Consider the following 142,049-nt stretch of genomic DNA (forward strand, 5'->3'; position numbering starts at 1 on the left):
AGATGAGTGAGGGAAGGACGGCGCGCGGCAAGGTGAGGGCCGGAGGGCGGCGAGAGAGGGGCGGGACGGCGAGAGAGATGAGTGGAGAGAGAGATGAGAAGAATGAAGTTGAAGATGAATGAGAATGAGGGAAAATTGAAAAAAAACGCTAAGTATAGAATATGAAATGGGCGGGTAGTTTAAAAAAATTGAAATTTTCAGATTTTAAAATGCTCCTACAACGCTTATTCTAAGCATTGTAGGATCTCGCCGCGGCAAGGTTGATTTCTCGCCGCGACAAGATGCTTCTACAACGCTTAGAAAGCGTTGTAGGATCTTCGCCGCGGCGACAACAAATTCTTGCTGCGGCGAGAATTACCCAGAAAACTCTTGCCGCGGCGAAAATGTGCCTTCGCCGCGGCGAAGATAACCCTAGATGTCCTCGCCGCAGCGATTTACAAATCTCGCCGCGACGTGACTCTTCTACAACGCTTAGCTAAGTGTTGTTGGATCCTCGCCGCGGCGAAAGAGAATTGTCGCCGCGGCGAGGAATACTTTCGCTACGGCATACAATTTATGTTGCCGCGGCGAGACTATATGTCTGAAACATGGTGCTCTCGGTAAGATTCTCACCGTGGCGAAGACGTGTTCCCACCTCGGCGTATGACGCCTGCCGCGACGAGATGTGTATCTCGCCGCGGCGTGACTCTTCTACAACGCTTAGCTAAGCGTTGTAGGATCCTCGCCGAGGCAGAAGAGACTTGTCACCGCGGCGATGAATACTTTCGCCGCGGCATACAATGTACGTTGCCGCGGCGAGACAGTTTCTTAAAAAACTGTTTGGCCACGGTATCCTTCTCGCCGCGGCGGATAATATTTCTAGCCGCGGCGAGATATTGTCGCTACGGCGAAATCTATACCTCGCCGCGGCGACGGATTTCTACAACGCTTTTGTTTAGCGTTGTAGAAACTAGTCGCCGCGGCGTATTACATCCTTCTACAACGCTTTCTCTATGTGTCGTAGAAAGTTCTCGTCGCGGCATAAAACACGTGGCGCCGCGGCGAGGATTCTACAACGGATTGTCAAAGCGTTGTGGGAAATCTGAAATATATTTAATTCTACAACGCTTAGGCAGAAGCGTTGTAGAAACACCCAGTTTCTACAACGCTTATCCATAAGCGTTGTAGAAACACCCAGTTTGTAGAAACACCCAGTTTTTACAACGCTTATCCATATGCGTTGTAGAAACACCCAGTTTCTACAACGCTTATCCATAAGCGTTGTAGAAACAACAAGTTTCTACAACACTTGTCATAAACGTTGTAGAATCCCTAATTTCTACAACACTTATTTTAAACGTTGTAAAAAGTGGGTGTATAATCTAACATTTGTAGTAGTGTAGGTATGTCCGTATGTATTAACCCAATGTACTAAGAAAGCTTCTTGATTGTTTAACAAACTAGCTTGAACTTGGCAAAACTCACGTGGTGTGCCTTTTGGGGTAGTATTGTAATTTAACTCGGACCCTTAATAAACTAATTCAAACAAAGTAGGAAGGAAAACCAAAACTATTAAACCTACTCTGTTTGATATTAATCCTTATAAGGATATAGAATTAGGCTACAAAATCAAACCAGTACATAGCCTTTCACGGGTGAAACAACAAAAACTAATATTATGTGTTTTCTCTCTTTAGCCAACTTTTATTTTAAAAGCTTTCTGCTGTAATAAATACACCTTCCATGCCATCCTACCGGGTGTTTTCTTTTCAAAATGTACTATTGTCCTTAACAACATTTCAAGGGCTTTCTTATATGCCATGTGACTTATGCGTCTGAAGTAGTGACATAAAAAAAAAGCTGATTGAGTCTGATGTAGTTGAGCGGATCTCTTGAAACCTTATGTGGAGGATATCATTGAGTGATTGAGAAGCCTCCAACATCACGGTTTTGGACATATTTTCCTTTATTTTTTTATATACGTGATTTTATGTTTGAGATTAATTATTATGAGGCTATGTTTTACAGAATTGGCATAAAAACAGTTTGATAATGCTTCAGTGGGTTGTTCCTGATGGATTAGATAATGCAGTCATTTTTACCTGGTTGTGGAAAATTGTCGAAAACATGGATGAAAGCAAGACCGTTACCGTTACCGTACCGGGACCTCAATTTTACGGGGATACCGCTTACCGAAGAGGAACCCGAGGGGGATTCGGGAAAAAAAAGGAAACCGATACCGGTAGGAACCCGTTTACGGGAGAGGAACCCGATGGGGATTCAAACAAATATTTTACAATAATAAGAATAGTTTTCATAGTTCATACTTCAAACAAAGGTTCATACCAAACATAAATTGAGTTCTTAAACAAAAAATACCATAAGTAGAGTATAAAATTATTACAACACGTACGATAAAACACTAATTATAAGTGGAGTGCATGTCTCGGGGGTTGAAATCTGTGTCGCCTAGATCTGCGACATGGTTGATCATCCACCATCATCTTATACTAGTACCATGTCATGGGACTAGAATATGTGTTGAACCACGTACGGAAGTGATAATCGTAGGTCTCCTGACTAAGACTAATAGGACGCGAGTACGAGGACAACTGTCCTCCCAACGTGTGAAAGGGGTTTGACCGTACCCATTGTCGGACTCTTGTGTGTCTTCCACTGCGATCATGGGTATTACGGGGACGGGGACGGGGACGAGGACATAAGTGTAGGATGAGTAAGATTGATTCTTGTTAGGATCGTATGACGCCTGGAACTGTGGATAACCAATCTCGGAGCCGTCGGGTGTAATAGAGAACCCTCCAAATTCTAAAGTCAATATATCTATTTCATTACTACCCGACATTGAGATCGCATCGTTCATACCTCTTTGGTTTCCGCCTTGATTTCCTCCACTTTCCGGAGCAAAAAAGAACGGATTGAATGGCTCATCCCCGTGTTGAGACCCGCTGCCCTGATAATGAGACCCGCCGCCCTAGTATTGAGACCCGTTTCCCTGGATTGCTCCCCGCCCATGTATTGAAACTCATCGCCCCCGTGTGATGGTGACCCGCTACCCCCGTGTGACGAGCCGCCACCTGAATCATGACCACGGGTATCAACTCCGACCTCTTCACTCAAAACTCCTTCTGTCCGAGCATGATTTCCGCCAAAGGATCGGGCAAGTTGTCAGCACCATCCAAGTGGACCGGATCGATCCAACGGTAAAGCTCATCGTCGCCATCATTATCCGCGCCTGACCTATCGAAAGCCCTTTCAATGATATCAATAGGATCGAGAGGTTCCATTTCGTCCGCATACCTCGCTCTTTTGTCTCTCAAGCTCAACTTCATGTTGTAGCTTGCAAAGACAAGCTTGTCGAGTGTTGAGTGCGCCAAACGGTTCCTTTGCTTCGTGTGAATCAAAGCAAACATACTCGAGTTCCTCTCACAAGCAGATGAGGACGCCGTTTGCGATAGGATTCGCCTTTCCAACTTCTGCAGCGTAGGTGTATGATTCCCATATAGTTCCCACCACGTAGCTGCACTCAATACGAATGTAGTTAAGAAGTGAACAAACTTTAATAACATCTTCATGAGATTTACCTGCATTCACGGTGCCCCTCGTAGTCATTGCACTTTTCTGGGCGAAGTCACCTCGCATGTCTCGAAATGACAACAACTCACTTGCCAACATCGATGAATCTTCGTCGGGGTGTAGAGCGTCGAACACTTTGGTCACCGAGGTCATATGGGTACTCTCCTTATGGATTTCCCTGTTGTACTGCAAGTTTGGATTAAGGAAAAAAGCTGCACATAATTTAAAATAATGTTAGGCTCATAATAGACTTAATATAATTTAAAAAAAAAGAGTACCTGCTTCATGTAACGGGTGGCCTAATTGGTTGTTCCATCTATTGTCGATAATGTCTACGACCCAATGACGCCCATGAAGTGATTCCAACAGCTTTCGCATCTCAGTGAAAACATAGTACAACAACCCCATGGTGGGATGCACCTCTGAGTCCACTAGTCGTAAACACATGTACATGGGCTCGAATATGGCGCACACGTCGTCGACACCTTGCCAAAAATGGGCTTGTAAAACGTTTTCGGTAACCCATTTCCCTTCTCGTGAGGACGACAACTTCAAATCATCCCACCATTGAGACGTGTGGAGGTTCTTGAGAGGTGATCTTTTGGCTCGGAGACTTCTGAGAGCCAAGTAGTTGGTCGCGAATCTTGTCGCCCCGGGTCTCACAATTTCACCCGTACTAGTCTCTCGTAGCTTGGACAAAACGGAGCCGTGGTTGTAGATGAATTTGGTCGTCTGTCGAGTAGCTTTCACCACGTTGTCGATACTTGGCCTCTTCCCAATATCTTCGAACATAAGGTCTAGGCAATGTGCGGCGCAAGGGGTCCAGTACAAGTTATACTTTCTCATCAGCTTCTTTCCCGCAGACTTGTAGTTGGACCCGTTATCGGTGACGACCAGTACGATGTTCTGTGGTCCTACTTGATCAATCACCTCGGAGAATATCCCGAATAGGTACTCCGCACTCTTGATCTTGTCGGACGCGTCAATTGACTTCAAGAAGACGGCGGACCCACAACAATAAACCATAATGTTTATTATGCTTAATCTCGTGGGTCCCATCCATCCATCGGCCATGATAGTGCATCCGTACGTCTGCTACTTGACCTTTTGTTCTTCGACATACGCTCGCATGTCTCGTACCTCTTCGTCGAGTATCCACCTGTGAATGTCTTTCGGGCTGGGCACCGGGACATTCGGTCCTACAGGTAAATAAGATCAATATCAAATACAAAAGATTGCAATTTATATTTGTAAAATCGATATAAATTTTTTTTTACTTACCGACTTCACCGGAAACATGAATCATGTTCAGGAAGTGATGGTCAAGTGTCTTGTTTGCAGCAACTTGCGAGTGAATGAAAAATCGGCCAATGGCTTTGGCCAATCTCTTCTTGATGCCGGGTTGCGCTTCATCAACCCTCCTTTGTCGCGCACTATCGCTTCGGTACAATGACCGTGCGGTCATTGGAGGAGATCCTGAGGATCCGCCGGGACCTTCACGTTCCTTCCGCCATTGTTCGGCGCTTGTGCCTCTCGTGACCTCTTCATTACGCGACGAAGTTCCTGCTCTTTGGCTACGTCTTCGTCAGAGTCTCGACTCTCCCCTAGACTTTTTTGGAGGTTTGCTCGTATCGACTCACCCAGACTCTGACGTTATTTTTTCTTTTGAAAGTTCCCGTGGAGTAAATTTTGCATTTCCAATTTTACTTCAGGAGGAACTTTGTCGCAAAACTTAACGCTTCTTGTCTTGTCCACGTTCGCCAAGTGGTTCTTCACACGTGTGATTCCACCACCTCCAATGATGTGCCCGCAAAACTTGCATTTGTATGCACGTGCTCATCCTTTGATGGGGTCGCAATACTTGTATGTCGGGTCGGACGCCATACCTCGTAATAATAATCAATTCAATTCAACATTTTAATCTCGGAATTAATTAAAATTCTATAATAATCATCAATTCATATGACAGCTAACAACAATCAACGTAACCACCATCAAATTAACTCTAAACTAATCATCAATTCATAATCATATAACAAAAATCAACAAAATAACCACCACAATAATCATCCACATAAACCATAACAATAATCATCAAATTAATTGTAATCACCACTATTATTTCAACTTCATCATGACAATAATCACTAATTTTAACTTCATCATGACAATAATCGCAATAATCAACAATTCATAACTAAAAATTGAAAAAAAATCCCAAAAATTGAAGAACTCGGCTGGTACCTCTCGGGTTCCCCGGGATCTGGACAAAATCGGCATCTTCAAGACGGGATCCGGCGGGACGAAGGACAGACTCGAAGGGTTTCGTGGGATTTGGCCGGGATTTGAGTAAAACACGAAGAGAGTCGACGGGACCCGATTGGGACGGGACGCGCAAATTCGTTCATCGGGAGATAAGGGTTTCGCGAATTTAGGGACAAATAGAAAAATTAGTCGATCTAAGCCACATCAAACGTTGCAATTGTAATCTAGTCAACGTTTCGTTTAATTTTCGAATCTAGCCAAATTTGATGACATGTCATATTTATGTAAGATGGTATTTACTATATTAGCCTTAGTTTGGTTTCAAAAATACTAGCCCACGTTTTGAAACTTGGTTTTGTAGTATATTTCGAATTTAAAAAAAAAAATCTATATTTGGCAAAGTTGGTTATTGAGCGTTTTTTTCTTTAATGAACATTATAGCCGTGTAAGCAAATACAGTGTAAATGTTCGTAAATTTTTGTTAATCTCCGTTGCTTTGTTAATTTATGTTAATTATGGTAAATTTACATATGTGCAGGTAGAGCCGATTTCTTTCCTTTCCTTTAATACGCATTTAACACTGTATTTTTGTTTTCCAAATTTATTTTCTAATTTTGAACAGAATTTTATCATAATTACGTGTATTCATTATCTTGTTTGACTTTATTCAATCAAATAAATATTTCCTTTCCCTTTTAATTATATCACCGAATCTCCTATTATGAATTCAAAAAGTTGAAATTAAATTGCTGAAATTATAGCCGAGTAAGCAAATACAGTGTAAATGTTTGTAAATTTTTGTTAATCTCCGCTGATTTGTTAATTTCTGTTAATTATGGTAAATTTTTTGTGCATTTATTGCATTAAATTTTCTCTTTTAATTACATCACCAAATCTTCTATTAAATTAGCTAAATATCCAATTAAATTGCGAAAAAATATGAAATTAATTGGCTGTATACAATTCAAACCGATCAAACGTGGGCTAGTGTTTTGATCAAGTATAAGAAAAATGGTAAATTAGGTATTTTATATCCGTAAATTTCAGTAAATTGCTAAATTGCAAAATTTACCAAACGTTTGCTAGATTCCAAAAACCATGTTTTAAAAATGGCTACGTTGCTAGTTTACATACCTAAAACGGGACCCGGTCTGAGGGAATCCGGCCCGGTTCGACCGGGATTCCACCGGGTTTGGTTCACGGGACCGGTTTATGCAAGTTCCGTCCCGGTCCCCTCCGATTCAGGGGATCCTGACCGGAACCCGCGGGATGTCGAACCTTGGATGAAAGTCAAGGATAATATCTGAATAAATAACTGCCCTTTTATCAGAAATATACCTTCTATGCAAAAAAAACAATATTGGAGAATCTACATGAATTCCTATGCTTAACAAGAAAAACTATATCATTTATAGGAGGATTAACTAAACCACGTGGGTTAATATGATAGAAAGTAAATATATATATATATATATATATATATATATATATATATATTTGACAGAACACTATCTAATTCAAACCAAGTAGTAAGAGATTTTTTTTAAACCTGTATATTAGTCTCCTTACAAGGATCTAATTTCTTTGACCGTACATTGCCTTTCACGTGTGCAACGACAAAAACTAATATTATATGATTTTTTTTATAGATATATTATATGTTTTATCTCAAGACTCTGGTCCAAAAGCTTTCGTCTGCACGGAAACCTTTCATTCCATGCTAACAGGTGTTTTCTTTTAAATAATGTACTGTATTGTCCTGAACAACATTCCAAGGGCTTACTAGCTGGCTTCTAAATTATCTCTCTCTCATGAGAATAAATGATTGGTTAGCGCATCTCGTTTCAGAAAAAGAGAAGATTTTCATTTTGATTGGAGCTATTGTTTCATATATAGATTTTTTTTTCGCTTCCAGTGTATACTACAATGGACTTGGTATCAGAAAAATATCTCTCTCTTCATTGGAGATCAACTTGACGATTAAGAAAATGGCATAACAAGAACGTTGGCCAAAAAGTGAGAAGATCAACTGTTTTAGCACCAAATAAATATAGAAAGAAAATAAGTTGAGCGGATCTCTTGAAGCCTTATGTGGAGGATATCATTGAGTGATTGAGAATCCTCCAACATCACGGTTTTGGACATATATTTTTTCCTTTATTTTTAAAGTACGTGATTCTCGATGTTTTATGTTTGACAAAACAAATTGTAACCGCTGCTCAAGTCAAATGTTCAATGAATTGTTCAAGCTACTTAAAGATATCGGGGTATTTGTGTCTTTTTCTTCCCGCGCGAAAATAGAAACAAAGCACTTTTTTGCTAGGAGATCTAAATTATTAGATTTCGCGAGTGATTAAGAAGTCAATCATATAAATACACCTAGGGTTTATTTTGAGCGATCGAATTCACTTTTTTTTTGGTAAAATTTGCGCAGCCATAACTTTGAGTTTGTCTCTCTACTCTGGAGATCATCATCGGTAACGAGCTCAAAGAAACTTACAACTTGTGTAACATCGTACTGACTGTGTGAGAGCGTGTGTTTTTGCATTGATGTGTTTGTCAATCTTCGGGAGCGAATTGGGTGAAAGGGAGATGGAGTTTCAAACTAAGTGGAACTTAGGTTGCAAAAATCCAGAGAATGAGTCAAAGACGAAGGTGTTTGCGAATGAGAGTTTTGTCAAACTTAATATTTATGTATCTTTGACTATTCGTATTAGTGGATTTTTTTTTCACTCCTAACGTATCAGTTCCCTTGAGTAGGTATTTTATCACCGAATACACTTATTAATCTTGCGTGTTCTTTACTGCTTTAACATATTATTGTTTGATTGATTGTTGATTTAATTAATTCCGTTAAAATTAATCAATTATTCAACAAGTAGGCACGGTAACTTAGTTGAACAACCATTTATCACAGTTTGAGAATAAAGTATATATTTTGAGGCTATGTTTTATAGAATTGACATAAAAATAATAGTTTTGAAAATGCTTTCAGTGGCTTGTAGCCTTGCATTCGTGAAGGACAAGATTATGCAGTCATTGCTAAATAAGATTTGAATAAATAACCGCCTTATTTTCAGAATACATCCTCTATCTTGAATTAGTTATCTCTCTCTCATCTAATCATGCTGTGAAAAACGATTAACTGCGATGAAACTAGAAACTGACCCGGGACCAAAAGTGTTCAGTATTAATATTTATGACAAAGCAGGCGTACTGGAATCAACAAGAAGAGAAGAGAACAAGAAGGTCTTGTGTTTTTCTAAATAAAATATTAATAATTTGATATTGTGGGGTTTCGATTTGTCATGCATATCTTGCAAAAGTACATGAGTTTATAGTCAAAGTCTTGATCGATATTGTTCTCGCCTTTTCATGATGATGTAGAGATAGAGCTTGGAATCTCCGTCCTTTTTTTTTTGTTCTTCTTTCTTTTTTCATGTAATAATGTAACTCATTATTATCGCATGCAAAACCATCAACTCGTTTTTTTTACATATATTTGTCATCACATCGGCAAAAGTACACGATAGTAAAATATTTTTTGTCAATATTTTACAAATTGGCCCACAACTACAAAAGCTTTTCAAAGAAACTTCTGATATCACATTTAAAATATATATTTTTAAAATACGAATGTATGGATTTTCAGATCCATCTACCCATACAAATTTGGAATGGATTTTCAGCTTTTTGCATTCTATATTTTTTACTGTAAAGATATAGTTTTTTTTTAATTTATAAACAGTCATTTTCAAACAGTAAACAATAATTGTTTACTGCTTTAGGTTTTATTTAATTTTTTTTACTGTTTACAATTTCATTTATAAGAAAAATAACTGTTTATTTTTTTAAAGGATTTAAAATAATTGCTACTTTAACAAATGTGACCTTAAAACCGTTATTTTCGTAACTTTTTCATAGAATTTTTCATTACATATTTAATGGATCTACAATTTATAGAATATAGAAGTAAAATTTCATTAAAATGTTTGACACTTGGTTCAGAACAAGGGTTGGAACTGAAGAGAACTAAAAATCTTACGAAGTTCCAAATAGAAGAAGATTAACATGGACAACACCTATAAAATATCTTGAACGTCTACGATTGCAAAAGTATGGCGTTGAGGGACAACAATTGTAAAATTTATCGCACTAGTCTATTAAAAACACAATATTACTTTCTAAATTGGCTATAAAATCATATTTATCCTCTGAGTTTTGTCAAATACTGTATCTATACATTGAGTTTTCAATTATACTATTTATATCCTGTGAGCTTACTGTTCATTACTTAAGATTCCCTAACAAGTATTTAATGACACAAATGTATCCTTTCATCTATTTTTCGTTTATTTTTTCTTTACAAAATTTTCAAAAATGACAAAATTACCCTCATACACAAAGTACTTTCACATTTTCACTTTCTTTTGGTCGAAAATAAAGAAACAAAGAATAATTATGGAATTAAGGTGATTTAAACCCATAATAGTGCTATTTTGAAACAAAGAATTTAGGAATTAAAATAAAAAGAAAAGAATAGAACTAAGGTGATTTTGTGGAAAATAATGAATAATTATGTCTGTGTAGTAAATAAGGTGATTTCACTAAGGTGATCAAAGTTAGGTATAAAATGATGTTCCACAGCATTTTCGTACCTCACATATACAAAGGTATGGTGAGATTCATGAGGTCCAAATATAGGCTGGGGCAACACCTAAGCGGCCATTGAATCGCGTACCGACCTTCCTGAGATATCCAATGCTTGGTTTGATTCTGCAGAATGTTTATGTCGCACGGATATTTAGCTTAGCCTTGACCAAGAGCAAGTAATGCAAAAAAAACTAATGAATTATAGTAAATTATGTAGTGTTCAATTCATACAGGGGCGGACCAGGTGGTGGGCTCAAGTGGCCTGCCCCCCCCCCCCCCCCCCCCCCCTCAAAAAAAAAAAAATTGGGCTTAAAAAAGTATTTTTTTTTTTTTTTTTTTTTTTACAGCCTAATTTCAGTTTTGGCCCCCCCTCCTTCCGAGTTTGGATCCGCCACTGAATTCATAGATGATCAGTTCTTAACAAAATTGTACTGAATAATGGTCGCAGAAGATCCTGTAAACAATCCTATGCCTTCTTTGAATTCTTCCAATACATTATCTGCCAGGCTGTAGTATAATAGTTTTTCTTTGTACCAAGGCTTCTCATAAAGAAGTTCACAGCATTAAATATTGCAGTTTTCACAAAATGGCAGAAGGAAAAGAATAGATAACTTTCAATCAGCATCATGTAGTACACATGTGATTCAATCAGCTTCTGATAATAGAAAAAATGTGAGATTATAATTTTTGAAAATTTGGATTTCCTTGACAGAAATCGACGCAAAAGTAGTGTTTTCGGTTTGGAAACGGCATAAAAAAATGGACCCAGTGCTAAGCACTGGGGTCGGGTGATTTAAGCCAAAATTCAAACATTTTGTACTTCAAAATGACGTTTTATGTTTTCGGCCATTTGTATGCAATTTCAATTTCTCTTTTCTTGACTTTTAAGTTTGAGTTTATTGGTTTTCGATTCCAGATTGTAAGACCTTTCATATTTTGTTGGTTTTGATCTGTGAAAAGTCTCAAGGTCTCCTATACAATCTTACAACCTTCTTCAATGCAACAGATTATGATGAAAAAAAAAACAAACCTTTTTGAGAGTGTTCTCTTTTTATTCTCAAATTTTCTATTCATTTCAATCGACGAATTTTAGATGCTTAACTCCTAGTATTCTTTGAATCAATAGGTCTTAAAAACTATAATCTGGCATTTGCGCACAATCAGCATATCTATAAATTTATCCCATTTATTTTATGTTCGTTTTTTTTTTCAACCCCACTACATCAGACACAATCAGCTTTTTTTTTAATGTCAGTACTTCAGACACATAAGTCACATGGCATATAAGAAAGCCCTTGGAATGTTGTTAAGGACAATAGTACATTTTGAAAAGAAAACACAAGGTAGCATGGCATGGAAGGTGTATTTATTACAGCAGAAAGCTTTTAAAAATAAAAGTTAGCTAAAGAGAGAAAACACCCGTGAAAGGCTCTGTACTGGTTTGCTTTTGTGGCCAAATTCTATATCCTTGTAAGGATTAATATCAAACAGAGCAGGTTTAATAGTTTTGGTTTTCCTTCCTACTTTGTTTGAATTAGTTTATTAAGGGTCCGAGTTAAATTACAATTCTACCCAAAAGGCACAGCACGTGAGTTTTTGCCAAGTTCAAGCTAGTTTGTTAAACAAGCAAGAAGCTTTCTTAGTACATTGGGTTAATACATACGGACATACCTATGACCTTCTAATCCTGTAATGTTAATCCACGTGGTTTAATTAGTTAATACTCCCATGTAATGAGTGATACTCTTTTACTTGTTAAGTACATGAATTCATTTAGAGATACTGATTCTCCAATATTGTTGTTCCAATATTGTTGTTCAGGGCTCAGCAGTGAACTCCCAGACTTATGCTCACCTTCCTGTTATTTTCCGGGATAAAGCGACCCATCGTCTTCTTTGGAGAATCGGAATCTCTCGCCTTTATTTTTCTTCCATTAAATAATTTATTAATTGATATATTCGCTTTTAGAATTAATAATATATTAGAATCAACTAAATTTATTAAATCACATATTTGTCATCAAAAGTACATATACACAGTAACACAAGTGTAAAATTGCTTAGATCAATTATTGTACAACCCACAACTACAAAAACAAATTTTAAAATTTTTTAATATCACATTTAGTTATTTTTTTATATATAAAATATGAATTTCAAGATCCATCTATAGATTAATGCATAAATATTTGGAATGAAAATTTTCATCCTATAATTTATGGTTCCACATTTTATAGAATATGGAAGTAAATTTTCATCCCAATGGCTTAGGATTTCATGATTTCTTCATTATTATCAGTACTTTTGTCCATTAATAAAAGATACATAAATTCAATTTTTGACATTTTCATGTGCGTTATTACATATTTGACTAAATTTCTCTTTTCATGTTTTAAATTTGAACTAATATACAAAGAATAATAAAAGCCATGTTTTAAAAGATCAAGCAATGTTATATCAATAGAATAAAGCAATGCACCTACAAAGAATAGAATAGCTGAAGCAATATGAGTCTGAGCATGTATATTCTCAAGAATCTCAACAAATCATAAGTGTGTCCCTTAAAATAATTTTATTTTATTTTTCTCTTTTTCTCTCTTTAAAAAAAATCTCTAGCCTTTATTCTCCATCCTACAAAGTCTTCAAATATAATGTGACCATAAGTGTGTCCCTTAAAAGAATTTTATTTTATTTTTCTCTTTCTCTCTCTCTTTAAAAAAAATCTCTAGCCTTTATTCTCCATCCTACAAAGCCTTTAGCATATAATGTGACCATAAGTGTGTCCCTTAAAAGAATTTTATTTTATTTTTCTCTTTCTCTCTCTTTAAAAAAAATAAACAAAATAATAAAATAAATAAACAATAAAGAAAAGATAAGGTTGAATACCATTTCATCTTTTAATTGTTTAACACCGTCAAAAATATTTAACAGAAGGACTACATATTCCCCGATGTCGGATTTTGAGGGCACGTATGCTATTTTTCGAATTTGAGAGGACTATTGTGACATGAGTAAGAGCTGAGGGACAAAATATGTAAGTAGTCCATATATTAATGGAAGATTGGAGATCATTACAAAATATGAATTTACAAGAGAGATTTTGTAAAATGTATGTGTGATAAAGCACAAGATTAAATTTATAAGATGAAGGTCATAGAATTGAGTTGATATATTTTCTGCTATGTGATCACGTGCGTTCTTCGAAATATATTTCTCCAAAAACTAAAAATGCAAATATAAATTAAATTTTATCTTTCACGTATTTTATTAACATAAAGAAGTATAATAAAACTCATGATCTAAATTTTCATAGACGAAACAATGCCCCTAAAAAATTTGAGGAAGCAGGGGATCTGAATATATTTTGATCAGTCTACATGTGTCTGTAAAAGGATTTTTATTTATTTTTACTCTTCTTTCTCATATTTTTTATTTTTATTTATTTATTATCTAAAAAAATATTCTCATCCCTACAAAGCTTATAGTATATGGTAGCTAGAAAAGAGTCAATCAAATATGAAAAAAGATAGCAAATGGTCTTAAAAAAATATTATGACAAAAGATGCTTAAAGAACTTTATTTCCTACGATGTTCCGTACACAAATAGAAATTTTATGTTTTTAACTAGTTGCTAGTACTAGGTATATCATGTTACAACTTACAACAACAGCAAAAAATACAAAAACATAAGGCATTTCATTGATTTGGACTAACATTTACTCACTTTCTTCACTGATTGTTTACAAAAGTAGCTCAAAATTATTATTATTTTTTTTAAATTGAAAACAATTATTTTTCCGATAAATGAAATTATATAGACAATACACAATATTGAATTAATCTCAAAATAGTATAAAAATAATTAAAAATTGTTTTACCATCAAGAAAAATAATCATCTACAATTTGAAAAAAAAAAAATTGTTTTTGTGAGAAAACATTTAGACAGATTATTTCTATAGTTAGTTTTTTTACTGACCGGAAGTACTCGAAACACGGAGAATACAATATCAAAAGTGGCTGCAACATAAAGTGGGAGCCATATGGTGACCAGATGGGACGAATGCACTACTAAATTTTTGAAAATTGTAGAGGCCGTTTGGTTTAGAATTCTAAATTTGTTTTTTGTTTTTAAATTTTATTTTCCGATTCTAATTTTAAATTTAAAAAACAGATTTAGAGTTACAATTCAGAATATTTTAAAATGTTGTTTGGTTATGTTTTACATTCAATTGTTTTAGAGTTTAATTAAAAATATAAGAGAGATAAAATAGAAAACACATTTTCATTGTTTTGTGCTTTCTAAACAAATTTCAAAGAAAAAGAAACATGATTCTAAATTTGTTTTCTAAGTGTTATAACAAAACATAATTTCTTTTCTCTTCTTTTCACGCCATTCTATCTCTCAGCCTTCTCTCCCCTTTTCCTCTCTATCCCTCTCTTCTTTTCCAAAAAAAAAAAAACCTAGCCACTAAATACTAATTAGATCCATCTTGTTTAGAGTGTAAAGCTTTTAAGAAGTGTTTTTTTTATCTTTCTTCATCCCTAATCAAGGTAAATTCGTGTAGCTCTTTGGTTTATATGAAAACTTATGGTTTTCTTTAACATTTATATGAACAACAATTTGTTTTTTTTTTTAAAAGGGTTTCTAGTCGGATTTAACCAATCACTGATTTTCATACGCTTACCCTGGCTTCAAAAATAATTATTTTTAATTGATTCTTTTTGGAAACGTTAGATTTAAGTGTCTTCTATCTAAATCTTTAATCGAAAAATAGTTTTATGAAATACAGAATATTTTCCGATTATTTTCAAATCAGTGCACAGACCTGAGACCTATTCACGCGATTTTCAAACTTTAAACGTTTACTTTGGATTCAACAAATTTGGTTTTGTGTTGATTTTTTTTTTGGAAAAGTTAGGCTTAGATGTCTTCTATCTAAACTTTTAATTGATTTTTTTTATCAAATATAGAATATGTTCTGATTATATAAAAACGGTGCGCAGACAGTTTTGGCGAAAATTTAAAAGTTAGATTTTAGCACTTCCTTTATTTTTAATAAATAGTTAAAACTTATTTTGGAGTGGTGCCTTTACATAAAGTGATCAAAATTATGTTTTATATGTACTGAAATTTTTACAGAAGTTTTCTCAGAGTTTTAATTTTTCACCGAAACCCTAATAGCCAAGGGTATTTTGGTAATTTCACTTTGAAAGTCATTTTTGAAAATTTCCAGAACCTGAGTTGTCTTTAGAACTTCTTCAACAGTAGCTTAATAATTTTTTTTCCATCGATTAGGTTCCGAGCCGCATTGTTTTTTCTGACCCATCTAGTTTTCTCGAGCCGTTCTCGACCAACGGTTGTAATTTCCAAAACGAAGGTGAGAATAATCTCACTGCAACACGGATTAGTTCAAAAATATACTAAGTATTATGTGGTATTTAAGTATTGTGTGAATTTTTTTGTGTGTGTGTTTGTTCGGAATGTGCTTGGTATGATATGGTATGACGATATGTGAGTTTATGTTATCTTATGCTGTGTATTGAAATATCTATAACACGTCTTATCTTTCTAGCTATGTTATCATGTATGCTTTTATCTTATGTCACTCATGCTTTTAACGTAATAAACACGATTAATAAGTTAAGTAAGCAAGAGAGTTGTATCGCCTCGAACTACGGAGGTAGCTAGAGGAATTTCTCGAGCCGAACTACGGGCTCACGTTGAGAGTTCCTCATATGTTTATGTATGTGACGGGGCGTTCTATGGGAGGTCGCAGCCCCATGGTTCGTTTCCAAAGTGTACACTGAAATCGGTACGACTACTCTAGGGGACCCCCGAACTAAAATACGATAGACTTTCAATAGGGTATCTCATGTCACGGTTAATTTTAAAGTACTAATAACCGGTTCATGCTTATGTTTTAAAATACGATAGACTTTCAATAGGGCGTTATTCTCGCTGAGCGTTAGCTCACTCTATGTATATACGTCCGTGTTGTAATGAGTATTAATACACTTGAGCCATAATTGTTTCACACATACAAACCCACGTTGTGGGCTTCAGAAATAATGGGTCACAAACATTCACGATATTTTTAACCAGTCCTAATTCTTAGTGCATAAGGACTATTTTTCTAATTTGTTATGATCATACATTATTTAGTATCCTTTTGTATAGTTTGGATTATTCGTATTGTAAATTTTAAATTCAACTTGCAATATAAAAGCAATGTATAACGAGTTTGTCTTTTAAATTATTCCTAATATATTTTCAAACAATTCTTATAATATCTTAATGAAATCATTGTTACGGTGAGAATTACAAATACATTATTCACTTCATTATCTTATAGCAATATAATAGTTATCTGTTACAGAGTTCGACATATTCTTTTTAAATATGATAAAGATAAATATAATTAAGATTTAAATTTATTCTATAATGTATAGGTATAGGATAAAGTAAATTAATCACCCAAGACATACTGAGACTTCTTAACAAATGTAAAATTTATAAACTAGTCTATTAGTAGGACAATTAATTTTTATCGTATTGTCGAAGAGCACTTGCCGTGTGTGTGGGGACGAGATCGGGTGCAACGAGAACGGAGAGGTGTTCTCGGCGTGCCACGTGTGCAAGTTTCCGGTGTGCCGGCCGTGCTACGACTACGAGCGCAATGACAGAAACCAGTGCTGTCCTCAATGCAACACTTGTTATAAGCGCCACAGAGGTGTGCCATACTACATACATTTCTGTATCTATTTGAAGACATTTTCAGGGCAATTATAAATAATTATTTATTTTACAGGACGGTGGAGACAACCATAACAATAATAACAGTAATCAGCAATGGCAGCCCAATGTTCACGCTTTCTCTGTTGGAGGAAGTGGTAATTGGATTTCCTAATCGATATCAGAAATATATATATAGACATGCAATTAATTGCGTTGCTGTGATTGGAATGTGTAGTTGCTGGTAAGGAATTTGAGGGAGAGAGAGAAGGTTATGGCAATGAGTCCAATGAGGAATGGAAAGACAGAGTGGAAAAGTGGAAAGCGAGGCAAGAAAAGAGAGGAAATGTGCTCAGCAAAGACGATGTAAACAACGTTGAAGCCGATGAGGATGATTACATGTAAGTCTCAAATCACCTCTCAATAAAAGAATAAATAAAAATTACTCACAACTGAATAACAAGAGTAGGCCAATTTTTATTTATTGAGCTATGATTAAATGGACAATCTTAACATTAAAGTTGTGTACTTGAAAAAGAAAGACAAGAAAGTCACCAATAATCTCCACAAGAGCAATTCCCATCTTTATGATACTAACTGAAGAATAGAAGTAAAATGAAACAAGGTGTAGTATAATTGTTGAAAGAAATTACCAATAATCTCCACAAGAACAAACTCCATCTTTGAAATGGTGAAACCTACTAGCGTCCCTGAGAACGATTTCTCTCCTGGCGACCAAAGCGATCAACTTGATCGCGGAGTGGCAATCGCCGCTGACCCGATGGCCCTGCACGATCTGCAGCGGCGGCCCGTCGGAAGTACTGATGATCCCGAACGAGATCGCGAGTTTCTCGCTCTGGTGCGACGACCGTTCTTCGCGTTCGTCGAGCACAGAGTCTCGCTCGGGGACGTACCCGAGCTCTGTGATCTCGGCCGTCAGTTCCTCGAGTTTCCGGTAGATTTTTTCGGTTTCCGCATGGGTCTTGTCTCCAGACCGAAACACGTGAGCCTGTTTCTTCACCTCTATCCAAGTGTACGCCGGGAAAATCCTCAGACCCTTCCTTTTCAGGGTCTGAAGCACGGAAGAAGCTTCCATTGCCTTTCCTGTGGCCTTGTATATGTTCAAGAGGACTAGATAGCCGTTGAGCAATTCCGGCTCCATTCCGTACATCTTCTCGGCTGCGATTCTCCCGAGCTCCAAATCCCCGTGGACCCGGCAAGCGGTACGATTACGGGCTTCCAACCAGCCTTCTCTCCCGAGCAGCTCGATCATGCACGCGTAGTGCTTCGCCCGAGGCTTGACCTTGTGGTATCTGCTCATCGACTCAAAGATCGCCCAGCCTTGATCGGAGAGGCCCGAGTAGGAACAAGCCGAGAGGACCGCGAGGAACGTGACGTGATTGGGGATAGTCTTCCGGTTGTTCTCCCTCGTCATCCTCTCGAAGAGCTCGATGGCCTCGCTCCCGAGCCCGTGGTTGCCGTACGCGGCGATCATCGCGTTCCACGTGATCACGTCCTTGAGCGGCATTTTGTCGAACACGTTGCAGGCGTCCTCGGCGCTGCCCCACTTTCCGTAGAAGTCGATGAGCGCGTTGTTGGCAACGAGTTTGAATCCGTAGCCGTGGCTCACGAGGTCGGCGTGGGCTTGCTTGGCATGCGCCAGCGAGGCGAGCCTCGAGCAGATCTTGATGACTATGGAGAACGTGAAATGGTTGATTTTAACGCCCGACTCTCTCATCTCGTAGTACGAACTCGGGGCTTCCTCGGTGTATTCGTGGAGCGCGTTCGCTGCGATGATCGAGTTCCAAGCCACCGTTGTCTTCTCCGCCATCCTGGAGAACACGAGCCGAGCTTCTTTAATGGAGTTGCACTTGCTGTACATGTTGATCAGAGCGCAGGCCACGAAGGCATTGTCCACCACGTTGGACTTGACCGCGCAGGAGTGAATCTGCCGTCCGATCGTCACGATTCCGAGGCCCGAGCAGGCTCGAATCACGGTGGCAAATGTGTGGGCTCCGATCTTGGAGAATTTCTCGTGGATCTCGACGAACAGACTGATCGCCTCGGTGAAGCGCCTCGACTCCACGAGGCCCTCGATCATCATGGTGGATGAGACCAAGTCCCACTCGGGCAATTCGTCGAACAGTTTACCTGCGTCGATCATCATCCCGCACCTCACGTGCATATAAAGAAACCTCTTCCTCATGTGCAAATCCAATTCAAGGCCAGTCCTGGAAACGAATTCAGAGAGATTTTTCACTCCTCTAATGGAGTTCAATCCGATGCAAGCCCTTACCAGTGAATCGAGAGTACTGGTCCGGATTCCATTACAGCCAGCGATCTCCAAAACCCTGAAAAGTTCGAGTGCTTCTCCGTATCTCTTCCCCGAAACAAGCTTCTCTATTTCATCGCAAATCCCACTCATCGACCTCGTAGCCACCTTCGGCTCCTCGATCGATGCCGTTTTTTTCCTCTCGCCAACGTCCACCGCGAAACGTTTCGCCTCCGGGCGTGGCTGGAGAGAGCACTTTGCGCGGGGAGCCACAGCCTTCGGCGGCGATATCAGAGATCTCCGGCGCTCGAAGGACCGAGTATCGGAGGAAGAAAAACCGAAGACGCAAGAAATTGTGGCGGTTCGAGATCCGAGCGAGATTTCCATGGCTATAGAGATAAGATTCGTAGCTTTGGAAACACACGCAGAGTATTGGAGCTGAGGGACTTTGGCTGGTTGTGTTTATTCGTTGGTTTTATTTAGCGTGTTTCTGTTTTAAATTTCTCATTGTTTGTTATTGTTGTCGTTTTAGTTCGAGGCTTTAATGAATTGCAATACGACTTGTCGTGTGGGCATAGTCGATTGACGTTTGTTAAAGCTGATAGTTTTTGTATTTAAATACCTTTGTACTCTGATTATTTTGAATCAATGAAACAGTATTTTTTCTTTCATTCTTGGATCGGATTCTCAAATCCAATATGGTACCAGAGCTTTTCCGTGATCTCTGAGAATCTTGATCTTCTTTTCTCATCTCATCTGGTTCCTGGATTCTTAATCCTCTGCTTCAATGGCGGACAATCAATCCTCGACGACAGAGATGCCTTCCACCGGAATCACCGAAAATCCTCGCCTTAGGTCGACCTTTGAAGACCAATCCTCGCCGTACTATCTTCATCATTCAGACTCTTCTGGAGGTAGCCTTGCCTTGACAGGTACCAATTATATGCCATGGAGTCGATCGATGCTCATTGTCCTTGAAGCAAAGAACAAGTTAGGGTTCATCGACGGCACGATCTTGAAGCCTTCGCCTGAAGATCCAGATCTTCTTCGCTTGTGGAGTCGAAACAATAGCATGATTATCGCTTGGATAATGAATTCTGTGAACAAAGAAATCGCTTCAAGCATTCTTTTTGGAGGAACTGCCAGAGACATTTGGAACGATCTGAATGATCGATTTCAACAAAGAAACGGGCCAAGAATCTTCCAATTAAGGCGTGAATTCATCAACCTATCACAAGATCAACAATCCATCGGTGTTTACTTCACAAGACTCAAGGCTATTCATCAAGATCTTTGTGATTTCAAACTAGACTGTACGTGTCCGTGCACTTGTGGAGGAAAGGCCAAATTGAGTGAATTCGCTGAATCGAAATATGTTATGCAATTCCTCATTGGATTGAATGAGAACTACACTCATGCTCGGGGTCAAGTCCTTCTCATGGAGCCGATTCCACCAATAAGCAAAGTCTACGCCATGTTGTCTCAGGAAGAGACTCAAAGATCAGTTGGTTTGGATTCCTTGTCCTCTAATGATCAATCCAACTCTCTTGCCATGGCGGTTCGTGAAGACAACAAGAAGCTCAGAGGAAAAGAGAAGTATGTGCACACACTGCAAGATGTTTAGTCACACAGTGGACAAATGCTACAAAGTGCATGGATATCCCCCTGGTTACAAGTTCAAATCCAAGAACCAAGCCAACACGGTTGAAGGATCAAGCAATGGCCATGGAGGAGGTCCAGACTATTCAGCATCAACAGTCACTTCTCACCTGTGAAATCCCAATTTTTTTAGTTTAATTAAAAAGCTAAAAAAAATTGTGTTCGAGTTACGTTAGTTTTTTTTTATAAAGTAGTAGTGAATGATTTATTTATGTGGTAGTTTTTGAACTTTTATTTTTTTATGTGTGTTTTAGAGTATTTTTGAATTTTTACTATACTCTTTAGATTATAAAATATGGATATATATATATATAAAAGTTATATATTATAAATAAATTATGTGGGTATAAATATACATACTTAACATATATTTTATGTTAATATATATATATATATATATATATATATATATATATATATATATTATGTTTATGAAGTAAAGTTAATGTTTTTACCTATAATTAATATATATATATATATATATATATGTATACATATATAGTAACGTAATACATATTAGGTTATACACGTAATACGAAGCATATATAGTATTAGGATTAGATATTTATTAGGTTATACACGTGCATATAAATATATATATATATATATATATATATATATATATATATATCATGAAGGCAGTAGGATTTTATACGTGTATATAAATAAAAATATATATATATAATAATAATTAATATATTAATATTAAAAATAAGATTAGGGTTTGGGCTTTTAAGGTTTGGGCTTTTAGGGTTTATTTATGCCATATTTAAACATCCCATCATCTTCTTTTAACGCTTCTTCTCTGCTCTCTCTCCTCCATCCCTCTCTTGGTTTGAAAAATTCGTAGCTCCAATTAGGTATGCTTTCTGTTCTCTCTGTTTCGGATTCCTTGAAAACGGTTTCTTAAAACGCTTGTGCTGGTTTCAAAAAAATTGTTTTTACGTTGATTCTTTTTGGAAAAGTAAGTTTTAAGTGTCTTCTATCTAAATCTGCAATCGAAAAATATTTTTATAAAATACATAATATTTTCCGATTATTTTCAAATCAGCGCACAGACCTGAGACCTATTCCCAATTTTCAGACTTTAAACGCTTACTGTGGATTCAACAAATTTGGTTTTGCATTGATTCTTTTTGGAAAAGTTAGATTTAAATGTCTTCTATCTAACCCTTTAATCGAAAAATATTTTTATCAAATACAGAATATTTCAAAACGGTGCGCAGACAGTTTTTGACAAAAATTTTAAAGTTAGATTTTAGCACTTCTTTTATTTTTAATAAATAGTTAAAAAATTAATTTGTCCGTGGTGCCTTTATAAAAAGTGATCAAAATTATGTTTTATACGTACTGGAATTTTTACAGAATTTTTCTCAGAGTTTTAATTTTTCACCGAAACCCTAATAGCCTAGGGTATTTTGGTAATTTCACTTTGAAAGTCGTTTTTGAAAATTTTCAGAACCTGATTTGTCTTTAGAACTTCTTCAAGAGTAGCTTAATAATTTTTTTTCCATCGATTAGGTTCCGAGTCGCATAGCTTTTCCGACCCGTCTAGTTTTCCCGAGTCGTCCTCGACCAACGGTCGTAATTTTCTAAACGAAGGTGAGAATAATCTCACTGTAACACGGATTATTTCAAAAATATACTAAGTATTATGTTATATGAAGTATTTATGTATTGTGTGAATTTTTGTGTATGTGTTTGTACAGAATGTGCTTGGTATGATATGGTATGACGATATGTGAGTTTATGTTATCTTATGCTGTGTATTAGAATATCTATAACACGTCTTATCTTGCTAGCTATGTTATAATGTATGTTTTTATCTTATGTCGCTCATGCTTTTAACGTAATAAACACGATTAATAAGCTAAGTAAGCAAGAGAGTTGTATCGCCTCGAACTACGGAGGTAGCTAGAGGAATTTCTCGAGCCGAACTACGGGCTCACGTTGAGAGTTCCTCATATGTTTATGTATGTGACGGGGCGTTCTATGGGAGGTCGCAGCCCCATGGTTCGTTTCCAAAGTGTACACTGAAATCGGTACGACTACTCTAGGGGACCCCGAACTAAAATACGATAGACTTTTAATAGGGTATCTCATGTCACGGTTAAATTTTAAAGTACTAATAACCGGTTCACGCATTTTATTTTATTGCTTAAGTTTTGTGAGTTATAGTTATTCTCGCTGAGCGTTAGCTCACTCTATTGTCAAATCTACGGGATTAAGCTAATTTAATACACAAATTTCACTAGCACAAAGAAAACTTAGGAAAAATGAAGAATGGTTGTCACAAAACTTTTTTGACGAGTTAATAAATAAACGAAACGAAAACAGACAGATTTTATGGATAGAGAGGAATAAGGACTATGGCTTCACGAGTTCACTAAATGGTTCGGATTCATGGAAATTATGCACGATTATATTATCATTCACACTTTGCTATTACCAAATTTCTCTCAAGCATCTAGCAACCTAAACCTATGCCGGAATTTTATCTATCAATCTCAACTAATAAAAGATGGGCAAGCATTAAACACAAGAGCATACGCACGATTCTATAACAGCCTAGGAATGTATTATAGTAATTCAAATCATGCACACAAATAACATAATCTTTCTCAAGCATTAAGTCAAAATTAAAATCATGCACAAGGTAGCTAATCCTATGCAAGCATTAAGCAAAGATTTGAATTAAACAAAGAAATTAGAATGATAACAATTCTTCAATATTATACTAAGGAATCCATCCCCGTTTCATAAACTCGCTACACCGTAGCCCTTAAGGAGTTTAGTGCATGGTGACGAGAATAACATAAAGAAGAGAAGACAAAAAAATAATAAAAAACAAATACACAAACGACATAATTTTCATTGATAAAAATTGGATTCAAGAGATTAAGGGAAGAAGAATAAAAGTGTAAATCGTCGATGAACGGAATTGATAAAGATGGCTTTCTAATCTCTATATCTCAAAAGCTATCAAAATCAAAGTAAAACGCAAAAGAGAAACTACAATAATCTAACAGTGATGTTTTTAAGTCACATGAGCTCTATTTATATCTGTGGAGACTATTTTCATAGCGATATGGACCTTTAAGTGAGATCCAAAGGCCCAAATTTGCTCAAAAAATGGGTAACACGAAGTCATCGCACCGTGCGAGTGGTCGTCGTGCCGCGCTGCTGAAGTATCGTGCCGCCATGCTCATGTGACAGCTTTTTATGGTACCGCGATGTGAATGATGGCGCCACGCTTAGTCAACCTCCCAACGTTGACTTTTTCAAAAGACTTCAATTTTGTTCTGTTTTGACTCCTGTTTACTCGTTTGATCGGGGAATGACTCCATAGAACTTTTTGATAAGCTCATTTGCTCATTTGTACCTGTAAATCATAAAAAACACACTAAAAATTATTTTAAAAAAACATTTGAGGACTCGTTAGTTTTAAGTCGGGAAATAAAATTAGACGCACCCAGGCACGGATCTAGGTAGGGGCCAGTGGGGGCACGTGCCCCCATTAAAAAAATCGGAAAAAAAATTAATATAGAATTAGTAAAATGGTTAATATATATTTAAATGTGTTTTACAAATATATATTTACGTTTCTCCACATGTTACAAAGAGCAGCGTCAAGGGATCGAATCTCAGTCTCTCCTTCTTGATAATTTTTTTTAATCAATTCTCTTATTAGTTTTATTGTTTTAATTAAAAAAAATTATATTATTCTATGTATTTATTGTTTTAATTCTTTTTCTTTATCATATTTTTTCTTAATCAGTTCTCTTTAATTTTCAATGATAAAGAACAATGTGCACTCATATTTTTCTGTAAATTCCAAACTCATCAAATACTTTATTAATAATTCTATATTTTAATTAAAAAAAAACTAGATTATTCTATGTAATTTATGTTGTGAATTCAAGAATGATTTGAATCTTAGGACTTATAACTTTGTATAGTTTCCTTACCATTCTTAACTGGATTACAATTTTTTTTAAATATAATTAACTCTATTTTTCCCTTCATTTTATGGATCACGTATATACTTTATTGAGAAAAGAAATAGTCCATTGGTTCTTTGATGATGCATATATAAAATATAATTAACTATGATTAACTATTTTAATATATTTTATAATTATATGAATTATTTCGAAGTTCCTATTTTTTAACTATGCCTTTTTTAAAATATAAATTTAATAAAAATTATTAGTTTGAATTTTAATCGAATTTAGGAATTTTATACACAATCCACTTGTATATCTTACCTACATTGGCCCATATTCTTCTCCAATCTGGATTTTACTCACGTCTTGAATGAATTCAATGACATATTCAGAATAATTAAAATTTAATATGATAAATTTTCATTTATTCTTCACACTGGATATCAAAATATTATTTGTTCATATTAACATAAGTTGTTATATTACTTTGTTAGTTTCAAAAAATGATTTTTGTTGATATTGTGTACATAATTTTTTTAAATAATTTTTAATGTTAAAAAATTAAAAATTTATTATACATTGATTTTATTTGTGCCCCCACTAGATCAGGTTTCTGGATCCGTCACTAGACGCACCTGTCAATATATGTATATGTACGTCTGTGTAAACTCATTTTCATACGTATACTGCATGATTGTAGCGTCAAATGAATCAATAAGAAAAGAAGAGGCCAAGAAGACAATGTTTTCCCTATGAATAAAAAGAAGAGGGCCAAGTATTATTATATTATATCTTGTTGTTGCAATAGTAAAATAATTTATAGTCAAACTCTTGTCATGTTCTCCAAAATCAAGATGTAGAGCTGGAATCCCTGTAAACATTTTTATGGAACAAAAGCATTCAAGGAATTTGAAAAGAAGTTACATGTAGTTCATTAATGAAATGCTCTGGATAATATTTTCTAAATGTTTGAACGGTAATATATTAAGGATTAAGTACATCATATTTCCTCTCCCCCTCCTCACCACTCTTATTCATGTAACGACACGCCTCTTTAAGTTTGAAAAATAGCATTCGTGTCCTCAAAATCTTAAATTTGTGAATATGTTGTCCTTCTATTAGCATTACTTCACGGGGTCTGTCAATTATGCACATGAATAGTATTTTGAGAGAAACTACGAGAATACCCTTGATTTAGATTAAATTAACAAACAAAAATTACATAAGTTTTTGTCCTTGTTTTATATTGAATAATTAAAAATCTATGATAAAAAAAAAAAAAAAAAAATTGAGTTCCCTCTCCCCCGCCACATATAACTCTGGCTTCGGCGGTCGGCAACGACGTGGAAAGAGGAGTGAAATTTGAGGAAGCAGGGGGTCTGAGAATATTTTGACCAGCCTACGTGTGTCTTTAAAATGATTTTTATTTATTTTTACTCTTCTTTTTCATATTTTTATTTTTATTTATTTATTATCTAACAGATACTCCCATCCCTACAAAGCTTATAGTGCTAGAATATAGTCAATCATATATGAAAAAAGATAGCAAATGGTCTTAAAAAATATTATGACAAAAGATGCTTAAAGAACTTTATTTTCTACTATGTTAAAATTTTTATGTTTTTAACTAGTTGCTAGTACTAGGTATATCATGTTACAACTTACAACAACAGCAAAAAAACAAAAAACAAAAGGCATTTCATTGATTTGGACCAATTTTACTCGCTTTCTTCACTGATTGTTTACAAAAGTAGCTCAAAAAAAAAAAATTTAATTGAAATGGACCAACTTAAATCCACTTTCATTCACTTATGATGCTTTTATGATTTTTATTTTATTTTTTAAATATGGACCGTCGGATTAAAAAAGCCAATCATGCGTATCTCATCTTCCAATTGTTTGCCTCGGTGAATTGAAATATTTTTCACGCCGTTTTATGTTAGATGTTTTAAAAAATGAGTACCGGATAATAATGTTATACATAATCCGGTATAAATTGTGGTCTAAATTTTTGAAAATGCGCTTTCATTTCATCTATACGACAACACCAAAAATTAATGATAGTTTTAATTTTTTATGATATAATTTTAAATATTTTACTAAAAATTTAAATTTTTTTTATTATTTTACTATTTTATATAGTAGATCCCTATTATTTTTCCAAAAAAAACTTACTATCCCCATTAGTCGTACTCACGGGCTTTACGAATTCGGCCCAGGCTACTAAGGGACACAGCCCAACAGTGTTTTTGGGATTCGAAACCCAAAGTGATCCCAACCCAAATCCAAAGTCCAAGCCCGTTGTAATTGATAAAATAAAATAATAAAAAAAAAATTGAGTTCCCTCGCCTCCGTCACCCGGCTTCAGCGGTCAGCAACGACGTGGAAAGAGGAGTGAAATTTCTCGCGAACGTAGAGCCTAGAGTCTGAGTTGGGGATTTCGCTTTCAATTTGAATTAGGGATTTCTAATGCACAATTCATTTTGGGGTTCTGAATTCAGACTTCAATTTTGCCCAATTTATTCTTCAATGGCAACCACACCGGAGTTTACTCTATCGCCGTCGCAGAACACGTCGTAGGGCTCAGCAGTGAACTCCCAGACTTATGCTCACCTTCCTGTTATTCTCCGGGATAAAGCGAGCCATCGTCTTCTTTGGAGAATCGGAATCCCTCGCCTTTATTTTTCTTCCATTAAATAATTTATTAATTGGTAATGGTATATTCGCTTGTAGAATTAATAATATATTAGAATCAACTAAATTTATTAAATCACATATTTGTCATCAAAAGTACATATACACAGTAACACAAGTGTAAAATTGCTTTGATCAATTATTTTACAACCCACAACTACAAAAACAAATTTTAAAATGTTTTAATATCACATTTAGTTTTTTTTATATATATAAAAAAATATGAATTTCAAGATCCATCTATAGATTAATGCATAAATATTTGGAATGAAAATTTTCATCCTATAATTTATGTTCCACAGTGTATAGAATATGGAAGTAAATTTTCATCCCAATGGCTTAGGATTTCATGATTTCTTCATTATTATCAGTACTTTTGTCCATTAATAAAAGATACATAAATTCAATTTTTTACACTTTCGTGTGCGTTACCGGCCCGAGGGGGGGGGGCAATGGCCCAAGGCCCCCCAAGGAAGAAGGCCCATTTTTTCGTTTTTTTTCTTTTAAAGAAAAAGCCCTTGTTATCTCACTTTTGGGCCTTCGAATTTTTTTAAAAAGGCCTCCTTCGAATTTTATATTGAAATCAGGCCTAAGTTAAAGTAAAAAAGATATGACAAATAGACTTTTAATATAAAATTAAGTGAGTTATTGGTGTTATTTAGTTGATTTTTTTAAGTCAAATTAGGGCTCTTTTTTTAGTTTATTGTCTGTTTGTTTTTAAACATATGAATGGATAGATAATTTTTTTTAGTAACAACAAGCCTACGGTTTTTGATAACTTTCATTGATCAAGAGAAGCCAACATTTTTTATATAGTTAAATAAGTAATTCCTTCTATTTATACTAAGTTACTAAAACTGGTTTCATTGAGTTTTTAAAGGCCATAAAAAACAAGTGATTAAAGGGCTGAGAAAAATAAACGAAGATAAATACAACTAAAAGAATTCTCGTTTTTATACTAAAATATTTAGTTGTATCGCAAGTTTTTTTAGGAATTTTATTTATCATAATTTTACATAGTTTTTTTTTGTTTATTTAAATATTATTATAAAATGCCTCTTTTTTACATGTCGCCCAAGGCCCCCGAATACATTGAGCCGCTTCTGCATATTTAACTAGATTTCTCTTTTCAGGTTTTAAATTTGAACTAATATACAAAGAATAATAAAAGCCATGTTTTAAAAGATCAAGCAATGTTATATCAATAGAATAAAGCAATGCACCTACAAATAATAGAATAGCTGAAGCAATATGAGTCTGAGCATGTATATTCTCAAGAATCTCAACAAACCATAAGTGTGTCCCTAAAAAGAATTTTATTTTATTTTCTCTTTCTCTCTCTCTAAAAAAAATCTCTAGCCTTTATTCTCCATCCTACAAACTCTTTAGATATAATGTGACCATAAATGTGTCCCTTAAAAAGAATTTTATTTTATTTTTCTCTTTCTCTCTGTTTAAAAAAAATTCTAGCCTTTATGCTCCATCCCACAAAGTTTTTAGCATATAATGTGACCATTGTTGGGAATATTGCCCACTTGAAGATAATGAATAAATAATTACTAAATTCGTTAATAAGATTACTTTATTAGCATTATATGATTAGTGGGTTGAGTTCTAAACAATTAGAATCAATAACAACTATCTTCCATAGTCTCCGTATCAAACTGAGTCACGTGATGGGCACCTGAGTTCGGGTGGTGAGCTAAAACGAGGTCGATGACTGATATACGCCTGGAAAACTATATCTAAAGTCATATATGTGGAACACATAGGTGAATGCTGATCACTATGTGGGAGCATTCTACACTTGTGGTAAGTGTACGACTTGGACAGGTCTTGGTTGTAGATGTGTCATTTAATGACCGTTACGACACACTAACCGAGGCCACTATGATGGTCACAGTGACACTTGATCTAAATCCTAAAGTGATCATGGACACTGGGTTATGTTACTGAGCTCTTTGACTCATTCGCTAAAAGGCTATTCATGATAATCACAGCTTATGTATTGGGAGTTTTATCAGAGCATAATTCGAGTGGGAAATGATTTACAGATACGGAATCCAGCCTTCCTGAAAGATGGTTAATGTTCTCTCACCTAAGGGTTGATTCCAGAACCGATAGGGTGCTAGCACTTTCGAAGTAAGTAACGTTCGAAAGAATCTTTCGCTGGGGAAGCAACAATGCTTAGGGATGATATATGTATCAAGAGAAGTGTTAACCGCGTTTTTGGGTTTACACTAAGAACCGTCCGTGGTTCGATCTAGGGCCGGACCCTATGACCGCACGTAGGTTGGGTTTGGTGAAGTTCTTATCTTCTCGTCGTGTTCTTGTTCTTCGGATCTTTGGGTCTCCGGGTCCTTGAGTTTCCGGGTCGTTGGATCTTCCGCGTTCACCGTGTTCTTCACGTTCTTTATTGAGTTCTCGAGTCTTTGTTTCTTTGAGTCTTCAACCCTTTAAATCTTCCACGTTCTCCGTGTTTTTCACGTGTTTGTGTTCTTCGTGTTCATCGTGTTCTTTGGATCTTCAAGTGTCCGGGTCTTCGAATCTTCGAGTCTTGGGTCTTTGGATCTTCCACGTTCTTCGTGTTCTTCGCCGGGTCTTCAAATCCTTGCACATTCACCTAACCATAAGAAAATGTGAATCTAGAGGGACGCGTAGGGTTTTCCCTCGGCGCGTGCTCCGACGCTCAACATTAGTCGTGTTGTATTGTGTTTTTGGTAAACAATTTATACTTGTCTCTATGTTTTCTAGAGAGAGAAAGTGGTGGTGAGATTTTTGTAGAGTTTTGACAAGTTGAGAGAAACTTACCTTGTGTTGTGAATGAATGGGGTATTTATAGGGACCAAGGAGTTTGGTGAAAAGTACTTGATTAGGTGGTGGAGATGGCCGGGTGGTTTTGGCCGAGTGAAGACGGCCGGGTGGTCTTGGCCGAGTGAAGATGACCGGGTGATCTTGACCGAGTGAAGACAACCGGGTGATTTTGGCCGAGTGAAGATGGCCGGGTGGTCTTGGCCGGGTGAAGACAACCGGGTGATTTTGGCCGAGTGAAGATGGCCGGGTGGTCTTGGCCGGGTGAAGATGACCGGGTGGTCTTGGCCGAGTGAAGACGACCGGGTGGTCTTGGCCGGGTGAAGACAACCGGATGATTTTGGCCGAGTGAAGATGACCGGGTGGTCTTGGCCGGGTGAAGACGACCGGGTGGTCTTGGCCGGGTGAAGACAACCGGATGATTTTGGCCGAGTGAAGATGGTCGGGTGGTCTTTTTTGTGGCTTTGTCTTGAAGATTTGTCAAGAAGTCTAGCTTGAAAGCATTCTTTGAGAGTCTTTTAAAAGACATTTCATGAGTGTTGACTCGGAGCTTGGTGCGTGAGTTTGCTTTGTGGGCTTGTGCCTTGTGTATGGACTTGATGTATCATATTTTGCTCTCGGGGTGTTATTTATACCATGTGAAAATAACGACATAACATTAACCCCCCAGTTTCTTGCGTGATTTGTCGTGCGAGAAACTTGTCTTGTGTTCCTTGAGAGCTTTGTTGTCGACGTCTTTTGATCTTGTGACTTGGAGACGTATCTCGTACCAACACGCTTCGTGGGTTGCAGATATGTAAAATGTAACCCCGTGGAGCTTTGTCTCGCAAGACATGACCTCGTAAGGTTGACTTTGTTGGATTGCTTCTCATCAAATGATATCTCGTACGGCTGATCCCGTAGGATTGAGTATCGTGGAACTTGGCCTCGTAAGTTTAACCACATGGGGCTGTGTCTCATAAGCTGTGAATCTCGGAAGACTTCGATCTCGGAATATTGTGTCTCGGAAGCCGTGAGTCTCGGAAGACTTCGATCTCGGAAGATCGTGCCTCGGAAGGCTTGAGTCTCGGAAGACTTAGATCTCGGAAGATCGTGCCTCGGAAGGCGTGAGTCTCGGAAGACTTAGATCTCGGAAGATCGTGCCTCGGAAGGCGTGAGTCTCGGAAGACTTAGATCTCGGAAGATCGTGCCTCGGAAGGCGTGAGTCTCGGAAGACTTAGATCTCGGAAGATCGTGCCTCGGAAGGCTTGAGTCTCGGAAGACTTAGATCTCGGAAGATCGTGCCTCGGAAGGCTTGAGTCTCGGAAGACTTAGATCTCGGAAGATCGTGCCTCGGAAGGCTTGATTAAGGAGTAAAGCCGATGACTTTGTCAAAGGTCTCTTTGTTTGTGCCCGGTCGGATCGTCTTGGTCGTATCCAATCCGGGGTCTTGATTTCAAGCTCACCGGGACGTCTCAGTCGTCACCGAATTAGAGTCATTTTTTCTTTGTACTCGATCGAATCGTCTCGTTTGTATCTGTTTCGGGGTCTTGTTTTGTCGAGGCGTCTCGGTCGCCGTCAACATTGGGTCATTTTCTTTGTGCCCGCTCGGATCATCTCAGTCGTATCCGTTTTCGGGTCTTGTTTTGTATTTCGTCGGGGCGTCTTGGTCGCTTTCGACATGGAGTATTTTGTCTTTGTGCCCGCTCGGATCGTCTCAGTCGTATCCGTTTTCGAGTATTGTTTTGTATCTCGTCGGGGAGTCTCGGTCGCCTCCGACATAGAGTATTTTGTCTTTGTGCCCGGCCGGATCGTCTCGGCCGTATCCATTCCGGGGCCATAAAGTTTGTTTAGGGAAAAGTCTCTGGTCACCAAGGCGATTGCCTTTGAGGTAAGAGTGGATGTCGTGGTGGAAAGCTTCCGTGGGAAAGATTTAAGATCAATCTTCGTCGTATTGAAAGGTTTTCCGCAGAGGAAAAGAGTTTGCTGGTGGAGAGCTCATGGTTGTTCTCGGGAACCCCTCCTTCTAGCGCCAAAATGTTAACCGCGTTTTTGGGTTTACACTAAGAACCGTCCGTGGTTCGATCTAGGGCCGGACCCTATGACCGCACGTAGGTTGGGTTTGGTGAAGTTCTTATCTTCTCATCGTGTTCTTGTTCTTTGGATCTTTGGGTCTCCGGGTCCTTGAGTTTCCGAGTCGTTGGATCTTCCGCGTTCACCGTGTTCTTCACGTTTTTTATTGAGTTCTCGAGTCTTTGTTTCTTTGAGTCTTCAACCCTTTAAATCTTCCACGTTCTCCGTGTTTTTCACGTGTTTGTGTTCTTCGTGTTCATCGTGTTCTTCGGATCTTCAAGTGTCCGGGTCTTCGGATCTTCGAGTCCCGGGTCTTTGGATCTTCCACGTTCTTCGTGTTCTTCGCCGGGTCTTCAAATCCTTGCACCTTCACCTAACCATAAGAAAATGTGAATCTAGAGGGACGCGGAGGGTTTTCCCTCGGCGCGTGCTCCGACGCTCAACATTAGTCGTGTTGTATTGTGTTTTTGGTAAACAATTTATATTTGTCTCTATGTTTTCTAGAGAGAGAAAGTGGTGGTGAGATTTTTGTAGAGTTTTGACAAGTTGAGAGAAACTTACCTTGTGTTGTGAATGAATGGGGTATTTATAGGGACCAAGGAGTTTGGTGAAAAGTACTTGATTAGGTGGTGGAGATGGCCGGGTGGTTTTGGCCGAGTGAAGACGGTCGGGTGGTCTTGGCCGAGTGAAGATGACCGGGTGATCTTGACCAAGTGAAGACAACCGGGTGATTTTGGCCGAGTGAAGATGGCCGGGTGGTCTTGGCCGGGTGAAGACAACCGGGCGATTTTGGCTGAGTGAAGATGGCCGGGTGGTCTTGGCCGGGTGAAGATGACCGGGTGGTCTTGACCGAGTGAAGACGACCGGGTGGTCTTGGCCGGGTGAAGACAACCGGATGATTTTGGCCGAGTGAAGATGGCCGAGTGGTCTTGGCCGGTGAAGATGACCGGGTGGTCTTGGCCGAGTGAAGACGACCGGGTGGTCTTGGCCGGGTGAAGACAACCGGATGATTTTGGCCGAGTGAAGATGGCCGGGTGGTCTTTTTTGTGGCTTTGTCTTGAAGATTTGTCAAGAAGTCTAGCTTGAAAGTATTCTTTGAGAGTCTTTTGAAAGACATTTCATGAGTGTTGACTCGGAGCTTGGTGCGTGAGTTTGCTTTGTGGGCTTGTGCCTTGTGTATGGACTTGATGTATCATATTTTGCTCTCGGGGTGTTATTTATACCATGTGAAAATAACGACATAACAAGAAGTATAACGGAAAAATTGACTTCTCTTGACACGGGTTGAACCTGGAGGATCTTGATCAGGAACTGACTATATCAGTGGACACTCATCACGATGAGTAAATATAATTCTAGTATAAAGTAGAGTTCAGTCTTGGCTTACAAGGTGGAGTATTTGACCAAGATTAGACGAATCGATGGAAAAAGAGAAATGACTATTTCGTCTTTTTCATCGGATTTGTTAAGCTTCTATTACTAGGTCCATAGTCCCCGATTCGGCTCTGATAAAGGCGGATAAATATTGTGATTGACAACATTAATTCTAGAAAATGGGTATTCGCAGAATTAAATAAATATTTATGGTAGAATTGTTTATTTATTGTTTGATCAAGTAAATAAACAATTATTAATTATTTGTTTATTGTTGGACCAAGTAAATAAATAATTAATTGGGTTTTAAGCAATTGGGCCTTGCACAAAATATGAAAATCGGATTTGGGAATTTTGGCATGGGAGTTGCGCAAATCCCCCTTGACCGTGTGCCTAAAATTCGACTTTTATGATATTGGTATTTACCAATATTTTTTCTTTAGTTGTTTAAATAAAGGAGAGAGAAAAATATAAGATATTGTACTATATTTTATGAAAGTATTTAGGAGAATATATGAGAATATATTTAAAGGGAAATAATATATTCTCCTTTATTATCTCACTAAATAAAATATTCTCTATTTAAATAGAGAATAATATCCCATATATATTGATCTGATGGATGAGAGAAAAAGTAGGATTCACTTGTTGAGATCCAAGGGTCTAGACTTAATCCACCAGTGTGAAAACAATAAAAGAAAATAAAATATTCTGGAAGATTCCATGAACATCTCCTTTTACTACTATAAATAGGGGTTCATGAGAAGGCAAAAATTAAGTTTTTTGAAGAAATTATTTTGAGAAAAATTTCGTGAATTCTAGCCTTCTTGGCCGTGCACTTCTCCCTCTCTTCCCCTCGGAAATTCGTTTCCATTCTTAGTAAAATAAGAGCGAGATCTCGAAACACCTAGTTTCGTGATCTAGTGAGATAAAGACTGTGTCCACTCATCTTTCTTATTCGTCTCGTAGATTACGTTTTGGAAGACTAAGGTGTCATCTGTTGGAATTGATCTAGGGTTTAAGAAAAAGTTTAAACGCTTCGCAAAGCGGCGGAATTTTGAAAAATTTTCTATACAAGTAAAAACAGTTTTTCACTAACCTAGACAAAGAGCAAGTACATATAAATAAAACCAATATGAGCATAGAAGTTTACTAACCTTTTAGATGCTTGAACGTTGAGAAGCTTTTGGAAAAAGGTTGCAACGTTCGTCTCCCCTCGCAGCACGTCTCTCTTCCTTCCTCGGCAACTCGAGCAACCACGAAAGTTTCTATCACTAAATCACTCGAGAGAAAAGGAATTAGTGTGTGGGCACTTTTAAACACTACGACTTAAGAACGAGTCTTGAAGTCCCAGAGCTAAACACTAGGTCAAATAAGGACCTAGGTGCCAAAACAAAAATCGAAAATAAACTAGAGAGAGAGGAGTTCGGCCACCACAAGGTCTAGAGAGAGAAGCTTTCAATCTCTAACTTATGTGGAATGAGAAAAATGAGAAGAATGAGGCTCCTATTTATAGGAGAGGTCTTACCTTCAATAAGGTAGTTTCCTCTTCTATAGAATATCACATATTTATGAGCCAATTTCCTCTTTTCCTCTATGATGTACTCGGCCAAGGCAGCCTTCTAGAAGGCTTGAATTTGTTTCCTTTTTTTTTCATTGCCTTGCTTCTTTCTCAACTTGGGCGCCTACCTCATTTCCCTTAGAGAAAATTTGTTTCCTCTTTTTCTTTTGGCAAGTATCTTCATACATTTATGCACAAAATATTCTCTCTATCTCTTGGGTATGTTGGGCGCCTATCTCATTCAAGAAAGGCCTTCTAGAAGCTTTTCCACTTGTTCATGACAACATGAAAAATGCTCATTAAGAATTTTCAATAAAATTCTTATGAAATGAAATTAACTCACAAGGCCCAATTATTTCAATATGGCTGAGTGACATTAAGTCATCAAATGAACTTGTCAAAAAATTTATTGACATCCATTTCATCCTATGTCTCAAAAGACAAAAATACCCTTTTAATAATTTTTGTTCTTGTTTGACTTAGCTTCCTGTTTAACTATTCATACTCGATGTGATTCGTGACAGTGACCTCATGGACCCAAATGAACAAAGCTTGAGCTAAACACTTGGACTCAAAAGTTCACAAACCTTTTCCAAGTTTAGCTTAATGCCAACTGACTCCACTAAAGAGTTGACACTGAAAATCTCTCGGTTCAAATGAATTTATTTTCTACTCAAGAATTCAACCTAATTATGATGAGCGGATCCACTTAATATTATCTATGTTTACCCTTCATGAATGTCATCAGCAAGTCGGGATTTACTAAATTACCATATTACTCTTCTAGCTGTTATTTCCTCAACTCCTTTTGTCGCTTGTGTATAAGTTAGAAACAATGTATTGACGAGGAGCTAACAAGTCACATTGTTTCATCCAAAAGAGTCAGGACTCAATTTGGACACTGGCCAGTTCATTTATCCACACTCCAAGGAACAAAGCATGAGGTGACATACATTGCATTTCAGCAATCTTGTACATGAATTCCATATCTATGAGAACTTCACAAAGTTACTCATGACATTCTCACAACTTAGTACTTCACCAATAGGCCATGTTCGGAATCACATAGTGAGTCCGAACTCTGACTTTCTCAAATGAGAATACGTAAACTGTGAAATTGCATGTCTCATTTCAGGATTAAGGTAAGCATGATGCAATTCATACATAGTGACTTCGAGACATAAGAGGTTAAATGGTTTGTTCTTATCTTGTCTCTAGAAGTGCACTGGTCAATTCAGTACCTTCAGAAGGTACCTAGAAGAACTATAGAGTCTCCAACTCTCAATGCCTCATAACCAGACATCATAGATTCTTCTAACAATCATACTGAGGTCAATAATCCTTTGACCCTAAGATTGCGAATATATCGTTTTAAGCAAACTACGAAGAGTTTGTTCATGCAAATCTACATTTGACTCTTCGTAAGTTGTTTGGTTTGTTTATGGACTAAAGACTAATGTTTTATCATAAAGCTTCAAACAGACACAGAAGAATGAATGAACGTTTCAACTTTTATTAATGAATAGGCAATTACAAGCAAGAGTCTTCATGAGACTTTATTACATCAAATGTATAATACAAAGATTACAACTCTTCTTGTGGGCACCATTGACAACATCATCCTCGAGTCCTTCATCAAGAAGACGCAAGGAGTACGCGATTGGTTTAGGAGCATTCTGTAGATGAACCGAAAATCAATGTAAGTATTCATTTTTCGCTCAAATCGGTTGCTTGATAAATATGCTCTCATGAATTAAATTAATTAAACATAACTAGATCTTGTTAATTATAACCATAATTTAATTAGCTTATGATCAGCGTAATTAATTATTTTTTCGCATTAATATGGTTATATGGTAGAATCATCTCCAATGAGTAGTATCAGAACGATTGTTCGTGTCTGATACGCGCTTGATTCACCAACAACCATAAGTGTGTTCCTTAAAAGAATTTTATTTTATTTTTCTCTTTCTCTTTCTTAAAATAAATAAACAATGAAGAAAAGATAAGGTTGAATAGAATTTTATCTTTTAATTGTTTAACATCGTCAAAAATATTTAACAGAAGGACTATATATTCACCGTTGTCGGATTTTGAGGGCATGGATGCTATTTTTGGAATTTGAGAGGACTGTCGTTACATGAGTAAGAGTTGAGGGACAAAATATGTAAGTAGTCCATATATTAATGGAAGATTGGAGATCATTACAAAATATGAATTTACAAGAGAGATTTTGTAAAATGTATGTGTGATAAAGCACAAGATTAAATTTATAAGATGAAGGTCATAAAATTGAGTTTATATATTTTCTGCTATGTGATCAAGTGCGTTCTTCGAAATATATTTCTCCAAAAATTAAAAATGCAAATATAAATTAAATTTTTTATCTTTCACGTATTTTGTTAACATAAAGAAGTATAATAAAACTCATGATCTAAATTTTCATAGACGAAACAATGCCCCTAAAAAATTTGAGGAAGCAGGGGATGTGAGTATATTATGACAAAAGATGCTTAAAGAACTTTATTTCCTATGATGTTCCGTACAAAAATAGAAATTTTATGTTTTTAACTACTAACTAGTTGCTAGTACTAGGTATATCATGTTACAACTTACAACGACATCAAAAAATACAAAAACATAAGGCATTTCATTGATTTGGATTGGACTAACATTTACTCACTTTCTTCACTGATTGTTTACAAAAGTAGCTCAAAATTATTATTTTTTTGAAATTGAAAACAATTATTTTTCCGATAAATGAAATTATATAGACAATGCACAATATTGAATTAATCTCAAAATAGTATAAAAATAATTAAAAATTGTTTTACCATCAAGAAAAAAGATTATCTACAATTTGAAAAAAATTGTTTTTGTGAGAAAACATTTAGACACATTATTTCTATAGTTAATTTTTTTACTGACCGGAAGTACTCGAAACACGGAGAATACAATATCAAAAGTGGCTGCAACATAAAGTGGGAGCCATATGGTGACCAGATGGGACGAATGCACTACTAAACTTTTGAAAATGGTATTTTTCCTTAAAATTTTGTTAATTTTTATATTTTTAGCACAAATTTATATTTTTTTCCCTGAATTTTGTTATCCTGACTTCAATTTCTGGCTCCACCACTGACCACTCGTCTTTACCCATACCTACCTTACCGCCTCTTCTACCTCCGCCTCGTCGAGAGATTGATGGAAACAGTTTAGGAAACTCAAACTCACTTAAAAGATACAAACCATCCTTTGAAAACTTAGTCATGAATATATAGTTCCCTACAAACGACGTCCTCGCAAGGAGAAAAAATATTTTGCATCTCTGCACCCAAAACGGCTGTCCATGCTCAATGAAGCGGAGACAAACAGATTGGAGAATCGGAATCCCTCACCTTTATTTTTCTCCCATTAAATAATTTATTAATTGATATATTAGCTTGTAGAATCAATAATATATTAGAATCAACTAATTTATTAAATCACATATTTGTCATCAAAAGTATATATACATAAGTGTAAAATATTTTACAACCCACAACTACCAAAATATATATATATATATATATATATATATATATATATATATATATTTTAATATCACATTTAGTTTTTTTTATATATAAAAAAATGAATTTCCAGATCCATCTAGATTAACGCATAAATATTTGGAATGAAAATTTTCATCCTATAATTTATGGTTCCACATTTTATGGAATATGGAAGTAAATTTTCATCCCAATGGCTTAGGATTTCATGATTTCTTCATTATTATTAGTACTTTTGCCCGTTAATAAAAGATACATAAATTCAATTTTTGACACTTTCATGTGCTTCATTACATATTTAACTAAATTTCTCTTTTCAGGTTTTAAATTTGAAATAATATACAAAAGAATAATAAAAGCCATGTTTTAAAAGATCAAGCAATGTTATATCGATAGAATAAAGCAATGCACCTACAAAGAATAGAATAGCTCAACAAACCATAATAAGTGTGTCCCTTAAAATAATTTTATTTTATTTTTCTAGCCTTTATTCTCCATACTGCAAAGCCTTTAGCATATAATGTGATAGAAAATGACAAATCCAATGTGACAAAATTTATATCAAGATTTTTTTTTTTTTTTTTTTTTTGAGAAGTGGCACTATTGACGAAGATTACATGATATATTAACAATGCAAAGCGCAGGTGGAATTATTGATCAAGATTACTTAATTTAGAATAAATCTTAAGAGGGCATGTATTTTCTCTTTCTCTTCTCTTTAAAAAAAAATCTCTAACCTTTATTCTCCATCCTACAAAGCCTTTAGCATGTAATGTGGAAAATGACAAATCCAATGTGACAATTTATTTCAAGAAATTTTTTTTTTTTTTTTTGAGAAGTGACACTATTGACCAAAATTACATGATATATTAACAGTGCAAAGCGCAGATGACACTATTGATCAAGATTACTTAATGTAGAATATATCCTAAGGAAGCATGCATTTTCTCTTTAAAAAAAATCTCTAGCATTTACTCTCCGTCCTACAAAGCCTTTAGCATATAATGTGATAGAAAATGACAAATCCAATGTGACAAAATTTATTTCAAGAACTTTTTTTTTTAGAAGTGGCACTATTGGCCAAGATTATAGAATATATCCTAAGGGGCATGCATTTTCTTCAGCTCATGGGGCTTGAACACATAACCTCTCCGTCGAGGTAAGTGTAAGATTACCACTAAACCAAGCTAGCTATCACAAACATTTTTTAAAAAAATTGCTCGTAAATATATATATATTTTAACATGTAAAATTTGTTGCAACTAGTTTTATTTTTTAATTATAGGTAAATTTTCGTTATATGGAAAAAAAAAACTCATCATGACCACGATAAATTAATTAACTAAAAAGTAAATTTAATTTACTCTTTAGTTAATTTATTAATTGCGAGCGTGGTGAACTATTTTTTTAATAAATCAAAATTTGGATATTTTTTAAAATGAGAGTAATCTATTAAACTACTGGCTTAATTGCCCATTTTAACATAGCCTTTCCTAATATATTATGTAAAAATAAAAAAAAAAAACCCTTCTTAGTCACTCTTTTTTTTTTAAATGGAAGAGTACTACAAACTGGTAACGATTTAAATAACCACCTAAACTCTGCGTAAAAAAAAATCATAAAAGTCTAACCATACTTTATAAACTTAACATTGTTTTTTTTTCTTATTTCTAACATTTTTCGACTAATTTTATCTTCTTTTAATTTGAATTGAAAGAGAATCAGATTGGTGGTGAAAAAAAAAAAAAAAAAAAAAAAACAACAACAACAACAACCCAACTTGAAGTTGAATTGTCACAGATACAGTAGGGTTTGAAGTTGAAGATTTGCCACACAAAAAAAAAAAAAAAAAAAAAAGAGGAGGGGGGAGGTGTGGAAGGAAACATCTATCATCTAACGTTGCACACGCTAGTTTTACACGTAGTATCAATGAACTCCATTTAGGTATATTATGGGTTATTAATATTAAAATTGAGTTATACTGAATAGTATGGAGTAGTGACGGATCTAGAAAATATTATCAGGGGGCTAATTTGAAAAAAAATTCACTTTTTAGGTATTTTTTTAAAAAATGGACTAAAAATATAAAAAAAAAAATGAGGGGGGTCACTGGACTCCATGTAGATCCGTCACTGGATGGGAGGGTTAGTTATATGGCTACTTTAAATTCCTAATGTTAAAATTTTAGCATAAGTATATTATAACTAAGAAATAACCCAAATTTATGTGCATGCGTCATAACATAAAATCGACTTTTCATTTATTATCTTTGTTCATTACTTTCTTGTGAAGTATTTGGACATACACTATGGTTTGAAAATAGGTTGAAGATATACTTCAACTATCCTCGAGATTATAGTCTAGTTTCGGCGACACTATTTTGAAGACATGGGTGCGATCCCAACTAATGCGACCCGGCCAGCGAATAAAATGAACCAGGCTTAGGGACCTCAGATTAGCCTACAAATTTTGAGATCTTATCCAGCGCTAACAAGGATCTAATTTGGGTCACTAATTGCAAGCTAGATGTGCAATAAAATTACAAATTGAACATTCTATAGATGTAAAAAGAACATTTTTAACAAAAGAATATCATTTTTTTTATTTTAAAAACAGGATTAAATAGGATTCGTTGCTCATTGTTTATTCTTTATACAAGAACTGAAGAAAGATGTAAGCGCTTTGATGAGGGTTGTTTTACGTATTTTGGTATAATTAGGTTATTGGTATAATTTATAATAAGGCAAAGGCAACCATTAGTCGTGTATCCACAAATATCTGGATTTCACTTAAGTGCTAGTTTTGTAATTTTGAAAGGGTCAAGGGACTATAACTTATATATCAAGTAACATTTTTGTCAGTCCACTCCAGATTAGAATGAACATCAATCTCTTTATATATATGCTTTATTTGCATACATTTAAAAATGTTGGAATCTGGCCATTCCGAAATTGAACTTACGTTCTAGTGTTTTTTTTTTTTTTTTAATTATGGTTTTCGCCTAAACATTTTAGGAAAAAAAAAAGGCAAAATAGTACTGTCGGAATGGAATTTGTTTTCCGTTATTGTTTCCGATTGAAAATGGAATAAATATGGATTATTGAATTCGCACAAGCTTAGCTATAAGCATTTCATGAATGATTTTAAAATTAGATTTATTTATTATTAATAGCGTCAATGATTAAAAATTGATAACTAAAACGTCATCAAATAATAGGACACATAAAAACATGTTTAAAATTTATATAAACAACAGGCATGTCACATGTGTCGAGGAGTATTCGAGAAACATTCACTGTGATGATAACCAAGGTTCGCCGTACCGTTACTGTTACCGTACCGGAACCCCAATTTTGGGGGATACCGCTTACCGAAGAGAAACCCGAGGGGGATTCAGAAAAAAAAAAAAAAAAAAAAAAAAAAAAAAAAAAAAAAAAAAAAAAAACCGGTAGGAACCCGTTTACCGGAGAGGAACCCGACAAAAAATGTAGGAGCCCGAGGGGGATTCAGACAAATATTTTACAATAATAAAAATAGTTTTCGTAGTTCATACTTCAAACAAAGGTTCATATCAAACATAAACTGAGTTCTTAAACAAAAAGTACCATAAATAGAGTATAAAATTATTACAACACGTACGATAAAACACACTAATTATAAGTAGAGTGTCTCGGGGGTTGAAATCTGCGTCGCCTAGATCTGTGACGTGGTACCACGTCATGGAACTAAAATATGTGTTGAACCACGTACGGAAGTGATAATCGTAGGTCTCGTGACTAAGACTAATAGGATGCGAGTACGGAGGACAACCGTCCTCCCAACGTGTGAAAGGGGTTTGACCGTACCCATTGTAGGACTCTTGTGTGTCTTCCACTGCGATCACGGGTATTACGGGGACGGGGACGGGGACGGGGACATAAGTGTAGGATGAGTAAGATTGATTCTCGTAGGGGTCGTATGACGCCGGGAACTGTGAATAACCAATCTCGGAGCCGTCGGGTGTAATAGAGAACCCTCCAAATTCTGAAGTCAATATATCTATTTCATTACTACCCGACATTGAGATCGCATCGTTCATACCTCTTTGGTTTCCGCCTTAATTTCCTCCACTTTCCGGAGCAAAAAAGAACGGATTGAATGGCTCATCCCCGTGTTGAGACCCGCCGCCCTGGTATTGAGACCCGCCGCCCTGGTATTGAGATCCTCCGGCCCTGGATTGCTCCCCGCCCGTGTATTGAAACTCGTCGCCCCCGTGTGATGGTGACCCGCTACCCCCGTGTGACGAGCCACCACCTGAATCATGACCACGGGTATCAACTCCGACATCATCACGCAAAACTTGTTCGACGTTTATTCCTTCTGTCCGAGCATGAGATTCCGCCAAAGGATCGGGCAAGTTGTCAGCACCATCCATGTGGACCGGATCGATCCAACGGTAAAGCTCATCGTCGCCATCATTATCCGCGCCTGACCTATCGAAAGCCCTTTCAATGATATCAAGAGGATCGAGAGGTTCCATTTCGTCCGCATACCTCGCTCTTTTGTCTCTCAAGCTCAACTTCATGTTGTAGCTTGCAAAGACAAGCTTTTCGAGCGTTGAGTGCGCCAAACGGTTCCTTTGCTTCGTGTGAATCAAAGCAAACGTACTCCAGTTCCTCTCACAAGCAGATGAGGACGCCGTTTGCGATAGGATTCGCCTTGCCAACTTCTGCAGCGTAGGTGTATGATTCCCATATAGTTCCCACCACGTAGCTGCACTCAATACGAATGTAGTTAAGAAGTGAACAAAACTTTAATAACATCTTCATGAGATTGTACCTGCATTCACGGTGCCCCTCGTAGTCATTGCACTTTTCTGGGCGAAGTCACCTCGCATGTCTCGAAATGACAACAACTCACTTGCCAACATCGATGAATCTTCGTCGGGGTGTAGAGCGTCGAACACTTTGGTCACCGAGGCCATATGGGTACTCTCCTTATGGATTTCCCTGTTGTACTGCAAGTTTGGATTAAGGAAAAAAGTTGCACATAATTTAAAATAATGTTAGGGTCATAATAGACTTAATATAATTTTTTTTTAAAAATAGAGTACCTGCTTCATGTAACGGGTGGCCTAATTGGTTGTTCCACCTATTGTCGATGATGTCTACGACCCAATGACGCCCATGAAGTGATTCCAACCGCTTTCGCATCTCAGTGAAAACATAGTACAACAACCCCATGGTGGGATGCACCTTTGAGTCCACTACTCGTAAACACGTGTACATGGGCTCGAATATGGCGCACACGTCGTCGACACCTTGCCAAAAATGGGCTTGTAAAACGTTTTCGGCAACCCATTTCCCTTCTCGTGAGGACGACAACTTCAAATCATCCCACCATTGAGACGTGAAGAGGTTCCTGAGAGGTGATCTTTTGGCTCGGAGACTTCTGAGAGCCAAGTAGTTGGTCGCGAATCTTGTCGCCCCGGGTCTCACAATTTCACCCGTACTAGTCTCTCGTAGCTTGGACAAAACGGAGCCGTGGTTGTAGATGAATTTGGTCGTCTGTCGAGCAGCTTTCACCACGTTGTCGATACTTGGCCTCTTCCCAATATCTTCGAACATAAGGTCTAGGCAATGTGCGGCGCAAGGGGTCCAGTACAAGTTGTACTTCCTCATCAGCTTCTTCCCCGCAGACTTGTAGTTGGACCCGTTATCGGTGACGACCTGTACGACGTTCTGTGGTCCTACTTGATCAATCACCTCGGAGAGTATCCCGAATAGGTACTCCGCACTCTTGATCTTGTCGGATGCGTCAATTGACTTCAAGAAGACGGCGGACCCACCACAATAAACCATAATGTTTATTATGCTTAATCTCGTGGGTCTCGTCCATCCATCGGCCATGATAGTGCATCCGTACGTCTGCCACTTGACCTTTTGTTCTTCGACATAGGCTCGCATGTCTCGTACCTCTTCGTCGAGTATCCACCCGTGAATCTCTTTCGGGCTGGCCACCGGGACATTCGGTCCTACAGGTAAATAAGATCAATATATCAACATCAAATACAAAAGATTGCAATGTATATTTGTAAAATCGATATAAAAACTTTTTTACTTACCGACTTCACCGGAAACATGAATCATGTTCAGGAAGTGATGGTCACTCGCCTTGTGTGCGGCAACTTGCGAGTGAATGAAAAATCGGCAATGGCTTTGGCCAATCTCTTCTTGATGCCGGGTTGCGCTTCATCAACCCTCCTTTGTCGCGCACTATCGCTCCGGTACAATGACGGTGCGGTCGTTGGAGGAGTTCCTGTGGATCCGCCGGGACCTTCACGTTCATTCCGCCATTGTTCGGCAGCTTGTGCCTCTCGTGACCTCTTCATTACGCGACGAAGTTCCTGCTCTTCGTCTACGTCTTCGTCAGAGTCTCGACTGCCCCCTAGACTTTTTCGGAGGTCTGCTCGTATCGACTCACCCAGACTCTGACGTTGCTTTTTCTTTTGAAAGTTCGCGTGGAGTAAATTTTGCATTTCCAATTTTACTTCAGGAGGAACTTTGTCGCAAAACTTAACGCTTCTTGTCTTGTCCACGTTCGCCAAGTGGTTCTTCACACGTGTGATTCCACCACCTCCAATGATGTGCCCACAAAACTTGCATTTGTATGCACGTGCTCGTCCTTCGATGGGGTCGCAATACTTGTATGTCGGGTCGGACGTCATACCTCGTAATAATAATCAATTCAATTCAACATTTTAATCTTGGAATTAATTAAAATTCTATAAAAATCATCAATTCATATGACAACTAACAACAATCAACGTAACCACCATCAAATTAACTCTACACTAATCATCAATTCATAATCATATAACAAAAATCAACAAAATAACCACCACAATAATCATCCACATAAACCATAACAATAATCATCAAATTAATTGTAATCACCCCTATTATTTCAACTTCATCATGACAATAATCACTAATTTCAACTTCATCATGACAATAATCAACAATTCATAACTAAAATTTGAAAAAAAATCCCAAAAATTGAAGAACTCGGCTGGTACCTCTCGGGTTCCCCGGGATCTGGACAAAATCGGCGTCTCCAAGACGAGATCCGGCGGGACGAAGGACAGACTCGAAGGGTTTTGCGGGATTTGGCCGGGATTTGAGCAAAACAGGAAGAGAGTCGAAGGGACCCGATCGGGACGGGACGCGCAAATTCGTTCCTCGGGAGATAAGGGTTTCGCGAATTTAGGGACAACTTATTTATACCCAAAACGGGACTCGGTCTGAGGGGATCCGGCCCGGTTCGACCGGGATTCGACCGGGTTTGGTTCACGGGACCGGTTTATGCAGGTTCCGTCCCGGTCCCCTCCGGTTCAGGGGATCCCGACCGGAACCCGGCCGAAACCCGCGGGATGTCAATCCTTGATGATAACTAATCATACATTTTTACTTCTCATGAGATTTTATTTTCTCATATTTACGCTAGCTATTGATGCATATTGGCTACAAACTCTCAGGCGCATGCTAATCTACATTGGAAGTGTTCAGAAGACTGGCCAATCATTTTTCCCAAAATTCAGTGATTAAAAAACACTCGGAAGTTATGAACTTAAAAAAAATAAAATCAACGACAGATTACATAATACATTTAATAAGAAATCATAAACTCACTCATCAATGACTCAAAATCGTTGCATCCCAATAATTCTGTTGTTTTTGTTACGAACCTAACAAACTAACAAAAAGACCACAATATATGTTGAAAAACATCTCATTTATGGGCTTGCGTGGGGTTCTTATCCAAATTAATCCTGAAAATCTTTAGAAAACAAACCTTTCGTGTAGTCAAGCACGTATTTGGCACTCTTAATTTTCTCATGCTATGTTTGAAATGACAAAAACAATCCATTTTTTGACTTGTTTTCCGGGGAAGTTCAATGAGAATTGACTCATTCCACCATTGGCCTGGTCCACAATTGAAGATCAAAACTTCCAAATTAAGCAAATGCTTATAATTCAATCCAACTGAAAAATTTAAAACAAAAAATATATATATATATATACATATATATATATAAATAATCGCAAGTAGCCAACTTTTCTAGTGTACAAAAGCTCGAACAAACTGGTTGGTTTAATATTAATCCAATAATTTCGGGTGTTTAAACTTTCCATCTCTGGCCAACCTCCCAAATTATTTAGCTCAATTTCACTTCTTAATAGTACCAAGTTCATAATAGTTAATTTTCCAGTTTATAATGGACTCTAGACTCTTATCTGGTGAGAGTTATAGCGCAGTATGTTGATCATCCGAAACGAAAAAGAAAGGTACACACAGAAACTTGTAATAACAAAACCTTGTTATTAGTAATTTAGAAAAACTAAAAAAAGATAAATCTATTTTCATCGCCACTCGCCAGTAACACACAGGAGAACCATCGATCAAAAATAGAGACCACACAAATCACATCATCAGAACCACAGAAACAGTAACTTCAAAGGAACAAACTTCAGAAAACAGCATACGAAACCCTGGGTTATTTCACCAATACCGGGAAATTAAAACCCTAGTTTCTCCAGTTCCCTTCCGGAGCACCGCCGGAACGGCTCGAGTAGCGACCGCCTTCGCCGTCGCCTCCACCGCCGTATCCTCCGCTACGTTCCCGGCCACCGCCGTATCCACCGCCACCGCCGCTTCCGTATCCACCGCCACCGCCTCCACGGCCGTAACCTCCACCGCCTCCCTCACGACGACCACCACCGCCGCCGTATCCTCCGCCTCCACCTCCGTTACCGCGGTATCCTCCGCCGCCACCGCCGCCGCCTCCGCTGCCGCGTGACTGAGCCTCGTTGACGGTGATGTTACGGCCGTCAAGGTTCTGTCCGTTCATCCCTTCGATCGCGTCCTTCATCGCCTGCTCGTTGGCGAAAGTCACGAATCCGAATCCTCTGGATCTGCCGGTCTCGCGATCGTTGATGATCTGAAAAAATTCACAGCCATTTCTGGTCAGATCTGAGCAACAAACGAACGAAGGACGAGGAAATTAAATCAATTAAACCGATCGGATCTTCGTCTTTATGAAAAGATGAAAATAAGACGTACCGATTAGTAGAAGTAAAGCAAGTATCATTTATAGAGTAACAGAGAATCATAGTAACACAATAGTAACAGTAACAGATAGATCACAAGATTTCAGATGCATCGATCGGGGTTTTGACCGGACCAGATCCGATCTCTTGCGTCAAACGGACCTTCGATTCTGTGATGTCTCCGAACGCAGCGAAGGCTCTCTCGAGAGACTGACTGTCGGTGGCCCAGGCGAGCCCTCCGACGAAGCATCTGTACTCAACATCTGCGGATCCCATTGGAGGTTTCCTTTTCTCTCTCGGTGGTTAGGGTTTCTGTTTGGAAGGAGAGCAAATCGGGAACGAGAGAAAGGAAATTAGGCTCCAAGGGAAATGAGATGTGATTTGGGAACGAGAGATTCAACTCGTATTTATACAGCTATCAAGCTAGGGCTGACGAGTGTGCGCATTGCGCACCCTTGCATCTAAACTATGGTTAATTCTAAAGCGGTCCTTTGGTGTCTTTTGTTTGGTTGCTCGTTTTCGTCTATCCTTGTCCGGGTTTATCTTATTAAATTAATATAATAATGTGTACGTATGAAATACGGATTTGATTCTTTTAAAATCAGTGCCTAGATTCAGATTGTGAGTTTTTTTTTTCATACTACAATTAAATAAATGTCAGAGAAATAAATAGTTGTAAATAAACTTACTTTATATTTTTTTTTTAATGTGTGGCAAGAGCATATTTTAATTTAGTATCTTAATCAAAATATTTTGAACTCCTCGCGTTAACAGATTAGCCAAAATCTTAAGTTGACTAGTTATTATGAGGATATATATGATCCTTGATTAGCAAAATAATTGGAACTACGGTTAACGAATTGCAGTGTTGGAATCATGGCTGGGTTAGGTAGGGTCTTCTCTTCACGTGGCACCCAATATGGACATCAAAGATATTTATAGCCTCAACGATATCTCCTTAAAAATATCTTCTATCGTTAAAGACGGATTTGCCACTGTTTTCCCGCTATATTACATTCGGCATAATTTTTTTTTTATTTTTTTTTTACATATAAATGGCGACGCAAATACATGCTCATTCTTTCTTCTTTGTTATCTGATTTTCTCATCGTTCTTTCTTATTTATCTGTTTCTCGTAAATGGCTGATGAGCAATGATCTTCATCGTTAGCACGGTGAGTAAGAGGATTTCGTCATCTCAGAGTAATTGCTTACATAGCGTTACACTGACAGAGAATACGGAATGGACAATTTTGAATCCGAAAAAATTAAAATAAAAATAAAAATCAGAAGTTGCTACAAGCAAAATGTGATTTTTTTATTTAAGGTTTAGAGGTTCACATATTTATTGTTTTTTTTTCTTTATTTCCAAGTTTTCGATAACAGAGCGATGATAGTTGTGCAAATTTTAGTTGGGTGGACCCGAAAATTTGCAAGTCATTTTCAGACTTTTGCAAAGATTGAACGCTTTGGAATTAGAGATTGACAATGTTCGAACTGCTACGTAATTGTTATCTTTCCACAATTCGAAAAATATCACGTAAGATTTCTGTTCATATAAACATCCGAACTAGTAATTGTGAAACTCAAAATAAACATAGAGTATTTTTGCGGTTTAAAAAAAAGATGTGACACAAACTTCCAAGATTAAGTATTTATGTCGTCATTAAGTAAATTAAATCTGTTATTAATTTGCCTATACATATTTCATAGTTCATATAATTAGACTAGTGTGATTTGCGTGATAATCTCATTGTGCTCTTGAGTTAGAAATGAAAGACTTAAACTTAGTGGAGTGATATTAAAAACAAACAAAAATAAAACTAAGTGGAGTGACTTTTCCTACAAAGAACAAGGTAGAGTATGAGCTTTGTTGATCGATGGGTGTGACTCATCATGAAACGTTAAACTATACCCAAATTCTTAAAATGCTCATCAATGGATACATGTCGATTAAATTTGGACAGTTCAATCAAAACATTTTCATGATTATGTTTGGAATTTTGCTCCGTCCGTCTCAAGATCGGTGTTATAATTTTACTTCGATATTGTTTAGAGCACAAAATTTATAATACCGTTTCAGTACTCATCATTAATTTTTATTTTCAAAAGATACTAAAGTATATTTAAGATTTTAATTTTATTTAAAATGTAAGTGTTGTCGGAATAAACATGAACGATATATTCCGTTCCAATTTAGTTAGAATTTCGGTTCGATCGGGGAATATGTTTTGCTCCGACCGAATCTCATGCTTAATGTCGCATTTTTCACATCTTTCACGATGACTTAGAATATCATCATCACATATCTTTTCATCATGTGTGCACAAGGTTTGTCCTCTAAGATCACTGCACGTAGTGGCAATGGCACACTACATGGCATCAGCAAGAACAAGTATGGCACATCTCATCTCTTTGTTGTCGATGATTATCTGGTCTTTGGCAAAGCCACAATTTAATATTACTCTCACCTACTAAACTACGTACCTAAACCGATACTTGATGACACCAATCCATTAAATTGACTACGATAAATCCACTTTCATAGTCTCGGCTAGCACTTCATAAAATAGGGCTTCATGCATCTCCTACATCACGAGCAACATCGACGTTTACTTGGGCCTACCCAACATTTCGCTTTGTTTTATTTAGAAAAAATTGCTTAGCTTTTTGCGAACTATTTATAAGATTGGACAAATGAGAACATATATTTCTCTTTACGAGGAGGAATCTCATATGAAATATATAATTCAATTTATTCATACATACGCCATTTTTTGGTTAGCTATCTCGGTGATCAGACAGACACTCATTGAGAGGTACGTTAAGTATGCGTATGTTTCTAGCTGAAATCTTACAATAATGAGCGCATATGAATTAATTTGAATAAATTATGAAAATATTTCCCGCGCACATCTTCTACCTTCTTCTCATTGGACTATTTCATACATTTTTATAATAATATAATATAAAAAAATATTATTTTCATATAAACGTAAAGAGTAAACAATAAAAGAAAAGTATAAATAAAAATAATTTTTGGGTTTTTTTTAAAGCAATTTTTGGATTGTTTGGATGTCAAACTTACTAATTTATTATTATAATTAGTTACTCTGTTACGAGTTATAAGAAAATCCATATTCATCTCCTGATAGAATAGAGTCTGTCATGCCCATTTGGACCATATATTATGGACGGTCTAACGACAAAGTTATTTTTCTTGGAATTTGGAATGTCCAAATTTCATATTATTTAATAGAATTAATGACATTTTTGGCCCCTCGTCTTTGACCTCTTTAACACCTTGGTCCCTGATTAAAAAAACTGGCAGTCTTGGTCCATTATGATAGTCATTTTTTCACTTTCAATCCTTCTGTTAAAAAAACCGTCAAAATGGATGAAAAATGGATCATGTGCGTATCACGTGCCTTTTAAATGAGGACAAAATCGTAATTAAAATAAAAAATAAATAAAAAATAATAGTTAAAAAAAATAAAAATATCTTCTTCTTCTTCTCTCTCTCGCGTTGCTTCTCCGTCACATCACTCAAAAGAAAGCCAGCGATCAGAGAGATCAAATCTCTCGCTGCCAGGGTATTCTGTCAGTTGGGTGTGCTAGGTAATCAGATCTGGAACGCCAGTGTTGGGATTCGACTGAGAGGATGAGGTTGAGCCGAAGGAAGAGGTGTTCTCAAGCATCGGAGAGTCTGACACCGACTGAACTTCCTGAAGCTTCCTCTGCTTTTCCGGCGCGGCGTCGTCGAGGCCAAGGAGGCAGTTCACGGAGGCGGCGTGAGCGGCGACGGTACCAGAGCAAAAAAAAACATTACCTGCAATTACTGGCGAGACTGAACACATCATTGTCGAAACCCCAACAATCCTTGAACACGACCTCCCTCACGTTCCCACGCACCCCAAACAAAACCCCGACGGCCCTCTTGTCCCTCAGCTGGCACCTCTCCAAATGCAGTCTCTCGAGCGCCGAGCAAAGGCCCAAATACTCCTCCGCGCCGGGACCCACCTCGTCGACTCTCCGCGCCGTGAGTTTGGTTTTCGGTCGCCGGAGGAGATGGGTCTCCCAGAGGAGCCGGTGGGGGTTGGGTTTCATCGTCGATCTCCATAGTACCTGCCTAAGAAGCAAAAGACATGTGAATACAGAAGGCTTTTGAATAATATCGTGAAAACGCTTTCGTTCAGGCATTTTAACAAACAGTTGATAGACCGGTGTGGAATTCGCTCTCTTTTGTGTTTTCCTTCAGCTTTTAACCCAATATCAATGCTTTCGAAAAACCAATGCGTCCCAATTAGACTGTAACGAAAACTCATTTGAGTTATAGTTGAAAGCAAAGGATCAGACCGTTAGAAGATGGTGTTGGTGAGGTTGAAGTCGAACGCCCTAGCGAGAGAGAAAAAAAAATGGACTCCGAATTGTTAAAAATGAAATTAAACAGAGTTGCTGGTCCTCGGAGGTTAACGGTGGTCGACGGAGGAAGTGGCGTTCAGTAGAAAGGGAAAAACAATTTTGGAGAGTAGCTGCCTTGAGAAGAAGAGTGATATTTCGCAGAACGCCAGACCGCCCACCCAACCGCTCTCCATCCTGTGCTCGCACAGAATGAGCTCCTCCAACATTTGGCAACACTGACCGATGGCTCTGATACCATCGACGCTTCCCTCGCACCCGACCAGCTCGCAGGCTGCGATCCCCCGCAGCACAATGTCGCTGCAACAAAGGGGAGCTCGAGTTCCTGAAGAGTCCGACACTCCTCGGCGACTCTCAGAAGTCCGAGCTCGCGGAGCTCGCTGGCGTTGACTACCGCGAGCTTGCAAAGGTTAGGGCAATCAGAGGCGAGAGCGTCGAGGCCACGATCGATGACTTCCGAGGGAAGGAACTCCAGTTCTGGGGCGAACCGAGCGCCGATTCGAGCCGTGAGAAGCTTGTGGCTCAGGAGAACCTCCGAGCTTCGCACTCTTCTTCTTCATCTCCGTATCTCCGGCGTCTTCGCTTCTCCGTTCGTCGATGGTCTTGCTGGCCGGAGCCTGAGATGGCGGTTGCGAGCTCCGCTTCTTCTTTGCGTTCTTCTTCGTGTGCTTCATCTTCGGAAAATAGGATTGTCAGCAAAATTAGGGTTTGGTGAATTGGGGGAAGACAGAGGTCTCCATGTTATCGGGGTCGGGGTCGGGATCGTGGAGAGGGTTTCGCGGGCGGGCCCTCGAGGGCGGGAAGTGGGGCCGGGCCGCGGAGGAGTCGCTCGGGAGAACCAGGTCCGTCCTGAAGATTTATTTTAATGGTGGTGGTGGTGTTGTAGTGGGAGGATTGAGAAGATTTATTTATTTATTTATCTATTAACAATAATTAGGAAGTATAATAGTTAAGGGTATTCTGATAATTTCTTTTTTTTGTTTTACACGTGAGAATTTTCAGTCAATTTTAACAACAATGCTAACAGAAGGACTGAAAGTGAAAAAATGACTATCATAATGGACCAAGACTGCCAGTTTTTTTAATCAGGGACCAAGATGTTAAAGAGGTCAAAGATGAGGGGCCAAAAATGTCATTAATTCTATTTAATATTGAAAAATTGGATGGTCTCCGTATAAATTTTTTTCCACACCATTTTCCACCACCTGACCACCATTTATCACATGAAAAGCCACATTCCTCAAATGACACGCCAATTCAAAGATCCCCAAATTTTTCAAGATGAAGAACAAGACGATGATGACACAACTCAATCTCCATCCAACGAAGAAGAGGTGGCCGAAGAGGAGGAGGACTTGGATGAAGAAGAGCAACCTCCCATCAATTTTCAAATGTCAATATCAATTTCAATGAGTGAATTTGAAAAGCTTTTTGTAGTTTGTACTTTTCAATGTGTAATTTTCAATAGAACTTTGTAGTTTGTACTTTTCATAAGAAAATTTGTAATTGTCATTTAATTTTTTTATTTTATCTTTATTTAACGAAATTTAAGATGTTATTCATATTATTTCTAAGTTTTTGATCATTTTCATATATTTTTTATAGGGAAATTGACATCAATAATACTCAATTGCTTGTTACTTATCAAAAATCAATTAAAATTCAAATACTGACACATCTAGTACCAAATGTGTCACGAGATCAACCAATTCATGACCGATTTAGTACTAAATATGTCAATATTTGGGTTTTGGTTATTTTTGTAAATTGTCAAGCAAATAATATTATTGCTGTCAATTTTTGTCATCTTTTTCAAAGTGGTCCATAATTACAAAAACTTTTCAAATAAATCCCTTAATATAACATTTAAAATAATTGTTTCAAAAAAATTATGGAATATGGGATATTCATATTCCAAACAAATATGGTAAATTGAACACTAGAAAAGTTTCCACGATGATTGGCAGTCCGACACCTTTTATGCTCTTTGTGGCCCATGAATTTTAGAAACATGGTAAGAGGCTTGGAAAGCCCAATAGCTCATGTAAGAGGAATTCGTTAGTTATTACTTTCTGTAAACAAATATCAGCAATCTTTACGCTGTTTAGGGAAATACTTCCTAAACTTTAAAAATAAGAAAATAATCATTATATATTTTTCTTTTACAAGTATAATATGATTTCATGTGTAAATACTTGTAATTCATGGTATTCACATTTTGAAAACGGATATTTTATACCTAAATTACAATTGGATTACACCCAATATTTCAGCAAACACTATAAGGTCAACTATTAAATGATACCTTCACATTTTTTTGGGTAAAAAAATACTTATAATTTTTTAATTAAATAATACCTTAATACTTTTATTTTTTTGCAAAGAATACCCAACCCAACCTTTTATATAGAATTGACTACATGACAAATATGCAATTTTGCTCGTCTAAGCGCCTTAACCTTCGAATGGAACAAAATTCAAATGAGTCACAGTGAGAATTGAATGTGTGTAATAACAACGAGGCACCAATAGAGTCGCAACCGTTGGTGCGGCGGATTTCGTCATCTCAAGTAGTGTGACAGGCAACCTCAGAGCCTAGACGATGAGAAGTGTCGAGAGCAGACGGTGTTGTGGATGTTATCGTTTTTAGTTTTGTTGTGTGAGGCGTCGAGGTCTAGAGCTATGGTACGACAAAATGGTTGACACAACATGTATCATACGTCAACTATAGTGGCCAATGCGACAATCATGAGACGTCAAACCGGCTAATTTTTTTTATTTTTTATTATATTTTTTATTTTAAATGCAAATCGAGCGCAAAATTCATTATCATGAGATGTTTTTTAGATTTTTGTTTACACATATTACGATTATTATTAATTGATAGTTCGATCGATTGCTTCAATTTATCCACAAATTTGTATAGAGATTGTTCAAGAGTTAGGGAGCTCATCCGACCCGATATTGTATTGTTTCGAAGATATATACAAGATAACTAGAATTTGTGGATTAAATTGAACTAACTAATTGACTATAAGATAGTGTCTTAATCTGTATAATTTTTCATACCCTAATATATATATATTATATAAAAAAAGTCAAGGCATGATTGCTATGTATCTACAAATGTCCGTCTAATTAATTTCAAGCAAAAGAATACCTTATGCAGGGCCGGCCCAAACTCACCGGGGGCTATAGGCGATTCAATATTTTGGGGCCCTATAATACTAATAAAAATTTAAATTTTCAGGGTAAAAAATGTAAATTTTTTAGAAAATTGGTCAAAAGTGTAAAATTTTAGGATAAAAAATGTAAATTTTCTTAAAAATAGACAAAAAATCTAAAATAATTTTTTTTGGGACCCAACCCAATTGGGGGCCCAATGCACAAGCCTTGCCCGCCTTAAGTCAGGGCCGGCCCGACCTTATGATTTAACTATATTAATGCATAGCCTCTCTCTATGTATAGCCTTATTTGTACATTATTAAAAGCACATGCCAACTATATTCTTCCTCTTTCAACCCGCGAGTCTCAAATTTAATATGGTATCTGAGCACTCGAGTTTTTCTATTTATTCTCTAGTAAAAAATCATGTTCATTAGTTTTTTGTATGTACTATGTGTACGTGTGTGGGTGACGTGTATCACGATATACCTTGTGTATTAAGTATTAACTACCATAAGAGTGAATCTCGAATCGATGACACACGCATATATAGTTATAGCATCCTAGGGTCCGAAAATAATAATGTCATACCATATATTAAAGTTATAGGATTCGAAAGATAAATATATATCAAAATAGTGTTCTATAAATAATATGAATTTTATTATTAAAATGAGCTTATACTAGTGAGAAGGTGTCTTCCGTTAAAAAAAAATATCCATGTGTTTCTCTGTTAATAAATAAATAAAAAAACTCTAAATTTTGTGTTCCCACATCAAAACCATGCTTTGTTCAAAAGGTAATGCTAACTTGGGATCAATTGCTCAATTGGAAGATGTAGGAGGGTATAAGATCAAAGCCCAAACAATAATTGTGTAAAAAAAAATTAACTAGAAAAAGTTCTACTGTTATGCAATCCCTGGACCATGCTTATACAGCATGAATAGCTTATGTTGTCATAGTTATATATAGGATATATATATATATATATATATATATATATATATATATATATATATATATATTAAAAAAGCATTAATTTAGCAAAAGGCTACATGCATAATTTTTTCCAACCAACATCTTTAACTCTTAGGAAATGAAAATAAATAAATAATAAAACAATGGTTCGTGGCTCTTCTTTCGACCGTGTCACTATGTCCTCGTCCAGCGGGTGAAACTCGAATAAATTGAGTTTCTTTGAGACGACATATAATCAGAGACCTTAGCTCAATTTTTAATTGACATCCGTTTTAATTGGACTTTGCTCTAAAAGCCATTGGATATGGTGTGTTTGTCTCGTTTGAAACTAAAAAAGAATAGAAAAGAAAAAAAAATTGAGAATCCCTTATATTTTCCTCCATCGTGTTCTTTAGAGCGAGTCACATTCGAGGATGATAAAATACGAGAAAAATAAAAAATAAGAAAATATATTATGGATCGTTTCCCCTTTCCAAAAAATATGATGGTCTAACCCAAAAATGAGATAAAAAAAAACACGCAAGACCCGACCCAAAAGAAGTTAGGACAAACCGAATGGTCACGGGGGCAAAAATCCGCCCATGACGATAATAGAGGGTCATGGGATAAAAATCCGCTCATGACGGTCGCGAAGGGTCATGGAACGTGATTCTCCACAAAATCCGTCCATGACGATCACAGTGGGTCATGAGACGAAAATTCGCCCATGACAGTAATAGAGGGTCATGAGACAATAGACCGTCCGCGACGACCATAGAGGGTTATGGGACGAAATCTTTCACAAAGAACGCCCATGACGGTCGTGCAGGGTCATGGGACGTGATTCTTCGCAAAGCCCGCCACGACGACCATGAAGGGTCGTGGGACGACATCCTTCACAAAGACCGCCCATGACGGTCATGGGACGTGATTCTTCACAAAATCGGCCCACGACGACCATGAAAGTTCATGGGACGACATCCTTCACAAAACCACTCATGACATGACCTTCCCAAGAATATCATGCGACGGGGTCATTCAAATGGGAGGTCCTGACAATCAAATGACGAAACTACCCCGACTCTCATCACTCAACTATAAATACCTCTCATCTCATCATTATGAGGTAAGTTTATCTTAAACTTTTCAAAACTCCGTCTCTTTGTCACCTCACACATACTCTCTCTAGAATTCCTAAGGGAGAACAAAAAGCTCCCCCACCTCGTATATCACTTGGACTAATGTTTAGCGTTGGAGTGCACGCCGAGGGGGAACTCTCCGCGCCCCTATAACTCACTTCTTCCTCTTTTTCAGGTGTCGAGCCGTCGAAAACTTCTTTCCGGGATGGCTGAGGAGACAAATTTAGAGATTTCTTCACCGTTCGACCACTGTGTGATCATAAGATCCGATTCTAGATCGAACTGCGGTATGCATAAGTGTTGATCCATTTTTCGGAACTAACTGAAATATAAAGCTAAAAATGAGATTTCATTTTCTTTAAAAAAAATCGGTTGAGAATTAAAAATCCACTCAGATTTATACAGCATACGTGTGTATCGATCTTCCGATTCTTTTTTTCGTTTTTTTTTTTTCTTATAATTTGGGTTTCAAAACACAACCTAAGAGATAAGTCACAGACTCAGCCAAGTTTTGGATTTGGGATATGAATTGTAGTCGTCGACATGTCAAAGACTAACAAACAATCAGTGAATAGATATAAGGTCATGTTAAAATAAAAATTTAAACGTTGAGTGATTTCTCAGCCCAAAAAAAAAAAAAAAACTCTGTAATTCTTGGTGCAAAATCATAATTTCTCTTGATCGATTTATGTTTCTGTATTCTTAGGCCCACAAAATATGCACAAATATCTCTGATCGATTCTTTTGGTCTTCTTTCTCTTTTTGTCATCACGAAAGTGATGTTCAACACAATTGTATATATTTATTTATTTCTGGAACATAATACAACAAAGTTTGGACTTTAGGAATATTTTTCAATAATTCATTTGTGTCTGATAATTTGATTGATCTTATATGATCTATTAGAAACACACTATGTACACAGTACATCCATCAATTAAAAATTTGACTTTTTGAAGCAAAAAATTCAAATTTTGACTATAATTAAACTGCTATGGTTACGCATAAAGTACGAAATATCACCCGACATCTTTTTTGAACACCGATCCCTTAATTATCATATATATTTTTTATTATATAGATATCTCTTTTACAAGTTTTTTTCTTCTTCTTGTTATTTATAGTTTATTTGACTTTATTTTTATGTTTAAATTTTTATTTAGCTTCTTTTTTTGTTTTATTGTTTACAGTCTAATTTATGATAAGGAAAAATCATTTGAAAATAAAAATGAGATATTTATGGAATATGTAAAAATGTAAGATATATTAGAAATTACCATCTTCAAACGAGCTATATAATCATGATATACTTAAAAAACAAAAGTGATTAAAATAACTAGCGAAATATTTATTTGAATGATCACTAAAACTTTGTTTCTTAGGTTTCACTAAAAATTGGGATTTTTCAGCATATAAGTGGATATGTAAGTGTTTTTTTAATTTAATATTTGAGACAAAAAATAATTATTCAACAATAAAATGTAGTTAATTGATCGCCAAAAACAGATTTAGCTATTAATTAACAAAATAACCTGGTTAACTTTTTTAATAATTATTTACTATGTAATTATACATAATAATTTACTTTTTAAAATGGTCCATAGTGGTTTCCTTGCTGCTGGTGTGCTGTTATTATAATTTGTGATATTAATGGCTGCTGCTTGGTATAACTTTTATGGTTGGGTATTGGGACCTCATTACAGACTACAGAATTATATATAAATAAATAATAAATAAAGTGTTATACTGACCCACATAAATGAGAAACAAAAAAGATAACACAGTCTTGACTCTTGACCACTTATTTAGTGGTTGACTTTCTAATTACTCTTCTTACCGATAGAAATTGCGTGCACGTGAATATTAGTCTAATCAATATTTTTTTTTTTCAAAGAAATCTTTTTCAATGTACAGTGTTAGTTACAACTTACAACGTCGGCTTAACCTAGACTATAGAAGAATAGAGTAAATCCGACATTCAACGATATTTGTAATTTTAATTGTTTTTTCTTTTCTTCTAAATTTTAATCCCGATTGACCAGACCTTTGTTATTTGTAAAATATTATAAGATTTGTAATTTATATACGTGACTCTTTGGTAGGGTTGCAAAGTTGGTAAAATTGTACTTGATTTCTTTAAAACAGCTAAATATTACAAAAAAAATTATTTGATAAATTAACATCCCCTTAATAATTTAAAGTATTAAAAATAAAGAAAGGGTTAAGTCTTAAGTGTGGTCAATTCAACGCGTAATGATTATGTAACTATGAACAATATATAATCGCGATAGGATCAAGTGAAGTAGTTCAAGTGATGAGCACTTCCACCCATGCCATTAATATCATTTGATGGCGTAAGTTCGAGTAACAAATATTTCTTTATGAAAACTTCAATAGCAAAATTTGCCAAATTGTCTTTAAATTTGCTAGGTGTTATATGACTTCACTTCACACTTGGATGTTTATTTACGGATATAATAACTCGTCCAATTTTGATAGCTACTAATATATGGCTAAGTGTGAGTAAGCAATATTGTACTAGTTACGATTCTAGTTGATTCTCACATTTTTAAGTATGAGATTAACATGTAAGAGTCTCGCATTACTAAAGTATGAGGTTAATATGTTGGTTCATAATTTTTTGGGCATCCTCTTCATAATAGCTAATTTTTAAAGATGAGTTCTATCGGAGAGTTGTAACAATTGGTATTAGAATTACCCACCCCAACTCGCCTTGCGGAAGGGACGACCAGGAAAAGCAAGAGTAGGTCGTCCAAAGTGGGCCGACGTAGACGTTGGTGTCAAAAGCGTGGTGGTATGTCACGATCCTAGTTGATTCTCACATTACTAAGTATGAGATCGACATGTGACAGTCCCACATCACTAAAGTATAAGCTTAGTATGCGAGTTTATAACCTCTAGCTTTTGGGGATGAGTTCTATCCAAATAGTTGTAACAATACTCCTACACCAAACTTACACTATTTAAATGTGTTACATTTAAAACACATGTTATGATATATGGTTTGAGTATTTTGAGTGAAGAACGTTAAATACTGTTCTATAAGTGAGATATGAGTTGGAATAACAATTTTACCGTTTACCTTTTTTTCATCTGTTATATAATTAAAATGTGCTAGGAATCGCTTATGGCGACTCCAAATATATTTGGGTAAACATGTAATACCTGTTAATATTTAAATGGATATATGAGTGTCGTTATTTAATTTGTACCCCCGTTTATTTGGCCTATTTAAGAAGCTGGATAAACAGATACTCTCTTAAAATAGACACATGTAACGGTAACAGATGTATTGAACCATATCCATATTCTTTGTAATGCCTAAATAAAAAATATAACATGTTTACACATCATATTTTATTTACACTTAAATATTGAATTCTACTATATTTGACAGTGTAGCACACACTATTATAAAATAAAAAATGGACATTTCGCGACACTAAAAAAGCGATGCATTAGAAAAATTGCGTCGCTTTTTGAGCTATGCAATATCGAACGACGTAATTAGTGTGAGACGTCGCTTTTGAAAAAGCATCGCTCCACGTTGTGCCACGTTAGATTTGGCGCTTGATTAAAGTGGGGCATCGCTTAAATAATTGTTATAAGCATCGTTAAAGAACATATTGGAGAATGTTCTTCTAAAATATAAATGCAAATTTGAAGGCACGATATCATGTGTGACATGTCAATTCATTGAAATAAACGAGAGAAAATTCAGAGTAACATAGATTTCAAAGGAAAATTGATCAATTATGACTTAAAATTATCCAAAATTGGGTTTATATCCATACATGTGTCGAATAATTGAAGAATTCTAATTTTCTGGACCAAATATCCTTTGAACTTAGTCTTTAACTTAGTCCATTACCTAACTCAAGTGTTGATTTTTAAATATATCAGAGCTTATTCTTTGGTGCAACGCGTCGTATTGATTTTTATCTTCCTCAATTTCTTGGTCTAAAGATAAGAAATCATAATTTTAAATTTATAAAATAATTATCATATAAACTTAATTTAGTGTATGTTTAGTCATATTTTATTTCCTTATAAGATTGATCATTTTTAGGACTACTAAGAAAAAAAAGTAAAGAAAAGTGCAAAAACCTTTTATTTTGTTATAATTTTATTTTGTTTTATTACTTTATCCTCTCAAGTATTTTGTTTAAAATCTTTTTTCCCTTTTTATTTCTTGATAGTGTATATATTCATACCAGGACCACATAAGGCCATTATAATATACATACATGGGTTTCAGATAACCTTGTGTATGCGTTAACTTGCAAACAAAGTCAAAAGATTTAGATCTTCATCTTTATCCGGAAGTGACGAAAACAAGAGCTATAGGCCACAAAGTTGAATAAAAAGGCTTTGGTTGGTGGACGAAAACTTGTCTCCATATATGAATTGTTTACGCTTGATTCAAAAGACCCATATTATTAGTAAAAGAAAATCAAAACATAAATGTATTTTTATTGTTGATTATATATTCCAATGCAATACACAGCAAACACATAATCCGTCCGTCCATCCCTCTGCTCCGATTACTGATTTGGTCCGCAAAATAGAGAAATCGAAAGGTTTTTTTTTTTTTTCTCTTTGAAAATTGAACATACATTTTTACAGAAGCATATATTTTTCCGAATTTTAATTTAAAACAAAAATTAATTTGTTGCTTGAGCTTCATACGATAGAGATCCAACAACAAATTTAAAGTCATTTGCTAAAGATTTGTTTAATGTATTTTAAAGTCAATTTTTTTTTTCTTCACATTTTCGGAATTACGGAATTTTACAAAAAAATTACAAAATTCCATTTTCATCTTTAATCAAATACGCCCCAAAATTGACAGAATTTTCCTATTTACCACGGTGCAGACCCATATAATGAAAAATTTCGTCCATGAGTGTGATCAATTTTAGACGTTAATGTACTATTAGATCATATGTTTATTTTGAAAATTTTAATAATATGGATTGCACATATTTAGTCCTTCATGTTACACACAATATGCTATAGTATACATTATTTATCATATATTAAGACTTTGAAAATATAACTTATGTGATTAGATGGCTTGAAAATATAATAATAAAAACAAGATAAATAGCCAATTAAAACGTTTAAAATTGTTATATAGTCAACGTTTCGTAAATCTTAGGTAAATAGTAAAAAAGATGACGTGGCCTAATACATGTAAGTGATCCTATTTATTTAAGATTTACGTCTATAAATATATATATGAAAGTGAGTATTTACTTAAGATTTACGAAACATTAACTATTTAACAATGTCAAACTGTAAATGTGATTATTTACCTAATAGATGATAATAAAAATTAAAGTAAATTTATGCAAGAACAAATGGCTCCCAATAGTCCAATACTAATACCATGCAAGTGCAACGTGTTGGAGCATAACTATATGTTATGTTTCAAATTTCAGTCACGATCTTTCAGGCTGGGAAACTTAATGCATTCAATTTCAATATGTTGGTTGAAAAGCAAAACTGAATTGAAAGCGACACGTTTCATTTCATGTCTGCTTCTATAAATATAAATTTCTGTGTTTGAGATTGGTGATTGGTGATTGGTGAGAGGTTTATGTAAAATAATTATGTGCGCCATGTTAATGGTGTTTTGGTGAAAAAAACACCACGTTGTTTTGTTTCATGTCAATTTCTATAAATAACCATTTAGTGTTTGGAAAACAACGAACCACATAAATTCTCAGCTGGTTATGCGAAAACTTATTAATTACAAAGTTGCAATGACATTGTTTGGAGGTAACGAAAACTGAAAAGTCTAGTTTGTTTCAAAATTGGAAAAAAAATTAAAGTCTAGTTATGAACTTCAGGTTCAGTGCATTTTGTAGATTATGAAAAGTCTAGGGATTATACATAATATGAAAAGGAGAGTTTTCTTTTGGTCGAAAATCGTTTTTTTTTGTTGTTGACGACCGCCAAAAGACATTAATTTTTTTGTTTTAAAAAGATTTGTAAACCAACAAAATTCTAGTGGTTTGGAAAAAATATAGCCATTTTTTTTAGGACATTGTAGCGAAATAGTCAAAATGAAACTATAAAATTTGTTTTTAGTCTATGTTTCACAACTTTTAGGAAAATAGCCAACATGATTATGTGGCAATAATTAAGGTCTTATTTACCCTTATTTATTAATAAATTCGTTATTTTCTCTCTCCTATTTTTTTCCTACATTTTTTTTACATAAAAACTTCAAAAAACTATATCTATCTCATATGAACTCGAAATTGAGTGATTCCAAATCCTACGGATTCGTGACGCCGAGATCTTCAAAAATAGATCCATTGTGTTTGATGAAAAATAATGTTTAATACCATAGATGTAGAAAAATCTACCTTAAATATGGAAATAACTGAAATTTTTTGAAATTATAAAAAAAATGGAAATGTAAATATGATGCATTAAAAATAATTTTTATCAAACACAATGAGTCTATTTTTGAAGATCTCGACGCCAAGAATTTGTAGGAATTGAAATCACTCAATTTCGAGTTCTTATGAGAAAGATACAAATTTTTGAAGTTTTGATGAAAAAAAAATTATTCGAAAAAAAATATGAGAGAGAAAGTGACGAATTTATTAATAAATAAGAGCAAATAAGATCTTAATTATTGCCACATAAGCCATTTGACTATATCCCTAAAAATTGTCAAACATAGGCTAGATCCAAAATCACATGTTTAAAGTGGCCTAATTAGTTACAAATCTCTTTTTTTTAAAACAAATTCCGTCAAAAACTAACTAAACTAAATATTTTTGCCAAAATTAAAGATAAACATTATCAATTTGTGTCAGCATTTCCGTTGATTATCAATATATTTTCATAAAATGAGACCATCGATTAATTATAGTATAGATAACGAAATAATAACCATCGGTCTAGGTTTTAAATTTGTTAGTTACGAATTTTTAAATATCGAATTGTAGCTTGTAGAATTCACCTTTTTAAATATATATATATATATATATATATATATATATATATATATATATATATTATTGATATACTATTTAGTCATTAATGTTGTATAATTGTATAAACCAAAGTTGAGTTGTCTGTTTTAACTCACGGTTACACATTATTTTGTATTCAAAGATCATTGCCCTTCCAATTTATCTGTCCTATACATATCAATTTGTTTTCTCGCATCATTTGTGTTGTTTATCTTTAATATTTTGAATTTCAAAGTGAACAACCTCAAACATTACCTCCTCACTCGAGTTTCTGTTCAACTACTAGTATTGAGTATTAACATTGTTATTATTATTATTCATTTTTGTTGATATAACGAACATAACATTAGCTATTATAAGTGTTGAAAGGATAAAGAAAGAGAGAATCGGAGAAGAGAGAGAGTGTTCCGAGACTTGGAATATTTCTATATATTTTATATGAACTTATATCACCTATTTATACATATGGTGGATACAAGAGAGAGTGTAATAAATACATGTAATAATTCTATCTAGGAAATAGAAAGTAATAAATGTTACACAGAAAATAAGACATAGAAAATAGATGACAAATAAATTAACACAATTTCCCATGTGATGAGTTCCAAGGAGAGAGGACTTCCGAGGCACGCTAGTCAGGAGGAAGGGCGAGCTGACGAACTGACGAGCTGACGATCTGACGAAGCTGACGAGCTGGCGAAGTGACGAGCTGGCGAAGTGGCGAGCTGACGAAGTGGTGAGCTGTCGAACTGACGAGCTCGATTTCAACACTCCCCCTCAAGCTTGACTGTATATGTTGAGGAGGTCAAGCTTGCTACATAGCTCGAAGAAGGTTGCTTGAGGAAGGGCTTTGGTGAGGATGTCGGCGAGCTGATGACCTGATGGAACGTATTCCATATCGATTATTTTTTCTTCAATCTTTTCACTGATGAAGTATCGGTCGATCTCGATATGTTTTGTTCTGTCATGATGGACTGGATTTTTGGCTATGCTGAGAGCAGCTTGATTATCGCAAAAGAGCTTGATTTGACCTTCGATGATGATCTTGAGGTCGTCGAGAACTTTCTTCAGCCATATGCCTTCACATACTCCGCTTGCTAAAGACCTGAGCTCGGCTTCAACACTACTTCTTGAGACAACGGACTACTTCTTGCTTCGCCAGGTAACAAGATTTCCCCAGACGTATGTGCACATGCCTGATGTTGATCGTCTGTCTGGAACATATCCGGCCCAGTCCGCATCTGTGAACACTTCGACACCTCGACTTCGTCTTTTCTTGAAGGAGAGACCAGTCCCTGGGGCAGCTTTGAGGTATTGGAGAATCCTCATGACTGCGTCCATGTGAGTTTCCGAGGGATTACTCATGAATCGACTTACCATACTCACTGCGAATCCAATATCTGGTCTCGTGTGAGTTAGGTAGATGAGTTTTCCTACGAGCTGCTGAAATCTTTCTTTGTCGGTGGCGGCCTCGGTGGTGCGAGCTAGAAGTTTCACATTGGCATCCATCGGAGTGTCAACTGGTTTACAGCCAAGCATGCCAGTTTCTTTGAGGAGATCCAACGTGTACTTGCGCTGGGAAACAGAGATGCTCTTTTCTGATCGAGCTACCTCCATGCCGAGGAAGTATCGTAGGCTGCCGAGGTCCTTGACTTCGAACTCTGATGACAAAGTTTGCTTCAGTCTCCTGATCTCTTCTAGGTCGTCTCCGGTGATGACTATGTCGTCCACATACACACTTAGGATGGTGTGCTTGCCTTGTGTTGAGATCTTTGAGAAGAGTGTTGGATCGGCTTGGCTATGCTCGTAGTCGCAACACTTGAGTACATTGGTGAATTTTCCGAACCATGCTCGAGGGGACTGTTTTAGACCGTATAGAGACTTCTTGAGTTTGCAGACTTTGTTGGCTCCTTGATCATTGTCAAATCCCGGTGGGAGTTGCATGTAGACTTCCTCTTCCAGTTCGCCATTTAGAAACACATTCTTTACATCGAGCTGAATGAGAGGCCAATCTAAGTTGGCTGCTAGTGAAAAGAGGATTCTGATGGTATTGAACTTCGCAACTGGAGCGAACGTCTCTTGATAATCAATGCCATATGCTTGAGTGTACCCTTTCGCGACAAGGCGGGCTTTGTATCTCTCCACTGTCCCATCTGGATTGTGTTTGATGGTAAAGAGCCATCTACATCCAACAGTTCGCTTGCCTGGTGGTAGCTCGACGATATCTCACGTATCATTCTATTCGAGGGCTTGGATCTCGGCATGACTCGCATCTCGCCACTCAGGACTTTGAAGGGCTTCTTCCATGGATTGTGGTACTTTACCTTCATCTAACTTCGCCACATAGGCTTGGTAGCCTGTAGATAGGTTCCTATAATACACGCAATCCTCTATTCTGTATTGTCCACACGACCGAGCAGGTTTTCTCAATGCAATTGGCAAGTCTGGAGATGAGATGTTACCTTGTTCAATAGTGTCGTGGTTCAGGTTCGGAGAGACAATTTGTTCGCGAGCTTGTACCGGACTCTGGGTGATGTTCAGTTCGCATGGAGATGGTTCAGAGGCTTGCGAGCTGGGGATCAGAGTCGGACTGGGCGATCTGGGAATTTCTTGAACAGGCGAGGTCGGACTGTGGGGCGAGCTGGGAATTTCTTGAACAGGTGAGGTCGGATTTGGGAGCGAACTCGGTGGACTAAGTGGTGAGGTGAATTCTGGGTTTATGATGAGCCAATTTGGGAAGTCATCTCCATTATTCTCCCCCTGACGAGCTGAATTGGCGAAGTAAGGACTTAACTCATGAAATGATACATCCATGGAGACTATGAATTTACGGGACCGGGGTTCATAGTATTTGTAGCCTTTCTGAGTTGCTGAATAGCCAAGGAAGATGCACTTGAGAGATTTTGGATCAAGTTTACCTTGGTCATAAGAATGGGTGAAGACTGTACATCCGAATACTTTCGCAGGTAGAGTTGAGATGAGTCGAGAGTGAGGGTATGACTCTAGAAGGACTTGGGATGGAATTTTGTAGCCAAGGACACGAGATGGCATTCTGTTTATGAGGTAGGTGGCTGTGAGGATTGCTTCTCCCCAAAAATGAGATGGAACGTTTGAGGAGAACATGATGGCTCGAGCGATCTCAAGTATGTGTCGATTTTTCCTTTCGGCTACCCCATTTTGTTGTGGGGTGTGAACGCATGAGCTGGAGTGAATTATGCCATGTGTTTTGAAGAAATGGCCGAGCTCGGAATTAAAGTAGTCTCGGGCGTTGTCGGTGTGGACAATTTGGATGGAGGTGTCGAACTGTGTTTGGACCATTTTGTGAAAGATTTTGAATAGGTTGGATGTTTCGGATTTTTGTTTCATCATGTATATCCAACTGAGTCTAGTGTGATCGTCAACAAAGAGAATAAACCATCGAACTCCAGTGATATTGGGAATTTTTGATGGTCCCCATATATCACTGTGAATTGTGGCAAATGGGCGAGATGGTTTATACGAGGTGGAGTGATATGAACTTCGAGTATGTTTAGCGAACTCACACATGTCACACTTAATGGAATTGATATTTTTATTGATAAACAAAGAAGGAAATAGTCTTTTGAGATACATGAGATTTGGATGTCCTAGTCTAAGGTGATTGAGCATGATCTCTTTATACTGGGGTGATTGTTGGGCGAGCTGACACATGGCGGACTGATCTGACTTGATGACATAGAGTCCGGTACTCAGCTCGGCATTACCAATCTGTCTCCCCGTGACCTGTTCCTGACACACACATGAACTTTCATAAAAAATAGTTCGGCACTTAGAGTCTTTGTTGATCTTATGCACATATAAGAGATTGCATTGTAATTGGGGAACAAAGAACACCGATTCTAGCCTCATAGACTTTGTCAAGACCACGGTGCCAACACCAGTGACTTGAGTTTTGGCTCCGTTGGCGATGGTGACTGATATGCTTCTATTACAAACGGAGTAAGTTGTGAATAGACTTCGATTACCAGTCATATGATCAGAGGCACCGGAGTCGACAATCCATGCTGTGGGATTCTCTGAGCTTACATGGAGGGCTCTAGGAGAGTTACCTAGAGGACCAATGCTGGAGGTTTCTCCACTGAGTTGGACTTGTTGGATAAGCTTTTGGAGAATAGCGAGCTGGTCGTTGCTGAAGGGAGAGTCCGAAGTCGAGGTCGAGGTCGAGGCAGCGGACGAAGTGGATACTAAGTTTCCGACTGAGTTCGGATCCTTAGTGTCTCGGGTTGACTTCGAGCTTGGTGGTTTCCCATGCAGCTTCCAGCAGGTTTCTCGGAGGTGTCCAGGTCGTCTGCAATGATCGCAGTAGGGGCGAGGTTTGCGAGGTCTCTCTGTTGAGATGCGGGCTGCAAGTACTTCGTCTCCATGCGTGGTGAGGGCGGACGAGTCTAAGGATGAGCCCGGAATTGAGCTCGATTGGATAACTCCCAGCGTGAGTTTCCTCCTGCTTTCCTCGTGTCTGACCGCGGAGAAGGCTTCACGGAGAGATGGTAGTGGTTTTGTACTAAGTATCCGACCTCTGACCTCATCAAGGTCTTGGTTGAGACCGGATAGTAGTTTAAACACACGTTTGGTCTCCACTATCCTGTGGTAGAGTTTTGAGTCTTCGGGGCAGGTCCACTGATGTTGTTCGTAGAGGTCGATCTTCTGCCACAGGTGTGTGAGCGAGCTGAAGAACTAAGTAACAGACATCTCTCCTTGACGTAGGTCGTGGAGAGTGTTCTCAATCTCAAACAGCTCGGACACATCTTCGGAGTTGGAGAAGATTTCTCTAGCTGCTTGCCAGATTTCTGCTGCCGTTGGGTAAAGGAGGAATATTTCTCCGATTTCGGGATGCATAGAGTTTATGAGCCAGGACATCACCATGTTGTTATCTGCCTTCCAACTCTTGAACGCCGGATCTTCGATCTTTGGAGATTTTACCGCGCCTGTGAGGTAGTCATCTTTACCTCGTCCCGATATGAACATGAGCACGGATTGTGACCACTGTAGGAAGTTGTGACCATTGAGTTTGTGGCTCGTGATATGTTGGGAGAATGATTCAGATTGAGACTGAAAGGTAGTCGGAGTAGTGTTCATGGTGATTGATTTTCCCTGCTCTGATACCATGTTGAAATGATAAAGAAAGAGAGAATCGGAGAAGAGAGAGAGTGTTCCGAGACTTTGAATATTTCTATATATTTTATATGAACTTGTATCACCTATTTATACATATGGTGGATACAAGAGAGAGTGTAATAAATACATGTAATAATTCTATCTAGGAAATAGAAAGTAATAAATGTTACACAGAAAATAAGACATAGAAAATAGATGACAAATAAATTAACACAATTTCCCATGTGATGAGTTCCAAGGAGAGAGGACTTCTGAGGCACGCTAGTCAGGAGGAAGGGCGAGCTGACGAACTGACGAGCTGACGATCTGACGAAGCTGACGAGCTGGCGAAGTGGCGAGCTGGCGAAGTGGCGAGCTGACGAAGTGGTGAGCTGTCGAACTGACGAGCTCGATTTCAACAATAAGTTTAGATGTTGTTGTTTAAAAGACATATATCTATGCAAATTTTTGTTTTAGTTTAAAAAAAAATACTCATGAGTGATCTATTTGTCAACACGCAGTTAGTAGCAATACTTTTCCAATTTATTCGTAGATATATCTATGCAATAAATAATGAGTTCATTAGAAAAATAGCCAATTTAAATGTTTGACATTGTTAAATAGTCAACGTTTGGTAAATCTTAGATAAATAGTCACTTTCAGATGTAAATCTTAAATAAATAGTCATTTTCATGCATCAAATATTGATTATTTACTTAATAGTTACGTCTGAAAAATGGTATTTACCTAAGAAATTTATTAAACGTTGATTATTTAGCAATGTCAAACGTTTAAATTGTCTATTTTCTTAATTTTCTGATAAATTAATTACCTGTTAATTAAAAATGATGCATGTTAGCTGATAACGGTGGAACTTTGGTAGAAAATAGTGATATACCATTTTTTACCGTTATTATATTTAGGATTCATCATATTCTATCTTGTATATTATTTGTGATTAAATGATCTAAAATAAAGAAGTTCAAAGAGGTGTAGTGGTGTTTAAGTTTTAGACTAATGAATCATTATCGAGTAAAATACATAAATTTTGATGAAAGTATTCTCTCTCTCTCTCTCTCTCTCTCTCTCTCTCTCACACACACACACACACACACACACACACACAAATTCGTGAGTAAAAATTACATCGTGCTCTCTGGCAAGATAATTTTCCAAGCCCACTTAGTTCATTCTTTTGTTTCTTTTAGGTAACAAAAGACCGAAAAATTAACTTTCAGCCGAGGAGAAGATCAAGACTATCACCACCACTTCAATTGTTTCACCGAATTAGTTAACAAGAAATATTAATAATTAAATTGCCATTATCAAGTAACCAGATTGTGGATGATTTAAGCAACAAAATCAAACCGAATAAGAAATGAAATTATACTAAATAAAAAGACTCGGATCATTCAACTAATAAATACAACCAAATTATAAATAAACATAAAAGTCAACAATTAAGTCATTAAAGTATTCTATATATATATCCATAACTGAAATTGATTTGTTCACGGGAAATGATCAAATCAAAGTGGTCATACGTATTTTTTTTTTTGGTTGGTCACCATTTAAAAAAATTTCAAACCTCTTTTACGATGACAAGTGACTAAGAATAACTTTTATTGCTGGCCACATTTTCGAAGCCTCGGTTGCATAATAATTTATTTCAAAGAAAAACTTAAATGTTTATTCATTTTCCCTCTTTTTTCAAGCAACTTGATAGCAATTTTAGAAAGGAGAAAAATACAACACCATAGATGAAGAAGATGCGTATTTATTGAGAGACAAGTATAGGCACATTAGACAACACATTTGAACAATGACATATATATTTGGGAGAAGTAACATATAATAAAAGCACTTTTTTTTAAACTATGAAAGCACTTGCTTTATACTTCAAATTATTTTTCAGGGTCTCAGCTGTATCAATACACGTCACATGTGAGTTGTTATTAATAAATATTTTATATTAAAGTTATTGACCAATTATTTTTATTAATGTCAATTAATACAAATATCGGAGCATTAAAACCAGGACCACTATCGTTTTTAATGTTTTTGAATGAAGTGGTTAATAATATGCATGAGTTTGATATTTGAAAAAAATATAAGAAACCTACCAATATATTTTAAAGGATACAATTAAATTTGAATTAAAAGCATAAAATAATTCTATGATTTTATTTTTCGAATTTGGTGACAGTGACACCCTCAAACATCTAAAATGACAAACCAAACACGGGGTAAGTTTATATTTGTTTTTTTTAATTCGAATAAAACATCTAAAATTTAGGACAATAACGAAACAGTGAGATTAACAATTTCTAGCTCTGTTTTTTTTTTTTTTTTTTTTTTTTTATAAATATGAAGTTCTTGATAAAATTAATTTTGAGTTATCTATTATATTAATCAAATTTGTTATGTTTCTAACTTCTGACCAATTTCTTACATTCTAAAATTGTATTTGGAGTCTACAATTAAAATAAAATTAAATGAAAAAGTTACAATATATATATTGTTATGTTATGCTACGATTCACACCACGAACACACCCACAAGAACACAGCAGATTGTTTACGAGGTTCGGTCAACGCGACCTACTCCCCGGAATTCCCCTCTCGGAATTCGATGCACTATGATAAAACCCGTTACACACTCTCCCTGGTGATCTCACACTCCGAGACCTCCCACCCTAAGAACAGAGATGGAGAAGACGATGAACTACCCAAGAATTGTTTACCCAACTCTCTCGCTCAATCTCTCAAACAGTTTCTCTCTCTCTCTTTTCTTTTTCCTGTGTGTCGATAGAGCCGTTAGCACAGTACTTATATCCACTCAGCTAACTAACTTTAGCCTAATACTAACCCAAGCCATTTATAAACCATGGTCAGGTTAGCTTACACGTGTACAAGCTAACATTAAACCGTGGTTAAGGCACAACTAATATCAACAAACTCCACCTTAGTTGTTCCTTGACCACCAATCACAGTGCATAACTCCGAGAGGATCATCACTCAGTCTTCTATCATCTTGCTTGAACACCAAGTAACTTCAAGCAGTGCCTGAACTTACTTAGCAGAAGAACCTTTGTCCCACAGTCTGCTGGATTGTCTTCAGTCCCAACCTTCTGTATATCGACCACTCATTGTCCCACCTTTTCTCTGATGAAGTGATACTTGATCTCAACATGTTTCGTTCGATCATGAAACACATGATTTCTGCAGAGATGTATAGCACTCTGACTGTCTGAGAATATGGTTGCTTTTCCAACAAAGAACTTTAGTTCTCTGAGCATCCCTTAAAGCCAAATCCCTTCTTTTACGGCTTCAGTTGCAGCTACATATTCAGCTTCAGCGGTTGAAAGAGTCACTACAGACTGCAGCTGAGACGTCCAGCTCACACAGTTTTTGCCGACCTGGAAATAATATGCTGATGTGGACCTCCTTGTATCCTTATCCCTTGCATAATATGAGTCCACAAAACCTTGCAAGCTTACCTCTTCATTTGAATCACCAGAGTACATTAAACCAGTTCGAGTAGACCCGGCTATGTACTTCAGCAATCCCATGATAGCAAACCAATGGAACTTTCCAGGATTCGCCATGTAGCGACTGAGGGAGCTGATAGCGAAGGCCAAGTCTGGACGTGTACAGGTCATAGCGTACATGACAGATCCAACCACATTTGAGTAAGGCTTGTCAGCCATAAACTGAACTCCTTCATTATCAGTTGGACTCTGAGACTTTGACAACTGCACATGGTTTCCAAGAGGTAAGCTGTTGCACTTAGCACCTGCCACTCCAAACTTTTCAACCAGTTTTTCCAAGTAACCTTGCTGATTCAGAAACAGCTTTGACTCATTTCTGTTTCTTTCAATCCTCATCCCTAGAATTTTCCCTGCTGCACCAAGATCCTTCATGTCAAATTCTGACTTCAGCAAGTCCTTCATTTTGTTCACTCTGTGTTTTTCTTTACTGATGAGGAGCATGTCATCCACGTAAAGCAGGAGAAACTCTGAGTCTAAAGGACTTGATCCTTTGAAGTACAGGCAGGGATCACAGAAACTCCTACAGAATCCTTGTGCAGTGATAAAAGTGCCAAACCGAATGTACCACTGCCTAGGAGACTGTTTGAGTCCATATAGGGATTTCTTGAGCAGACACACCATGTCTTGTTTCTTCTGTTGCTCATACCCTTCAGGTTGTTCCATATAGATAGCTTCATCTAAGTCTTCGTGAAGGAACGCTGTTTTGACGTCCATCTGTTCAAGCTCAAAATCAAATTGGGTTACAAGAGATAGCATCACCCGTATAGTCTTATACTTGACCACAGGTGAGAATATCTCGTTGTAATCAATCCCTTCCTTCTGTGTGTACCCTTTTGCCACTAAGCGAGCCTTGTACCTTACTGGTTCACCATCCACAGCCCCTTCTTTCACTTTGAAGATCCACTTGCAGTCAACTGTAGACTTGTCTTTAGGTCTCTTTACCACTTCCCAAGTCTGATTCTTGTGAAGAGATTCAATTTCTTCATTCATAGCAAGTCTCCACTGCTTGGACTCCTTGCACTTCATGGCTTGTGTGAAGGTTTCTGGTTCAGTCTTATTAATCTCTACTGCTGCCATGAAAGCATAGGCTAGCAGTTTTGTGTAAGCTGAAAACCCATATCTTTCAACAGGTTTGTGTTCTCTTCTCTCTCTATCTCTGACTAGCTGATAACTTGATGGAGTACTGAGACCACTATCTTCTCCTGGATCTTCACTCTTGCTTGGAGTCTGATAGGCATTGCAGGTTTCTTCAACATCATCTCCATGGCTTGGTTGAGGAGTCTGTCTAGGCTCCACCGGATGAGCCACCTCATACCTTTGAAGACTTGTAACTTCACTTGTTACAGTACCTGAAGGGTTAGTGGAACTAGACACAGAACTAGATACCATATTAGAATTATTAAGGCATGGAAAATCATTCTCATTAAAAATTACATCCCTGCTATTAATGACCTTAAAACCTCTATCACCCTTAACCCACAGCCTATAGCCTTTAGTACCATCAGGATAGCCCAAGAAAACACACTTCACAGCCCTATGATCAAGCTTACTTTCTTTTTGATGTGCATAAGCAGAACAACCAAATATTCTTAAGTGTGAGATATTAGGAATTTTACCAAACCACACCTCTTCAGGTGTTTTGAACTCAAGTGCACTTGATGGGCTCCTATTGATGAGGTAAGCAGCTGTTACCACAGCTTCACCCCAAAAATTCTTAGGCAGTCCTGAGCCGAATAACATGCATCTTGACTTGTCTAGTAGAGTCCTGTTCATTCTCTCGGCCACTCCATTCTGCTGTGGAGTGAGTCTCACTGTGTGGTGCCTTTGAATACCTGCTTCCTTGCAATAAGAGTCAAAAACCTCATTGCAAAACTCTAAACCATTGTCAGTCCTTAAGATCTTTATGCTTTTATCAGACAGATTTTCAACCAGAGTTTTCCAATTCTTGAATTTTTCAAAAACATCACTTTTATTTTTCAGCAAGAAAACCCATACTTTCCTTGAATAATCATCAATTAGGGAAAGAAAGTACATGTTACCACCATGAGTAGGATTCCTTTCAGGACCCCACAAGTCCGAGTGAATGTACTCAAGTACACGTGTAGATGTGTGTCTTCCAGCCTTGAACTTCAGTCGGTGGTGTTTTCCCAGAACACAATGTTCACAGAAGCCAACACTGGAGATTTTATCCTTACCAAAGTATTGATTTTCTTTCAGAACTTGAAGACTTTTGTCACTAATGTGGCCTAGTCTTCTGTGCCATAAAATGGCCTTGAGTTCTTCTGGTGTGTTGGTCACTGTTGCTGCTGAGCCTGAGATGGTTTCTCCAACAAGATAGTAGAGACCATCAATCTTGATTCCCTTAATGGCTGTCATGGAACCCTTTGAGATTCTCATGACCCCTTTTTCAGTCTTGTTGCTATAGCCTGAGTCATCAAGAACTCCCAGAGACACTAGATTTCTTGTGAGACTAGGCACATATCTCACATCCTTGAGAGCTCTGTAGCAGCCATCAAACATCTTGAATTTTACAGTGCCCATTACCTCCACCAGACACGTGTCACTGTTTCCCAGCACCACCTTGCCTCCTTGAAGGCTCCTGAAATCTGAGAGATAATCTTTATTGTAAGTCATATGATAAGTACAGCCAGAATCTAAAATCCAGTCACTTTTCTCCTTATCATCTGAGATGACCAGGACTTCTCCACTGTCATATCCATCCCCAAAGTTTGCTGAGTCAGGTTGACTTGTGGTAGTGTTGGTCTTGTCCTTCTCCTTCTTGAGCCATTTGTAGCAGTCTTTCTTTAGGTGTCCTGGTTTCTTGCAATAGAAGCAAGTTCTTGTCTCTTTGCCATCAGTACTAGATGACGCCTGAGTACTCTTGCTTCCAGCCTTTCCTTTATTACTCTTGTTAGACTTCTTGTTCTGACCCTTGTCCTGTCCATAATGTGCCTCTGCTCCAGATGATAGTGCCTTCTCTGATTTTATCTCAAATTCCTTGGATCTCAGAGCAGACACTACCTTATCTAGGGTAATCTGAGTTCGACCATACTTAATAGCAGATTTCACTTCCTTATAGGTGTCAATCAAAGAATTAAGAATAATAATAGCCTGATTTTCATCACTCATGGATTCTTTTTCGCCAGAGTTAGCGAGTTCAATAGTGAGTTTTCGAAATTCATCAAGATTTTCATCTAAAGATTTGGAAGAGTTCATTTTGTAACCAAACAGCCTTTCTTTCAGAAAAATTTTGTTTGTTAAAGATTTTACTTGAAAAAGATCATCAAGTCTCTTCCAGATTTTAGCCGGTGTATCATCACTATCTATCTGGCGAATTATTGAATCTGAGAGATGGAATATCAGGGTACCTGTTGCTGTTTCAAGGATCTCGTTCTTCTGATCCTCTGTCGTCCCTTCTGGCCAGATTATCGGATCTTCGATCGCTTTGAGAATACGTTGTTGTGCGAGAAGAGCTTTGATTTTCCTTCGCCATATTCGATAGTCTCCAGAACCATCAAATTTGTCGATGTCGATTCTCATGTTGTTCGTCGGAATTGAATTCGCGAACAACTGGATTTCACCTCGGCTTCGACTCTGAATCGCTCCTGTATCTTCACCTTCCAAAGATTCTTGATCCAAGGTTTCTTTCTTGATCTGATCCGATGTTGATTTTGGGTCCGCCAGCTTGAGAGGACTTGTTTCACGAGGTGTGACTTGTAAGAAAACACCGACGAGGCTCTGATACCACTGTTATGTTATGCTACGATTCACACCACGAACACACCCACAAGAACACAGCAGATTGTTTACGAGGTTCGGTCAACGCGACCTACTCCCCGGAATTCCCCTCTCGGAATTCGATGCACTATGATAAAACCCGTTACACACTCTCCCTGGTGATCTCACACTCCGAGACCTCCCACCCTAAGAACAGAGATGGAGAAGACGATGAACTACCCAAGAATTGTTTACCTAACTCTCTCGCTCAATCTCTCAAACAGTTTCTCTCTCTCTCTTTTCTTTTTCCTGTGTGTCGATAGAGCCGTTAGCACAGTACTTATATCCACTCAGCTAACTAACTTTAGCCTAATACTAACCCAAGCCATTTATAAATCATGGTCATGTTAGAGTACATATAATAAAAAAAATTGTATTTGACCACATAAATTTCACGTACTTATTTTTTAATAAAAGAAATAAAATAAAATGGACAAGTAGCCCAATACCTCAACTTTTTTTAAAAAAATAGTTTAAGTTTCATTTTATAAAAAAATAGCATATCAGGCTGAAATTAATTAAATTAAAGGGCATTGTAGCGAAATAGCCAAAATGAAACTATGAAATTTGTTTCTAGCCTATGTTTCACAACTTTTAGGGAAATAGCCAACAGACTTATGTGGCAATAATTAAGGTCTGATTTACCCTTATTTATTAACAAATTCGTCACTTTCTCTCTCTTACTTTTTCCTACACTTTTTTTTACATAAAAACTTCAAAAAACCATATCTATCTCATATGAACTCGAAATTGAGTGATTCCAAATCCTACGGATTCGTGACGCCGAGATCTTCAAAAATAGATCCATTGTGTTTGATGAAAAATCATGTTTAATACCATAGATGTAGAAAAATCAAGTTACTACCTTAAATATGGAAATAACTGGAAATTTTTGAAATTATCAAAAAAATAAATGGAAACGTAACTATGATGCATTAAACATAATTTTTCATCAAACACAATGGGTCTATTTTTGAAGATCTCGACGCCACGAATTTGTAGGATCTGAAATCACTCAATTTCGAGTTCGTATGAGAAAGATACAAATTTTTGAAGTTTTGATGCAAAAAAAATTATTTGAAAAAAAATAGGAGAGATAAAGTGACGAATTTGTTAATAAATAAGGGCAAATCAGACTTTAATTATTGCCACATAAGCCATTTGACTATATCCCTAAAAATTGTCAAACATAGGCTAGATCCAAAATCACATGTTTAAAGTGGCCTAGTTACTTACAAATCTCTAAATTAAATGTTTAATTAATCGAACATTAATTAAATTAATTTCGACATGTTGAGCTATTTTTCTAATAAGATAAAATTTAGATTAAATCGTTAAAAATAATTAAATAATTGACTAGTTGCAACAAATACTTAAAAAAAAGACAAAAAATTGAATTAAAAATGATCAAAAGTTTGGTAATTGATTTGATAATTCTCTTTTCATTTCAATTCTGGTTACTATTATATTTGAAAACAGAACCTATCCAACATAAAAAAGAAACAAAAAGACTTCAAAATATGGTCAAATATATCTACCAAAAAAAAAAAAGGAAAAAGAGAACAATGGACAGAAGATAGATTCATTTAAGAGAACAATGGTCAACCATGCACTTCAATTTTCAAGTAAAATAGTTTTCAACACGGCCTTGCCAAAAGAAAATTAAGTTAAAAAAAATACCCAACAGTAAATGAAAAAAAAAATGAAATGAATAAAATATATTAGAAAAGCACAATAAAAGACAGATTCATTTCCATAATTTTTACAACTTCTCTACTTAAAATAATTCTTGCTTGCCTAAAAATTAGAAACACACAAATAAAGTCAGATTTATTTCCAACTATCAACTTCTTAAAATAAGAGCCTAGCATCAAATTCACAGAGAATAAAACAAAAAATGAGATTCACGTATATTCAAATTCATTTATTCCTTAAAAATATTTATACAAAAAAATTACATTTTTATTTCACATTCCTTTTTTTTTACATATGATGGCATAAGATATCATTAACCACTGAATGTGATCAATCACAAGAAATGAGATATTAATCGCATAATCAATATCTTTACATCTATATATATATATATTATAATAGTAGTCTGTATAGTATTTAATATATATATGTCCAGAGATTAGCTGAATGAAGCGAGATAACCAGAAGTCAAACCCAAATAAACGACGACCCGGCGCCGGAATCTTGTTCGGCGAGTGTGTACACGTGTCGCACATCCGACGACCAAGTCACTCGGATAAACCCGGCTTGGCATTAACAAAAAGAAAAAAAAACACGAAAAGGAAAAAAAGCAGTTTATTTGATTAAATAATTAAATTGTCAACCGAAGAAAGCGAAGTAGAAAGGAAATGAAAAAGAAAAGAGGGAGAGAGAAAAAGGGAAGTGCGTTTTACAGATTTGTTTTTTTTTTGGCGCAAACTGTTAGAAGTTAGAAGAACGAAACAAGCACTTCAAAAATAATAAAAAACTAAAATCAAGGTGTTATTTCCTTTTCTCTCCATCTTTCTTATTCCCTTTTCAAAATATTTAAATGAGGAAAAAAAAAAACTTTCCAAGTGCAACGAGTATTATTATTACATCTAATATTTTTTTTTGTTTTTTAATAATATTATAGGCATTAAGACATTGTTGTAGCTTCAAAGAGCTTCTTCGTAACATGGACATCAATTTCAAGAGAAACAGCAACAGCGATATATTCGGAACAGTGTTGAGAGAGGGAATGGGGTTCGTTTCAGTGTTCGGATCTGTATAGGAAGCTATGGTGGATCCGCGTCTCGCCGGATCAAAACCTCTCTCCTCTTCCTTCTTCTTCTTCTTCTCCGTCGTCGTCTTCGTTCTGTCGTCTCAGTTCGCGCCCACATTTCAGCAGGGAAACTCCACGACGGCGCTGAGCTCGGAGCTCGATCTCTCGGCTCTGTACAAGCTCAGATCGTCGCTCGGAATCCGGTCCCGGGACTGGCCGAGGAAAGCCGACCCGTGCCGGAACTGGACCGGGATTCTCTGCGACGATGGCCGGGTCGTCGGAGTTGACGTGTCCGGGTTTCGGAGAACCAGGCTCGGAAGTCAAAACCCTAGGTTTGAAGTCAGCGCACTGGTGAATTTGACTCGCCTGAGGTCCTTCAACGCCTCGAGCTTCACTCTCGCGGGGACGATTCCGGACTGGTTCGGTCGGAGGCTGGTTTCGCTCCAGTTGATCGATCTTAGTTCTTGCTCTATCTCCGGCTCGATTCCGTTTTCCCTCGGAGGTTTGACCAATTTGACTGGTTTGCACTTGTCTAGGAATAATCTCACTGGCTCGATTCCGTCAAGCCTCGGAAATCTGTCCTCTCTCTCGATTCTCGATCTCTCCTACAATTCGCTCACCGGATCTATTCCTTCCAGTTTCTCCAACCTCGCGAGTCTCGAAACTCTCAATTTATCGTCGAATTTGTTGCTCGGTTCGATTCCCCAGGAGATCGGAGCGCTTTCGAGACTCCGAACGTTGAATCTCTCCGGCAACAGCTTGAGCTCCGGGGTGCCGTCTCGTCTCGGCAACCTCGCCGGACTGGTCGACCTCGATCTCGGCGACAATTCGCTTTCCGGCTCGCTGCCGCCGGAGCTTAGAGGGTTGAGAAGCTTGAAAAGATTGTTCCTTGGAGACAATCGGCTCCAGAACTCTCTCCCTGATAACTTGTTCAGTCCCCAGAGCCAGTTGGAGGTAATAGTACTCAAACACAACCGCTTCGCCGGAGATTTTCCCGGCCAAATTTGGACTCTCCCGACTCTTCGCTTCGTCGACCTCTCCGGTAACAACTTCACCGGCCAGTTACCGAACTCAACCTCAACCTCCAACGCGACGCTCAACATTTCGGGTAATTCCTTCTACGGAACCTTATCTCCATCTCTCCTCAGGTTCAACTCCATCGATATATCGAAGAACTACTTCCAAGGCAGCGTTCAGGACCTTTTACCCGGGAACGCGATCCTCGTCGGAAATTGCCTCCGTGACTTGAGAAACCAGAGGAGCCAATCCGATTGCCAGTCTTTCTACGCCGAGAAAGGCCTCACCTTCGACAACTTCGGGCTCCCAAGCCCAGCCCAGCCTCGCAAGAAGAGCCACCAGAAAAGAACCATCATCCTCGCCGCGGTCCTCGGAGGAGTCGGTCTGATTCTCCTCTCGGCGCTGCTCGTGGCTCTGGTTCTTTTTCTTCTCCGCCGCAAGAGAAGCAACGGAAACCACCGCGGAGTCGAGCCGGCCCCGCCAACAGCTAGCCCGCCGGCCAGGGGCGTTTCGGTAAAAAGCTACTCGAGCGTCGGAGACGCCTTCACGCACGCCCAGCTTCTCCAAGCCACGGCCGACTTCGGAGACTCGAATCTCGTGAAGAACGGCCACTCGGGAGATCTCTACCGAGGCGTCCTCGAAAACGGCGTCCCTGTGATCGTCAAGAGGATCGATCTCCGCTCGGTCAAGAAGGAGACTCACGCGGTGGAGCTCGACTTCTTCGCGAAGGTGTCTCACCCGAGGTTCGTCCCGTTTTTGGGACACTGCTTGGAAGACGAGAACGACAAGTACTTGGTGTATAAGTATTTGCCGAACGGGGATTTGTCGAGCTCGCTGTACAGGAAAAGCAAGGCGGAGGAGAAGGAGGAGGAGGGTTTACAGTCGTTGGATTGGATCACGAGATTGAAGATCGCGTTGGGAGCGGCCGAGGGGCTATCTTATCTTCATCACGAGTGCAATCCTCCGCTCGTTCATAGGTACTTTACTTTCAAAAATCGCCATTTATTTCTCTAGAAACTGATTGTGAGATTCTTATTGACACTTTTTTTTTCCTTCTCGTCGCGTTTGTGTGTGAATGAAGAGACGTGCAAGCGAGCAGTATACTCTTAGACGATAAATTCGAAGTTCGGTTAGGGAGCTTGAGTGAGGTCTGCGCTCAAGAAAGCGATACTCACCAGAGCAAGATCACTAGGCTGTTGCGTTTGCCACAGTGAGTTTCGATTCCTCATCCTGTACCAATGAGAAATCTTTTTCATACATTGCCATCCAAGATAGATGTATCAGACATGACATGTTTGCCAGCCAAGATAGATATATCTGGGTGATTGAAAGTTTTAAAGTTATCAGTATCCTCTGGAAAACAGCATTGAATTATGTTACAATATATGGTGTTTTTTGTGGTGATGATTGAGTTCAAAACTAAACCTTTCACAATCTCACGCCTTGACATTTCTTAGAGCTATTAATGCTTGTTATTTGATTATATAGGTGAGTATTTTATTAATTTATATGATGTTACCTTACTTGATTTCTCTTTATGATGCAGATCGTCCGAGCAAGGTGCTTCTGGTACGTATATAAACTCTTAAATGTTTAGACACCAACGTTTAAGTTCCTTCTTTCATGAATTCAATAGCCAAACTTGAATATCTTCTTTCGTTAGTTCAGTAAGTTTTCTACCACACTTTTATATACTAGGATCCAAAGAGAAGTAGATTCCCGATTCATGCAAAAGTTGTATTTTTTTTTCGAACTTCCGGGGTTGCATAAAGTATAAATCCTTCTCACCCAGCGTGTTCCTTTTCATCAACCTACCTCAGAAGTAAATACTATCCCAAAAGCATATAACCCAAAAACATGCATTTAGACTAGTATGACAGTACATCTTCCTATCTTGGTAGTGATCACTAAACATGAAGACAAAGTTTGCTAACAATACCGAAATTCCAGGTTCACAAACGGCGGTCTGTGCGTACGACGTTTATTGCTTCGGGAAAGTCTTGCTCGAGCTCGTGACGGGAAAGCTCGGAATCAGCGGCTCGAGCGACGCCCAGACAAAGGAATGGATGGACCAAACGCTCCCGTACATCAGCATCTACGAGAAGGATCTCGTGACCAAGATCTTGGACCCGTCGCTGATCGTGGATGAGGGACTTCTCGAGGAGGTTTGGGCTATGGCTGTGGTGGCCCGATCGTGCCTCAACCCGAAGCCCAATAGACGCCCACCGATGCGGTACATCCTCAAGGCCCTCGAGAATCCCCTCAAGGTGGTCCGCGAGGAGAACTCGGGGTCCGCTAGGCTGAGGACGACCTCGTCTAGGGGCTCGTGGAACGCCGCGCTCTTCGGGAGCTGGCGGAGCTCGTCGGACATCACGGTGGTCCCGGCGGCGGGTCCCGCGGTCGCGGGCCCGTCTCGGCTCGAGAAGAACTCGACGGGCTCGCAAGGGAGCGCCGGAGGGGGACCGAACGGCGGAGACCATTCGTCTTCGCGCAGGAGGAATTCACGGGAGATATTTCCCGAGCCGTCTGGCGAACAAGATATAGAGAGACTCGAACAGGCCTAGGGGGAGAGACTCGGACCGGGATTGGTTGTTCTTGATTCTTTTTTGTCAATAATACAGCGGGCTTTTTCCGATTTTCGGTAGAGTGCCTGTTTTTTTTTTTTTTTTTTTTTTGGGTGTGAAACCTCCGGGCTAGCTTAGCTCTTCTTTAGGATGTCGAAGATCGAGCGGTGTGCGTTGATCGAGAGAAACACGAGCTTCGCTTCGATCGGACAGCTGTTGTTTGTGAATCAATTCACTGTGACAGTCGGGAATTATTATTGCGAGGGAATTCAGGCGGGAAAAAAAAAATAGAAGACGGTGAAGCCAAGGGGTGTCACAGGCGATTATATGGGTTATTATGATTTGTTCCACAGCTTGTTTATGGCATTAAACGAGCTTGTCAATTTTTATGCAATTGATTTTTTTTATAATACTTTTCTTTTGGGTTTCTTGTTTAGTTTTTTTGATCCTCGTGTTTGAGTGTATATTGTAATTGTTGAAAGATCTCTTACTTAAATCAGGGTTGACATTTTTGTTCAAGTGTAAAGTTCAGGGGAAAAAAAGAAAGAAAAAAAAAAGAACCGGGTTTTCCAATTTCTTCAGTTTAGTCGGACAAAAAATAAGTCCATTAACAAGCGGGAAAATGGTATGCTAAAAAAAATTAAAATCTCTTTCACAAATATATTATTATTCCCTTGTTATTATCGATGCTTTTGTTTCTCCAATGGAAAAAAGAAACAAGAACTGGGTGCGTTGTTTATCAACTCAAAAACTGTTTTTGAGTTTTCAAGAAGTGAAAATAGGAAACAAAATTGGAAAATGTGTTTGGTAAGGTGTTTTCGGAAAAAAATTTCAAATTTTTTTTAAGTTGTTTTGGAAAAAAGTAAAGAAAACTAAAAACAAATAAAAAGTGTTTTTGAAAAAAAATTTCTTCTCAACTCTCCTCTTTCTCCTCATCTTCTATTTTCATTCTTTCAAAAACAAAAATGAAAACTATACCAAACACTTTTTCAGTTTTTTCACTTTCTCAAAAACAAAAATGAAAACTGTACCAAACAGTTTTTTGAAAACAACTGCAAAATAATTTTTCAGTACAACTACAAAAATTAGAAAATAGAAAACAAAAACTTTTTGAGTTAACTACCAAACACAACCGTCTTTTTATGAACATATAGTAGCTCTTATTTATTTGCCAGTTGCTTCAGTAAACCGGGAATTGGAAAGCCTGGTACATTTCCCGGCCATCGGACTGAAATAGTCTATAAAAAAAAAACGGAAAAATGCTACATAGAAAAATAAACAAAAATTCTCTTTCTCTTCTTCTTACTCTCCACTGAAAAACCAAGAAAAAAAAATACCAAAAAGTTAAGGTCCCACCGAGACTTGAACTCGGGTTACTAGATTCAGAGTCTAATGTCCTAACCGCTAGACCATGGGACCTTTTTGTTTGAGATTCGTCTAATTTAATTATATGAATATGTGTGACACTTAACTAATAAAAGCTCTATTTCTTATCTTCGCGCCATAACTACCCTATCTTAATCCAAACCGAGAACCCACCCAGTCTCGAAATGCTGACGTGTCCTCCCCCGTCGCGTCACTTCTTCCTATCCCCACGCGCCGCCGCACCGTCAGCTCAACCTCCTCCGCCGTCGCCGGAGCTCAATCCCCGTAACCACAACTCAAAATCCTCCGACCTACTCCTCCGCCACCTCTCCTCCCAATCCTCCGATCACCCCCGCCGCCACGTATCCTCATCCCCATCCTCCGCCGCCGCCGGAGTCGGCGCCGACGATCGGTCCAGACTCCTCGAGCTCTCGCTGATACGCCGGAGAACTCCGCAGTTCCCTGGCTCCATCTACGCGCAGTCTCCCTCCGACGCCGACGTGGCGGCTTCGCTGCCGGCGCTCCGGAGCCTCGTAGCTTCAGAAGCCGATGAGGATGAGATGATACTGAGGGCCGTGGAGATTCGGCGGAGAGTTACGGCGGATATTCTGAAGCAGGCGATGATGAGGAAGGGAAAATTCGGGATCACGTATAGTCAGAACATGGTGGAGATTCTTGGCGATTTCGTCGATTACGTCATGGTAGAAACGGCGTCGCTGAAACGCTTGCCTCAGTACTCTGATTCGACCTTCAATCTCCGAGCCATGACCGTCATTGAAGACTCCAAGGTCGTCCCTTTGATTCGGTAATGAAAACCTAATAATTTTGCCCCCATTCAATTTCTCGTTATTAAAAAAAAAATGTTTGTTGAGTCTTTTTTGCTGGGCTTGAATAGAGTGTTGTAAGCAAGTTTGAGAGATCACATTTGATACTAAAACTGGAATTTTTTTCGTTTCGCTTCTTAATAGCTTGAAGACTGATTTCGAATTATTCAATGCGGTAACGAAAATCTAGGTATTAAACATGTTTGTTGAACTTTGTTGATCGGCCTTGAATAGAGAAACACTGATTTGGGTGCTACAAGCAAGTTTGAGAGATATAATTTGATTTAGACTGGATTTTATTTTCTGCTTAATTGCTAGAACACCGATTAAGAATGTTCAGACTTGATTGGTGTATCAGTATTGTGATTTTTCAGGTGGTTGAAGCATAATTCACTGTCGTACCCGCAAATCGGGAAGCTAATCTGCAGAACAAAGGGGAATCTCGAGCTGATTCCGCGTTTGGCTGCGTGGCTGAAATCGGTGCACGTGAAAGGCGAGTTCATAGGGTCAGTGATGTTGAAATCGGGAGAGAAGGTACTGTGGCGGCCGAGAGAAGAGCTCGAAGAGATGGTCAGGTATTTGGAGGGAAACGGAGTGAGGAGAGAGTGGATGGGTTACGTCCTGAGTCGGTGCCCTCAAATCTTGTCGATGGACATGGAAGAACTGAAATCCCGAGTCGCGTTCTTCGTCGATATGGGCATGAACCAGAAGGATTTCGGGACGATGGTCTTTGATTATCCCAGAGTTCTCGGGTTCTATTCCCTGGCAGAGATGAGTGAGAAGGTATATATAAAACGGTTGTTTTTTTGCTTTCGTCTTTTATATGCATATTTTGAATCAATTTTTTTTTATTGTTTATTTTTAATACAGGTTAACTATTTGAAGGAGTTTGGGATCAGCAACGAGGAAGTCAGGAAATTGCTTGCGTTTAAGCCACAGTTGATGGCCTGTGGCATCGAGGAGCGATGGAAGCCTCTCGTCAAGTACTTTTACTACTTTGGAATCACACGCGACGGTTTGAAGAGAGTTCTTCTTATAAAGCCAATGGTTTTCTGCGTCGATATCGAGATTACCATCGTTCCAAAGGTATGTAAACGCATTGCCCGGTACCTTGTAACTATTGAACCATTATCAGATTCGTAAGTTATGATAAAAGCTTATAGGGGTTTTACTACTTGTGATAGTTACAAGTAGCGAATAGAAGTTAGAAATAATAATGGTTCAAAATCGGTGCACTAGCGGTATAATTTTTTGTTCTGGCCGGTCGGGACTTTGTTATTTATAATAATATAATGTTTCTTGAGAAAAAAAAAGAAGTAAAAGTTAGAAATAACCATTTAGGGAGAACAAACAAATTTGGTGCCGTAAAGGTCTCGCAGGTCCTTTACGATGCTCTTTGGTTAGAGTGACAAACATAATCTGCTATTTGTGTAGGTGAAGTTTTTTCAGGACATTGGTATTCGAGACGAAGCTATTGGTAACATGCTTGCAAAGTTTCCTTCATTGCTGACTTACAGCCTCTACAAGAAAATCCGACCAGTGGTTGGTCTTTTTCTCGTCCTAGTTCCTTTTACAATTCGTGTGGATCAACTGGGCAAACAAAACAATTTGGTTGAGAAGTATATTGAAAACCAAATGTATGTGATAGGTGATATTCTTGATCACGAGAGCCGGGGTCACAGAGAGGAATATCGGGAAAGTCATAGCTGCGGCGCCGGAGCTGTTGGGATGCAGTATCGCCCGTAAGCTCGATGTGAACGTGAAGTATTTTCTTTCGCTCGGAATTCGCGTTCGACAGTTGGGCGATATGATCGCCGATTTCCCGATGCTTCTGCGCTACAATGTCGAACTCCATCGTCCCAAGTATCGGTACCTAAGGAGGACCATGGTTCGCAGTCTCAAAGATCTCATCGAGTTTCCGAGGTGAAAATCATTGCATAGCTGTAATCCGGTACTTCGGGCAAATCTCGATAAATTGTTATTTCAGCTTTACCTATTGTTTTTGCTTATATTCTTATTTCTCGAATATCTTTTTTGAGCTTTTATATCGCCAAAGAACTTATATTTCCATATCCGAGGATACATGTCACGATCTTTACTGGTTTTTGGGTATTCATAACTTCTGTTCCTATTTTGTAGGTTTTTGAGCTACTCACTGGAAGACCGAATAATTCCGAGGCACGAGGTTTTGGTCGAGAATAGGATCAATATGAAACTACGCAATATGTTAGCTTGTACAGACGAAGAGTTTAAAAAGAAAGTCGAAGCAATAAAGGAACGGCGCCAAATATTTGAATCTAGCGCAGCAAATAGTAGTGTACTCCAAAATCCAGAGGAGATCGATAACGACGATTCTGTAGAGAACGAGACGCTAATTGATGGCTCTGAAACACAGACAGAATCGTGATTCTGAAATGAAAAAATTATCGAAAGTGCCCTTGGATCTGACGCCTCGCTTGTTGATGGAAACGATACACTTATTAATCTCCGGTACCATTATTACACTTCAGAAAACTGTGTTTTACTTGACAAGAGAATATATCGACTAACCAACGATTGTATAATATCATTTGGCAGGAAGTAGAGACCTGAAAATGGTATGAAAAAGGTGCCAATAGAAGATAAAGGTCAGTTTAAACAGCGGAGTGAGTGAAGTTTGAATATAGGGTGAACCTTGCTGAGTTAGGGATCCAATTTGTAAGTTTGTGCGAACTATATGGATTCAGAAATCTGGTGGCATAGTTGGAAAATGTAACAATGCACAAGAATTGTTTGAAGTCCCAAAGCCTTCGTAAACGCAGTTCATCTTCCTCATGTCATGTTGAAAACCTGAAGTCAATAAAAATGGGAAACAACCCGGCTCGAGCTTGACAGATTCGACTAACTTCTTGCTCATAAGATTACAACCTGTCAATCAACCGAGAGAGTTATTTTGTTCAGTAATGAGCTATGAGTATCGACAACTCAACATAAAAAAAAAAAAAACAAGAAAAACCGCAATCATGCTCAAGAATAGTAATCTGTTTTACTTCTACCTTAAATGGAGAAAAGAGCGAGCACCACTGGCTGACTTGCGTTTCTCGAACTATTTAACATTTTGTAATTTTTTAGCTCAAAGTGTTGAGCTTCGAAGCCAAAGCGGTTGTGTAGACCGGGTGAAGAACATGAACTTCCATTCCAAGGCTCAGCGCGGATCCAACCGGGTTTGGTCTACTTGTTTTCCTTTATCTTAATGTGTTCCTTCTTTTAGAGCATAATGGCGTGGCCTTTTCCGATTTGGGCAGTATTTCCGGGGTGAAACCGGGGTGAAATCACGTACCTCTTCGCCAATAAATGGTGTTTCCTGGTATCACCTAAAAACAAAATAATCATGACAGATTTCAGTTAATGCTTGGAACCTAGAAAATGCAATTGAGAAAAAAAAATATAACCTGCAATTTGATCGTAATAAAAGTATTTTTCTCCTTTATTTTGTTCTTTGATATTCATTGATTTAATTGCAATATGTTTATTATATACGAATAAATGTAATCAATGATGTGGGCACTGCCACTTGTCCATCAATGACAGATTATTGTTTGCTTGAACATCTATTATCTTGTGTAGGCAATGTAGTGAGCAGGCATTCATTTATCTGTCAATTTTTTTTAAAATTATTATTATCTATATTTCACTTTTCTTTTTTCTTTTTCACACATAATCAATTTTTTTTTAAAATAAGTTAGCAAGAGTTACTTCAAGTAAACCCGAGCTTGTAGAGCAAAACAAACTACTTTCGTTCATTCCAAAAGAATCAGTCCTGTTTTCAGGGAAACCGTTGTGTTAACCATTGATTTTTCAACAGATGTACGACGGATTCAAAATTCCTCGCTGCGGCGGAAAGGGTTTTTTTTTTTTTTTTTTTTTTTTGGCGACTTGTACAACGGTTTGTAAGCAATGTCAAACCTTCCCATTTTTACCTTAGACGATGGTATTTTTTCCATCCTCGGCCAGAGTAGTTTACATTTCTGCCTGTAAACATTTTTAACTGATGTCCATGTAGATATCAAAACTATGCAGTGTTGTGATGAAAGAAATACTCTTAATAACAAGGCATAATTTTAAGAACAGATCACAAACTCAGTAGTAGTAACCCCAAGTAATTTGTGTGAGGTGACATCTACTAAAGAGCCATAAGCGTCCAATGTAATTTGATGATATAAAACGCGTAATGTAAAATTGAGTTTATTTAAAGAAGGAAAAAAAAAAACAATAGCGCAAAAATGTAAGTGAACATAATAATAAGAAAATAGCAGATCTTATTAAGATAACTAGTTGAATATACGCGTTTGCGCGCGTTGGAAAGAGAGAGAAGGCAAAAGAGAGAGAAAATGAGAGAGAGAGAAAATGGAGTGAGAAAGAGAGTGGAAAGAGCGTGGAGAGAGAGAGAGAGAGAGAAAAAAAAGGAATGAAAAAAAAAAAAACTAAAAACTGCCACGTGTCACCGCCTGATGAAGTCACGTTGCGAACTCTGAATGAAAGTGAGAACAAAAGTTCTCTTTAATGTGAGCATCCATAAAATTTACCAACTATAATATTATCTTAAGATATATTATTTCTTTTTTATTTATTGTATATCTACTTTATATTATTTTGTTATAAAATATTGGTGAGCATTGATGTCATATATGAGCACTATTGCCATAATAATTATGGCATTTTAGGTTGTTCATAATGCAATCGTAACTTGAGTTGCTTTCTACCTAAGTTTAATTTAAGCACGGGCAACCCCATTAGAGTTGCTCTAATAGTCTTTTAAATACTGTTGACGTTAATTAATTGTTGATGGTATATTATGTACAAAAAGATAAATAAATAATATTATGACAAACAAATAAAGTTTGCAACAATTAAATTTTGACGCATATGGCTGTTGGTATTCACCGGCTCATGGTAATGATAATGTGAAGAGTTTTATTAAGTACTTAAATTGTCATGTGTCTATCACACAAGCTGCCAAGTGTCGCAAAATGAGGAGGAGAGCTAATAATCTTTGCTATTTATTATCTATGTTATAGATAAAAAAAAATAGAGTTTGTGATACAAAAGCCGACGGTTGGGCGGGCTTACAAGTTACAAAGACATAAATATATATGTTGTACCCTAACCAATAACAATAGAAACAAATATACCCTCACTCTCATTATCCTTGACACACTAAAACACAACTCTATAACAAAATACATAAAAAGGCTACGCTATGCTACCATACCATAATAGATAAATAGATAGATTCCGTGTTATTTATTATTGGTATGTGATGATAATGGATGAGATTGGTAGAGCAATGACGACGTCGTTTGGGGCCGTACATAAATCTTGTATCTTTGCACACATTGGGGGTAGCAACATATGTTGCAAGTTTTGCCTAGTTGGTGACTTCAGCCATAAACCTCGACGCACTTGGAATCCTTAAACCAACCTGTGCAATATAGTCCTTCACAGCGGAGTGAACTCAAAGCCGCCATAGCCACCGAAGATTTCGCGCCCACAGCTCGCCGCTGCTGAATAAACCACTATTATTGCCACTATCACCACCACCATCATCTTCATCGTCATTTTTCTTTCTTTCCTTTGTTTTTTTTTTTTTTTTTTTTGTTTTTGTTTACTATTGTGTTGTTTGTTTCTTGTTTTCGTTATGTACTCTAAACTCAATCTATATATAGGAAACTAAACGCACCATTAATTTTTTTTATTATTATTACAAATCACAATAATATATCAAAGGCAGCTAGCTTCTAGGCCCTTGTTATAAATTGTTGAGAGGCTCCACTAAGGAGGACTTTCCATTGGGGTTTTGACAGCAATAATATCATCTTGTTGTCACTTACCATATTTAGCTCAAAACCAATATTTTGACACATATGTTACTTTGACTAGGAAAGAGAAATAAAAATTTCCTCAATTACCCTAAGCAGCCAAAAATATTTTTAATAACCCATACACTCATATTTGACTGCTCTTCTTCTCTCTCTCATCTTCACTCTCTTTCATTCGTTCTTGTTCTCTCTCTCTCATCTTCACTCTCTCTTTTCTGAAAAAAAAACCCCTCAGATCTTCATTTCCCTCCAAGCATCTCTCTCATTCACGCTCACTCTTCAATCGCTCACCCTCTTCAGCGTGGGTCCAAGTCTTCTCCGGTCACCGTCGTCAGATCTGGGTCGAGTGTCTTCTCCGGTGACCGTCAAATCTTGGCGTCAAATCTGGGTAAGTAGCTTGTTCTTCTAACAACTAAGAGCTATTTTAGTGATTTCGTTCAGTTTGAACGTGTTCCAAAGCTTTTTTGAGTTTTTACTTCGCCAAAAATGGTGTTTGGAATTTCAGTGTTGAAATTTTCCAGGTGTCACGAACTGGATTCACTTCGTGACACTAGTGTCACGAACTGGATTCACTTCGTTACACTAGTGTCACGAACTGGATTCACTTCGTTACACTAGTGACATTAACGCTTAAAAACGAAACTAAGTGATAATGAGCTAATTGTATGGCTTTGTTCCGAGTCAATTCATATTAGTTTGGTTCACATTCTCTGTCTATTGAGTTTGATTTCAAATTCAATATTGAGTAACAAATCTAAGGAGAAGAAATGAACTACTGGAGAACTTGATGAATGCAATGCACATAATGCAATTATTTTTCAGAATGAGAAGATATAGGAGATTCGGGTTCAATTGGAATCTTTTGATCTTGGTCAGGAATGGCTGCTGAAGAGCATGATATTTATAATGGGAATGACTGTGCGATGCTACAGTGGATTTATAAATATTGGTAATTGGAATGTATAGTGTGTATGGTGGGTTTGAGTGTGCTTAATGAAAAAGAGACTAGTATTGCTTAAGTCAAAAATACAAAAGAGATGGTTCTATTTTGCTGACTACATATCATGGTAAACCCAAGCTACAATTCCTTTTGATCGATCAATTGATGTATTATTAATCGCCGCATTTGTTGATTGAACGATTTAAGTTTTTAGTATCACCACTCTGTGTTTTGTGTTGAAAACTACGTTCTTACAGAATTAGCATGGGTTTTGATGTTTTGTATTCTGAATAAGATGCAACTTTTGCATTAATGAGATTATTAATTGCAGGTAATGCTTTGCTAATGTTGGGGAAAGTACAATTTGAACTTCAGGAACTTGTGGATAGCTATGTGAGTGCTTGTAACAGTGCTGTTACTTGTATATGATTCTTAATATTTTAGAAGTTTATTAAATCCCCTCTCCACCATTTGTTTAGTATTTGTTTCGACTTGTCCCGGTGTTGACTGATTATTTTTCTGCTTCAGCGTGCTCATATATTTGTGACAGTTATGAGTTATATTTCATATTAGTGCTTGCTCATTTTTTTTTCTTTCTTTTTTTCCCCTTACATTGTCATGTCAATGCATTGGATATGTTTCTTTCTACAAATATCTTCGTGTTAACCTTGAAAAGTTGTCCTGCTATTTGGTATCTGCGAAGACATGTAAAACAAGCAGATAAAGTTTGTTCAAGGATGTGTTTTGTTTCTTTATCCAACCAGGCTGATTTGTTTTAGGACGAAAATAAGAAGGACGAGGCCGACAAGAAAAAAAAAAGATGACGACGACAAGAAAAAGGACGAGGCCGACAAGAAAAATAAGCAGGACAAGGACGACAAGAAGAAGCAGGACGATGACACCAAGAAGAGCAAGAAACCGGACGACAAGTTCGTGACAGTAGTGTCACGAAGTGAATCCAGTTCGTGACACTAGTGTCACGAAGTGAATCCATTCACGTAGTGTCACGAACACTACTACAAATACTACATTTTAAGACGTTGAAAACGTGACTTAAAAAACATATAAAGTCGTACCAGAAAACGACCTCTATGTGAGTGACTTAAAAAGTCCATATCTTTTAAGACGTTTAAAAAACGTCTCCAAAATATATATGTAAAATGACTTCATATATCTAAAAAACGACTTAAAAAACAGTTCCACGTAGGCAAAAAGATGCTTATGTGGACACATATATGAAGACGTTTTAAAAATGTCTCGGATCTTCAAGAAAAAAACAACTTCAAATAATAAAAAAAATGACTTAAAAACTGGTCCACATAAGCAAGAAGTGATGACATGGAACTGTCAAAGAAGACGTTTCTTCGTTTCTTACATGGATCTTTTTAAATACACATCTTTATGATTTTAAAACTATTGTTGACGTGGAATATTTTTGTTTTCAATTGATATGTTCTTTAGCAATGGCTGAGATATTGCAATGCTTGTTGGTAAATGTGTTGTACATCAGCCAAGTAACAGAATGTATATTTTGTAGCAATGGTAACCACATACATGTCATTCCAGCAATACATACGCACCAAAGTACTTAAAATTCATAACATGAGGCCAAATATAAGCATCACATACATCTTGAATCTGACACTTCCATTGTCATCTCCAATCTATGCGCGCACTTGGTAGCTTGTACAACTTTTCAACCATCTTATATTCTGCACCATTCCAAAAATACATCGTCATTTATAACTTCTACTTTTATATAACAATTTCCATTGGAAATAATTTGAAGAATTAATTTATTAAATTATTAGCTTCTTGTTTGTATCAAAGTTGAGCTACTTGTGGTCAAAGGAGAACTAATGTTTGGCTATGCAAAATAAAACCAATGAACACCAAGATTCGGTGGAAAAGGCTTCACAAACTCAAACACAAACAACAAGAGGAAAGTACCAAAAAATAAAAATCACCTCCAAATAGACTATGGATGGACAACAGGATGGTTCTAACATCATAGGCAAAACAGAGAAATGTTAATCAATAGATCTTATCAACAACACGAATAATTATACAATACTAAACCATTCTTCCAAACAAAAGAAAATGTTACTCAGTTCGGAGCCAAAAAAAACATAAGAATAACAAACTCTAGCATATTCAAATGTCAATAATATAGTAAGGAAGGAAAATTTTATAAGAGGGTAGACATCATGTGCGATAGCATTAAAGAATTAATGAATGGTTTGTTTGGAGGACCGGTATTTAATAGGGTCGGCCTCCGGTCAGAACTACCATTATAGAGGACTACGGAAAAAAGCTCTCATAGTCTTCATGAATACTTTCATTGATTTCATGCTAAGTTTCATATCGGCTCTTTTCAAATGCATTTGAATCGATGAGTGGAATCCTCTAACTATTGCCAGAGAGCCTTTCAGTGAAGTCGAAAGAGATATAAACCAAACCTGCATATAAAGAAAAGGATGGAGGTCGAAGTTGATGGGGAAACCAGAGTCTGATACCAATGCAGATGTCGGAAGTTGGAAGGCCTGCTGAGAAGCACGAACAAGAAATATAGAATATTAATATAGAAATATGTTGTCTTCTGAGGTGGCTACCTTTGGAGAGAAAGATAGAGAGCCTTCTGTTCCTTGAAACTCCATCTCTCTTTATCTTTTTTTTTAATAAAAAAACAAACACCTGCTTCCCATTATTGATTTTGTGAATTCCCACCCATCTGGAATACAACCATGTGCAATATCATATTCTTAGAAAGACAAACAAACAATCTTGCAAACCAAATATAGGGGTGTAAATCATACCACTAAGGCTCTGAATTCTGATTGCAGTTTGTTCATAATACAATAGAAAAAACAATCACCTCCAAGAAAACCACCTAAAAAAGGTCAGCTAAAGAGAGAATATAATTCTACAATACTCGTCTTCCTAATTGATTCACTCAAGACTTCATTTCAACAAACATGTTGCAGACAAGAATGTGCACAAATCACACGAAATTAAATTAAAATTAAACACACATAAGAAGGGGAGAAAAACTATTAGAGAATAGTTTAAGTGTCAACAACCTTGGGCGAAGAAATGGGTTCGATCGGGGCAACGTTGGATTCCACTGGAGTGGTCAGGGTGGTGTTGCGAAGGAGCGGCATCAAAACTTCAAAAAAAAAAATCTAGGTTAACATTAGCAAACTAGGAGAGAAAATATTAAAAAAAAAAATCAATTAATCCTGGTCTCGGAGGATCAGTGCGGTCGTTGCGCGAAGCAACGGCTGTCGTGGGCAAAAGAGCGGTGGCCATAGGCGGAGAAGCGGTTGTGCCTTAGAGGACCATGGTGTCGCAACAAAGATTGCAGAGACCGAGTGCATAGAGAGAGAGACAGAGAGGCCTAGACCCTCGTTTCCTCTTGGCCGTCCAAATACACATAATCGAGTGAAAATAATTAAATAAAAAAAATGAAATTAGAGATGAAGGGGGAGAGTTTCAAAACCCTAGCGTCTGTAGTTCAAGTCTAAAGCGGTTTATCATACAAATAGAAAAAGATGAAATAAAGATTAAGAGAGAAAAATGAGAATTTGGAATAAAAAAAAATTTAAAAAAAGAATCAGTTACCAAAGGAGAAGATGGAACGATATAGATTGAAAGAAAACAGAGAAAAAGAACTGGAGAACCGCTATGCGGTTTGGAGAGGTGAAACTTGAAACACAGTTATTAATTTATTTATTTTTATTGTTTTTACTAAATGTTTTGAAGTCGTTCTTAAAAATAGACTTTGAATACAATTAAGCATGTATTTTGCGTACGTGGAAATTATAGAAAATCATTAGAAATTGTTTAAATATCTACGTGGACATCTTAAACTATAAAACGTCTTAGAAACATATAGGATTTTCAAGTCATTTTTTTAGTAACTCAAAATATTTATTTAGACATATTTTAAGTCATTATTCTAATGACTCAATAAGTTTACATAAGTCATCTTTTAAACGGCTTTTAAAATCAATGTGACAATTTAAACTATTAAAGTCGTGCGATTCGGAGAACGTCTTAAATTTCATGTCTTCAAATCTAACATATGTAGTAGTGGAAGTGGATCCAGTTCGTGACACTTCCCGATTTTTCCAGGGTGTCACGAAGTGAATCCAGTTTGTGACACTTCCAGGTTTTTCCAGGGTGTCACGAACTGGATTCACTTCGTGACACTAGTGTCACGAACTGGATTCACTTCGTGACACTAGTGTCATGAACTGGATATTTTTCTATGTTAATAACCGTTTTTTAATACTCATATCTAATACGAGTGAACGTATACATGTATGGCGGATATATGTTTATATGCTAAGCATAGCGGGAAGTGGGTAATAATGAGTGAAATACGTGTTTATGATACCCAAGAAAGATACGATCTTTGGCGCTAAGAAGAAAATGAGAAGAAGAAGAAAGAATGGTTCTTGAACGCCATTGTTGATGATGAAACTATTCTTTCTTGATTCTTTCTCTGTGAAGGAAATGTAGTTTGTTGAATTGGGTGTGTGATTTGGTATGTAACTGTTAAGTCTAGAGTGTTGTTATATATGCGAGCTTCAATGCATTTGTTTTTTTTTACTTGACGAGAATTATGTGAGAGGTTACCAAGAACACAAAATACAATCCAAGAACACAAAATACATCAATAATTCAAGACCAAAAGACTTCAATAATTCAAGGAATAATTTATGCAATAACACACAAATACACAAACATTGGACGAGCTTGGTAACCTCTTCTTTCAAGAACAATAAACAAGGCATCAAACACGAACATAAATAAAAAAAACTCATTTATGTCATCATCGAAAACAAACTCTCAAATTCATACCCACCAAGTCGTTTATTTTAAATGTTCAACTATATCATAATAAGTTAATACTAAACACTAAACCGAGACTTTGCGAGTCTCCGAACAAAAACCGAAGGCCTTTCCTACTCGGCCCACCCTCGGCTTGGTCCGGCCCCGCCTCGCGCGGCAGCTCTGCCACCTCTCGGACAGCGTCCTCGCCGTCCCGAACCCGCTACCCCGAGCCCTGTACAGTTACCTAAATCGAGCCTAAATTCTCGACCATCACAACTCACACGCACACCAACGAAAACAACCATTAACTCCTAGTAAACAAAATTCTCAGATTCTAACCATCATCACAAAACAGCTTCACATCATTTCAGTCCAAAGCACAATAAACGCTTAACAATTTCAGCCAATACACAGCACCAACAGTCTCGAATCATCAACAATTCAACATCACAATTAAATCTATCATCACACAGCCAAGACCCAAAAACCAAACCCAAACTCGTCCAAATAAATTTCCAGACTCAAACCTATCACGTGATTCTCAGACATCTTCCAAAGGAATTTCCTTAACCATGATAAACAACCAGAACATCAACAACGTCAAAATAAACAACCAAAACATCAACAACGTCAAATAAACAACCAAAGGAATTATTTGCCGGCTCATCAACCTTTTTCTATTTTTTTTTTCTCTAATTGGAGTTTCCTTTCCATTAAAATAAATAGAGACAGAAAGAAAAATAAAATCAATGAAACAATTTTTGTACCTGATTATGTCACAGGAAAATAATAATAATAATTAAAAAAAATAAGACCAGTAAAATCCTAGTATGAAATGATGAATCGAAGAAATTTGAATAGAAAGAGCAGAAAATGAAAAGAGAAAGAATTGTGATTCTTTTAGAGAACACAGTTTCTCACAGACTCCTCAAGAAAGTGATGATTTGAGCGTACCATCTCCTTCGTCTTTTCTCCGTTCTTGTACACCTTGATCGTCGGAACCGCTCTTATGCTCTCGGCTTTCGCCACAGCTCTACGTCGACCTAAAAACCGGAAAAAATAAAACAAAATAATAACACATACTTTTACTTGAAATCCTCAAACATATGCTATTTCGCAAAAGTCTTGAGCACGATGTAAGGACTCGGCAACCTCGGCGTCCCCGGGAAGTTCTCTTCTCAATACCTCATAGTCTCTCACAGCCTCGGCCCATTTTTCAAGCTAAACCCATCAAGTAATACATTAATAAATACCTTAAGCATATTCATTTGAGTCATTTTACTAATTTTTAGAGCACAAACTATATATTTTCGTAACATTTCGTTCATTTAAAACACTGCAAAATCAATCGTTCGATTAATACTATTTCTGCTCTAATAACAAACTAGTAGACCTAAATGTCGAATCTGCACCCACAGTCTAACAACTCATTCTTACTCGCTCCAAAACAAAATCTCCGAGGATTGCTCTCTTGACGAGATTTTTTTTTTACCTTCCAAACCTAGCTCAAAAGACCAACACCGATTGTCTCATAACCTTTCACACATTCCTTCCACTCCCACACCACAGTCACGCAACAAGAAACACTCACCAGAAATAGAGAGAAGCGAGCCTATGGTGAGCCCGGCCGTAGCTCGGATTGATCCTGACGGCCTCCTCGCACTCCCTTGCGGCCTCGCCGAGCCTCCCAGCGCGGTCAGCGCCGCCGCGCGGTTTCCTCTGTACGCAGGGTTCTCCGGCGAAGCCTGTATGGCTCGATCATACATCGCCATAGTCTTCACGATCTTCCCCGTCGGACATATGTTCCCGCTCGGGAAAAATCCGCTTCCATTTCCGCTTCCGATTCCGCCGAAGCTCGACGACGGCGATGAGGTGGTGGCGGTGGGGAAATTGGCGTTGGTGGAGCCGAAGCTTCCGCCGGCGTAGATCGGTGGAGGTCCGACAGAGATGGATCTCCGGTGTTGGGGCGGGGAGCGTTTTAGAGAGAGAAAGAGTGAGAGAGAAGGAAAGAAATAGCTGGCTTTCTTGGGTTGAGCAACAAAGAAGATGAAGAGGTGTACGAGGGAAGTTTTTAGAAAACAGAGGGAATTGGTTTGGTTTATTTTGAGGGTATAATAGTCTTTACCCATTGGACTAGGTGTTACATGTGTCAAATTTTTGGTTTTGGGCTATATTTGGTAAGTGACATTCATTTAGTATTATTAGTGTCAATTCCCCCTTTCCATTCCCCGATTGGTTGGGCCACTTTTTGGTTGGTATGATCAAGGATTAAAATACCGATATTGGTACTGATACCGAGGTTATGATTTTACTGATATATCAATAGATATATCCAATAACAAATTAAATACCGACTACCGATGATACCGATAATATCGATGATATATCGGCTACCGATCAATATATCGACAAAAATCCTATAACAAAATATAATTTAAAAAATAATATATATGTATATATATATTCAATTGATTTTTTATTTTACATATAAATATATAAAATATAAATAAGGAAATATTGATAATACTAAGTAAAATTAATAACTAAAAGATATAAAGAATAAGAAATAATAAATAAATAAAATAAAATAAGCAAATAATGAATTGTTTATTTTTTTATTAAAAAAAATTCAAATTCGGACGATATTTTGTCGATATTTTGGATTTTTTAACTACTAAAGATATCGATATTTTGTCGATATATCATCGATATTTTAACGATATTTATTTTAAAAAAAATAACGATTATAGCTGATATTTTATCGAGACTCTTCAAAACAAACGATATATAGCCGATATTTCATCGATATATCGTGATATTTTGAACATTGTGTGTGACAATAAATTTTGAAATTATTTATTTATGGGAAAATATGATATGTATTTTTTGTATTTGATCAAAATCTGGAGATTTTTTTATAGTTTATAGAAATATCGGATGTATTCTTTTACATCATCATTATGAATAACATGTTTATACCCAAAAAGTTTGACTGAATCAAACTATGACCATTTTTTAATGACTTTTATTAGTTTATTTTCTCAAAATAATCATTCAAAAGTCATAAAAAATGACCATTTGATGCAATAAATTTTTTTCAAGTATAAACACTTTATTTATAGTGATGTAAGATTATAAATTTGATATTTTTATATACTATAACATTAGTCGTTGCATTTACATTATACACGTAAGATACATATGATATTTTCTCGTAAGATACATTTGATATTTTCTCTTTATTTATTTGATTGTCGATAACAAATACACCATGTTACACTTTCGCTTACGTTGCTATTACAAGGAAGACATGCCTAGGACTTATTGATAATTGCTGATAGGCTCCTCTTGTTTATTGGACCGCTTTTCCCCTCAATGATTCACTTGTACACCTTTTCCTTCATGTACTCACTGCCACTTGTCCATCCATTATTGATTTTTGTTTTCTTTATAAATTCACTTAACATATAAATGGTCCTAGCAGATTAAATTAGAGAACGTATTACATAATTTGAATACTTCTTTCAGGTGTGTTTGGTATGAAGCAATAGAACATAATTTGATTCTTGTGAATTCTATTAAAGTAATTAATTTCTAATCATCCTCGTGATCGTGTGTAGTTGTAAAAATATAATCATTCAAATAGATTTACTTTTTGGGAATGTCATACTGTGACTATAGGAGGCAAGGATAATGAATACCTTTAACAAGTGGAATGTAGTATGTTTTTTTTTAAAAAAAACATGGATCAATATAAATCTTATGATGTTTTTAGCCTCTAATCAGCTGTAAGAACAAACAACACGAACACCCTCTTTGCAAAAATGTATAAGCAACTTTAGTTTGGTGGGGTTCGTAATCATTGTTTTATGGAAATATAAACAGATTTTTTATGGAAATTATAAACAGACCGCAAAGCTCTTACAGCATCTTTAATGGTTGCTCTTAAAGACTTGGTAGTAAATTCTATGAAGTTGAAATAAATACTAAATAGTCTAACCATTGTTGCACCTTTTAACTATTTGCTTCATGGAGCAAATTGGCTTTATAGAGCTAATTAGCTCTAGAAAAATTAGTGGACCCAATGAGAATTTGTTGAATTGTTATTGGATGATGTTGATATATGAGACCTACTTAAGCAAAAAAAAGTTGTTGACTTATCATTAAGAAAGATTGTTGCTTAAATGAGTGTAACTTGAAAATCTTAGGTGGTAAGTGAAGCCAAAATGGTATTGGCGTTTATTCTTCTTTTTTTTTTTAAACCTACCCAATCTATATATAGAAAATAAACACAATGTTACACTACCGAATTTCGTTACAAATTACAATATCTAAGGCATGGCCCTTGTTATATATTGTCGAGAGGCTCAGGGTCGTCTCATTACCGGACCACTGTCATTGATTGCACCACTTTTTTAGTGGGTGGCAATAAATTGCCAAAGATTACCATGTATAGGAAAGTAAATACACCACGTTACACTTCTATATTTGGTAACAAATCATCATTGGTATAAATTGTCGAGAAACTGGTAACTCGCTTTAACCACATTTGACAAGATAAATTTCATTAATTGGGCTTAATAAGCCATTAAATATCAAGATTAGACCCTAATATTTAAAAATATCTAAATATAGACTTTTGACCCAAAATCGGACAAAACTACCCTTGATTCAAAAAACCCATATTTTTCTCTCATTTTCAAATGATTTTCATCACAATTCTTTTTCATGTTCGAATTGGTTGCGCTAGGATTAGAATTTTCGGTGGTCGAGCTCACCGTTGAGCTCGTGGTGCCCCGATTTTTTTTTTTAAGGAATTTGGGTATGTGTTCAGTTTCGATTTTGAGGGTTTCACATTTTATTTCATCGTACAGCATCGTATTGCATCGTACAGCATCGTACGACATCGTACAGCATCGTACGATATCGTATGTGTTCAGTTTCGATTTTGAGGGTTTCACATTGTATTTCATCGTACGGCATCGTATCGCATCGTACAGCATCGTACGACATCGTACAGCATCGTATGTGTTCAGTTTCGATTTTGAGGGTTTCACATTGTATCTCATCGTACGGCATCGTATCGCATCGTACGACATCGTACAGCATCGTACGGCATCGTACAATATCGTACATTATAATGTACGATAAAATTCATACACATTATAATGTACGATATTGTACGATGCTGTACGATGCTGTACGATGCGATACGATGTTGTACGATGAAATACAATGTGAAACCCTCAAAATCGAAACTGAACACATACGATGTCGTACAATGTTGTACGATGTCGTACGATGCTGTACGATGCGATACGATGCTGTACGATGAAATACAAGTGAAACCCTCAAAATCGAAACTGAACACATACCCAAATTCCTTAAAAAAAAAAAAAAAAAAAATCGGGGCACCACGAGCTCAGCGGTGAGCTCGACCACCGAAAATTCTAATCCTAGCGCAACCAATTCGAACATGAAAAAGAATTGTGATGAAAATCGTTTGAAAATGAGAGAAAAATATGGGTTTTTTGAATCAAGGGTATTTTTGTCCGATTTTGGGCCAAAAGTCCATATTCATATATTTTTAAACATTAGGGTCTAATCTTGATATTTAATGGCTTATTAAGCCCGATTAATGAAATTTCTCTTCGACAATATCAAAATTTAATCAATAACATAAGTTTCAAAGTCTTTTATAAACTCGGTACAATATATAGACTTCTTTTACCGCGCGGTGAGATATCATGAGATGCTGGCAATATATTGCGGTATATAATAATAAGGGTAATTAAGTTAAATGGCCTCCAAAAAATAAGCAATTTTTTTAGCCCACTTTTCGTTAATAAGCTGTAAATAGCCAGTGTCATTTATTAACAGTCAAATTTGGACGAGATTGCCCTTTGTTATTCCCGCCCATTATTTTCAGCATCGAAATTAAAATGGAAAGAAAAAATTCTACCATAACTACCTTGCATAAATCAAGGGAGCATTTAAAACTCCATAAATGCATTAACAAACGAATTTAAACATCACGCACCACAAATTTGGACGCTATTTACTGCTCTTCAGGAAAAAAAAGAAAAAAAAAGAAGAGGATTTGGCCGCCATCAATGGCCGAGCCCCAGCACCCCACTCCTCTCTCTCATCGTCATCGTCTCCTTCATCTCCTTCTCCTATCTTATTTTTCATTCCTTGCGCGCCATCAATGGCCGAGACCGAGCACCACCCGCGCGTGTTCCAGCCGAGAAAACGAGGACAGCCACGAGCCGCCATGGATGCCGGACCGAGAGGAGACACCGGGAAACGACGCAGAGAGCACCGGAGAGTTGATTTCACAGCCATAAATGGTTCTGGGCGTGCGTGCGTGTGAAATGGTTCTCCCCGCCTCCAACTCCGCGAGAGGCAACACCTCCTTCAGGCCGCCGCCACCACTAATAATCACGACCACCACCACGTCACCACCGCCGTTAAAGCGTCACTTCGTCCTCCTCTCCGCGATCTGCGTCCAAGGTCCCGATCTGCGACACCGCGAAGAACAGTTTTTTTTTTTTTTTTTGTGGTTGTTCATAGAAAACATATTTACAGTATATTCGTGTAAATAAGAAGCATATTTACAGTATATTCATTGTAAATACAAAGCTTATTTACAGTATATTCATTGTAAAAACAAAGCATATTTACAGTATATTCACTGTAAATACAAAGCATATTTACAGTATATTTGAACTGAAAAAAAATTCTGGAAATATTTTGAGCACGAAAATTCTGGAAATTATGAATATATGGAAGACAAAATAATATCAATAAATGAAGAATATATTTACAGAGTTTAATCACGAAAATAGATACTAATTACCTAAAATCAACGCTAAAAACTTCCAAAAACATAACAATAAATGGGCTATTAATTTTCAAAATCTACAGGAAATTTCAAATTTCAAATTTGAAAACTTCCCTATTCGGTTTCTGCGAATTAAATAAGAGCAAAAGTATAAACCTAATTTAATTAATAAGCTATCACGTAAGCAATATAGCTATTTACAGCATATTAACGAAAAGTTGACCAATTTTAAATTGCTACACATTTCGTGACTTAAGCAACCAATTTTTTGTAATAATAATGTAGGTTCATATCATCCCTAGGGCTGAGAACTTCAATCCTAAATTTAAACATTCGACTCTCAACTAAAAATAAAATGCCGTAACTATTAGCCTCTTCGCAGTCAACAAAATCTGAGCAATTCGTTATCTGTAGATTAAATTAAACCGCTCATCTACATTTTGACAAAAAAATAATTGAAAATCACGCTATCACTGTCTCAAATAAAAGTAGCTATCGAAGAAATGATTTTTTTACATCAGTTTGGCCACTCTAAATTCCAATGCGACATAGTTCGTTTTTCTTTATGAGACCAAGATCGACCTGCAAAATTTTGGGGAAAAACAATTTCAAACCAAGGTTATTCAAGAGTCAATCTGTAGAACACAGAAGATGAAAAAACGGTTGTACCTTGTGGCCGAAGAGATCCCGGATGTTATTGATCCCATACAGTATCATGGTTGGCCTAGTTTATTTTATAAAAGAAATTGTCAGGCGATAAATTCAATATTATATATTTCTACAAAATGATAAATTCGAATGAATCAAAAGTCCCAAATATTTGCGCTTTATTATCCCCACCTTTCAAGTGAAAGACCCCAAGCTATAACACGAACATCTTCGGGAAGTCCCATCGGAAGCAACATCTCAGGTCTAAACATACCAGAGTTTCCAATCTCGACCCATTTTTTAAAGCCTTCGTGATAACTGGTAAAAAAAAAGGGGGATAAAAAAGGACATATATGATTTTAGACTTTATCTCAAATCCTGAACAGCGTTGTCAGAAATTTGCTGAATCATCACCTGAAAATTTCCATGCTGGGTTCAGTGTAGGGGTTATACGCAGGCTTGAAACGAAGCTTTGTCATGCCTGAAAACATAATATATGTTCGAGACATGTGCTTAAAAGTTTTGAATAAATACCAGCGAAAAATAATCAAAATCTGGTGTCTTTTAAATTACCTAGACGTGCAAAAAAATCATGCAGGACTCCTAACAAGTCCCCAAGTGTGAGCCCTCGGTCACAAACAAGACCTGAAACCAGGATAGAAAATAGGAGTGAGACATTAGTACACAGATCAGGACTCAAAAAAATGGAATACTTGATTTCGTAGCAACATCCAACTAATGATATTTTGGTTCAAAATCTATTTTAGGATTCAGAAGGAAAATGATATGACTGGTTGAAACTTGGGTTCTCTAGTTTGTTGAACTTTATAGAAACTAGTATCCTTCTGTACAAGGTATTACAGCATTGAAATGTGAAAGGGCCAAAAGATGAAGAAACATTATTAGCACAATCACTAAGAAGCATGATTGAGTACTGCTATTTGTAACTTTAGGGCCCCATTCCCGATTCAGAACGTAAAAACTAAAACTAAAAATAGAAAAATTATTATAATAATAATAAAAAAACTAGCTTGGGATATATTTATAAACTAATTAAAAACCCAAGGACAGCTTACTCAGTGTCAGAGTAATTCATCTACCTTCTATCTGGTGGAACTCTGCAAGATGAGTGCGATCTACAGCTTCGTTTCTGAAAACTCTATCTATAGAGAAGTACTTTTTGGGAACAAAGGGTTTCTGTAAACAATGTCAAGAAAGAAACTATGTAGAAAAGACTTAAATGTGCTTATTTCCGTGTACACGTGTACAAAATCCGAAGGGAAAAATAAGGACCACTCAAATAATGCAGTGTAGATTGTACAAGCACGGAATCATTGGCATAAAATTCAGGATCAGAGGAAGAATCATTGCAGAGAAAACACCATAGCCTGTTGTAAACCCATTTTTTTATAAGAACCCCAGAAATCCTTTGATATCAAAAAAGAAACTACAATGTAGTTATGAGCTTTCGAGAGGCTTGTTCTCTCAAAGAAAATTTTCATCATTCCATTCTTCTATTACTCATACGATTTAGTTTATCCAACAAACAAGTTTTAATTGCTATAATATCCCGCGGTTCCCAACAGAACTCACTCAATTACTACTTGGCTACAGTAAAACCTCTCTTCTTTTGTTAGAAAACTGAATTCCCATGTTACATTTTTCTTTGGCTATAACCACTATTGAAGAATATGATGCATGATATATGGATTCCAAATTTATAGCCCTCAAATACCTGAGCTAGTGCATAAAGCATTCTGGAGGACACTGCAGTTGTATGAGTTCGTAGCAGGTTTTTGTTTGCTTCCTCTCTTTTCCAATCATATCCATACCTACGAGAGAATCGATAGCACATTACTACCTTAGGCTCTTTAGTGAACACATAATTTATTTTTAAGAGAAACATCGGAACTTTATTAACACATCACGGCGAAGCCGGAGAAGAGAACAGAGACATAGAAACCGAAAAAAAAAAAAAAAATAATAATCCTGAAAAGCGGGAATTATAGAGCACTAGACCAATCCCTAGCCAAGTCTGTGTGAACACATAATTTTAGATGTCGAAAACCAAATCACCATACCCCCTGGAGCCATAACCACCGGACTCATGAATGCACTTCACCCGCTCAACATAGTCTTCTGGCAATTCTTTTGTTGTTTCAGGAGCTACAGATATTCATGCCAACCGTCAATCATAATGAAGCCATATTAACAGAGTTCAAATTTATAGAAAAGCAGATTATATGTACTTGTTAGAAAGAATGTATCGTGCGAATCACGGGCTGGGTGTTGTTGCGGCTGGAAAAGGGCATCAAAATTCCAAAAGCTGCACGTGATACAATAAACAAGTATTATCAGTAAATAGTGCAGCAATTAAATTCTAGACTACCATAAATAACGAATGGTTCGTTGTGCTTGTTCACAATATTTTTCTTTTTTTAAGAAAAATCAAAAGCAAAAACGTCAAACTCACCTGCTCTCAACAAAATTGTTAGTAGGCATCTCCTCGAATCTGTATCCAGTGCAAAAGCAAAAACGTCAAACTCGTAGCAAAATAGATTTCTATTGGGATGTCATACAGAATGTCAAACTCAATAAAAAGGAACACAGGCCTTACCCCATTTGTTGGAAGATATTCTTCAGCTGCTGTTTTACCTGAAATTACAGAAGGTAACTTTTCAGCATATATTGTATCTACTCCCAAAAAATGAACGTTCCTGCTTGCTTAGACCATATGAACAATAAAGATAATCCAAATTTAGTGTTTGGCATGAGAGATGGATATTTCCTTGCCTTCATCAATGGATGAAGATAGCCACCATCAAGAGGCAGACCTTTGGCTTTGAAATTATATTCTTTGAACTCCAGCTCCTTCCAATCACCCCTGAGTAAACAAATGCCATTAAAATGTCAGCGAAGCATTGCATGTTTCGTCACAAATTGCTACCCAGTAATTAATCACATGCATCGAGCAGTGAGCACAATAAGGGTGATTTGAGTTTCCAAGTATTCACGCCAATCTAAAAGAAAAGGCTTTTTATGTGATTCATTGGGGAAAAAAAACTATACGATATCTTCTTGCGAATACCTTTGTAAATTCTCCCTCGTCAAATCTGTCGCAACCTTCTTTCTCTTTGGAGCATAATTTGGACCCTTTTTCACCAGGTAGCCTTTCCATATCCTGTAACATTTCAAACAAATGATGAATCCCTGTGTACATCATAGTCTACCATTGAAATTAGATTATCATCGAAAAGACGCAATAGCATATAACATTAGCCAAATTGTAGTAGGAAAAGAGCATACTGTTGAGCAATGAGCTTTCTTGCTTTGAGGGACTTGATATCATCTTGGCCAACAACCTGGAACGCAAAAATAAAACAAGAAACCATATCTGAAAACCAATTACAGATATAAACCAAGATGAAAATGATACATTTGACGTAAAAACAAATCAGCAAGAAAATATAGTTAAAACAAGACACCTTTAGTACAATTCAGCATATAATTATTATTTCATATCACCTTCCCTCTGTAGCATGTTTATAAACGAATGTATAAAAGAAGTAATTGCATTGGAATAAACCATGAGATAGGACGCTTATGACAATATAACCAGTTAAAGAAAATATCTATTAATTATTATTGGCATAAATGCTTTGTTTAATGCACAAACACAAAGATGAAATGCTTGACATAGTTCCTACTGCCCGTGTTGATACAAAGAGGTCAAGGAATATCGATGCACCTTTCCGTCATTTATCTGCAGAAGAAGATCTTTGACCTTGTCGTCTACACTTTGGACCTACATATAGAAAAAAGAAGTAAATATCATAATAACCATACATAAGTTCGATGAGAAACACAAACCATACCCAGCCTTAATGTGAAGTATCAACAAAATGTTGAGATTAACTACCATCAAATATCAACAATCGTTTGAGGCTTCTAAGTCAGGAATTAACTTCTGAAGTAGATATCTATAAACTTGCGGAATCTAAAGACCGACGGCATAAGAAGGTTCAATGAGCCAGTGCTTATACACTTCAGTTGAGCAAGTGTTTATTGATATCAGTAGATCCTAATTTCATAACATAACATATCTCTCTACCCTCAGCCTAATTACGCAATGAGATAGAGACAACACATACATAAATGGTTAAACCATTAACCATCGTTTGAGTTAAGAAATACATGTAAACATCCTTAACCTGAAAATCTGAGCAGGATTACCTTTCTGGTTATCACTTTTCCCAAATCCACCCATTTATTTTTCGCTGCCTGTGCAAAAGCTATTTTGGAAACTGCAGGGCCAAGCTTTTTCTGCATTTACAGATGATTCCAACAAAATCACCACTAAGTAACAAGTACAAGGAAAACAACTCATAAAGTATAGCCTCGGCCAGAAAAAGAAAACCACCATTCAGCTCATTCGACAGAAGTTACCTGAAGTTCATCTTTCGAGGTACCTTCCGGTGGTATGGCCAGGAAAAGCTGTACTTCGGGCGATCCCGTGACTGTGTAAGTTTTTCCCTCCTCGGTAAGAACCCACGCCTCCTTCTTAATGTCCTGCGCATTAACAATATCAGCTAAGTATTCTCGATTTTCTCGTCTGTGATACCAAATGGATCCCAAACACCAGGGAACAAAGCTCCAACTAAAACACAACACTGTTAACTCAGGAAATATCAGCGTGAAAATTTGTCTATGTATTTGACGAAAGTAACAAAATTTTGCTCGGATTAAACAGCTACTACTCTCTTATCTCCCCACGTAAATCTATACATAAAACAATATTTTTTCTACGCAATCAAGACCGTGGAAACAAAATACTTCACATCAACCCTAGACCTTCCTATTGGAATAGCATTATTCCGTAATTGAGCTTGTAAACCCAACACAAACCCTAGATGAGAGAGAGAGAGAGAGAGAGAGGGGGAGATTTACCTCGGCCTCGACGTATCGGAATCCATGGAGACTCTTGATAACATTGACGACGTCGCTGTGATCGAGGTTGTTGTCGGAAGCGAAGACGCCGGAGTCGGAGATTTCGGCGTTGGTCTGCAAGAAGCCGAGAATCGCCTCCTCCGCCATTGTTTCGGAATAGTAAAAGGAAGTGTGTGTGTGTGTGTGCGAGTCGATCAATCTGTATGATAAAAGAGCAAATGGACGTGGCTCTGAATTCTGAAGCCCTATCTAATTACATAATTTTTTTTTTACCTCGCATCTAATTATACATCGAGTCCTCTAGTAGACCATTTTTTTTCTCTTATTACCCACATTTCCTCTCACGGTTAATGAACTATTCAACTCAGTTGAGTAGGATAACTAAAAAATGTGAACATTTTCACACAAAGAGAGGTTAGATGGGTCGTGGATTCGAGTCACATAAAAAGGCAAACTTCCTCTTGGACACAAAAACAATACTTACATGCCCAAAATTTTAAGTTCTGCTCAATTAATTTTAACCGAAAAAAAAAAAGATTAAAAAACAAAAACAAAAGTGGTACTTAGTTGCGTCTAATAATAATTTCAAACAGGAAGTTGTGAGTTCAATTTCCAAATGCCCTAAATTAAAAAAATTTGCTAAATAAACTTCTTTTTTTGTGATACTATAACTATAGTCAATACTTAAGTGAGCGACTCTTTTTGTTGGGGATACAACTATAGAACGCAAAAATAGACATGGTCAATCTGGCAATTACGGTTTTAAGAAAGTTTTTTTTTTTTTGTTCTTAAAAGAATACAATCATACAATAGTGTCCCTCTCTATTATCAACATCATACCAAAATAATAAATAACTATTCCATCTCAATAAATTCACCACAAGGTATAATGACTTTCTTAAACATCAATTTCTTTCTCCATGCTCGTCAAGAAAGAAGCTCTTAAAATAGCGCCAAAAAACTTTTAACAAAAACGAAATCTGTTGAAAGCGTTTGGAGTCCAATCGCTACAGATCTATTTATTCCCACATCATCAAAAGAGTTGTAGAGAAGAAACTGCATTTAGAACAAACGGGAAAAAAATATGGCAAAACACGGTTTGGGGAGATCAGCGGTAGAGGCTTTCTGATCTGAGGTTCTCAGCGATCTCGGTTTCCCAACGGTCTCCGTTCTCCAGAAGCTTTTCCTTATCATACAGTAGCTCCTGCAACATTTCATTGTTTCGGTCAAATATTTGGTTTGATCATTCTATTTATCGACGTTAAAAATAGAAGACTTCAAACCTCGTGAGTCTCGGTGGCAAACTCAAAATTTGGTCCTTCAACAATGGCGTCAACAGGGCACGCCTCTTGACAGAAACCACAGTAGATGCACTTTGTCATGTCAATGTCATACCTACAAATTTTACCAACATGAGAGAGAGAGAGAGAGAGAGAGAGCAACTATGGAGAGATTCTTCACCTGGTAGTTCTCCGGCTACCATCTTCACGCTCCTCGGCCTCAATTGTGATGGCCTGTGCTGGGCATATCTGGAAGATTCACATTGGGTCATGAGACGAATCGATGAAATAAAATGTAAAAAGCCTCACAAAAAGGGTGAAGAGATAACAGGTTTCAGGCTCCAACCACATAGACTGTGTTGACATAAGAGCTGTTTAAACTGACAAGTCGGTTTATCCTTTTACTAACTCTACCCGAGTTGGGTTGTGAGATGCTACATTAAATAGTTGAAACTCAAACCAAGATTAAAGCATAGTTTACTAGGTGAGGGAAAAGAGATATTTTGAGGCATAAAGAACCCTCCTTGAAGTCACAGTAAGTTCCAGAATTTAAAATATTGGTCTAAATCATCCATACCTTCATTCTAAATATACAACTGAAACTTATAACATTCTATAAATTGACTAAAAACACTGATAGGATCAACTAGATTTGCATTCCATGGGCATGGAAGCCATGTCTTTAAGTTTCCAGGTCGGTGATTATGCCTCATTTGCATTTAGATTAATATTGAAAAAATAGTAACAAATTTTCTAATTCTTACAGCTTCACAAAGCTTGCATGCAATGCAACGCTCCTCTCCGGTTGGGTAACGCCGCAAGGCATGCTCGCCCCGAAAACGTGGGCTCAAAGGGCCTTTCTCAAAAGGATAATTGATCTGCATAGTAGAAAGTAGTAGGCTTAAATGGTAATTCCTATACTGTAAAGCTCGAAAACTATACTGAAACAAACTTACAGTAACATTCTTGTCAAAGAAGTACTTGAGTGTCAGACTCAGACCCCGGACCATTTCGGTGAGGAATAGCGTATTTATGCTTCGCTCGAAAACTGTGATTATTCAGACTGTGTCAGGACAAACTTAGGAGAACAAAATGAGCAAATGAATTTCAGAATAGATACGAGAAAGATTGTTAAAAACTACCAGAACTCCAATCCTTTGACATCTCCCTTGCAAGTTCCTCTCTTTCTCTGTCCTCTACAGTACAAAATAAGTATGAACCACACGACGAACAAAGTAGAAGATCATTTGTAACATACATAAACATCTACCACAGCAACGCATAAATAAACGAAGAGAAAAAATAACAATCTTTTCTATAAGAATTTCAGTGCTTTTCCCTATCATAATCCATCTAATAATAAAACCACACAGGGTTCGTGTGATCAATTTTTTTCTGTCTACTTGCAGAATTTCCTGAGCAACCTCAAACGCTCTTTCCCCAATCCACTATCCTCTAACAAAAAAAAAACCTTAAAGAAGCATAACCAAACCTAATTGTGTGGAATAAGAGTGTCCTCCGAATCCCAACCCATGATTGTGCAGTGCTTGCGCTGGAGCAGTCTACAAGGCCAAAAAATGCTGTTAAAATACGAACCACAAATAAAAAATAAAAAAATAATCAGAAAGTCATCGCTGTAGTGTAAAAACTTTAGCATTATTGCTGTAATCTTTATCTTGACACCGTCTCCAACTGAGAACGTAGTTGCTAAGATAAGTATCAAAGTTGAGATCAGCAAAAGTGATCTTTAATTGAGACTGAAATTGAAAAGAAAGAAAACCTCGAGGGAAAAAAAAATTAAACACCAACATTTTGGAAAAGCTATTTACTTTCACCCTACAATTTGTAACTCTATATTCCGATTCAAAATACTGCGATGCCGATATTTATAACCTATTCCATGTGACATAATCCATCTTAACATTGTACTTTTTTTCATTCTATGTCTTCAAGGTTGACACATTCTCAAAAACCTTGCTCGAAACTAAAATAAAAAGAATCCCAATTTAGCATGAAGTTCTAAGTAATCACCACTTCCAACGGAGAAAAAGAAAACATCAACGTCACAGAACAATTGATTGATAGTAAACGAACAACAAAATTAAATCCAAGATATCCTCTTCTTCATGCAAATAAGGTTTTGCATTTGCTAAATGAGCTATCACTCCACTGCCACAAAACTTCAAAGGGTGTCAAAATCATATAATAAGATACTTTTCCCTTTGTTTTCTCTACGCAACGAATGCCAATTCGAAAATTCATACAGGAAGGAGATCATGGAGCTTCAAACTTAGAAACCCTAAACATGAACAAATTACATCTTCGAAACAAAAACTTTCAATGGTCGATATCCAAATCTTTATGAAGCAATACCGACTGCTATAAACACTCGGCTGTATAATTCAATTCAGATAACAATAAACCAAAATCGAAAGTCTTCGAATTTCTCAGCAACCGCGGAAAAATATAGAAAATCCTTACGAGCTGACGGGAACGAAGAGCGAGGAGAGATTTGCGAGCTAAGATCGCAGCCATTGTCTTCAGGTGAAATGGCAAGAGCCGAAACTAGGTTTTTTTATATACCTTCGAATCTCCTCTGTAACTGGGAGAAAATTGAAGGATTGAGAGGATGGATTTTCTTAATTAAGAAGAAGCGAACGAGTTGGGAACACAACCGACTCAGGGGAAGAGCGAGCGAGTGACGTCTACTCTTGCTTTGTCGTTTTTTATTTTGGTGGACTTTGTCGTATATTATTATTATCTAATAATGACATCGTTTGGCATAGTTTTGTTTAAAAAAAAAACGCTTTTAAATTCAGTTTTTGGAAAAAAAAAAAAAAAAAAAAAAAAACTGTTTTTTTTAAACTGACAGGTGTTTGGTAAGCTGTTTATAAAACAATTGTTGCTGGTAACAAAAGCTGATTTTGCGTTTGGTAAAATAAATATATTATAATAAAAAGACTAAAATAGACATAAAATAAATATTTAACAGTGCTATGGATAATCACGTGAGGATATTAAAGTAATTTTATATCAGATACAAAAACGCTTTTTCTAAAAGCTAAGATTTCTAGCTTTTGTGACTCATGTACAATTTTTAAAATCGTTTTTGAAATTTTTTCTAAAAACTGTTTTACCAAACAGTAAGATTGCATTTTGGTTTTTGCTAACAGCAAAAACAGGTTTAAAAAAGCTGTGCCAAACAGGTCAAATATTTCCTAAAATATAAAATTGAAAAATACCACGGGAATGAGAAATAGATTGGATACTTCATTTTTTTGTCGGTAAGCATTTATACCATTTCACATTTATTGTCTTTTTTAGTACAAAATTTTATGTAAATATGAGACATATTTAAGGAAAAAAAAAATTAAAAAAAAAGTATAGAAGTCTATCAATTTCAAAATAAGGACAATAAATGTCGTTTTCTCGCAGGGATTAAAAATGTTACATTAACAAACAAATGATTCATGAAGAGCCCACAAGTACCAATTAGACAAATACCAAACACAATAATGATAATAAGTATAAGTAAAGTCATCTCTAAATAAAAACGAGTCTGTATAATTGTTGTATGATATGCATGTATATATAAGGGAATCATAGCGTGTTCGTCAAATCCACAATATTTTTAGCTCATTTTAGGGAGAATTTTTAATAAGTGGCTCTTGACAGTGTTTTAGCCAATACTCGATTGGTGCTTGAACATTTATTTTCTAGTGTTTTAAGGGCACATTCGTTATTTTATAGTGTTTTCAATCTGCCTTTTAATCAGTGGCTCTTGAAAGTGTTTTAGCCAATCCTTGAGATTTCTTAGGGTGTGTTTGGTATGCATCTAAAAAACAGTTTTTTTGATAAAAAAAAAAATTGGAAACAAAAAGTGAAAATTATGATTAAAAAAAATTTGAAATTGTTTTGTAAAAGAGTAAAAAAAACTGAAAACAAATAAAAGGTGTTTTTGGGAAAAAAAAAAAAAAAAAAAAAAATCTTCTCTTCTCTCCTCATTCTCCTCACCCGCGCGCAAGACTTGAAAAAATAAAAAAGAAATCCGGCCATCTTCTTCAATCACCACCGAGCCTCACCATCGCCGCCAAATAGTTTTCATTTTTTCAAAAGGTGTACCAAATAGTTTTCATTTTTTTCATTTTTTCAAAAACAAAAATGAAAACTGTACCAAACATTTTTTTCAATTTCTCAAAAACAAAAATGAAAACTGTACCAAACAGCTTTTTGAAAACAACTGCAAAATAATTTTTCAATACAACTATAAAAATTAGAAAATATTAAACAAAAACTTTTTGAGTGAACTACCAAACGGGCCCTTAGAGCTTTGGGTTTCGAGCAATGTCTGATTAGATTTATATGGCCTCTGAATCTATTGTCCAAATATTTAAATGTGGAACATTAATAACGATGTTCAAATTTAAATTATGTTGTTACTTAAATATTGTTGGTCTAGTGGTCAACCTATTGATTTATTTTCAAGAGACCTCGAGTTCAATCTTGCTATATAACAAAGTACCCACTTAGCAATTGTTAATATTTTTAATTCTCTAAATATTGTAAGGTGACAGGGAGCAATAAACAAAAAAAAAAGTATAATTTCGTTTTTTTAAGCAAGTGATAGCATCTGATCAAATGAATTTATCTAATAGTAAATTATAAATTGCTAAACAATGAATAACCATGTTGACACTAACCCGGCGAAAGAACGGTTTTCGGTTTCAATTTGAATAGAAATGGCTTCACGACAAGGAGTTCCGAGAAATAGTGAAAACCGATGGACTCGGAACATTGGAGGCACATTCTGAGACCGAGGTGTTATGGAGGATACAGAGACGATTAGTAAATACATTGATGATTGGGGGATGGAAAAACACGGAAGGCTAAGTAGGCAAATCAAAACAATAAACGCGAGAATGGAAAAGCTCGTCTCCTCAAAGGAAGTTAACTAGTTAGCACACAAGTATAAAATTACAAGCTTTTTCTAAACTCAAGCAAATAAGCAATGGAAGCAGAATCATATATCCAAAAAAATTGATGACAATGCAATTTGGCATACCGAATGGAAGAGACCACGAAGACAATCACAAAATCATATCGAAAAACCCATGGTTTCGGTTCCTTATTGCCCCTCGCCTCGAGGGATGGTGAATCAATGAGATACCCAGCTAAAGTCAAGTTCGAAAAGAAGTTTTGTTACTGGGCTTAGAAGAAAGCTTAGGAAACACATTCAATTGACTGATAATACTCGAATTGAAAGTAAAGAACAACCTCACCGTGAATAGTGAGTGATCTGTAGGTTATGTTCTATGGGCTACCCACATGTAAGTAGATTATGCAGACTATTATCATGCATTTTCATTCCTCCGACTATTTGGAGGAAGAGCTTACTAATGAATCTCAAATGAGCTTCCATGATTACTTCACGCTTCATCGACGCATTAGGAAGGGGAATTCTCAAATGACGAAATTGAAAAGGCCCTATTTGAAATGCATCCGTCAAAAGCATCGGGCTCGGATTTTTTTGGCAACAAAGGTTCTTGGCGTTAAATACGTTTATATGTCGAAAGCATTTGGCTTGAAATTGTTAAGGCTAATTGAGTCACTATCATAAAAAATATATATATATATTATTATGTCAATAAGTTAAAATAGTACTATTTTAGCTAAATAAATTCCCCGATAATAAGGCCAAATAAATTCCAATAAAAATTAAGAAAATTAACAGACTAATAGTATTTGTGGGTTTCTTTTCTGAAATAAGAGTGATTTCAAAACATATCCAAAATGTTTTTCAACTATTTAAGACAATATCCTTCAGTATACATACAATTTTCAATGTACAATTTTCAATGTATATTATATAGTTTCATTATACAAATTTCAATATTTATACATGAGTATAATGATAATACATTACGAAAAGAAATTATTTTGGATATAAAACTATTAAACGCTATTTTTGCGATAACTTTTGGAAACGCGGCATGACGGGTAATTTCCACATAAAAGAATGCATCTATTACTCTGAAACTCGTAAAACGATCGTCGTTTTACCTTTGTATCATAAAAAAAAAGAATAAATGACAGGATTGCCCCCTGAATTATAGCACTTGAGACATCGTGCTCGTTAAAACATAAAATCGACTAAATCACCATCTAATATCATGTTTTGTACGCTTCTGGTCCTTCTGTGTATGAAACTCAAAAGAAGTCTGTTAAGTCGTCACGTTTTCGTCACGTGAGATACATTTCTAGTGGTTTTACGAATATAACCCTTAAAACATTAACCCAAATATATATAAAAGAAGAATTAATCGATATTTTCAAAATCCAAAAATTCTCATCGCCCAACTCAGCTCGAGCTAGGGTTATAAAAAAACCCCAATTTTCCCAAAATCAATTTCGAAACTCCATAACCAGTTAAGGTTCGAGAACCCATAATTTCTGAGGTCCTTGTCGCGTATTGCTTTCTCTCGTCTGTGATATGGAAACCAGTCCGAGCAGTTCGTCGAATCGCAAGAAACCTCGTGTCATTGTTGAAGATCGAAGGCCGCAGTGTTTGTGCGAAATTAGCAGCGTCGAACGGACTTCGTGGACAAATGATAACCCAGGAAGACGATTTTACGGATGCCCAAAGTATCAGGTTTGTTTTTTTTTTTTTTTTTGTAGTTGTGAATCGATTTTTTGTTTGGGTTAATTCATTATGTATTGAAGTGGACTGATTTGTTTCTCAGAATTCTAATATGAGAGGGTGCGGATTTCATGAGTGGTTGGACCCACCGATGTGCTCAAGAGCGAAGCATATTATCCCTGGATTGTTGAAGAAAGTCAATACACTCGAGAGCGCAACACAGTTTTCGGTGACTGAAAAATCGGTAGACCAAGGCCCATCTCCAAAAAACGACGACTCAAGTGACGTGATTAGGCTAATTGCTACTGAAGTGCATAAATTGAAGTTGTTGGTTATGATTGTTCTTTTACTTATTTGTCTGGTTTTGTTTAAATAATGTGAATGTTATTGAACCATTGTCGTGTTTGACGTGTAACCTATCTGATGAATTATATATGCAATTTGTTTAAGAAGATGTTTAAAGTTGGTGTTCGGCTGTTTTGTATAAATTGGTTGTTTTGTATAAATTTGTGAGGTTATGAAAATGTGTTCTGATAAATGGAATAAGAGTTAGAAATGAAGATATGTGCAAGCAGTAGGCAATTACTTAGTACAAAACACATTTGATTACAATTCATTACAAACATTGTATTTCAGATAAGCCTTTACAAACATTGCAAGCATTGTATTTCAGATAAGCCTTTACAAACATAGTACAAAACACATTGCAAGCAGTGGGCAATTACTTAGTACAAAACATTACAAACATTACAGTAACTAATAACTTAAGCCTTTACACCAAAAAGAAAAAGTGAAGTTTGTAGGGCATTAGACCCGACCCAAAAGCATGAATTAAGGACCAAAGATAGATTATACATCTTTGTCCTTAGAAACACAAAATCAGTCTCTGAAAAGCCCTCTAGGCTCCATGACTTCCCGTCGACTGGTGCGAGTCCTAAATCTTGGGCTTCGTTGTAAATGGAAAGAAAAAAATAAAATGTTACGACCCAATATCTACTGATGACCATAAATTAATATTGGAGCTTGGTAGTTAGAATATAGGTGTGTGGATTACTTGTTATCTAAGTAATCAGTTCGCCAGCTCGCGCTGGCGAACTGATTACTTAGATAACAAGTAATACACACACCTATATTCTAACTACCAAGCTCCAATAATTAAATATGACATCACTTACCCTTAAATTTGGCTGGCCTTCTTGTGTAGCTGAAGGTCCCTGAGTTGCTTGAGTTGTGTGTTGTGTTGCCCGAGCTCGTTGAAAAGCTCGTTGGCTGCCCTTCTGTGTAGCTGAAGGTCCCTGAGCTTCTTGAGTTGTGTGATGTGTTGCTCGAGCTCGTTGAGAAGCTCGTTGGCTGGCCTTCTGTGTAGCTTGTCTCTGAAAAGTATGAAATATTCTAATTACCAAACCTATAATGAATTTACGTTATAGGTTGCCAGTCTTATACACAATCAGGTACCTGTTGTTGTTGTTGTCGTCTGAAACACGTGGTCTTGTTGTGTCCATCCTTGCCACAGTTTGAGCATGTAGTTATGACATACCTTCTAGTTATTCTGGTTCCACGGCGAGGAACAATTTCGTCGTGTTCAACTCGCCTCAGCTTCTTTAGCCTCCCAAGTTTTGCTCTGTCAGGTGGCATCTCTATTGCAGTTAAGCCTGTCTTTGGCCATTGATCACTCGGATTTATGGGCCTTATCATGTTTTCGTATGTTTTCGTGTAAGCTTCTTTTTTATACCAAGCTGACACGTACTTGACTGGGTCCTCATGTCGTTGCCATATGCAGCTGATTGCATGCGAGCACGGTATACCTAAATCCACAAAGTTCAGACAAATGTTAATGTTAAGTATGAGCACGTCTTAAATATGTAATAAATAGCACTGTATACCTGACAAATCCCATCGACTACACGAGCATGTCTGATGAGCGAGGTTCACTCTATACATTGAACTGTACATGTTGCTCACTTGATATTCACTTTGACCGGCCCACTGTGCTATGTTCTGTGCGCTTAGAACCTTGTTAGTCTCAACTATTTTATATATTCGAGGACCTATTTCACCTTTCCATTTATCAGCAGCAAGGCGTTGCTTGCTGAACCTTTGCAATAGATACATTCTCAGCCGTTCTAGCAATGATAGGATCGGTTTCTGCCTCGCCATAAGAACTGCTCTTGTGCCATTGAAACTTTCACAAAGATTATTCAGTAAGATCTCGCATTTAGGAGTTGTCCTAAAATGGCTCCTAGCCCAGTGATGAGGACCTTTCTCCATTAGCCAATCATACGCATTCTGATCTTCATTCTTTATAAGCTCCATTTCAGATTCAAACCGAGCTTTTGAATATGCCATTGCCGAAGACATCATCAAGCTTTTAAGATATTGTCCTTTAAAAACCTGTCACAATATTCACATCTCATCATTTAGTTAAAGAATATTCTTAGTTAAAAACCTATCACAATATTCACATCTCGTCATTTAGTTATAAACATATCATAATATTCACAGTACACTGACCTTAGTGAAGTTACTTTGAAGATGTCGAGCACAGTGTCTGTGTTCGGCTTGCACAGACCCTTCCTCCCACATACTCGCTAATGCTTCATGTAGGCCTTTCTGTTTGTCAGAAATAAATGTCCAGTGATGACCATTGGAGATGTTCACATCTTCTTTCAAGAATTGTAGAAACCATGACCACGACGCCTTGCATTCTGATTCAACCACGGCATACGCAATCGGGAAAATGTTGTTGTTTGCGTCTATACCAATAGTTGTTAGAAGTTGACCAGTGTGATGACCCTTTATGTGACAGCCGTCGAGGCCAATCACAGGTCTACACTGAAGGAACCCATCTTTGCAACCCTTAAAACATATATACATACGTCTGAAAACAGGCTTACCCTCCGGACTTGCCTCAGATTCAATCTCTATTGTCGAGCCTGGGTTTGAACGTTTCAGCTCAGCTGCATAGTTCCATAGCGCCGCATATTGCTCAATGTATGATCCTTCTATTACTTGTGCAGCAAGTTTCTTAGCTCTATATGCTTTCACACGTGAACACTCGAGAATGAAGTCTTTTTGAACTTGATTCATGAAATATGGAGCAGACCACGACTCTGTGTTTTTGAATTGTTGCATGTACGTCTTCGACAACCATTTAGAGGTGTCAAACCTGTTACGATTAACCCTCGCACACGTATGCTCCGACCTAAATGTTTTGATGATAAACAAACCAGTCTTGCCTAGTAAAGAGGCATAACATGTCCACTTGCAGTTTGGATCCTTACACTAAGCTCGCACACGATCAGGATCATTTTTCTTAAAGTAAACATCTTTACCTGCTCTGATAGCATACTCTCTGATGGCTTCTTTGAATATGTGAGCGGTTTTGAATGTTAAACCCAGTTTCAAACTAGGGTTTATCATGTCAGTTGCCTCCTTAAACTCTTGGAAATTTGGAAGTCTTTTCTTTGGAATTTTTTTTCCCTGGACACTTGACGAGCCATTGCCATGTTCTGCTAGATCTGAATCTGATGACTCGTCAGCCATACCGATGTTAGCGTCCATGTCATACTCACTTCCATCTTCAGAAATGTCGTCTACATCGCTCATAACATTCTTTCCTTTTCCACGTAACGCTGAAAGTCCAATGTCTACAACATCACCATATACGTGGACATCATCGTCACTGGCTTCAAACCCAGGTTCTTGTTGCAAGTCATCATGGCCATGCTCATCTGATGATGCTTCATCGACAATTGCAGTAGCTTCATGACCACCATCTTCATCCAGGTCTTCAATGCTTGGAGCTTCATCGACTTCTGCAGCTTCTTCATGACCACCATCTTCAGCCAGGTCTTCAATGCTTGGAGCTTCATCGACTTCTGCAGCTTCTTCATGACCACCATCTTCAGCCAGGTCTTCAATGCTTGGAGCTTCATCGACGTTTGCATCTTTTCCATGACAACCATCTTCAGTCATGTCTTCAATGCTTGGAGATTCATCAACGTTTGCAGCTTCTCCGTGACCACCATCTTCAGTCATGTCTTCAATGCTTGGAGATTCTTCAACATTTGCAGCTTCTTCATGACCACCATTTTGAGTAAGGTCTTCCACAATCGGAGCATCTTGAGTAAGGTCTTCTACAACAGGACCATCTTCAGGAAGATCTTCCACATTTGCACCTTTATCATTCTCATGAGATTCTTTTGTAGTCACATCATCGACAATGTGACCTTCTATTGAGACACGATGATCTGCATATTGTTATCATTATCCCCATACACAATGTGTGGAACATTAACGGGATGATCGCAATACACATCGACAGCCCACTGTGTTCTCAGCGTCTTCGCCATAACGTCCAACAACGTCTCGTCGTCTTCAATGAATACCAGCTGCGTACCACGACTCTCAGGGTCCTTCAATAAATAGACTGGGCCATCAAGAAATCCTAGTTGGACCCTCAATATATTGTGCAAGTACACTATAGACATCATGTCTATATCTGCACAATCCAAGTGAGCTATACGCCCACCAACGTATTTCCAGTTAGCAGTCTCAATACTCATCGAACCCCCATAGTGTATGTTGATCACAAAGTTGTTCAGCAACGCATCTGCAACACAAAAAATAAATACAAATTAAATGACATAACCTAATAAATATTTCCCACCCATACACACCAACACCCGACCAGATGAATTAAAAAGAGGAATAAATGAAATACTTGGAGACACAGAGGACCCACGGTTTCAATAATACCCGACCATTTACAAACAATAGAAAAATATAGCCAGGATAACGAAAACAAACAAAACCAACACCACACTTTAATGTGTGGTCCCGGAACCCATTTTATAAAAGTTCAAATTTCACAACACCATCATAGCATATTATTTTCTTTTCACTTACCGAAATCATCTTCGCTGTGAGGAATATTATCAAAAGCTTCTTTCGCCGGCGATTTGGTCTTCTCTGTTGATTTCTTCTTCACTGGCGATTTTGTTTTCATTGGCATTTTTGCCTTCGCCGGCGATTTCTTGTTTGCACGAGACGCAGAACTGCTTCTCTGCAAGCGTGGAGACGACCTCGTCGGACTCTTCGTCGGAGATTTACCTGGTGATTTCGCCATACCTTTGAAAATCAGGGTTTAGGTTTCTCGATTTGTAATGGAATTTGAACTCATTTTTTTTAGTTTCATTTATTTGATTATATTAATTATTTTATCAATGAATTTAGAAAATTCATGGATTTAATATTCATTTGATAGTTTACTACAATACCCTTTTACTTAGTAATACGTGACTCACACGTGAAAATATAACTGACGGAACGTGACCCAACTTAGACGGCAGGACCAATCTGTAACAAACATGAAGATTAAGAAGAAAATATCGATATTTTAACGACCGAGGGGCACGTTGTCACACGTGCTATAGTTCAGGGGCAAACCCCGTCATTTATTCTAAAAAAAATTAGGGTTTAAGCGACTGTTTCCAGTCTCAGACCTTCGAACCGGAAGAAAAATGGCTTCTGTATTCAGATCAGCCTTAAAAGCGAAATCAACCTCAATCGCACCAAAATCGAATCTCATTTTCTCCAAATTTTCGTCATCATCTCCGTCGGAGACCGTCTCTCAAGCTTCTCAGTTAAGCCAGTTTCGAACGAATCGTATAATTTTTTTTTTTTTTTTTTTGGGTAACTTTCTTTTACATTTCTTCCGCTTCGTCATTGTTTAGGGTTTCGCCCTCGCTGAAAAACGTAGAGTCGTTCACTCCGTTTCACCGCCTCAACTCACCGCCGGGGACGAAATCCAAGGGCTTTATTGTGAAGACAACGCCAAAGATCTCCGTCGTTTTCCGGTCCCTCGATCGCAAGGTCTCCAAGGACCAATCCGCGTTCGTGCTACCTCATGACGGCGGAGTTACGGCGACGCCGGCGAAGATGACGATAGCACTATCGACGTTCGACCCTCCGGTCTTCGAACGTGAGTTCGAGGGGAAGAGGATTCGCTTGCCTACGACGCGACAGCTATTCACTGTTCTCCGATCGCCTCACGTCCACAAGAAGTCCAGAGAGCAGTTCGAGATCAGAACAAGGAAGCAGTTGTTGGTTATTCAAACGACGGAGAAGAATGAATGGAAAAGCAAGCTCTTTTGGTTGAAAAATGGACGTCAATTCTTGAACTGAATTGAATTGTGCCTTTTCGAAGTTGCCTTGTCTTTCAAGGTACTTTAACCTCGGTCTTTTAATCACCTAGTATTTGAAAGTCTGTTCGAATGCAGTGCGAATTTAAATCGAAGTAACTCTAAGCAAAGTTGATTTTATTGATAAATTCTGTTCTTTCGGAAGTGAAACTTAGTCGAATAACAAATATGATTGATTCTTCATGTCTGTGAAATCATGTCTTTCCTTGTTATGAGATATTTCCCCTGTCTCAGTGTTTTCGGAGGGGCTAATTTTATACGGTGTTTTAAGTTACTTATTAGAGGCTCGTCTCTAATTGATGAATATTTTACGCTTCTCTTGTCGATCTTGGCTTTCATCTTAAGCGATGTAATCATCTGTAGGCTTTGACTTTATTCCTCAATTACTTTTTTTTTTTTTTAACATTCTGGTAGGTTAATGTGACTTGCCTCGTAGTTGTACAAGGCCGGCCGATTATGCCATACAATAAGGAAGGTTTCAGAGCTTGAGCTGGAATTTGAAATTAGAATGATTTACCACATTCTTAAGCCATCATTCTCCTTGTATCTTCGATTTGACTCATTTTTTTAAAAATAATAACTACGCAAATATGCACTGTGTTTGCACTCCAATTTGATTTTTTTTTCCTTCTTTTTTTCGCATCTTGTGACGTGCTAGTTTCTGCAACGGTTCTCTTAGTAATGAATGCACTAATGTGATGAAAGAGATTTTGATTGCGATAGGTAAACAAAAGAAGAAGTGAGGAGAAGGTATGGAAGGTATTTGCACTCCTTTGGTTAGGAACTGAGCAGATATACTTTGCTATCATAATGAAATGCAAACTTATACTTGGTTATAATGCATTTCTCTTTTCTGTGGTTAAAATAGTATCGATTGATTTAAGTAAGACTTGAAGTCGTCTTTCATGTGAGATATCTTCAAGGCTCAAAGATTTTACATTTTGAACCTTTAGAGTTGTATTGAATATGTCCAAGTTTCTTTAAAATACTTTCTACATGTCTAATAAGAACAGAGAAAGCCAAGCTTTACGTCTCAGTGGCGTTGTAGCTCCTTGCCCTTTTGAGAATTTTGTACGAGTTATATGGGACATGTGATATTGCAATAGAATGAAAAAGAAGAGAAAAATAAATCACATCATTTGAGAAATAAAAGTGTTTGGTCATTTAAAAAAATATATATATTTTCTTGTCTCTCAACTCTATGGGAAGGTGTCTAATAAGCTTAATTTCACGAAATAAATGTCTTTTTTGTACATTTCACGCTAAGTGTAGTTTTGGCATGTTTTGCAGCCCGAAAATTAGTTTCTGGCATTGATCGTACCTGCCATCAGACGGTCAAAATTTGGTAAATCAGTTATTAATAAAAGAAAAAGAAAGAATCGGACAACTCTTTTCTTAAAGTTCAATAAAAGAGCAGTTTATGGAACAATTATGCACAGATAGAGAAGTTTGAGAGACATGTCGGAGCTAATGTGAGGGATACTCCTATAGATAAGTTTGAGAGACATATCGGGGATAGTGTTGGGGATAAAATTATATTGAAGTTTGAGGGACATATTATGGCTAGTGTTAAAGACACTCATTCACCAAAGGTGCATAGTCCACATAATCAAGATCTCGGGATCATTAAGGACCTCATCTATAGGATGCTTGAAGTCGTCGTGATCAACAATTCAAACACGAGATGTGAGTAGTGAAGGCGTAATGTCAATCATACGACAAGTAAGTAATTTATATATATATATATATATATATATATATATAGAGAGAGAGAGAGAGAGAGAGAGAGTACATGAGATGTGTGTGTTTTTTTTAACAATGATTTCTCATTAACAAAACAGAACTGGCATTAGCCTTACAAAAATTCCGAACAGCGACAAAAATCTCATTTAACAAACAAATGTCCTGAAATGAAAATGAGAAGCAGAAGACAAACACATCGGAACAAAGAAAGACAATGAAGGATTCGACCGAGTATAGACGTACTCGTCAAGAACATACTCGTGAAGAACTCTACTAGACTCCTTCAACAAAGATCTTCTGCAAAATCCCGGAACGAGCAAGATTATCTCTGCCAATAATAGAACAACGCTCGACTCCTACGATAACCTCGAACATCACGAGGGCCTCCAAACCTGGCACAACTCAAGACCGAAATCTGGCTCTCTCTAACTTACAACATCCAATTTTTTTTTTCTCACAAAGCCAAGAAACTTTACCCAGCAAGAACTTTAAACTTCACAAAAAACACCCACACGGTGCACTAAAGACTAAAGAGTAAACATAACTAAAACTGAAGTGCGAAAGTTAAAACTAAACAAACAACAATTAACCCAAATCAAAAACAAGAAAAAAAGGTCCGCACCCAAACTTCACCCTTCCACCATTTGCCAAGAACCTCTAGCCCCTCTCATCTCCCCACCGACCGATTACCGGGACAACCCTGAAAAACAAAGCAGCCCCGACGCAAAGCCGCCGAGAAACGTCACCGCCATCAGCGACCTCGACCCACGTCAGCGGCTGAAGCAAACTCCAAGAAAATCCACGCACGGACCGGACCAGATCTCGTAACCGACGAACGGATCTGAGAATCGGGCCTCTGCCACCGTCAGGACCACGAACCCTTCCTAGATCCAGGACATCTCGGACCTGTGGCAAGGCATGGAGACGGGAGCAGCGCCAGCCGACGAAGCGGAGGAGAAGAACAACAAAAACTCGTCTTGGTAGTCGCGCAAAGTTCGATGAAGCACGTCATCGGAGAAACCAGACTCGCGAAGAATCGCGACCTCGCCTTCCCCCCGGATCGGAGTCGAGTGACCGACGTCCGAGGCCTGAGGGGGGCGGCGGTGAAAAAGAACTTAGGGTTTTTTGCTAGAGAGAGAAACTTTTCCCCTTTCGATCGTTCTTCTTATTGGTTTATACATGAGATGTGTCTGTATGCGCGCCCAAACATGACATGATGAAACTCGAGTTGGACAATTTGTTTATGTATTCTTGCTAGATTCATGTAATTTTACTATGTCGAGTTGTAGAAAGAAGTATCACCTAGCACGATTTGGCAAATATGCAATTTTTTTTTTAAAGAAAATGACTCTATAAAATTAGGTTAACAAAAAAGACAAATGAAAGTGTTTATTTTAGTTACAAAAAATAGGAAAAATGGAGATAAAAATAATTAATGTTTACGGGTTGTATCACTTATATATCTATTGTTAAAAAGTTGCGGGTAAATATTCAATGTCGATTTCTTGTCTTTCTATTATTACCAGTGGTGTTAACTTGGATGGAATGACAAATGTTAAGATCGGGTAATTTTGATAAATTAAAAAAATTCTTTTTAATATTTAAACACACTATTAAAGAAAATATATCTCTCTCGTATACACACTAATTTGAAGAATCTAGACATTCAGTTCAATTGGGTCATAAATAAAGAGAAATTAACTTGAATAATCGTGAAGCTCTAATTCAAAACATTATATTATTTAAATACTATGTAAATACTTATATAAATTGGCTAAAAAAACTTAAGTATTAAAATAAATGCAATTATTTGAAAAATCATCCCATATCTAATTTTAATCAATATATCAATTCAGTAATTTTCATAAATACAATTATTTGAATTTTGTTTTTTTTATAATTCTTGTTTATATATTTAGAAAATATAAATAAAATTATTCCAAATTTTGAAGTGGCTATAAAAGATTTAATGTTCAAAAGCTTTAAACTAATGGAGATGTATAAAACATTTAGAATTCAAAAGCTTTCCGCTTTAAACATTTAGAGAGAGAGATTTTTTTATAGCATTTTTTCAGTATTTATTTTTTTATTTTTTAAATATATAGTTAAAATAAAAATTAATTAATTAATTTATAAATTTATCAAAATTATCAGATGTCCACACGTGTCATTCCATCCAAATTAACGGTTAGCAACAGTGAGATAAAAAAATCGACATCGAGTATTCTGCAACTTTTAAATCATAGATATATAAAGAATTAATGACATTTTTAGTCCCTGAACTATGTCGTGTGTAACAAGTTGGTCATTCGGCGAAAAAAACTGCAGGATCGATACTTGGTGAATGTGAGAAAATCACGTCTGGTCCTTCTGTCTAATTAATCGTCTATTTAGACGAAATTTGCTGACGTGGCTTGATCGATTAGGATAGTTAAGTAATTTCATATTTCAACCAAACAGAGTCAACAAGCAGAATAAACAACATCACAAACACAGAATTCAGCTCAAAACGTCATCAACTTCATCATTGAACCTCATGAAACCGAAACCCCCAAATCACAAACTCAAACCCTAGAAATCAGAATTGATTTTTTCTGAAATTTACATAAACTCCCTTACCTTTTTAAGCTAGGACAATTTCGGCCAGAAATCGTCTATCTTCCTCGCCAATTTCTCGCCGGAAATGCTCGCCGGAGCTTCTGGAATACACGGTCGAGAAGAACCCAATAAAAAGTTAAAACCTTAGACGAACCCAACCGATTTCAGAGGAAATGGGAAGAATCAAACTCAATTCCTTACCTCCACCAAACCTACAGCGGTCCTGGTTCTTCTCCGGCGGTCCTCCCTGTCCGGTGGCGGCGCTTATCCTCTCTCGGTCGTCGTACACACGCCGAGCTCGGTGGTAGCGCAGGACCCGCGTCAGAGGCGTGCGCTCAACGTCCAGTGGAGCTCGATGGCTGAGGACAGTCGCGCGAGGAAAAGAACGACGGCGGCGCTCTCCGATCTCGCGTTTGACGGAGACTCTCGGCCGTCATACACACGCCGAGCTCGGTGGTAGCGCAGGACCCGCGTCAGAGGCGTGCGCTCAACGTCCAGTGGAGCTCGATGGCTGAGGACAGTCGCGCGAGGAAAAGAACGACGGCGGCGCTCTCCGATCTCGCGTTTGACGGAGACAGGCGGTGGCTCAATCTCAGTCGCACAAGAAAGAGAGAAAGAGCGAACGAGAGAGCGAGCTAGAGAAGGAGAGTGAGAGGCGAGAAGAAGAGAGGGTGAGTCGGAGCAGAGAGACGGCGCGGTGGTGATGGCGTGGTCGAGCTGTGAGAAACAGAGAGAGGAAGATAGCGGGACTTTCCATATAGGGGCGAAACAATTAAAACAGGGGCAAAACCGTAACTCCCCTAATCGATCAAGCCACGTCAGCAAATTTCGTCTAAATAGACGATTAATTAGACAGAAGGACCAGACGTGATTTTCTCACATTCACCAAGTATCGATCCTGCAGTTTTTTTCGCCGAATGACCAACTTGTTACACACGACATAGTTCAGGGACTAAAAATGAATGATACAAAAAGTAAATATTAAGTATTTTTCCCTTCATTTTATCTAAAAAATGAAAGAACACAGTTGTTTTGGAAAAAAGTAAAAAAAACTGAAAACAAATAAAAGGTGTTTTTGAAAAAAAATTTCTTTCTCTTCTCTCCTCTTTCTCCTCATCTTCTCTTTTCATTCTTTCAAAAACAAAAATGAAAACTATACCAAACATTTTTTTTTTCAGTTTTTTCACTTTCTAAAAAACAAAAATGAAAACTGTATCAAACAGCTTTTTGAAAACAACCACAAAACAGTTTTTCAGTACAACTACAAAAATTAGAAAACAGAAAACAAAAACTTTTTGAGTTAACTACCAAACACAACCAATGCTATTTATTTCGCGAGGAGGATTTATGTTGACTTTTAGATCTACACGGCGTCGTTTTAAGACATTGGCAAACACGAAGAGGAGAAACTGAACAGAACAAGCAGATTCGAAGAGAGTTTTAGGGTTTAAGCGAGTGTGTGTCACATCTCTGAACTCTCAAGCTTTGAAGAACCATAAAAAGATGGCTCTCTTCTGCAGATCAGCTCTACTGACGGGAACGAGGTCACTCGCTGGTCGTTCCAAATTCATCTCCTCAAAATCACCAAATTCCACACCAATTCCCTCTCCGTTTTCTTCCCCTTCGTCCTCGCAAACGATCCCTCGAGTTTCAAGGTGACGATTGAGCTCTATAATCAAGACCGTTTATTTATTTCCTCCAATTCGATCCTGAATAACGTAATGTGCTGTGATTTTAGGGTTGTTTCTGCTCTTGGAAGTGTCGAGTCGTTGATGCCTCTTCACAGTGCTATTGCTTCGGCGAGACTCAAATCCAATATCGCCGTTGATTCCACTTGCTGGAGTTGCCTATCTCAAGGTACTATATGCATTGTTATATCTCTCTTCTATGTGTTTGGTAGTTTCGTAAATAGATTGAATAATTGAATAGTGTGGATTTGGATTTGACAAGTCTCTGTAGTGCGATTCTTTTCTATGAGACACTTTTGACTTTACTTCTAAATTGGAGTTCAGATTTGGTAACTAGCTTGCAATTATGTTTTTTTTTTTTTTTGAAAGAGATACCAATCATGTTTACTGTTCAGAGTAGCAGAATTTCAGTTTTGGGTCACTTTTGAGATGAACAGCTATGCACTTTCATTTGGATTTCTTTTTATGGTTCGACTTCGATCTTAGCCGAGTCTTTTGTGATTAAACTATTTCAGAATTAGTAGACAGATTGTTTTTCAAAGATAAATTATTTTGATGAAGCTTAAGTTTGTTTCTGACTTGATTTCCTGCGTCATGGCATAGGATTTGCATCAACATTGTGACACAAGGCCACAAATCGACTGTGTGAAAGAATTGAGTGATTAGGGTTCCTTTGTGTGTCACAACATGAGAGGCAAAAATAATGTTTGATAGTGAAATTTTTGGGATTTTGTATCATGAAACCTTAAGTTTATGTCTCATATGAAGTTTTTGATGAATTGGATTCCTGAAATTTATGGGAAATCCATCTTTGTTAATGCTCTTTTCGTCGAAGCTGGAAGAATTCTATTTAATTAATGATCTACATGTTTTATTTCACAATGATTGTGGTTATTACATGTTTGATAGTGAATTTTTTTTTTTTTTTCAATTTGCTACTTGGGCTGGTATTATTTTCATTTGATGACAATCATGTGAGTTTAGACACAAATATAATAATGTTATAAAATGACGATACTATCACCACGCCACACGTCTTAATTTGGAGATGGATTACGATAATAAGTTGGAAAAGTCTGCAATTATGGAAATTGCGTTTTGTGATTTAAGAGAGTTTGGATTAGTGAAATGGAATCCTTCTCGGTAATGGTTTCTCTCTGCAAAGCAAATAGGATATGTACTTAGATGAATTGATTTAGAATGAGCAATAGTCACGGCATGCTGCCAGGTCTTGTTTCATAGTTGAGAACATTTATGGACAAGTTCATATCTGTAAAGTTATCTAACCCGGCTCATTTAGTTAAAAAAATTTCAGGCAAAAAACAGAATCCTGATTTTGTGTATGTGGCCACTCTCTGGCCTCTCCGTTTCAGCGTTTATGTGCCTCCCAATATATGTGAAATAAGTCACCCCTCAGCTTGTTTTTCTTCCCGTTTTTTCGGTAGAATTTGTTCATCTACTGATTGTCTCTCTTGGCATCCCTAGCTTCTGCAGTTCCTCGGTGAAAACGACCCTGGGCTTATTCGTGTCAATACAAATGGGCTCGCATCACTGTTTTTTTCCATCAACTCATGTCAGCTCATCTTCCATTATTTTGTTACCGTCTTTGTAAGTTCAATTTTCACAGGAGACCTCGCAATAGATGCCCATGTCTTGTGCCTTTTGATTTTTAGCACTCAACCGCCCATGTCAAATTCAAAAATTTCTCTTTATTATTAGCTTTCTTTTGAGAGTTGATGATTTCAGTCTTGGGGAGAATTAGGTACCCATTTTGTGATGTGTTTAATAAAATACCTGTTTAGTTGAGAACTAGATAACCCATTTCTTTTGTGCGTTATCGGTCGAGGGATTTGTGTCTTCATATGTGTGCGAAGCTAATTGAGGGGGTAAACTAGTATATAATTCTTGAAGAAAATAACAATGCTAACCTCAATTTAGTAAAGTAATTGTGAAGTCTAATTAATCAAACTAAATCGCTCTCCGGACTCAAACTTGGGCTTCAAATTACTCATAGTCATAGATAGTTGTTTCTATGAATAAAGGCGTTATTTTGTTTTTTTTTTTTTTTTTTTTTTCTTGCTGTTATACTAAATGGATGATCTGTGTATGAATAAATCTGTAAGCTTGTTAAGCCTGATTCCAAAACTGGTTATGTTTGTTAGGGTTACTAGGAATTGACACGAGCTGAACGAGTGAAACGAACGAAACCAAGTAAAAAGTCAACCATTCTTGACCAACCCTGGCTCGACCAGAGTTTTCCAGGCTGTGAGACTGAATTATTGTCCCTTGCTCATCTTGAAAATTGAAATTGCTATTTTTTTTCCTCCCCGTTCCTGTAGTTTTGTTCTGATCAAGATATGTTTTTTGGATATTGATTCATGTAACCGAGCGAAATAATAGAATGGGTGATTTATATATATATACTTTTAGCTTACCGTCTCGGTTCCTGGTATCACGTGGGATTCACGTAAAACTTGTTACTGATGGATGAATCTATGACATTTTGTTTTCCAGGACGCATATATATATTTAGCGATATAAGCCACAAAAACATAAGCATTTACATTTTAGCCAACGTTTTGTAAATTTTTCGTAAATAGCCATAAATGTCTCGTAAATAGTAAAAAATATGATGTAACCAACGCTATTTACATATATTTACTAGAAATTTACTCTGTGTAAATAGATTTACGTAGCTATTTATAAAAAAATTAACGAAACGTTGGTTATTTATATATATATATATATATCATTTGATTTTCAAATTATACAACATAGATAACTGTGTCACAAATTATCTTTGTATTGATGTTTGATATTTATATGTGAATTGTTATGTCATTATTTCACAAACAACAAAAATTGTAGTTGTTATATTAAATCTCCCCAAAAGAGAACAAAAGTTACGGATAGTCTAGCGGTATTCGCTGGAGGAATGAAGCTGATGGTCTCTGGATCGAATCCTGGCAGCCGCAAAGATTCATTTTGCATTCGCCACGTCATCGCACAGCTCACCCTCTCTCCTGCCACGCGCCCACACACTCTGCTTTCCTTCCTGCAGTCTTATTACCACATGATGATGTCATCCGCACATTGCTTGATGATGTCATCGGCCAAGTTTATTTCTATCCGCCCAGAGTGTTGTTGCTCGCCATCCTGGGCATTCAGACGGGAGAAACACGGAAGGACGGAATTCCGTGCCTCCATTGCGCCTCGTGGGAATACCGCTTTCCGTGAGCTGGCAGACGGAAGTCTTCCTTCCGAAACAAGTGACGGATCTTCGCAGAGAACACACAGAAGTCAATCCTGCCGATAAAGGTTTGGTTTTGTTTTTTTTTAAATCCAACGGCCCAGATCTCCTCTGCCATTAACGAGGTTGGAAGCTCGTCCTTCCGATAAGTTCAACCTCGGTCGACGGAAATCCGCGTTCCGTGAGCACGGAAGTTCCGTCTTGAAGGCTCGGAAACTTTCCGTCCGTCTTGAGTCGGAAATGGTCGCCGGCGGGCACGGATCTTCCGATACCTTCCAATAGCCAGCAAACACCTTTTTTTAAGCCAAAATTCGGCTGGGCCCCCACAAATAACTTCAAATCTCTCAACACAACACCAAAAACTCTATAAATACCCGCATCATTTCACCATTTTCTCTCCAAGAAATAAAAAAACCTAGCCAAACTCATGCATTTATTTCTCCTACTTCTCTCTCTAATTTTTCTCAAACTACATTAGAGATCCAAAATAAACAAAGAGAAAAATCACTTCACTCACACAAAAAAGAGAAATAATCACTTCCATTCTCTATAGATCGGAAGAGGTAATATTTACTCTCACACAAATCAAGGCCAACAAAGCCAAATTATATTTCTCTCTCTAAAAGTGTCCAAGAGCTTGAGAAATCAATTCTCATGCTCTTCACTTAGTAAGAGGAAAATCTCATCGACCCGCTACCCGATTTCAGGATCCTCTGAAGCTCTTGGACGCGTTAGGCGTTGTCTTAACCTTCCTCGAGCCCTTTGGAACCTTGAAGAGTGACTTCTATCCTCAAATCACGATTCAAAGATTTCTCTGAAGCTCTCGGATGTTTTGGGCTTTTTCCTAAACTTCCTTGAGCCCTTTGGAATCTCGAATAGTGATTCTGGGCTCATCCAAGACTAGGCACGTGACTATTCCAAGCACACCACGTGTCGACAAATGTTGAATCCAAAAAACGGCTTAACATGAACTTTATTTTACTTTAATTCATTTACGCTTTATGATTCAATATGTAATTTATTTTAAAAAAACATTTCCCAATTTTAAAATCGAATTAAATTAACATAGACTAATAAAATTCATATCTTTCAAATCGCGACTTTAATTCTTGGATTTAACGCTCGAATCAGTGATTTTGATGGTTTTCGAATGTCGATTTTTATCGTTTCCTCTATATGCATTCTCCACAATATTTCAGATTTTAAAAATCGTTGTTTTTTATATATATTTTTTACGATAAATTACATCTACGGCTATAAGATGTGAATAAATAAAAGTAAAATGGGTTCATATATAAATATCAGAGTCAACATTAATGAAATGACAATAAAAGTAATACTTGTGGCACAATTATCTATTTAACGGTATAATTTTGTTATTTTATTTAAATAGAGAGTATAAAATCGATATTTTTTAAAATAAAAAATTAAACTCACCATTTTATTTGAATATAATATATATATATATATATATATATATATATATATGTGTGTGTGTGTGTGTGTGTGTGTATGTGTGTGTGTGTGTGTGTCATTTTTTTTTTTAAATATAGCTGAATCTAACAAGTGTATAGTTTTGTATTTGATTTGAACTTTTAAGTAAACGAGTCCTAAAGAAAGGAAGGAGTGCTTAAAGAGGACGTGTCTCTGGATATCATATTATATCATATTATTATTAGGCAAATTTGGGAGAAAAACATGATCACGTAACGCCAACATATTTTCTTTTTGGATTCTTATCCAAGGATTGACATTAAAACCATGTGAAACATGTAAATAGTCAACGATTACCTTGTAGTAAGAGCGTGAATAGTGATCCTTGTTACATATATATTTACATATATATATATATATATATTTAGTGCATTAACGTTAATTTTCTGTTTCTGTATATAAAATAAGGTGAAACTATTAACATTTTTATTATTGAAGCTTAAAAAGAATTCTTTGTAATTTGTAGTTAAATGTTCAAATCAATTATGCACCAAGTATTTGAGATTTCAATCTAAGAAACTAGTCAAAATACAAATGAGCTCTCTCTGATTTACACATTTGAATTTGTCGCTGATTATTTGTACGGATGCAGTAATTAAGTATCGATTTCAAATAAATATAGGCGTTCGACCAAAATATGAATTTTGTTTTGACCAACCGGAATTCTAGAAGTTATTGGAACATAATGTCTTTAATAATACCAGTGTCATTCTGCCTAAATTGGAACAGAACTCTCTTTTTCGTTTTGTTTTGTTATGATTTACGTATTAGAAAAGTTAAAAACTTCACGGTATAATACCAAAAACAAAAAAATGATGCTTAATAATGGAATGGTATCGAAAATTTTGTTACGTGAACATTTATGAACATAATCTCGATTTCGCTCCAAAAGAGAGAAGTTTTGAGTAATCATATTCCATTACAAGACTTCTTGTTCACGTTTTATGTGTTTCTATTTGCGATGCTATACTAAGAAAAGAAACCGCAATTCGATTAGGGTATGGCTTCGAAGATGAACTTCATCATGCCTAAACTCAAATTGTAAAATGTCTCTCTCACAAGTTTAAACTTCTTTGTAATGAAAATTTTGAAAAAATATAAAAATTTATTTACTAATGTTAAATATTGAAAAAGTGAGTTTAAAAATCAAAGGGCTTGAATTACCATCGACTAAGAAAATAGAGTCCGGCTCCGGCTAGCCATTTATTTACTATTATTAATATAATATGATAATAGCCTACTACAAAGCTTGGACGTCTTCAAGAAATATAATAATAATAATAATAAGCAGAGAGCTTGAACGTCGTTTTCAATTACGTTGTTGAGAAGGGTTCTCTTCGTTTGATCATTCTTTACTTTCTCTCTCTTTTTTTTTTTCTTCTTCTCAATTTTAGGATAAGATCTGAGGAATTTCAGATATACTCCCCTGACCCCACACCATTTATTTATTATTATTATCCCCTCAATATCCAATCCATTCTTTCATCGCAAACAATTCGATCATTCAAGATTGTGAATTAGTCGCAGAAATTGCAAAGTACGACGAGGGTTTCTCCAGAGATTCCGAAATCCCCAATTCTTTTCTTTGATTTGATTCCGTGGATTGGGAGTACCGAAATTAAACATTGATTTTCGCAATATCCCAAGCCAGAGCTCGAATTTTTATCTACTTGGGATTTCAACGGCCATTGATACATACATTTGTTTTTCTGGTGAGTATTTCTGGGTATTATTCAAAACTGCTGAATTTAATGTCTTTTGTGTTTGTCTGGGTGATTGTAAAACAACGTCTTCAAGACTGTGACGTGTTGTCTGAGGTTTCTTATTCTTCTTATTTTTTGTCTTGTTCTGGTATTGTGTTTCTTGGTTTCTCCGGTTCAAAACCATTTCATTATCTCTTCATTTAATCTTTAGTTCTTTCTTTTTTATATTTCCTTTTTCCATTTCATGCCTTGTCTATGCCTATTTTTTTCTTTTCTTTTTTAAGAAAACCTTGTCTGTGCCTCTATGGTGGTGTTTGTGGATGAAATGCATTTGATTTGTCTGCTTAATATTTGTTAACTAACTAACCTAGGCAATTTTTTTTTCTTCTCTAGATGACTGTTATATCCATGTATTTCATTTTCTTCAATGATTGAAACAGCATTTTCTTTCTATTTATCTTTTGGAATGGTTTATTAAACCCAATAGTGATTTTGTCTATCTCACTGGTTGTAAAGCTCATTCCTTTTACATGTATGTGGGGTTATAGGGTTTTTATTGAGTTAAGAGTTTTTTTTTTTTGTTATTTTAAACTATTCGCTTGTTTTCTTCTTCTGTGCACAATCATTAGAGATTCATGGCCATTTGATCTTTGTTCAAAAGAGCATTTTTATTTTATTTCTGTTTTTCCTCTACATTTTTTTTAATGAATTCGAATGCTGCCTTAAAGTCATGGGTTATTAATTTCAAATCCTTTCAAATTCCTTTGCTTGCTTGACTGCTTCTAAAGCTCATATCTTTAACATGGATGTAGGATTATAGCTTCGTTTTTTTTTTCTTTCTTTTTCTTCCCTTAAATGGGAAATCGAAAACTATTGCTTTGATAGAAGTGGAACGAAACTATGGAAAGATCTTACGAGACCTACAACGGAAACGGCTCGCTCGACAACGGACATCTGACCCACAACAAGCCCTCCGTAAAGACACCTCTCCCGTGGCTAGAAGTGAGAGTCTTCTACGTCCGAGTCAGCCAATGCGAGATCGACGATCACACGCCCGACCACCTCACCGTGAGCCACGTTCCGCTGGATCCCGACACCCTCTTCGAAGTCAACGGAGTCCGAACGGGGCTTTACTCCGACGGAGAGACCACCGTTCTCCGGCGGGACAGGCTGGACAAGAGGTCCGAGGAGGTCACGTTCGTGAGCACCGACAAGGTCAGAACCACGGGCAGCGTTAGATTCGAGGTCTTTGACAAGGACGTGGTCGTGCTCTCCGGGGTTTTGGAGGAAACCGGTGAACGGTGGGTCATGGACTGCGAATCCCACGTGGCGGCGGCGAAAGGGTTTATCCGAGGGAAGAGGTCGGTGGGCCCGGATTCGGGCTCGTCGCCGAGCGTGGAGGTCTACGTGGCGGGGTCGCTTGGCGGGACCCCGATCATCTTGACGAAGACTCTCAGTCTTGGCTTGAGGAAGAAGCAATCAAGGAAGGGTTTGCTTGATTCTATACCCGAGTGCGACTGGAGAGAAACCCCTCCTCATACGCTGGCTTTACAGGTGATTCTCTTTCTTTGGAATGTTGAATTTCAGGTGATGATCTAGTATTTATTCGTATATATATCAACATTGGCCGGTTCTTATAATTGTCGAGCTCCGTTGAAAATCCTCGTAATTTTTTTTTTTTTTTTTTCTCCGCATCCAATGGCAACAAGAGCTTCATTGATGTTGCTACTACTTCATGTTAACAGAGTTCTATCATATTTATCTTAGCTTCTTTTTTGCTTCTTGGAGTTTTGAATAAAAGTCGCCATTTTTATTCAAAACGTTGGTAGCTCTTCAAGTGGAGCAATAATTTTTTAAAAGACTCAAGTGGAGCAATAATAGTACAAACTTGTTAATCATGGACTTTAAAAGAAAGAAAAAGAATTAAGATGCTAGAATTTATCATGTTACAGTGTTCTTTGTTACATTCTATACCTATATTTGTGAGTCCTCAAATGAGTTCTTTCATGCATCATTCTGAATTATCACAGAATTTTCATGACCACCCATTAGTAAAAAAGGTTAAATATGGTTTGTTTTGTTTTGTTTGAACGTGAAACATTGCTTTGCCGGTTTGCTTTATTCTCGGGTCTTTTTTTCGATTTTCTATGGCCGCTCATCAAACAGGGTCCGGAATATGAGCACGATGACAAAGTGGGTTTGGACGGCGAGTACGGAATGTACACGGAGACGGCGTACATGGAAGGCGAGGAAGACGGAGAGCTTACATGGTTCAACGCAGGAGTGAGAGTCGGGGTCGGGATCGGACTCAGCGTGTGCTTGGGAATCGGGCTCGGGGTCGGACTTCTTGTCAAGACCTACCAAGGCACAACCAGAACTTTCAGAAGACGCCTTCTCTAACATATATTCTCTCAGTTTTGTGTTGTAATAACAATAAAAAAAAAAAAAAAAAAAATTGTGTTGTTTTGTGGGGGTATAATGTCACATTTTGATGCTATAAGATATATATACGACCGGGTTTACGTGTAACTTTTGAGTGTTTAGGTCTGTATCTGTGTAGCTAGTGCTATTGGAGTGTTAGGCAATGGAGGGTTTGGTTGTTTTTTGCTTCCACTGTCTGTGGGGGTTTTCTTATCTTTTTCTTTTTTGGAAATGTTAATAGAAGTGACATTTTTGGCAGTGTATACACTTTGGGAGTTTTGGCTCTTATGCACAATTTCCATGTTCACGATTCCAACGCTAAATTGAAGGATTTTATTCATTTATTTTCTGTAAAAACTAGTTTCCGAACATGAAAAAGACTTGTAAGAAAGTCAAGCGATACTTGATCACTAGAAGAATAACAGAGCCAACAGTCTTCATCATCACATTTTTTTCTTTCTTCATAAAACACACTACATTGATTTTAATTTTTGAATTTATTTTATTTTACATCAACTAGTTTCCGGACATGAAAAAGAGTTGTAAGAAAGTCAAAGCCATAACTGGTTCACTAGAGGAATAACAGAGCCAACAATTTCAAGCATCATCAAACTTTCTTTTCATATATATTCACATGGTTGTACCATAAAAAGTACAGAGACAACACACTACAAGAACTATGTCTAAGTTCTAACTAAACTATGTACACAGAGCATAAAGCTTTCCAGTCTCCAAACACCAAGTCTAAGATTGACTACGCATAATGCTAAAAGACCGTACAAAAGGGACATAACAGTATCAGACAAAAAAAAGGGTAAAGTCTGGGATTTGTCACAGGATATAAAGGAATCGGTGTTTGTCTAATCGAGCTTGTCGATTTCGGCTCGGCGGAACCAGGTGTTGAACGCGTTGACGAGGTGAGGGCAATCTTCGGCGTTCCGGGTCGAAAAGCTGAGGCATTGTTGCAGCAATTCCTGAGAATCGGACATGGGAAGGGTCGAGATGATTCTCAGGAATGTCTCTTCCAACTCGAGATACATGATTTTGATGTTCGGCGAAAGAGGGGACACGTTGTCTTTGCACGCTATCAGTACAGGAAGCCATGATTTCACGAGCTTCTTCCGAACCTGCAATATTCAGACAGAAAGAAAGAAATACTCGAGCTGTATGACAAAATGGAAAATTTCTGGTGACATCACAATGATGTCCCTCGAAAAAGTTATCGGCCAGAAAACTAGTTAAGAGGAGTATGATGAAACAAGTCCACCAGAATATAAATCATCATGTGCCTCTCCATCTATGCAACATGAAAAATAAACTAATTTCTCATAGATATTTCTTTGACCATGACCACTAGAGCAAAGAGTTTGGTCAGTAGAGCAATAAGCCAAATAGGTACAAAGTCAGATTCTGGCTTCTAATCCTTGAAAACACAACTAATAATTGCAACTTAAAAATTAGCCCTTTCTCATAGCCGTTTAACAACTTGAATGAAAAAAATAGAGTTTGAATCAGTGGACCGAGACTAACACATCAAAGATGAAAGAAAAATCAAATCATCAAACGCGGAGACCTAAGTAAGCAGTCAAACATCAAACCAAAGCACGAGCAGATTATATAGAAACTCTCCATAAATCAAACAAGGCGTTGAAATCAAAACAACCCGCTAACCCGAATTCCAAACAGAAACCCCAAAATTACCACCTCACTAGTTTTGAAACATTAAGGTCATTTAAATTAGCAAGTCTAACATCAAACAAAAGCTCAAGCAGCTTCAATCGAAACTCTACAAAAATCAAACAAGACGCTTTAATCAAAACAACCCGCCACCCCGACTTCTAAACAGAAACCCAGAAATTACCAACTCACTAGTTCTGAAACGTAGAGGACGTTTAAATTAGCAGGTCGAACATAAAACCAAAAATCGTGCAGATTCAATCAAAACTCTCCACAAATCAAACAAGGTGCTATAAGTATAAGAATCCACCAATTTAACCTCCGAACAAAAACCCCGAAATTACCAACTCACTAGCTCTGAAACGAGAGGCCGTTTAAATTAGCAGGTCGAACATCAAACCAAAACTCGAGCAGATTCAATCGAAACTCTCCACAAATCAAACATGACGCTAAAAATAAAAAACAACCCACAGCCCCAAATTCCAAGCAAAATCCCCATAAATTACCCTAGTCACTAGAGTCTATAACTTCTCAATGCAGAGACCTAAGTTAGCAAGTTAAACATCAAACGAAGAAACTCAAGCAGATTCTTTCTAAAATCTCCAAAAAGCAAACAAGAGGCTCAAACCAATCCTCACACTCTGAATTTGAAAGGGCCCGAATTAGCAACTCAGCTTCATATTTTTATTTCTTCTTCATTTCATTTACCTGAGTGGTGGCGAGAATCCCACCGCCGGCGACGGCGGCGGCGAACTTGAGGGTGCATCGGAGTACGACAGAGGGGAGCCCCGGGACGATATTCCTCCACGCTCCGTCGTGGAAAGCCCACATGAGATCGGCAGCGAAAGCGGTCTGATCGCTCCACTCTTCCGCGGCAGCATCGGCGACCCGAAGCTCGATCATCCTCTCGACCAGCCACGCCAAATGCTTCCCGTTGGTCATGGCCGTGTGGAGGTTCAGCCTCTGAACGGCCTCGGTCTCGTCGTGGTTGTCTCCGACCACGCCGCGGAAGCTAGGGTTCGAGTACTCCTCCAGAGACTCCCTCACGACCTTCAGGCTCTCCCTGAACGCCCTCTCGAGAACCCGCCGCGCCGAGTCCCGCGCCGAGAACTCCCTCATCAGCCTCGCCACGAAGGCCTTCACGAACGCCATGTTCGGGTGGCTGTGGATCGCGGAGACGATCAGGCCGTGGAGCATCTCCTCGCCGGAGTCCTTCTTCCCCGGAGAGACTCTCGCCACGAGGCCTTCGACCTCGTCGCCGCCGCCGAGGAGAGGGACGAGGATCAGAACCCTAGCTTCCTCCTCCTCCGTCCACGGCACGGCCTCGAGGAATCGGACGCAGAATTTGACGCAGTCTTCGAA

At 37.2% G+C, this 142,049-nt stretch overlaps 13 protein-coding genes, 1 non-coding gene and 4 pseudogenes across 21 annotated transcripts in view; 6 read left to right on the forward strand and 12 right to left on the reverse strand.

Annotated features, from left to right (window-relative positions):
- Window positions 1–3,113: 3,113 nt before the first annotated feature.
- On the reverse strand, window positions 3,114–4,647 carry LOC149387536 (uncharacterized). Its single transcript, XM_089622176.1, has 3 exons — window positions 3,852–4,647; window positions 3,582–3,785; window positions 3,114–3,517 (listed from the first exon to the last, which is right to left on the reverse strand). The coding sequence occupies exons 1-3, from the start codon at window positions 4,645–4,647 to the stop codon at window positions 3,114–3,116; spliced, it is 1,404 nt and encodes a 467-aa protein (XP_089478302.1).
- Window positions 4,648–17,873: 13,226 nt separating this feature from the next.
- Window positions 17,874–19,883, reverse strand: LOC149387537 (pentatricopeptide repeat-containing protein At5g50390, chloroplastic pseudogene; annotated as a pseudogene).
- A 400-nt stretch (window positions 19,884–20,283) lies between these two features.
- LOC149387538 (uncharacterized) lies at window positions 20,284–21,120 on the forward strand. Its single transcript, XM_089622178.1, has one exon. The coding sequence runs from the start codon at window positions 20,284–20,286 to the stop codon at window positions 21,118–21,120; it is 837 nt and encodes a 278-aa protein (XP_089478304.1).
- Window positions 21,121–42,811: 21,691 nt separating this feature from the next.
- Window positions 42,812–44,323, reverse strand: LOC149387539 (uncharacterized). The gene is made up of 3 exons (XM_089624315.1): window positions 44,238–44,323; window positions 43,964–44,141; window positions 42,812–43,897 (listed from the first exon to the last, which is right to left on the reverse strand). The coding sequence occupies exons 1-3, from the start codon at window positions 44,244–44,246 to the stop codon at window positions 43,242–43,244; spliced, it is 843 nt and encodes a 280-aa protein (XP_089480441.1). The 5' UTR covers window positions 44,247–44,323; the 3' UTR covers window positions 42,812–43,241.
- LOC149387540 (uncharacterized) lies at window positions 44,292–45,273 on the reverse strand. Its single transcript, XM_089622179.1, has 3 exons — window positions 45,249–45,273; window positions 44,411–45,158; window positions 44,292–44,328 (listed from the first exon to the last, which is right to left on the reverse strand). The coding sequence occupies exons 1-3, from the start codon at window positions 45,271–45,273 to the stop codon at window positions 44,292–44,294; spliced, it is 810 nt and encodes a 269-aa protein (XP_089478305.1).
- A 2,213-nt stretch (window positions 45,274–47,486) lies between these two features.
- Window positions 47,487–48,636, reverse strand: LOC149387541 (glycine-rich RNA-binding protein GRP1A-like). Its single transcript, XM_089623173.1, has 2 exons — window positions 48,397–48,636; window positions 47,487–48,125 (listed from the first exon to the last, which is right to left on the reverse strand). Exons 1-2 carry the CDS (start codon window positions 48,508–48,510, stop codon window positions 47,712–47,714), a joined length of 528 nt encoding a protein of 175 aa, XP_089479299.1. The 5' UTR covers window positions 48,511–48,636; the 3' UTR covers window positions 47,487–47,711.
- A 2,912-nt stretch (window positions 48,637–51,548) lies between these two features.
- On the reverse strand, window positions 51,549–53,326 carry LOC149387542 (F-box protein At5g07670-like; annotated as a pseudogene).
- Window positions 53,327–58,084: 4,758 nt separating this feature from the next.
- Window positions 58,085–70,074, reverse strand: LOC149387543 (uncharacterized; annotated as a pseudogene).
- A 9,670-nt stretch (window positions 70,075–79,744) lies between these two features.
- LOC149387544 (putative LRR receptor-like serine/threonine-protein kinase At2g16250) lies at window positions 79,745–84,138 on the forward strand. Its single transcript, XM_089623459.1, has 5 exons — window positions 79,745–79,882; window positions 80,019–82,141; window positions 82,246–82,374; window positions 82,711–82,733; window positions 83,115–84,138. The coding sequence occupies exons 2-5, from the start codon at window positions 80,163–80,165 to the stop codon at window positions 83,726–83,728; spliced, it is 2,745 nt and encodes a 914-aa protein (XP_089479585.1). The 5' UTR covers window positions 79,745–79,882; window positions 80,019–80,162; the 3' UTR covers window positions 83,729–84,138.
- An 830-nt stretch (window positions 84,139–84,968) lies between these two features.
- Window positions 84,969–88,728, forward strand: EMB2219 (Mitochondrial transcription termination factor family protein). Its single transcript, XM_089624602.1, has 7 exons — window positions 84,969–85,898; window positions 86,292–86,700; window positions 86,788–87,003; window positions 87,352–87,459; window positions 87,566–87,840; window positions 88,057–88,407; window positions 88,495–88,728. Exons 1-6 carry the CDS (start codon window positions 85,279–85,281, stop codon window positions 88,322–88,324), a joined length of 1,896 nt encoding a protein of 631 aa, XP_089480728.1. The 5' UTR covers window positions 84,969–85,278; the 3' UTR covers window positions 88,325–88,407; window positions 88,495–88,728.
- Window positions 85,076–85,147, reverse strand: TRNAQ-CUG (transfer RNA glutamine (anticodon CUG)). Its single transcript has one exon. It is a non-coding gene; the product is annotated as a tRNA-Gln (tRNA).
- Window positions 88,729–98,326: 9,598 nt separating the features above from the next.
- Window positions 98,327–99,683, reverse strand: LOC149387547 (uncharacterized; annotated as a pseudogene).
- A 5,060-nt stretch (window positions 99,684–104,743) lies between these two features.
- LOC149387548 (phenylalanyl-tRNA synthetase, putative / phenylalanine-tRNA ligase) lies at window positions 104,744–110,278 on the reverse strand. The gene is made up of 18 exons (XM_089623510.1): window positions 109,994–110,278; window positions 109,493–109,615; window positions 109,280–109,369; window positions 108,795–108,851; window positions 108,353–108,408; window positions 108,135–108,227; window positions 107,840–107,930; window positions 107,664–107,701; window positions 107,520–107,558; window positions 107,296–107,372; window positions 107,128–107,212; window positions 106,782–106,878; window positions 106,147–106,243; window positions 105,620–105,691; window positions 105,461–105,527; window positions 105,239–105,364; window positions 105,068–105,122; window positions 104,744–104,980 (listed from the first exon to the last, which is right to left on the reverse strand). Exons 1-18 carry the CDS (start codon window positions 110,138–110,140, stop codon window positions 104,930–104,932), a joined length of 1,461 nt encoding a protein of 486 aa, XP_089479636.1. The 5' UTR covers window positions 110,141–110,278; the 3' UTR covers window positions 104,744–104,929.
- Window positions 110,279–110,838: 560 nt separating this feature from the next.
- On the reverse strand, window positions 110,839–113,969 carry LOC149387549 (uncharacterized). Its single transcript, XM_089624444.1, has 8 exons — window positions 113,755–113,969; window positions 112,766–112,835; window positions 112,416–112,469; window positions 112,230–112,321; window positions 112,038–112,151; window positions 111,455–111,522; window positions 111,277–111,388; window positions 110,839–111,197 (listed from the first exon to the last, which is right to left on the reverse strand). The coding sequence occupies exons 1-8, from the start codon at window positions 113,806–113,808 to the stop codon at window positions 111,102–111,104; spliced, it is 660 nt and encodes a 219-aa protein (XP_089480570.1). The 5' UTR covers window positions 113,809–113,969; the 3' UTR covers window positions 110,839–111,101.
- A 9,400-nt stretch (window positions 113,970–123,369) lies between these two features.
- Window positions 123,370–125,197, forward strand: LOC149387550 (uncharacterized). Of its 3 annotated transcripts, none has more exons than XM_089621862.1 (3): window positions 123,370–123,554; window positions 123,646–124,135; window positions 124,837–125,197. In XM_089621862.1, exons 1-2 carry the CDS (start codon window positions 123,433–123,435, stop codon window positions 124,094–124,096), a joined length of 573 nt encoding a protein of 190 aa, XP_089477988.1. In that variant the 5' UTR covers window positions 123,370–123,432; the 3' UTR covers window positions 124,097–124,135; window positions 124,837–125,197. The 3 variants fall into 3 exon arrangements, with proteins under 3 accessions (XP_089477988.1, XP_089477989.1, XP_089477987.1); XM_089621861.1 differs by lacking the exon at window positions 124,837–125,197 and adding an exon at window positions 124,528–124,817 and having other exon boundaries at window positions 123,371–123,554; XM_089621863.1 differs by lacking the exon at window positions 124,837–125,197 and having other exon boundaries at window positions 123,646–124,138.
- Window positions 125,198–129,820: 4,623 nt separating this feature from the next.
- On the forward strand, window positions 129,821–132,679 carry LOC149387551 (envelope glycoprotein). 4 transcript variants are annotated; one of them, XR_016300556.1, is made up of 4 exons: window positions 129,821–130,109; window positions 130,193–130,311; window positions 131,628–131,750; window positions 132,305–132,679. XR_016300556.1 is itself a non-coding variant. In XM_089621842.1 (3 exons), the coding sequence occupies exons 1-3, from the start codon at window positions 129,958–129,960 to the stop codon at window positions 131,645–131,647; spliced, it is 291 nt and encodes a 96-aa protein (XP_089477968.1). In that variant the 5' UTR covers window positions 129,821–129,957; the 3' UTR covers window positions 131,648–132,045. The 4 variants fall into 4 exon arrangements, 3 of the variants coding, with proteins under 3 accessions (XP_089477968.1, XP_089477966.1, XP_089477967.1); XM_089621842.1 differs by lacking the exon at window positions 132,305–132,679 and having other exon boundaries at window positions 131,628–132,045; XM_089621840.1 differs by lacking the exon at window positions 131,628–131,750 and having other exon boundaries at window positions 129,824–130,109; window positions 132,305–132,676.
- A 3,497-nt stretch (window positions 132,680–136,176) lies between these two features.
- Window positions 136,177–139,137, forward strand: LOC149387552 (uncharacterized protein At1g01500-like). 2 transcript variants are annotated; one of them, XM_089623805.1, is made up of 3 exons: window positions 136,177–136,598; window positions 137,402–138,143; window positions 138,756–139,137. In XM_089623805.1, the coding sequence occupies exons 2-3, from the start codon at window positions 137,490–137,492 to the stop codon at window positions 138,987–138,989; spliced, it is 888 nt and encodes a 295-aa protein (XP_089479931.1). In that variant the 5' UTR covers window positions 136,177–136,598; window positions 137,402–137,489; the 3' UTR covers window positions 138,990–139,137. The 2 variants fall into 2 exon arrangements, with proteins under 2 accessions (XP_089479931.1, XP_089479932.1); XM_089623806.1 differs by having other exon boundaries at window positions 137,475–138,143.
- Window positions 139,138–139,605: 468 nt separating this feature from the next.
- The window catches only part of LOC149387553 (BTB/POZ domain-containing protein At3g50780-like), a 3,087-nt gene continuing 643 nt past the window's right edge, over window positions 139,606–142,049 (reverse strand). The window contains exons 1-2 of one of the 2 annotated variants that reach the window (XM_089623744.1): window positions 141,396–142,049; window positions 139,606–140,137 (exon numbers count right to left, since the gene is read on the reverse strand). The exon at window positions 141,396–142,049 is cut by the window's right edge and continues 639 nt beyond it. In XM_089623744.1, coding sequence (XP_089479870.1) covers window positions 139,871–140,137; window positions 141,396–142,049 — 921 coding nt within the window. In that variant the 3' untranslated portion in view covers window positions 139,606–139,870. Of the gene's footprint in view, window positions 141,045–141,395 lie in introns of both variants that reach the window. The other variant, XM_089623745.1, reaches the window with a different exon arrangement.

This window comes from Urtica dioica, chromosome 8 (genome assembly GCF_054948205.1).
Source record: "Urtica dioica subsp. dioica isolate 48M chromosome 8, U.dioica_male_clone48M_v1_H2, whole genome shotgun sequence".
In the NCBI taxonomy this organism is placed as follows: Eukaryota; Viridiplantae; Streptophyta; class Magnoliopsida; order Rosales; family Urticaceae; genus Urtica; species Urtica dioica.

Excerpts from the sequence above, each read along its gene's own strand:
- LOC149387536 (XM_089622176.1), bottom strand. The coding sequence starts at position 4,647 with ATGGCCGATGGATGGATGGGACCCACGAGATTAAGCATAATAAACATT. Across the intron at positions 3,786-3,851 it reads CCACCCGTTACATGAAGCAG|CTTTTTTCCTTAATCCAAAC; the intron begins GTACTCTTTTTT and ends AATTATGTGCAG. Across the intron at positions 3,518-3,581 it reads GAGGGGCACCGTGAATGCAG|CTACGTGGTGGGAACTATAT; the intron begins GTAAATCTCATG and ends TATTGAGTGCAG.
- LOC149387538 (XM_089622178.1), top strand. The coding sequence starts at position 20,284 with ATGGCGGACAATCAATCCTCGACGACAGAGATGCCTTCCACCGGAATC.
- LOC149387539 (XM_089624315.1), bottom strand. Across the intron at positions 43,898-43,963 it reads GAGGGGCACCGTGAATGCAG|CTACGTGGTGGGAACTATAT; the intron begins GTACAATCTCAT and ends TATTGAGTGCAG.
- LOC149387540 (XM_089622179.1), bottom strand. The coding sequence starts at position 45,273 with ATGATTCATGTTTCCGGTGAAGTCG. Across the intron at positions 45,159-45,248 it reads TCATGTTTCCGGTGAAGTCG|GACCGAATGTCCCGGTGGCC; the intron begins GTAAGTAAAAAA and ends ATTTACCTGTAG. Across the intron at positions 44,329-44,410 it reads TGCGCCATATTCGAGCCCAT|CGGTTGGAATCACTTCATGG; the intron begins GTACACGTGTTT and ends GAGATGCGAAAG.
- LOC149387541 (XM_089623173.1), bottom strand. The coding sequence starts at position 48,510 with ATGGGATCCGCAGATGTTGAGTACAGATGCTTCGTCGGAGGGCTCGCC. Across the intron at positions 48,126-48,396 it reads GAGACATCACAGAATCGAAG|ATCATCAACGATCGCGAGAC; the intron begins GTCCGTTTGACG and ends GAATTTTTTCAG.
- LOC149387544 (XM_089623459.1), top strand. The coding sequence starts at position 80,163 with ATGGTGGATCCGCGTCTCGCCGGATCAAAACCTCTCTCCTCTTCCTTC. Across the intron at positions 82,142-82,245 it reads AATCCTCCGCTCGTTCATAG|AGACGTGCAAGCGAGCAGTA; the intron begins GTACTTTACTTT and ends GTGTGAATGAAG. Across the intron at positions 82,375-82,710 it reads AGGCTGTTGCGTTTGCCACA|ATCGTCCGAGCAAGGTGCTT; the intron begins GTGAGTTTCGAT and ends TTTATGATGCAG.
- EMB2219 (XM_089624602.1), top strand. The coding sequence starts at position 85,279 with ATGCTGACGTGTCCTCCCCCGTCGCGTCACTTCTTCCTATCCCCACGC. Across the intron at positions 87,004-87,351 it reads AGATTACCATCGTTCCAAAG|GTGAAGTTTTTTCAGGACAT; the intron begins GTATGTAAACGC and ends CTATTTGTGTAG. Across the intron at positions 87,841-88,056 it reads GATCTCATCGAGTTTCCGAG|GTTTTTGAGCTACTCACTGG; the intron begins GTGAAAATCATT and ends CCTATTTTGTAG.
- LOC149387548 (XM_089623510.1), bottom strand. The coding sequence starts at position 110,140 with ATGGCGGAGGAGGCGATTCTCGGCTTCTTGCAGACCAACGCCGAAATC. Across the intron at positions 108,852-109,279 it reads GAAAAGTGATAACCAGAAAG|GTCCAAAGTGTAGACGACAA; the intron begins GTAATCCTGCTC and ends TTCTATATGTAG. Across the intron at positions 107,931-108,134 it reads ACGAGGGAGAATTTACAAAG|GGGTGATTGGAAGGAGCTGG; the intron begins GTATTCGCAAGA and ends TTGTTTACTCAG.
- LOC149387549 (XM_089624444.1), bottom strand. The coding sequence starts at position 113,808 with ATGGCTGCGATCTTAGCTCGCAAATCTCTCCTCGCTCTTCGTTCCCGT. Across the intron at positions 112,470-112,765 it reads CTCTTATTCCACACAATTAG|AGGACAGAGAAAGAGAGGAA; the intron begins GTTTGGTTATGC and ends TTTGTACTGTAG. Across the intron at positions 111,198-111,276 it reads TTGCCACCGAGACTCACGAG|GAGCTACTGTATGATAAGGA; the intron begins GTTTGAAGTCTT and ends GAAATGTTGCAG.
- LOC149387550 (XM_089621862.1), top strand. The coding sequence starts at position 123,433 with ATGGCTTCTGTATTCAGATCAGCCTTAAAAGCGAAATCAACCTCAATC. Across the intron at positions 123,555-123,645 it reads ACCGTCTCTCAAGCTTCTCA|GGTTTCGCCCTCGCTGAAAA; the intron begins GTTAAGCCAGTT and ends GTCATTGTTTAG.
- LOC149387551 (XM_089621840.1), top strand. The coding sequence starts at position 129,958 with ATGGCTCTCTTCTGCAGATCAGCTCTACTGACGGGAACGAGGTCACTC. Across the intron at positions 130,110-130,192 it reads ACGATCCCTCGAGTTTCAAG|GGTTGTTTCTGCTCTTGGAA; the intron begins GTGACGATTGAG and ends CTGTGATTTTAG. Across the intron at positions 130,312-132,304 it reads CTGGAGTTGCCTATCTCAAG|GGTTACTAGGAATTGACACG; the intron begins GTACTATATGCA and ends TATGTTTGTTAG.
- LOC149387552 (XM_089623805.1), top strand. The coding sequence starts at position 137,490 with ATGGAAAGATCTTACGAGACCTACAACGGAAACGGCTCGCTCGACAAC. Across the intron at positions 138,144-138,755 it reads CTCATACGCTGGCTTTACAG|GGTCCGGAATATGAGCACGA; the intron begins GTGATTCTCTTT and ends CTCATCAAACAG.